Source organism: Caloenas nicobarica, chromosome 5 (assembly GCF_036013445.1).
Source record: "Caloenas nicobarica isolate bCalNic1 chromosome 5, bCalNic1.hap1, whole genome shotgun sequence".
NCBI lineage: Eukaryota > Metazoa > Chordata > Aves > Columbiformes > Columbidae > Caloenas > Caloenas nicobarica.
This window is the reverse complement of record NC_088249.1, coordinates 34,663,169-34,803,182: the sequence shown is the minus strand read 5'-3', so window position 1 is coordinate 34,803,182 and position 140,014 is coordinate 34,663,169. Positions and strand designations below refer to the sequence as shown.

The 140,014-nt window shown below is 38.4% G+C and overlaps 2 protein-coding genes across 5 annotated transcripts; both read left to right on the top strand.

Moving 5' to 3' along the window:
* The first annotated feature begins 3,249 nt into the window (after window positions 1-3,249).
* GPR176 (G protein-coupled receptor 176) lies at window positions 3,250-42,822 on the top strand. Its single transcript, XM_065636414.1, has 3 exons — window positions 3,250-3,535; window positions 39,618-39,870; window positions 41,585-42,822. Exons 1-3 carry the CDS (start codon window positions 3,307-3,309, stop codon window positions 42,690-42,692), a joined length of 1,590 nt encoding a protein of 529 aa, XP_065492486.1. The 5' UTR covers window positions 3,250-3,306; the 3' UTR covers window positions 42,693-42,822.
* Window positions 42,823-50,364: 7,542 nt separating this feature from the next.
* FSIP1 (fibrous sheath interacting protein 1) lies at window positions 50,365-133,754 on the top strand. 4 transcript variants are annotated; one of them, XM_065636574.1, is made up of 13 exons: window positions 50,365-50,422; window positions 51,488-51,619; window positions 52,970-53,045; window positions 54,051-54,149; window positions 54,358-54,530; window positions 55,463-55,547; window positions 58,971-59,069; window positions 62,056-62,156; window positions 62,888-62,995; window positions 67,862-68,026; window positions 75,602-75,739; window positions 129,670-130,289; window positions 133,595-133,754. In XM_065636574.1, the coding sequence occupies exons 2-13, from the start codon at window positions 51,494-51,496 to the stop codon at window positions 133,596-133,598; spliced, it is 1,794 nt and encodes a 597-aa protein (XP_065492646.1). In that variant the 5' UTR covers window positions 50,365-50,422; window positions 51,488-51,493; the 3' UTR covers window positions 133,599-133,754. The 4 variants fall into 4 exon arrangements, with proteins under 4 accessions (XP_065492646.1, XP_065492643.1, XP_065492642.1 ...); XM_065636571.1 differs by lacking the exons at window positions 50,365-50,422; window positions 52,970-53,045 and having other exon boundaries at window positions 51,511-51,619; window positions 129,670-130,216; XM_065636570.1 differs by lacking the exons at window positions 50,365-50,422; window positions 52,970-53,045 and having other exon boundaries at window positions 51,511-51,619.
* Window positions 133,755-140,014: the final 6,260 nt, after the last annotated feature.

Below are 140,014 nucleotides of genomic sequence, written 5' to 3'. Positions count from 1 at the left end.
TGTGACCTGGGGCACTGTAATTGCCCACTAGTTTCTTGCATCTTCTGAGAAGTAACTGCTGTATTTGAAACGCTGGTGCAGCTGGGTGTGCTCATCTCTCAATTTGTATAAATAGTCTCTCTGTGTTAAAGACTAGAAATAAAAGTTTCCAGGCCACAGAATGATCTTCTCTCCCACAAAAAGGCATAGCAAGAATGGCCAATGTGAAGATATGATGCAACAAGTAATTAAGAAACTTCAGTAAAATTTTCTTTAACAGAAATTATGGATTTACACTTTCCAAGCACTTTGAGTGGGGCTCACAGCCGAGTACACAGGAAACTTCTCCCATGCTACACTGTGTAATGACAGGTAGGTCAGGTAACATTATGCATTGTTAAAGCTCCCTGACTGTTCCTGTTCTTCGTGACTTGGCAAAATTTGAACCAGTTGGGATGAAATGTTCTAGACCAGATGTCTACCTCAGGCTATTTCACTTTTTGCTCTTAATTTCTTCTACAATAATTCATTGTTTCCAAGTGCGTGCACATATGCAGGCACATCGCAAGAAGAGCCAGAGGCCACGAATGCATTGCAAAGAGCAAGTTTTATTTTAGTTACCTCTCTACCGGGGGATCTCCGAAGTCGCACCTGAGCTCCCAGGCAGAGCTGACACAAGCGGGGACGCAGGCGCTGCAGCAGTTCAGCCCTGTTAAGAAGATCACTGGGCCTGCTGAGCTCGCCTGTATTTCAAGACTTCAAGCAGGCACAGCCTCCCGCTCCTTCTCACAACAAAGCAGGAATCTCAGACATAGTGATAAAGTGCCTAGAGTTTCTCATAGGCCTATGTTACCTAACACAGAGGTTCTACTCATGAAGCACACAAGGTCAGTGAAACAATTAGTGTGATGTGTGTGCATGTCACTTGAGCGTATTTACATTTAACCAACCTCCTTGCCAATCTTCCGCTACATTCCCATACACCAAGAAGAAAGCCAGAGAAAAATAACATCATAACATACAAACATTCTGAAAATTTATTTTTAAAAGTCTCATACCCCAGGAGAAGTGTGAAAATTTTGTGGGTGCGGCGGAAGAGACAACCTTTTCCAGTGCTGTGGCTTTGCTAGCTAGCGTTGTGAAAATCTGTATAAAGTAAATCCAATTATATTATTGGGGGGGGGTAATATTTATATGTTCTGCACAGATTTACTGGAGTACAATGAACATCACCGAAGAGTCTACCTACCCTGAACATGTGCCAGACTGTATCTGGACAGAAGCTTCCCTTCCAAAAGTTAAAACTCTCATATTCCACAACATTGAAGTTTAATTCTAGCCATTCAAATTGAATGATGTGAGAGTGTGCTTTCACTTCACACTGTGTATGCTGAGGGGAGTTGAGACTGTATGTAAAGTGCAGGAGAGAGGGGAAGGGTCCCAGAGAAAGGACCTGAATAAAGGCGCCGCTGCGTGAAAAGCACCTTGCAGGCAGCTGGGGAGTGAAGGGGAGGAGGTCAGAGCATAGTCACCGAGACTGACCAAAACGGCCACAGGAATGTTGGGGGACCAAAAAGGAGGAAGAAGCCAATTCGGGAGTTCCAGGAAACAAAGATGATGGGAAAGCATGGTGCAAACTGCTGAATATTGCCTGAGGAAGGTGAGAAAAAAAAATGGGACTGGCTGGACAAGGTGAAGGGGTTGGGAGTAGGGGTGAGAAGAAAGGGTAGGAGGGTGAGTTAGCCTGGGGACAGGCTGGGAGTGGGGAAGAGACACAGATTACTAGGAAACAGGCTGGAGCAATGGGCTGGGAGACTCAGACTCCCAGGGGAGCGAGAGGAGGCTGCGGAGGGCTGGGCTCAAACACATGGAGGCCCGGCCAACAGCCTCCAGTGCCTGGGATGGGGCCCGTCCTTCCCTGCGGTCAGCAATGCCTTTGAGCCCGCGGCAGAGCTCTCAGCTTCCTCCTTTGTCATCTGAGTTCACAGGAGATTGGGTGAGCTGACAGAAGTAACAGGTTTTGCAGTGTGGGGGCCCTGAGCAAGCCTTGGGGCCACACTCATGGGTACCTGCTTGATTTTTAACTAGCCATCCTCCTAAAATCTTCAAGTTAAAGACAATTGTGCACCTGCTATATGGATACACACTTTTTGCACCATTAAACCCCAAACTTATGTTTACAGAGGAGCTTTTGTGGCAAATTATGTGTTTAAAAGAAAACTATTTTAGAAAATATGTGTAAGTTCGCACTGTCGTTCGAAACTGCGCCCGCCTGCAGCAGCAGCGCCTCCCTGGCGCTCCCCACCAAAATGGCGGGCGCGCCCGCCCCGCCGAGAGCCGGGTCACGTGACGGCGGCGCTCCCCGCCCGGCAGCGCGGCGGAGGCGGGAGCTGTGCGGCCCGGCCCACCCCGCCGCGCCAGCGCCTCCCGCGGGCGGCGGGGCTTGGCGGCTGCCCGCGGCGTGGGGCGGCGGGGCAGGGGCAGCGCGGCGGCGCAGCTCGGCGCCCGGGATGTTGGCGCGCGTAGGAGCAGGGGTGTCACCGCCAGCCGCGCTGGGTGCGGGGCGCGTTCGGAGCGGGTCACGCAGGATCAGACGGAGGCTTTTTGGTTCATTGGAGGCGCGAGTGCCCCCCGCCCGGGGATTCAAAACCAAATCAATTTTCCCCGAGAAGTAGCTGGAGTGCAGCGGAAGCCACTGGGCGGTGTGTGAGGGTGTTCCCGGCGCCCAGCGTGGCGCAGAGCGAGCAGGCACGGAGCCGCGGCTCCGCACGGGAGCAGCGGGCAGCGGAGACCAGAGCGCTGCGGCCGTGCCGCGGGAAACAGGGCGCTTCCCTCCCCGGGGCTCTGAGGAGACCTAACGCCAAGGCTGACGATGGAGTGCAGGGACGGAGCTTGCGGTCCGTCAACTTTTCCAAGCCGGTGTTAACGTATAGTGAGTCTGTGTGCGAGCGAGCGTGTACGCGGCGGGCGCACGGTGAGCTGGCAGGGTTCGGAGGCTGAGCCGTGCTCACGTTTGTTGCGGTGAAACATGCTGAGGAAATGCTGTGTTATTGTGAAGCAAGAACCGTGGGACAGCTGAACTCCAGGAGGAGCCCGCTTTATTTTCTCCTTTTCTTTGCTGGCTATCATGGTTTACGAGGTAGAAACGTGAAAGCCAAGCCTGCCTTCAGGGGCACAGAAATGTGGTGAAGATGCCTCCAGGTGTCAGAGGTGGGGCTTTGTCCTCAGAAGCGCTTCTTTTGCCTGTGGGCTTCGTTCAGTCATCGAAGGCAGGGGCTCCGTAGCCTGTGGTCGTTAGGTGGCCGCAAGGAAGGTGGGAACTTCGCCATGGGGTACGACAAAAACTGGACCTCGAGGAATGAAAGCGAGCACGCCCCGTACCAGGCTGTCACCAGAGCTCTGGAGATGAGGAACACCTCGGCTGGGCACATGGCGTGGCCCGGTGGGAACGGCAGCCAGGCCGGGGTCACCGAGAGCGAGGAGCACGGCCAAGAGCAGACCTACCGGCATTTCACCACCACCGTGCAAATCGTCATCTTCGTGGGGTCTTTGCTGGGTGAGTTCATGTCGCTGGAGTTTTTTGTTGATGCCCTTATGGTCAGCGACTGCAGACCAAAAGGTGACTAGCATCATTTGCTGCCTTAGTGACTCTTCTTTTTTGCATTTTAGGTCCTCAGGTGTATGATTTCATGTTCCTTGTGGATTTCTGATGTGTAAAAGCTATTAGTATAATAGGTTAGCTATTCATCACAGATGAGAACTGGTACACTATATGTATGTGTTACATAGTAAACTTTTCTATCAGAATTTAAATGGGCAAACATTTAACAGATTGATTCGACCCTTATTTTCAAGTATAATGGGATCCATTCTCTTTACCATAGAAGACGGTGTGGAGTGTTTTAAACAAGTTTTACTGAATTTCTGTTTCACACTGCAGTAATTCTACATTTTGTCCTGCAGATTTCAGATGAATCCTTTAGAAGTACTTTATGTATAACCATGTGCAATCTTGCCTACTTGTTCTACATAAATTAGGAATCACACACTTCAGATATGTGGTAGTAAACACATAATATACAGCTGTTTAACTTTACAAATGTGTGTACTTTTGCTTTCTAGGTGCTTATAGTACATTGTTTTATTAGGAATACATGTGAACTTCTCATCCCTCTGAAAAAAACCCAAGCAAAATAAGCCTGATTGTCAGTCACATTAGCATTATTTGAGAGATCGGTAAGCTGGATTTCAGTAAAATCCCACTACTATCTAAGTCATTCAAAGCTAGTTGCTGGAGATGATGATGATGATGAGGCTTTTCACACAAGGCTTGACTGAGAAAGTCTCCAGCTTTTTGAGGTGAGTTCAGTAGGACTTTGCTGGTGGTCATTGGTTCTTATTACCAAGGATTTGTTTTTGTTTTTCCCGATCTTGAGTAGTGCTAAAATCATGGTAATGAATTCTGATATCGATTTCTTCTTGGTAATATTTAATATCATTTAAATAATTTCTAAGAAGATGGTAAGCAGAGTCTTGGAACAGTGTTGAGCTCTGGGCTCAGTCAGCGATACACTTACTGGTAATTACTGTAAATCGCTGAGTCTTTTGGCCTAATTACTCCTTTGTCCAGTGGGGATAATCCTTATGGTTGTTGCTTTTTTTTTTTTTTCTACTTAGGGCATACTTAGTGTGGGGAAAGGGCTCTCTTTTTCTGTATGTCGGATAGTGCCTGGCACAAAATGATAGCCAGCAAATAGTGTCCTAAATATAACAAATTTGTATGAGAAAAGTCAGGATTATAGTTCTTTATTTTTTGGGTTTTAAGCCTTAGGAGCCTACCTTTGGTCTGTATGTCCAGAGTTAACTTTCATGAGCACAGATCCTCAAATTTTATTGGAAGAAGAAAACCAACACTGTCATGTAATCATGCCTTCAGCAGTTAGGAGTTTTTAAAAACCAACTAGCCGAACAAAAAATACAGTAGCCTTGCAAAATTTATAGTTATGGTAAAACATGGTTTGGCGCTCCTGCATTTTGCTTTCGAGGGGTGGACTCTGTGAAAAGATTTGGACCTGTTATAAGGGCTTTATCTACAGATTGGATGCCTGGGAGGTTGATGAATCTTCCGGATCAGTAACTTCTCTAAGCCTATCAAAGAGCAAAACAGGAGAGGAAATGATGTGGTGTGGTTTTGTTTTGTTTGTTTCTTTATTTGTTTGGTGTTTGTTTTTTTTAATATGAAAATGTAGTAGTCCAATGACAAACGTTATCAGTGGGCTGGAGGAATTTACAGTGATATAAACTGATTTTAGCTATATTTTTGAAACTGCCTTCTTTTTCAGTCTCCCTGCTGCCCAAAACACTATTTTAAGAACATTTATGACATGCTATCTTAAGAGCTGAAAACTTGAGAGTCTTTAAAAACGTCTTCCCATATCATGCCTATGAATGTACTACTATTGCCTCTTTAATGAATGGAAACAAAGTCACAAAGAAGCTGAAGCTTTGATTTCCAGAAGGTCTCACGGTTTTGGTGCCTGCAAGCTCAACCTTCATATGTGCCAGAAGTTTTACTTGTGCATGTGCTGCACGCTATGTCTGCATTAGCAGGGGAGAACAAGTTGATATTTACCTCACGCTTATGCTTGCACAAATGCTGTTAATTAAGTTTTCCTCTTAATTTGTTCTCTGCCATGGTCCTCAGAGCATGGGTGGCATTCAGCTCTCCTCTCCCTCAGTTGAGCCCCTCAGTTGAGCTGCAGAATACCGGGTTCTTCAGTCCAGTGGGTCTTGGGCTTCTGTTTGCAGAGGGGAAACCCTTCAAGGGGAATGATGACTATCCTTCCCCCTAAAGCATGAGATGGGGGGCACTCTCTTCAGGGGTAGGACCTATGGGTTTGAATCCTTTCTGGTTTAGGAGGGCATGCAGCTTGTACATCCCACAATGTCAGTGTGTGCCCAGGCCACTTTGCTGTTGGATAAAATAGCACTACCGTTTTAAAAGGAATAAATTATTTCTGCTTCCAGCTTGAAAGGGAACAAACGGGTATGCCTCGGTCTTGATAATGAATACTGGGGTCAGACATGAACAGCAGTCTGCAGCATGGAGAGGTGCAGGTCCTACAAGAGGGAAGTATCACAGTTGGGGTTTTGAATTTAATTTGGGTTTCTGCTGCGCATAAAAATGTGATAGTGATGGTTAGTTGTGAGAGAGATGTACACTATGTTTTTCTCTCCCATTTAGGACCCTTGTCTGAGACCCGTGGGGAGACTTCTAACAGTAGGAGAAATTGTTGTGTTAGTTTTCCCTGTGTTGTGAAAGGACAGTGCTATGATGAGTGTTTCATGATACCTGCTAAGGACAAGAAAGAGTCAAACCGTTCTTCTTTATGGTTACTTTACAATACACTGAAAGCACATCTTCAATTTATTTATTTATTTTAGGTAGGAATAAAAATGATACTAGATTTTGTAATTTTTCTCTGTCTTTAAAAAGGATTATATAGTTGTCACAAGCTTGCCAAAGCTTGAACCTGGATGTGACCGTAACATGTATGTCAGAGTATCTAACAGAAGTATCAAGAAGAAGCTTGCTCATTGGTAGATTTTTCTCTGTTTTTTTTGTGCTAGATTGTAGAAAGTTTTCATTTTTAAAAATTTCAGATTTTGTAGAGAATCAGATTATTCCATGTCTGGAATGGACAAAACATAATTATTAGTCTAAAAATCACTTATAATTTAGGGCAGTTGGAAATGAGAGTTCTTCAGATAACTTAGTTATGAGTTACTGAGTTAATTAAGCTGTGATGTGCCTAAATGTTACAGTTTTAAATAGCTGTTCATATGACTTTGAGTCTGTTTGCACGAACTTCCTACTGTTGCTCTTCCACTGCTTTTGTGAAAGCTCTTGCTTAGCAAACTACTTATGATCTAATTATTTGAGGACTGAGGAATAAAATGGGGTAAATCAGCATCTCTATACTTTGGATGCAACTGGTACTGTTAGTACCTGTTATGCACTCCTTTGGCTGTAGCCTACCATGAGGTTTCAGCACAAAGCAATGGAGGGAGAAATTTGGTCAGTTTAGTTCTGATCAGCAGCTCAGTTTGCCTCCATGAAGGAAAGATTTGCAGTATATTCAAGACTTGCCATATCTGTCTGTGATGCTTAGCTGAGTGCGTGAACTGGGGAATTCATCTGAGGAGCTTTAAATGCTTTACACATGTTGATGAACTTACACAAGGTGAGGCACCAAGTATGTATGAGACTAGGAGGCCTTATTAGCGCTGTCATCCTGTGGAGAGGGTCCAGAGGAGGCCACCAAGATCATCAGAGGGCTGGAACAGCTCTCCTGTGAGGACAGACTGAGAGAGTCGGTGTGGTTCAGCCTGGAGAAGAGGAGGCTCCGTGGAGACCTTATTGCGGCCTTTTAGTACTTAAAATGGGCCTATAAGAAAGATGGGGAGACACGTTTTAGCAGGGCCTGTTGTGCTAGGACAGGGAGTAATGGTTTTAAACTAAAGGAGAGGAGATTCAGGCTAGACATGGGGAAGACGTTTTTTTACACTGAGGGTGGTAAAATACTGGAATAGGCTGCCCAGAGAGGTGGTAGATGCCCCATCTCTGGACACATTCAAGGCCAGGCTGGACAGGGCTCTTAGCAACCTGATCTAGTTGAAGATGATGTCCCTGCTCATTGCAGGGGGTTGGACTGGATGAGCTTTGAAGGTCTGTTCTAACCCAAACTGTTTTATGATTCTGTGAACTCAGAGCACAGCTAGGATAAAACAGTAAAAATACTTGCCACTAATGTTTAATGTTCTGCTGTTTGAACTGTACTTGGATCAGGGAATGTGAAGCATGTTAGAGAAAAAAATACAAGTGTGCCGAACGTCAGCAGAAGAATGAGGAAAAGAACCATGCCACTTTCCTTTTCTGATCCACACATGTACTTGGTAATTCCTGAAATCAAGAGAATGGGTGCCTCAAGAGCTCTGGAAGGACAAGTACATGTGTAGAGAAGTGTTTCTGGTGTGGGGTCAGATGAATTGGACTCAGTAGTCTGCTTAGGCCACAGCAGTGCAGGTACAGTATGATTGCTTCTATTCTCCTATAATAACTTTTATTTGAAGCAAAAATAATTACACTGCTTCTGTCAGCTCTCTCATATGAATGACTGTTTTTTGAACCCCTCAATTGCCCCTAATTGGTTTATCATAAGGAAAGCTAAAATATGAGGGAAAGGGAAAGGCACCAATAGCAAGAAGCAGCTGATTTTACTGGTCGTTAGGAAGGACGCAGATGGGAGCAATATATCATGAGAAACAGCACATGCTGTTGGTACTGATTCCCTTTGGTTGGTTTAATCCTGTGTGGTGAAAGATGTCAAGAGATTTGAGTTTTGCATGTCCTAACTTGTTTTGAAAGGATGTGGAAGTTGTCAGTGGAAGAACAAGAGTGGTAGAGATTCGCATTGAGATTGCTGCACTTCCACTAATCCCACACAGATCTGTCTACTCTGCGGTCCCCTGTGTATTCTGCCTGACTCAGGTTAGATCATTTTTTACTGCCTTGTGAGAACTGTAGAAATGGTTTTGTTTTGTCTAACCTGTGTTTTGAGCCAGTTCCCTCCACCTGCTACCAAATGGATGTGGCTAAGATGACAAAGTCAGGATTGCTTGTAGAAGTGAGTGATAGTTTGCACTCATGGTAATACTGGTTCAGGTCCTTCACTGGCAAGTTCAAATGGCTACTATTGAAGGGATGGTGGTGTTCATGTGAAGTTGATAAAAGGAAGGATAACATAAAATTTAGGTTTAGAACTACTGCCCTGTCAAATTACTAAAGTTTTGAAGATGGAGGCCGTGTTCTCTGTTCTCATGATTTGTTTTTGGCATGTTACCCTATTTATCTGTCTCTGGGTTCTTGTTTCAGAGTCTGTCCTCTGAGTGTCCACTTTGCAGTGTTGTTCTGCCACCTATTGCAACAGCATCAGAGTGCTATCAGTGGTACAAATTTGCAACAAAAGAACAGTTTTTCCATGCAGTTTCTGAAGTTGCTCCTCTTTGAGCAGGAGTAAAGTTCTGATTGGGATTTTTTTTTTTCTTCTGTAAGTAAAAAAGAAAAAAGAGATTTGATGAGTTGTGCTGATTGAGTAGGGGTTTATTTGGAAGAGGACTGGCAAGTACCATTTGAATGGTAGAGAAGGAAGATTCGTAGTGTTCCCCTGTCCGTGGCAAGTTGGTTCCTCTTGCTGGAGAATAGAATGGAGAATCAGCTTTTGTATGATTTGTTGTCAATCGATGGTTGGCATGTCCCAGAGCAATGCATGGCTCAGGTGACTGTGCTCATGGCTTTCTCGTTGTGCTTGTTTGTCTGTACCTCTGCCATGAGTGGACAGGGCCTGTTCTCACAGGGCAGGCTGAGGAACCAGGACGTTCAGGAGCCATTCGAGGGGAGACCAGTGTTTGTCGTCTGCTGTGGTGAAGAGAAGACTCTGATTGACTGAAATCAATGGGCCAGGAAGGTAAGACTCAGCTGGCATCTCCCATAGTGACTAGCAGACTGGGAGCTACATCGGGCTGTGCAGGTGTATCTGCATTGGCTTTACAGATAAGACGACCCTAAGGTAAAGAAGTTTCTGATATTTGAGAAGCGTGCTGTGCAGCAGTTCTGTTATATTACCCTAGTTGTTTTTTATTTCCCACTCCCCCCCTTCTGAGTCTTGTGTAAACTGGGTACATTCTAGATTTTCTCATTTGTTCTCTCATTGTGAAGACCATATAGTGAGATGGAGCTCGTGCAGTGATCTCACTCTTTCATTTTTGGGGCATACCTCAGGCTGTTTGAGGTTCTAATATACAGAATGTACTGTGAGGATTAAATACAGTATGGCAGGACTGCAACTAGCACTGCCCTGTGTCTCAGTAAAGCACAGCACCAGTGCTCTTGGTGTTACTCATTGCGCACTTGTGGTCAGAAGAAATAGAAGCTTCAGATCTTTCAGTCTGAGGTCAGAGGCATAGAGCAAAGCTTATAGGTTGTTTTTCATTGGATTTAAGAATTTGCATTTGTAACCTGAAATTCATAGTATTTTTTAATTCAGATAACTTCTTCCCACCACCCCCTCCTCCAGCATGAAAAGACAACAGCAAAAAGCTCTAGTATATTCTTGGCTGCTATTCAAAAATGAATTAACAGTTTATGAAAACGAGTATTTGAACATGATAACTGTGAAAAAATATTAGCTATGTGATTCAGAAGAATACAAAGTTACTGCTTTTACCCTTGTGGCTGTCACTACTTTGAAAAAGGATACATGTGGACAATGACTTTTAACTAAGTGACAATGTAACTGCTGAATGGCAAATTAAAGCTGCCTTTTTCCCCGCTCCCCCCACCCCCAGGCTTGGGATGACATAGGGCTCCTTTTCGAAGTGGGTAAATTTTTAATAGCTTCATTTTTATCAAAGATTCTTGAGATCAGATTTGTAGTGAATACAGAAATAAAGCAATAATGCTCTATGAAGGATATTTTTCTCTTGTTATTAGAGGTAATCGATCTGCAGAGGCTAATTACTACTTTAGCACTACAACCAACCCTTTGACAGAAATAAGGAGTATTACTTCTGAGCTCTGTCGGGGAGAGGTGACAGGAGGTGGCTGTGGCTGCCTTCAGCTGAGTGCAAGTGGTGGGAAGGGATCTTGGAATGAAGAAGAGGATCTCCACAGAGCACTTGAAGCTGGCATGCACAGTGAGCTTAGCTTGAAAGGGAGATAAAATTGATGGGCGGAATGCACTGAACAAGAGCACCTTCATTATTCTCAGGAAAAGGGAGTAATAGTTGTGAGGGAGCTCACAATATGGGCTCTGTCAATCTTAATGTCGATTTTTCTACAGTTCTCTTATTTACATACAAATTTACATATTGTACTATTATAATTGCAGTTAAGTGGGAGAGCTTGTGAGAGTTGTGCTTTTACTGGCTGTATCATGGGCATAGCTAAATGTTCATGTCATGTTAGGCTTAGGGGAGATTATATCCCATTATCATCGTTTGTAGTTTCTGTTCTTTTCATATTTCCCAGATCTGAGAGTCTACATGTGCTCTGAGGTTACTTGAGGCTGTTCACAATTTTCATGTTAGCCATGTAGATAAGACTGCACAAATTTCTTCTTTAAAAATCATTTGTTTCAGACATATAGGAAAAAACACCTCACACTAAACAATGGATGAAAATTGTAATGAGAAAGGGATGTCCTCAGTGCCAGTGTCTACTCCTCAGACTGAATGTGCATCTTACTTTCGTGCATTTTGTACTAAATGTATCCCAAATAATCTCAAATCCAGGAAACCTTCCCAAACCTTGTGAATCAATGCCTTCATTAGGGTTTGAGGAATGAGCCTCTTTTGTTACTTGCTCTTTTGTTTTCCCAAATCTGTTTTGTACAGAAGGAGATTTCACTGGAAAGGCTGAGGGTGCTGTGATACAGTTTGAACTCTAACCTAGTGGTTATGGCACTTCTTTGAAAGCTGTCGGTTAGATTGGTTACCTCCTGGTTTCTAACCACACTGTGATGATATCCAAGGGAGGTGTCCTTTGAAAGGAAACAGAGGGCTTTGAAACAGATACCAGATTTCCAAGTGAAAAGTGAACCCCGTCTGCCTTCCCTATGTCCTGCAGGACACTTCACGCTCATCTCTTTTCCTGAGGATTTCCCATTTTCCTGAGGATTTCCCATGAGCTGTTTGGCTCCAGCCTGTCCCTGCCCTTCAAACTGATTGTCATCTCCCTGTCTCGACACCTGTGCACAGCAGATGTAAAATGGAATTGTTACAGCACCTGATTTATAAAGGGATAGATCCCTTCTGGGATGCAATCCTACGTTAACTGGCAGTCTAGGTAATGTGTTTGTAAAGGCAAATACATACCAGCATACGAAATAAATGTTTGTATTTTGAAATGGCTACCAGTGAAGTTTGCCGCAAGCATCTTCTATAAAGAATGAAGCAGGGAATCTTGCAGTAAAAAATACTGCAGGCACATGATGAAAGGCTAGACTGAGCCAATTTTTAAAGAAAGAGAGGCACATCTGCAGTAGCTCCAGCAAAATTTTGTACCCCTGTCCCCAAAAAGAGTAGAATCATCTGAGGGTAAAAAAAAGTGCACCGAAGGTTTGAGTATGGGAAAGAAGATGTTTTGTTTCTACTGGTGTCTCTCTTAAAAACATTGGGATTGTTTTAGGTGAAATCTTCTAAACCAGGCACTTTGCACAGATTGACTTTGTTGCTGATCAGCTGGAATAGTTGAAGTTTGGCAGAGAAAAAGTCACTGAAAGCATCAGGAAAATGTAATTATATGAGTGGTGATATTTTAATGTAATAATAATTGCATAGTAATAACATATTACAGTATCATAACATCAGAATAATAATTTTCCTCTGCTTTTTCCTGTGGGTGATTCCAGGCCTCAGGAATGACGGACTCTGCAGCTGTAAGCCCAGGTCAGGCTGCATCCTTGATAAAACCTGTCTGGAATAGCTGTCATGCATTTGCTTTTTGTGTGTCTTCAGGTGAACTACTAAGCAATTCTCCTCAGAAGAAAAATTGAGTTTGGGGAGCAGCTGAAGAAGCGGGGCGGTGAGACCTGTTGCCATGGAGACGACTCTTCTCCTTGTGTTTCAGCCCAGGCGCCGGGCCTGGCCGAGGGGCTGCTCGGGTGTCCCTGCTGGGTTTTAGGAGAGAGACATTGGGAAAACAATGATTTACCCAGTCTGGAAATGTGTGAGATGCAATGATTTATACCTGTAATGCAAGTGCCTGGTACTCTAGGGATACTGTATGCTAGAGCGTTCCTCAGGCTTGTGCTGGGGGGTTAGTCGATGTCTTTAAACGTCATGTGTGTTGAGGATGTTAAACTGATCCCTATTTAGGGTGAAACTGATTGATACCAGTCATTTTATTGTCTGTAGTCCCCATGTGAACATTTTAATGACAGCTGTGAACCAGAGCTGTTTAACTAAGTGACTGAATGTCATGTTTTGCTTTTCATTGTGAGTTACATTTGCTCAAATGCCAGCTGGTGTATATATCACTGACTGTTTTGAACTTTGGTGAAAGTTTAGATACATTAAAATTTTGTATTGGATATTATGGACAGTAAGTTATCATTGCAGGCATGGATGAACCCAAGCACTTAGGAATAATTTTAAATGGTGTTCTCTTACTGATCTCATTTATCGGCTTGCTATTGAGCAGGTGAAACGAGCACTTAAATGAGGTTTTTATTCTCTTCTGCTCGTCTTTAACAACTAATTTCTTATTTGTCTGGTGTTGGAAAAAGTAAGTTTGTCAGTTATTTGGAGCATTTTTCAAGCTCTAGGTAGTCATATACTTTTCTCCTTCCTGCTGTTGTGCCTGTCTTCTCCTTCATCTTCATGGAGATGAGCCTGTAATCACATTTCCTAATATAAGCTACAAACTGGACTTCTTTTTGGTAATTTGGGTATGTTGAGGCTCTGAGATTATACAGTAAATTGTATGTGTACTAGTGGGAATATCAATGTGAAGTGTTTTGCAGAGAAAAATGGATTTTCTAAACATCCTGTATACATTTGAGGAAAAATTCCCAAATTATCAATATAATGTTTTGTTTTCCTGTTGCACTTCTTTTGATTCCCCCTCTCTTCCTCCCTGGCCCATCACAGAATTTGTAAATGGCTCTGAATTCTTGGGTGTCCAGTACAGGTGGTCACTGGGCAACAGCTGAACTGGAAGTCCAAAGACTTTGGACTTCTCTGTGTTATGTTTCCTATACTTGCTGTCTCAAAATCTAACAAGGAAGGCGTCCTGAAAATGTTTCGAGAGTGGGCTAGGTACTGCTAGAAAGTTTGCAAATGGCAGAAGTACCAAGGAAACAATTATTGTATTATACCTCTCCTCATTTCACTGCTGATTAAATGCTATCCCTGTAGGAGGTACAGCCTCTTGCTTTCCAGACAGTACTGTTACATGTGAGCCTTTTTTATTTTTAGCATCTTTAAATTAGATTTAGCAGCTGGAAGCAGGGACAAGAACCGGTGGCTTGTAGTCAGCTAGCTTCCATAGAAACATTGCAATAAGGAGAATATCCTGTATTGAAAGGCCTTCTGGGAAAGAAATCACATAGCCTCTTACGGTAAGGCATTAGATCTGCCTGACAATGCAAATGGCAATTATGGTAGTAACAAAAGTGGTAGTGAAGCGGAAGTGGTGATGTCAGGGAGGGCTCTAATTGTCTTATTCTCCGCTTATGGTCTTTTGTTGTTGTTCGGGATTGCTGGGAGATTGCTGTGGACTGCTGCCTTTTAAAATGCTTTATTAGTTATGATATTCAACACTAATTTACATTATTCTCCATCATGAATAGTCTTACTTCCTGACAAATGGGGTCCTTCCTTCTGTTCTGCCAGTTCTCTTGGGGGGAAAAAAAAAAAAGCCTGTAATTTTTTGAAGGGCAGAGACTGTGGGTTTCGTCTGTTTTTTCTGCCACCTTTGACTTACTCTCTTGTCTGTCAAAGCAATTCCATGCAAGAACTCAACAATTCTTCCAGAAGACTGATAAATTACGGAGTGATATTGCTTCTTGTGTAACCTCTTCTGCCATTCTCTACATATCTTGTGTCACTTGGCTTGTGTTCAGACTCCAGCACGCCGTACTTCTGTTGTGTATCTATTAGTATATTTCTTATGGCAGAACCAGATAATTTCTCTGATACTGTAGAACAAACACCAAAGTCAGCCATACAAGAGCCTAAATACATTTTCTATTGCTATTGCCTGAATTAATTGGAAAAAGTGGAAAAATATTGAGATAGAGTGGGTTTTGTTGTTATTTCAATTTAATATCTGTAGTTTTAAGGAGTATCTAGAACAGAGAGGGTAGTGTGATGCACCTTTTCTCTTTGTTGTATTAGGCTGTTTATTTCCCATGGCCGTTTCAAAGGAGCATTAGCTACAACCTCTTTGGACTGTGTCAGTCTGAATCAGGTGCTTCTTTATGCCTTTTGGCTCTCCCCAGCTTTTACTTTAAATGTTTTCCTGCAATTTTCAGCCTGCCTCCAGTTTGGTTAAGGTACAGCCAGCCTGTCCTTCTCTTGCAGGTCTGTCTTGTCTCAAAAGGTACCCCCTTTTTTGATGTATCTAAAATCAGCATCACCATCTCATTCATGCATTGGGACACCAGATGTCTGCCTGCCCATAATGTATACAGCTCTTATTAAGTCTCTTAATGACACTGGTTAGGAGGGTCCTGGGCTTCAGTATCGTGGTTGTTCACCCGAACTGAACCTCCAGAACATCCCTTTGACACTTCCCTGTGTCACCAGTACTGACACAGACTGACCATTGACCCTACCCTTCCTTTTGGGCTATTGGGAGATGCTGGGAGGTCTGCTCCCTTTGCACCTGACAGGCGAGTTACACTGCAGTCCTTACTCCCCGATGTCTCCAAGCCAGCTGGCTCTCTGCCTGGTAAAGCAACCTCCTGCTGCTGCTGCTTCCTTTCCTTGGAGTCCTTTCTACGGCAGGTGCATCCAGTATGGAAGAAGAAACCCTTGTTCAGATGGATCCTGTCCTCCCCTGAGCTTCATGGCCCCAGCACTGCAAGAGCTGCTGCAATGGAGGTGAGGCTATGCAGCACTGTCCTGTAGGCCTCATCTGGGATCTTTTTGTTTCTCCTATCTGTTCCAGCTTAGCCACTGCCCCCTGAAGAAGATGAGGGCCAGGAGCTCCTTGCACTCTGCGCGCACACGCACACACACACACACAAAACCTGCCCCTGAACAGGTAATCGCATGTGCTGCACTCTGGCCAGTAGCACTGTCTGTTCCTGGACTTTGACTGGCATGTTGAGGTTAACATGTTAGCTTTTTTAAAATTTTAGTAGCTTAGCTGTCGTTTGTCCGTCTCAACCACGACACTTAGCTTGTCTTTTGCTTCAATATTTAAGTCTGCTGTCCTACCATACTGTAGCCTTTTTAAGATGCTTAGCAGTGAAGTAAGATGTAGCCTATATGAGATAAACTGAAGAGTGTGTGCATGTATGAATGAGTATGTGTGGAGAAGCAAGCTCATCTGTACTTTTGCTAGTGCAAGCTCCCAGTGCACTCTTCCATCTTGCCTTCCCCTGTTTACTATGCTCCTCTAGTTATTTAGCTTCTGCCTTTTGCCCTGTTGTCGCCTCTGCTCTCGATATGCTCAGCCTTCTTGTCAGGATCGAGGGACCACCTTGCAGACCTCCCACATCCCACCCTGTTATATCCTCCGCAGCAGTCGCTTGGCAAACACTCAGAACAGCCTCAGCAAATACCCACTCACGCAAAGCCTGTGGCCACCAAAGGAAGCAGGCCAGCCCCAATCTCACCAGCCTTGCTTGCCCTCCCACCATTCTGCCTTTCCTGAGCAAAACAGCTCTGTCACCTGCCCTGTTTGATTGCCTGTTGTTTGCTATATGTACTCCCATCACAGCAATTTTGTTTGGAGTGCACAAATACCCTGTGGTGACTGGATGTAGCATCTATCTGGTTTTTGCAGATATACTGTGTCTCCATCTTGTATAGGTTAAGTCTGGGAAACTACACATGTGTAAAGTAACACTGTGTATATGACTGCTAATCATCAGGAAATTATAGTGGGATGTTGCCATCTATACTGGTCTTTAACACGTCCATATTTTTTTGAACACATGCTTTAAAAGATACAGTTCTTATTTTGTCCATTTCACCCAAACGTTGATGCATTAGTAGAAAAAGGGAACATTGCAAGGAACATGTACAGGTCAGCAGAATTACTATAATACTTGCAGAAACAGCTGCAGAACTCAATAGTGTATTACAGGATGTTCTTTTTCTTCACTTATAAAATTTTTTATCTATTATCCTTTTTTTCACCCAATACAGTTAGCCAAATCTAGCATGAACACTAGATAAGTTCAGTATTCTATGTCTGCAATTTAAATTGAAAAAAAGAAACAAATTGCCACCACACTAAAAATTTTGTGACGGTAACAAGCCTCTGTAATAGACAGCAAAGACGTCTTTTTGTTTTTTTCAGTTTTTAAAACACAGTCAGCAGAAGAAAAGAATCTGGTTAAAGGAGATACTAAAACACCCATGCAGTTGGTAAAGGCTGATACTGTGTGATGTGGTACCAGCCTCTGGAGACTTATTTTGATTATTTTAAGCATTTAAGAAAGTAAAATTGCACTTCAGGTTCCAAAAGAGCTGAAAACACTGAACTACTCTTTGGATTCTGTTTCTCCAGTAATTTCTTAGAGCATAATGTGGACAGATCCGAATATGTAGCTGCCTCAGAACACCTTATATTTGCTGGGGCCAATCCAATGGTCAGAGGTGATTGCTTTGCGACCGAAAATGCGGGTTATGTGGTCAAAGACGTTTCTATGTGATAGGGTCTAAACCGAAGAAATTATATGTGGAAATGTCTAGGAAGGGCAAATAGAGCCCAAAAACCTCTGTAATTTGTCTACGCTGCTAGTAAATGGTCTTTTCTTCATTTGATATAAGCAGAGAGCTAAGAAAGATGGTTGCTATTTGCATGGTAGTCTGTTAATAATGTTACATGTATCTTAGCACTGTTGATGAAGGATTGTTAACAGTCTCTGTCTATACATTCTACTATTTTCAGAGAGCAGGTAACTTCGCAGTCCTGAGAATATGATATGCAAAAGAGAATTTAGTTGGTTTTTATTTGGAGGGGTGGAGAGAGATGTGGTCTCTGAGTGAACTGGGGTGAGTTTGCCTGCCTGCAGGCTGTCTGCAAGGTTTTCCTGTGGACTGGGAGATAGGCAGGCTGTGAGTCCGCTTCAGTCTTTGGTCAAGGCCATCTTCATGTGGTGTATAGTCATATCTGTCCAATAACACTAGTCTGGAAGAACAAGACCACTCCTTTTTTAAGTTGTTGAAAACTGACTTTCTGTGCTGCATATCCAGCTGTAGTGTGGAAGTGGACTATCTCTGAGACTGGTGTGGCAGCCTGGGGTGAGGTGTCTGTCTTGTGTTGCTGCAGGGTAGGGAGAACGTGTAAACCCAAGCAGTAAGAATGGCCTGAACATGAACTGATTCTACACATACCATACTGCAAGTCCATGGCTCTATGCAGTCTGTGTTGGAGCCTTAGGTGGCTAAAACGCTCTTGCATTTCCATATATTCTCAGTTGCTAGCATAAAGTACAGCATGATCAATATAAGGTAGCAGCAGCTTTTTAAGTGAAGTATTTTTTGTTTAATTGTTTGCTTTTAAGGAACAGAATTTTTCAAATAACTTAATTTTATTTTAGACATGGACTTGATGTGTTTGTCTTTACCACTGACTTATCGAAGCACACTAAAGCAGAACCTACTTTTGCTGTACCACAAATGAAATCTGTTTATCTAGTCATCTTTGGAAGACGGGTTTTCTGGGAGAGATAGCAAAAGACCAGCCTTCCTGCTTAAAAAAACCAAAGCAGTATCCATCTTTGTACACATTTTTGCTTTGCTATGTAATAGTTGAGATTATTTACCTCTCATATCAAGCTTGTGTCTCTCTTCATTCAGACAATATGCTACCTAATTATACGTTATCATTTGTAAGCCATGTTTAACACAAAAATTTGCATTTGTTTGCATAAACCTGTTCTAAATGATCACTCTTATTCAGTGTCAGCACCTCTATTCAGAATAAAATGAAATTAATGTTTAACTGATCTTTTGCACCTGGTCACGAGGTTCCAGCCATCATGTGCCGAGGTGACACTTGAATTGAACTACCATACCCTGGGGACAAGGATATTGGCATAGTGTGCTGAGGTTTTTTGCTGCCTATAAGTGGCAGGTGCTTTAACCACTTTGTTTAATCAGATAGCACAATCATTTGTCTTGAGCTTTGATGCTTTTTATCATTAAACTTGTTTAACATCTTGAATTTCACACACGCAAGTGATTGCCACCAGTGGAAAAAAAAATCTTCTCTTCTTTCCCCTGCCTTCGCTGACCTCTTGTTTAGTAACCTTTAGTTTAACAATGGGGGAAGAAAAAGACTTAGTGAATATCAAAGTATGTAATAGCTTTTTAAATATCTGATAAACATATCCCAATTGTAGATATACACAAAGCTTAGCAATGAGTGATGAGCAGCTCTTGCACCTGATGAGGTGTGTTCCAGGCAGTGCCGAGTGTTGTGTGTGTGGGAAATGGGGCATTTGAGTGGGTCCTGATGAAAAGTACTGTTCTTACTAGGGAAAAGCATAGTGAAAGGCATCATCAGCCTCATTGTCTTCACCATCACCAGCAGCTGCTCCGGCAAGGACACCAAGGGGAGGACATTTGTCTTGAGACCCCATTGCTTCCCCTCTCTGTCACCATGTGGCAGAGTTTTTCCTATTTCCCTTCTCTCTCACTTTTTCTCCTTTGTATTTTAATCTCTAAATTAATTTTGAGGTCCCTTTAAGCCATCAGCCATGGACCCCATTAATACCTTTTTGTGCATTTAAACCAGTGTCAACATCCTTTGGGCGATGAATGGAAAATGCTTAGACACCAGAAAATTTCTGAACCTATTTCTGGTCTCTCATCCTAGACGGTGGCCAGGCTCAGACTAGTCAAGACTATGTAACTTGGCTTTTTGCCATAACAATTTACTTCATGTCTGTAATGCTTCTAATTTCTAGAGTAGTTGCCTTAGTTATGTCTTGAACTAATTACTGTTCTTTTCTTCTTCCCTGACTTAATCATTTTACTTAAGTTTTAAACTTGACATGAGCCTGTATTGTGCATTATAAATCAATATTTGGAATTGTGCTTCCCTGGCATTTGAAAGTCTTCAACATCTGCATAACTCACTCTTCATTCTGCTTGATGTTGTCTGAAGAGCTTATAATTTAGATTTCTAAAGTCTGAAGAGCAAAGGAAACAGTAAAAGAAGCTAGAGTACATGAAGGTAAGAGCAGAAGGAGCAATGGTTGTGCATATACATCCATACAGCTGAAATTGTCAGAAATTATGAGTGAATTTTGGTTGTCTGTCTAGCGAAGCTGTACAGATGGGTGTTCGCCATCTCCTGAATATCAGGCTTGGGGTGTTGTCCAGCAGAATCATTATCTGCTTTTGCAAAATGGGGCCATGAGTGACTTCCAAAGGTAACATGGCTACTTAGGGAACCCTGTGATCTCATCTCAGTACTCCTATTTCTGGTCTCTCATTCTCGACAGTGGCCAGGCTATACCTTTGGAAGCTCTAGAAATCAAGTTTTCGTATACTTTTGATTTAAAAAAAAACCCCTACAAACAAAAAACCCCACTTCTATTTTGCCTAGCCTAAGTTATTTTTAAAATAAATTTTGATTTGCAAATTACTCTCTACATTGGAAGAGTCTTAATTAGAAAATCCCTGCTGGTTGTTGAGTGCTTTCAGTTATTCTGATTAATCGGATACTACCACTGTGTGGAATAATTCTGCCACAACTTGGGGAGTCTTTTGAACAATTTGCTGCTGCTCAGGGGTTCTCAAAAAATTGATTATAAATGGAGACCATCACAGGAGCATGCAATAAAAAAAACAGTTCTGTGGTTTTTAAACTCTGATAGTTGCAAAGATTCTGAAGAACTGGAATAAAGACTGCAATCTGACAGCAGATATGGAAGTAAGTTACAGAAAATTACTTTGGTCTATGGAGAAGACAGCAGTCAACCTGAAGAGTTTGCTCACATCTCCTTTTTCCTGTAACCTTTTGACTCTGTTTTGTTGCTAAACCTCCTGAGTGCAATTGGAGAGATTTTTTTTGAGAATTGTCTTTTTGGCATGGTAACTACTGCAACAACAGCACGTAGTAGCAGTCACAGATACTAGTAGTGTGTTAGTAGTCAGCAGGGAGTATTAAATTATAGACCTGTACTGCAGCAACACTTACCCAAGGAACACATTTTAGAAAGTGCCATATATTTCAGTGAAGCAGTGGGAAACCTTGGTTTCATCTTAAGGATAAATGAGAGCTTTCGATTTGTTGTATTTAACTTTTTTTATGTTAGGAAACCAACCATAGATATAGCTACCCCAGCTGGAATAGAGAGGGTGCTTCTCTGGTCAAAAAAAAAAAAAAAAAAAGAAAGAAGCTACGTATAGGTCAAGAGCAGATCTGTGTGAGATATTTGCTGTCTTTTTAATGTTCTCTCTCTTAAGGAGGGGAAGGCGGCAGTGCACCATGTTTCACCTCTTTAACTGAGAAGTGAAGTGGCAGAGGTGTGAGGTGCACCCCGGACACAGGAGGCGATGCCCCAAGGGGCGGCTGCGGTGAGGTCTGTGCCCAGGTCCGAGCTTGGAGGCGGCTGCTGGAGCGGCGGGCAGGGGCTGGGGGGCCCGGCTGGGGCTGCACATAATTGTAAAAAAACATTCGTGCAAGACGAATGTCAGTACCCAACGTTGCATCTGTGTGAGGGTATGTCTGTAACCCTGCTTTGGGTGTTACTGGCAGCAGGTGCTGCCTCTCTGAACACCCTTCTGGCGGACAGAGGATGGCCTGCTTTCTGCCTTTCTTGCCCAATCTATGTCCCCACTTAAAAAGCTCAGAAAAGCGAGAGCAGCGGTAGCTTGCTGAAAACTCGTCAGGCAGTGCAACCAGATCTGTAATATGCTTCCCTCTCCCTGCTCTGGTCACTCAGGCACAGTAAGGGAAGGAAGTGTACTCTGTTCTCTGCAGCATCTCACACCCTCTGGCAGCCGGTAAGAGAAAGCCACTGAAATCTTGATGGGGCTGTTTGGCACAAGCTGCACCGCTGGAGCCGAGGCTGGCAGCGCTGAGGGATGATGTGGGCGCTGAACCCCCCATCCATGGGCAAGGGAACCAGCACCTGGCACCTGCCCGGCTTTGTCATGATTTATCAGGGTGAGGGCTGAGAGAGATTTCTGTGCTGTGTGACCTAAGGAGCGGTGTCTTACACCAGGTCACAAGTGACACAGAAAGGGCAGCATTGTTGTGAGGTGCAGAGAGAAGGCGTAGTGGAGAGGAGAAGGTCCTTCTGCGTAGGAGTCTGTGTAGGAGAGGAGCAGATGGGGTTGTTACTCTGAGCCCTGATGTGTTGTTGATGTTTCAGCAGGAAAGAGGGAGATTCCTGTATTTTGTTCTGTCTGAAAAATAAACATTTTGCTGATTTACTATCAGCTATTACCATGACTGACTGTCTTAGGTAAATAAAGCTGCTGGCCTCCATATTTTATGGGATGTTATACCAGGTCATATGCTCTGGTGTGTGTTGATCTAGTTCATGCTAAAGGCCTTGGTTACTTTTCAGGAAGGTTTTCTTAGGAAGATTTATAGGGAAGCCAGTCACTAGAGCAAAACTTTTAAAAAATGTAATAGAAAAGGTACTCAAAAATTATAAATGTGACTTTATAACTGGCTCTTCTATTTGTTTACTGCTGCTAACACCAGCCTATATTTTCTGTAACATCTGAGCTCAGGACCTGTTGGCAGATCTGAGTTTTCCTTTATGGGCCCAACTTGGACCTCAGAACTGTAACAAACCACGTGTGGGAGTTTGCTTTGTTTTTCCTTGCATGAATGAGTAGGTATCAGGGGAATCATTGTCATGCCTGGAGCAATGGGACTGCTCTGTCCCATTTGTGCAGACTCAAGGTAGGATGGAAGTATACTGAAGTGTTTACCATCCCTTGCCTCCAAAGGTTTGATGTCACAGATGTGATTTGTGCTTACAAAACAAGCATTCAGACTCCTCATGGCTGTTTCTTGCTAAACAAAATCTTTGTGGCATCTTTGCAGTACTGAGAGAGCTCATTTTATGAGGTTCTTTTGTTCCAGCAGATGAATGAAGTTTGAGGTGGTCTAAAGATTCTAAAAAAAAGAAATGTTGGCCTGCCTTTCTAGTGTTGTTAAAGCATTTTACTGCATTGATACAGGATTTTCATGATAAAGGAAATTTTGTTCTTTAGAAAACGTTGTTAAAGCTGTAAATTTGTAAATTTGCGACATCTCCAGGGTTAAAAAGAAGTTGTATTTAATCAAGTCACTTTATTTTCAGTGTCTTATCCTTATTTCGGTTGAGTTAGCATGGTTAGAACGAAGCCTCTCTTGGCCCAGTAAATACGGCAAGATTTTATTTCGAAAGGTGCAGAGTGAAGAATGTGAGAGATTTCCCTAATATCTCTGATTGTTATATGCTACCCTGTGTTCTTTATATGTCTTTTTTGCTATAGATCACAAAAATGTAAATCAATTTTGTCCACAGAAAGCAAAATAGAGGAGCCCAAATGATACTGCCACTGGTACCAAACAAAAAAATGCAATTACACTGGAGTTTTACCTCTACCTGCTCTGATTGCAGGCTCTGTGATATCAAGTGCAGTGATAATCCAAATAGTTTAAAGGCACATGAGTAAAGTATTTTAGGTAAATATGCTGCAAAATGCCTATGAAAATAGCTAAGTACTTTTATTCCACCCAAATGAACAGGTGAGCTGTGTACACAGTGTTAATGCGGTATTTGTCTCAATGACAGCATCATTAGAATCACGAAGCAGCTTTGAAGATTCACATTAGTCATAAACTCTGCTTTATTTTGCATTTTGTTTACTTGCTTTTCTAGTAAATGTAAGGGGTATCCTACCAGGTTCGTGCTAAAAAAGAGCTCTTGTAAATAATAATACAGATCAAAGAGTACTCAATGACTCCTGTGTCCAAGAGACATCTATCTTTAGCCTGAAAGCTTCTCTTTCTCTTCGCCCCCAACTTCTGCAGTTGGTTTAATAACAGATGTTGCCTCCCATACTGTCTTTGCCTCTCATTACTTCGCAGAGTTGTGGTTCTTGTGGGCGTTTGTTGTACTGACATGGTAACATGAGATTAGGTTTTTTTCTGCTTCATCCTCAGAAAAGATGCAAAAACCTCACCTGTAGAGCAATTCCATGAAATGCATAACTACTCCAATATAGCTTTAATAATAGTGTTGGAAGTGTTTTGTTTTTTTTTTTTTTAAAGCAACCATGAACAATTCAAATAGGGTAAAAATGGGAAATTAATAATTAAATTGAATTACTAATGTTCACAAACATAACACTTGGCAGAAAGAGGATACATTCAAAGAAAAAAAATTACCCACTAGTATCTATTGTAACCAACAAACACAGCATGAAACCAGTCTTTGTAATACAATCTCCATGTTTTTACATGTGATAAAGAAGTCTTAGAAACAAAAAATTACCCTAAGAGTATATATGTGGACAGAGAAGAGGAGGCATGCATTTCTTCTTCAACGTTTGTTCTGTTACCCAGCAACATGAAACTGATAAAACAATTAATGAGTTAACAAAAGTTAGAATAGAGGAAAGGGAATAATTTTAGTGCCAGTTGCATTGAATTACAGTTTTTTAATGTATTTTCAGAGCAGTGTGAATCTGGTAATTTTATTATCAGTGTTCATCTAGATGTGATGTTTGAAGGAAATAGGAGTTTAAGCAGATAATGGCTTCTGGTTCCTTTGGTGGGCTGCGGAGAGGGACACTGGGGTACGTGAACGCTGACCACACCGAGGTGATGTTCAGTGATGTGAGGAATGAACTGTCGACACAAGGAGGGTCTGCTGGCAGCCTGGGCTCAGTCCTGTGTTGCAGGGAAAATTAAAAACGGTGATCAGATCAGTACAGATCAGTCTCTGAGTTTGTACTCAGAGAGCACAAAAGCTCCACTTTTATGCTCCCAGAAGAATTTGAACTTGTCATGTGTGATACACATACAGGGGGTTGTCTTATCTCTTCCTTTTTTTTCCCCATTTCTATTTCAGAGAAAAAAGTCTGCCTCCCTCTTTTATGGGTGGCATTACTCTTACTTACTAACCTGATGACAGGGTTGAAAGAGCAGAGGAAAACTGTCCATCGTCTCCTCCTCTCCATTCAGTCGTCCACAGGAGGGAGAATTGGAGATGACCTGCGAGTCCCGCTTTCCTATCCCTGCTTTGTCACAGCCTTAGCAGGGCTGAGAAGGCAGTAAGGTGACTTCATGAGCATGTTCATTTAAATTAGTGTTGGGACAGCTAAATTCACTGACAGTGGCCCGCTAGAAGGATGGAAAGTGGCTTCAGGTATCAGTTTTGCATTTTGTTTTGGTTTTAGCTTTTCTAAGTATGTTTATTTATAATGTAAGTCTCCTTGCATGTTCTGCAGAGACTCCATCATCTCAGCGAAGGAAAACTAGTTATGAAATATTTCACAACTAATTCATAAATCAGGCAGCCTGGGATCAGTGGAATGACAAAAAAAGGATATATAAAAATGCTTCCCAATTAAGTCTGCTAATTTCCAAGGAACGGAAATAGTCCTTTGGGTCATTCCACAATTCTCTTAGTGTATGGCATTGTAAAATTTATTTTGAATTTCCATTTTCTTTGCAGAGTATCATTATCAAGTCACATTAAAAACATACAGCCTTGAGAAAGTAGTGCCTTCCACTGATGTTTGTAAGGGAGCTTTCTGTGCACCAGCAGGCACAGCTGTGGTACGTGGTTTCAAAACATTGCAGAAGATAAAGCTACATGACTGCCATTAGTATTGTAATAAGCTGTGTGGCAGAAATAACTGGCCGAGTATTTGGCTTGGAGGAGAGTTGCTTTTCTTTTTTTTTTTTTGAGAAAAAAAAAAAGCAAACCCACACTTTTAGCAAATTAGATAAAAAATAATTGATGCTTTTTTTTTTTTTTTTTTAGTTTAACCGTTTAAACTTGGAAAAGGCTTTTTGACATACTGGCAATATTTGCTGCTCTGTACTGCCAGAATAAGACTTATAACTAGCCTATTAAACAGCAATTCAATAACAGTAATTGTTAATGTGTATGCAACTCAAATATTAATATTACATTAGTGGTTTTGGCATTTACGTATACACTAGATACTTTAAGAAATATTTATCTAACTTTTGTAGTTGTCAGTTAAATCTCTCTCTCTTAGCATATTTTACCAATAAAGCTTGAAAAGGTGAATTAACTTTTCCATCTTTGAAATACCAGGAATTTTTGATTTATTTTCTCTTGGAACACTGAGGCATGAACAAAAAATTAATAATCTCCACTAAATATAATTTTATAGGAATCAGGGAAGTGCTGTGTCATATAAATTCTGCACTAGGTTACAGGTGGGACACCCTTGCTCTCCTCAGAGTGCAGGTTCTGCTGTGGTCTGTTGAGTTACTCACACAAGCAATGGTAGGATCAATCTGGGTTTAACAACATGTCTTGGAGTTCCTATGTAATGATTTTTTTTTGCATCACTCTTGTGCTGGTTTGACTGAAAATGGGTTCATTCTCTTCGTGCAGGTAGAAACCTTTATTTTTCATAGCTAGAAGGGTCATTATTTGGACTTAGTTTGAGAACAAGCGATAACACTCCAGGACAGAGCTAATGTTTTTAATTTCTCTGGTCTGAGAGCCAAGGACATTCTGAGCGCTCTGCCCACAGGAGTGAGGTATTGAGGAAAGGGGGCACAAATGGGGCAGAGCTTGACTGACACCCAGACTGATCAATGAGAGTATTCCATCCCATTAGTGTCATGCTCCAGATTAAAGGAATCAGAGCCTTCCGGTTTCGATCTCTCTCTCTCTTGCTGTCTCTCTGGGCCACAGCCAGGGGACTTTCAGTCAGGATGTTTAGCCCGGCCTTTTGCCATTTTGCAGAGGCCTCTGGGCTTTTCTGCCTTTTTCCTATTTTCTCACTTTGGATTGGCTGTTCAGGACTGGGGTATCGCTTCCTGGGACTGGCTGCTTAGTGTGGATGGAGTTCGTGGGGAATTGCATTGAGTATCTTTTATTTCATATTCTATTTCTATTTTATATATATATATATTTTTTTTTTTTACTAGTAGTGTATTAGTATTTTGTTATTTTATTAAACTGTGTTTATCTCAATCCAAGTTTCTCCCATCCCTTTTGATTTTCTCCCCTATTGGGGGGGTGGGGAAGGGGGTGAGCAAGTGGCTATCATGGTTGTATTGCTAGCTCGGGCTAAACCACAACAACTATAGTGCTGATTTTTGAAGTTAATTTTTTGTTGAGTAGGCTCCAGAGGTGATTGTAGACTCTCAGTTAAATGCCGTGGGGGTTTATTTTTTCTTTCTTTACTTTAAATCTTGAACATCTACTGTTTTAGTTCCAAGTTTATTACTTTATTGATGAAGTCTTCCTCTACTGTGTTTTTAGAAAAGAGACTTCTTTTGAAGGCACTTCTCATAAATAAAGTTTTTAAAGCAGCGTCATAGTTTGTGGCACTTTCACAGTGTTAGCACAAAGATGGCAATGGATCATGGATATGGAGCATCCGCAGATTTCTCCAGACTTGGGAGCATGTTGATGGGATTGAGCAGAGGGTTGTCAAATAGCTCCCTGTGCTGGAAAAAAAAAGAAAATGGGATCACCTCAGCGGAATCTGAAAGAAGTCCATGTGCTAGTTTGCTAAAATGGAGACATCTTAATGAAGACATTTTGGAGCACAGGTGGCTATTTTTCTTGCTGTAGTTATATCATTTTCAAAATATGAAAGAGAGGTTATTAAAATTATGCAATCTAAAATGGCCATCACTGTGAAGCCCTTTGTTTCGTTTAATTAAACTTGTCTTTAAAGCTTGCAGAGTGATTCTAATGTGGTTTTCCCCAGTACACATCTGGTTACAAACTGTTTCAAACAGTTACTGCTGGTGAATTGTCTCCTACTGGAAAATCCAAAAGAGTTACGGTAACCTCTGACAGCAGATTGTGCTCTTACTTGAGTGCCTCCTCATTAGGCATTACTTATGCTTGCATTGGCACTTCAATACCCGAACGGCTTATTACAATGTCTCTTAGAGAATTTCTGTAATGACTCTTTCTTTTAATAAAATACCCTACCCAGATTGAATCGACACGAGAAAAAAACTCATGTACATGTTCATCTGTGTCTATTTGAGATTCTTTTATAGTTTATTCTTAGTGTAAGCACACAGATGGTTTGCTTTTGTTACTACAGGAGGATCTTCTGCCTCAGAATCCTGCTTACTGTGATTCTTGATTACCCTCTAATTCCTTGGCAAGGTTGCTGCCCCTTGTCTCTGTTTTGGGGTCCAGAGTTGCAGTCTGTGTTCCTGCTGGAACCACGAGGAGAGCAGTGCCTGCCTCCTGTACCACCACCTCCTTGTCATCCTACGGTGTGACACCTGAGTCCTCTGCTGACAAGTCACCTCTTCTGAGGCCGTTCCAGAGCACAGGCCTCCTGGACTTGGTGCAAACAGCACTTTCCTCCCTGTTTACCCGTTTTATTGCTGTCAGTGGTGTCCTTATTTTATCAACACATGAGGAAGTGCAAATATGGATGGTTAATTGTATTTCTAACACTGGAGAAGAAAAGGAGACTTACAGTAAAAACGAGCATGTTATTTTTCTTTTCCAGTAGAGCAGTCATCTGGATTCTTGATAGGTTAAAAGAAAAAGTTCTTCCCTCACATCAGGGATGTATTTTGGCTGAATGTTCTACAGTTTTACAGCTCATCTTGCCCTCAGGGTTATTTTGTTACTAGAGGATGCCCAGACCTAGAATTTTAAAATGTATTTTTATTCTTAAGGTCAAGAAAAAATTCAATATTTCTTCAGTTTGTGTAACTGAATCTGGTTCCCTTCAGTGGATCCTGGGCACTTGTGTGTCTCTTTGGATTTTGAGTCATCAGTCCTGATTAGATCAATCTATTCCCTGTTGGCCTTGCTGAGGAAATACAGAATGTGGATTAAGTTGAATTTCTGGCCTTTTTTTTTTTTTTTAATAAAAGGAAAAGGGTGAACAATAATATTAGGTTTTCATAGTGTTTTCTGTGCAGGCATTTGAAAGACAAATGATTGTGGCCTATCTCACTAAGCCAAATACCATTCTGGGCTTAATAGTTCTGTCTCGCAGAGACTGAACCTGGGAACAGCAGTGTCTCTTGCGGGGAGGATTTTGAGCAAAGAAAAGGGGACTCAGTTATTAGACATGTGAAAGAAAGCAGACTGGAGAATGGACATCACCAAAGCCCTGTAGTGGAGTTCTGTTATAAATGGGGGACTGTAGAAAAATGAGAGGAAATACAGGGACAGTCAAGAATAGTTTTTGTAAGTGAAATGTTTGATCAACAAAATCTCAGCTTTTGCCTCAGGGCTCTGTAGGTTTTAAGGAAAACAAAAACAAACCAAACCCCACCTCTCGCATTCAGTGATGACAGAAATGTCACCACGATCTTGACAGTGAAGTACCTTGCCTGCTCTGAGGTATCCCATGGGAACGTACCTCTTCCCTTTAGTAAGCTGGAATAAATCTGAATTTGGTTCTGTAAGTTCTTATTTTCTCAGTGAAATGCCTCACCCTGGTAACTAGATAGATATTTTTAGAATATTTTTATGTTTTTTTTGGTAGTATTTGATTTAAGAGTCCTACTGATTTTTTCAGTTTATAACTCATGGTGTTTCAGACGTGTATCAGGAGTCCCAAGCTCTGCTTTCTTCTTCCTAGCGAGTAGTGTCTGAGTCCATTCACAGGACTGGGAGGAGTGGAGAGAGCTGTTCATTTCAGAGTCAGCTGTGGAGGAAGGAAAAAAAGCTTTTTTCTAAATATAACATAAATTAATTGCACTGCACAGGACGTATTAAGCATACGTAATTTCTCTCTGAAGACATCTGTGTATAAAGAATCAAGAGCAAATAAGCCCAGCTGGTGACCTGGTGAATGGCTGCATGGTAAAACTATATAAGGAATTAAATTTTGTTTCTGATAACCTGGCACTTTGGAGAAAGGGAAGCACAGTCAACCTGAAGAAGAAATGATATCAGATCTTTCTTGGTTGTATAAAGCAAAAAATAAGTCACAAGACTGTTGGATAGACCAGAAAATAATTTCTGCTCTATGAAATAGCTGTTACTATGGTGTCTTTCAGCTGCAAACTCTATAATTTCAACTGCAACTGAGGATGAAAATTGATGCTAATGGGTAGGAATTATTTTTTTAATCAAGAGTGCAAGATAGCCTCAATTACCAAGGAAAATACAGTCTGTCTTCCAACTGCTAGTAATTACCACAGGCTTTTAAAATTGTGTTCCTCTGTTAAGTATCATTCACTTTAAATTGTGTGTATTTCTGCTTTTTTCCTCAAAAAATAAGCCAGGAGATATCAGCTAACTAGTAATTTAGTCAAGTTGTCCAGTTGGTTGTATACTGTTAGATAGTATAGATCTCACATATCCGCTATGCTACAGTATGGCACAGCAACTAATTTCTATTGTAAGTCTTGTCTTAATATCTTGAGTGAACAACTGGAAAAGTATTAGATAAAGAAAAAATAACTTTACATAAGCACGATGTTGTTGGGCCATGTCCATGTTGCGTTCTGGTCTGGTAGCATTTTGAACGAGTAGGAAGGGGAAGGCAGGAGGGAGCGAGGTCCAGAGTGGCAGGTGGGAGGTTGTGGTTCCTGCCCGCTGTGAATGCTGGGGCAGCTCACAGCCCAGGCCAAAGGCTGGACTTGCTCTAAAAGACACACATTTTTCTGCAGCCTCGCAAGTGTGAAACTGTCAGCCTCCTCCTGGATTTGACCTCAGCGTGTTGCGCAGAGGGGACAGGGGTCGTGCAGGTTTCTTCTGGAAGAACCTAGTAGGAACTGGGGCTGAAGCAAAGTTGAGCTGCATCTGCAATGTGAAAAGTCGCCTCTTAGTGACCACATCTCCTTAAGAGCACCAGTATGCCTGTGTATGAACAGCAGGTGTGTGTGTGAAGTCAGACAAAAAAAGAGCTTTCTGAAGAGGCGCAACTGGGCATCCGTAGCAAGGCTACCCACAGAAGTGGCTGCAGACTCTCTACAAAGAGCTACGGGCATTATTATTTAAAAACAAATCTTAAATGTACTTGTTCCCTGTGTCAAGACTGCTATTTACAATTAGATTCAGCACAGCAATCAGGAGAGCTCAAGTACATCGCTGTGTTGCTTGACATCACCTTGCATAAGTAGTGCTACTATTGCATCCCCTCCACCGTTTCATGACACATAGGTTCAAAATGGCCCTTTTCTGAGTTCTTTATAAAACAAAGGGACGAAAGCTATTCCTCTTGTACCATGAAGAACAGACAGATTGGCTGTTCAGAAAAATTACCTGCTTCACTTGTATCCCAGGCCTTGTAGTGTTTCAGTAACAATATCAGATTTGCTTTCTGGGGGTGACTGGCACAAAGCCTGGTGTAAGAGAGGCCAGATGGTTCACTAGATGTGATGATACTTGGTTGGCAAAGGAGATGTAGGATCCAGTACTTCTGCTAATGATTTAATGTACATCAATGAAATGGACACCAATATTTTTACGTCTTTGATATCTATTTCCTTTTTTTATTTTCATTTGCTTCCTTTATAGAAGAGGTAAAAGCACTGGACTCTCATGGGGGTCATGTAAAGTCCTTGGGTTTAAAGATTTTTTTAATTACATTTTTGCAATAAGTAAAACAACCTGATCTCTTAGGCACTGTGATTCTAAAAGATAATAACTTTGTAAAGATGTATATTCCTGTTATGGTTAGAACAGTAAATCTGGACCTTCTTTTTTCAGGTTTTTAATTTCCTAGCTTAGGTTTCAAAGGTAGTGCCATACATTTGTCATATTTTCCTGACGTGGCAACAATCCAAGGTCTTTAAGTTGCAGACGCAGTATCCTTTAAACTTTTTTCCTTCCAAGGAACTTGAAGAGTTTCAAGTTCTTTGAGGACATTGGTTTTAAAATAGAGGCAAGGAATTCAGACAAGTCAAGTGTACTTCAGCAAAGTAAGTGGGTTTGGTTATTTCCTTGATTGGCTGAAATGATCGTGGTGGTTGTTGAAGGACGTAGTTTATCGAAAGGGAGAAAATGATTGTTCCTAGCCAGAAATTCTGTCCATTTAATGGGACAATAAGTACAAAAAATGAAGTGGAAAAAAGAGGCAGTGGATATGAAGAACTAGAGAATTATTGGTGCAGCACTTTCTTTTCTCCCTTCAGACAGCTGTGTCTGAAAGAAATACAAGTGTGTATCCAAGACCTTTAATATGATGCAGTTACTTTAGAATCTGCCTACAGACAATAAGTTTATAAAATACTAAGGACAACAGTAAAAAAACATACAAATTGAATTATATTAATGATCATTTCACATAATGAGTTTGACATTACAAATACCATCGTATCACCCAAGTTATGCTTGCTGTAAGAACAACTTTAAATGTCTTCGTATACGTTTCCTAACTTTACTCCATCTTCACAACAGTCTTCACAACAAGTCGCAGTAGCTGCTCCCAGTGGGTTGCATAGGCAGGTGTTGGGCTTGGACTTGTCCTAGGCAACACCCCAACAAAAGTCAATAACTTAACCTGTACCTGCAAGGAAATCTTATGTTCCCTTTCTGGGACTAAGCTGCTATGAACTAGCTCCTTCCCTAAAATCTTTTCTGCCCTGTAACTATACACTTTCTCGGGAACAGAAACCACATAGACAAGTATCACATTCTAAATTGAAAGGCTTCCAATATAGTTTATATCTATGCTGAAACGCTCTGCAGGTAACTACTCTGTACTGGGCAAATTTGTGCTTGGGGTAGTTCACTTGGGCTCAGTTTGGTGACCAGAGCGCCACGCTGATAAATCTCTTACTAATTTTACTCCTAAATCGATACTTATTGTGTAAATAGGAACATGTGAATGAGGAGTGAGAAACATTGTCTTAAAATTAAGGAGATAACTTGTTTTCTGAAGGCAAAAAAAGATTCAGTGTACAGCAGACCTTGTTCCAGCGCTGTTCTCTTGCAGCAGACACTTCATCTTGGATAGAAGACGTTCGGTTGCCCATGTGCACAAACTGAAAATGAAGTAACTATGTTAAAACAACAAAATAACTTAGCGCCCACTCTTTTTCACTGGAGTGCAATTGTTATTTTATCACTGAATTCTGAAGTCCGTAGCTAGAATGTTGAAAAGGTTGAATTTGGTTTCAGGAAATTTACTTCTCCCCTCCGCCTCCATAAAGGCATTTCTGGCAGTCTGATGACTATACTTTTTTAAACTAAAACATACGATAATTACAAGAATTGGGCCCTGCTTAGAGCAGGGGTTTGGACCACATGATCTCCAGAGGTTCCTTCCAGCCTCAACCATTCTGTGACTCTGTGGTAAAGTTACAGGTTTCTTGAAGCTGTGTAAGCCAACATGTTCCCTCTGGAGATGAATAAGTAAACAACACACATTTTGACATAAGAAGGGTATTTGCTAGCTACAGATCATGGATTGTCAAATACATTTCCAGTGAACCACCTTTTGAGTGAGGTTTGTCTTTTAACAGAACAAGTTCCGCAGAAAACGTCGTCTTTAAAATACCTCAGAAACTAATAAAAAAGAGAGATTTTGAGGGTTGAGAATGTAAATCACCCTGGTGTTTCAACAAGAGAAGTTTTTCCCATTCATCATGGTGACAGAACCTGTGACGTTTTCAGTTGTTTTCAGTGGAAGGTTTCAATGGCTAAAGCCCAGTTTCCAACCTTTTTCATTGGTTCCCGGCTTGCATTTCCCTGCAGAGGGCTGGCAGCTCCCTTCTGGCACGGCTGCACGAGCGCAGGGGGGTACAAAGGATGGGGGGATCCTGGGAACCCTGCTCGGGGTGGGAGGGAAGTCAGCGAGCAGAGGAAGGCAAGCCGTGAGGCGGAGGAGGATTTAGCTCGAGCGTGGGCTTTGTTTTGATTCAATTATGCGCTGATTAATGTTAACAAAAATGTAAGATGAATGTCATACTCAGCTAATGGATTGGGTTCCCTGAGTTAATTGACAAAGAGCAATATATCCTCTTTTTGGATGACGGCATGACGGATGCTTTTATTTTTGATAACAGTCTCTGGTTTCCATGGGGCTTGTCCTTCTGCTTGTTCTTTAACATTATTTGAATCATTGCTAAGAGCTATTATTTCAAAACCATCTCAGCTGTTGATGCCTGCGTCAACACTGTATGTCTGGCAGTGAAATTTGAGGAGGATAAAACTTGGAAGAGGAGCGAAAGTATTTTCTGCTTTGAATTAGGCTAATGCACTCGATAACATTAATGCTCTGAGACTGTTACTCCTTGCAGGTACAGTGAACTTGAAACATTATAAAGGCTTGAAGGATGTTGTCTGGGCAGTGCGCTGTGTTGGATCGTTCTTGTATTTACTTTCTCAGTGTACTTCTGTGCAGCTTCATGTACTGTGTGGCTGCTTACCTGTGATATTTGTCAATTAAAAAAAAATGTAGGGGATGACTGGAAACAACCTGGATACAGCGGAATTAGTACACAGTACGTAGAGATTTTATTGAATATTGATAATTATGATAATGTCAGAGGATAAAACTGACTCTGGTGTTGTTTGGCAGGCTTTATACATGTGTGTTTCTTACATTAAAAAAAAAAAAAAGAGCTGCTTCTCATGCAGTGGTTACCTTTAATATGTCCTGTTCCTCTTTTTTACATGGAGAAATTTTCAAAGGCACAGACAAGCTGGGTACTTACCTCCTGCTCCTTCAGTCTGTGTACTGACAAGGTTGCCAACTGATGTCAAGTGCAGTAAGGGTTTTATGTAGACATAGTTCATTCTCTGAGAAGACCAGAGATACGCTTTTCGTCTTTAAATAAAAAACACTTCATCTTTTTCTTTTAGTGGTGGAATTCTGTGCAACTGATATGGGATATGCTTTGTCACATGTGATTTTTTTATAAGCGACATTCATGTCCAGGCATTAATGACTTAGAGAAAGAGCAAGAGGCTGTTTTCCAGTTGCTTGTTCACTCTAACTTTCTCTGGATGCCTCCCAGGTAATTTATGAAGTTTGAGTCCAAGGTCGTGTAGCCCTAGACCAGTTGTCTAGCAGAAACACCTCAAAAACTTACCTGTGGTAGAAAATGACAATTTTGTGCACTGTGGGGATGTGCAACAGCCTCGTACAGTCATAAGCACAGAATACTGGTGTTAAACTAGTGTATTTCAAGGGTTCAGCAGTGAATGACTAATACGTAAGGAACAGAAAAGTGCCTCTAGATGTGAAAAGATTTGGAGTGAATTGCTATAATGCGTGTTGAATTACCTTGTTGCCTGGAACGTTGTTATCCTCCTCCATGGAGAGGAGTTGCTGGGGAAAGATGAGGGGCAATGAAATGGGAAATGCACGCAGTTTTGTTCTGAAACTTCTTAACATTTAACGCTGTGCAAAGTTTCTGGTGTAATATTTTCTCTGAGTGGGTGGCTTTGAGATGCGTGAAGGGAAATATTTGATTTAAAAGCATGAGCAGAAAGAACTACCAGTCTATACTAAAGCTGATCTGGTTCATCAGAGCAGCTTATTAACTTACAATTTACAATTGCAAGTAGAAAAAGAATGTTTCCCTGAGGGATATTCACTCACTAATTTTCCAGTGTCCCAAGTGGACACCTGTGTCTGTTTACCCTTTTTCCCCCTTTCAGGCTCTGACTTTATTTTGTCTGTCTAGAGAGTTCTTCCTCATCTTAGAACCAATATCTTTTTCACGCTTTATTATTTCCATCTCCATTTAGGATCAGTCAGCATCAGAGGTAATTTAATTTCCTTGTGACTCTCTGATGTATAAATGACAATATGACATAATTTGTAGAAGTAATTAAACAGTTGAGAATCTGGAGTCTTGAATGAAGCTCCTCTGTAGGACCATGAAGAAGAGATCAGGAGCTCTCTAGCAGCTTCTGAAGTATTAATTAAAAACCCTCTGATTTCTTTATTTTTCCATTCTTCATTTATGTTAATTCTAACGGAGATGAAACTTGCTTTGGAAGTAAGGTTATAAAATCAATGCAATTCAAACGAAATGAAAGATTTAAATTCTAAATAAATAAGTAAATAAACCCACAACCGACAAAACCCTCCAGCTTCCCCCCTGCTCCAGAGCATTGTAATAATATATTATTGCTATGTGAGAAATACTTCTTTAATAGATGGAGAGTTAGAGAGATTTTTGAAACCAAGTGGTTTGATGACTGAATTTCTCCTAGCAACATAGGAAGCTTTAAATACAACTGACTGACTACTGCCTGTGGAATACATTGTCAAGCCCAAAGCACCTGCCAAAACCAGGTAATGATTCCATTCTTTAAAACACATCACATAGTAAATACGTAGCTCAATATTTTGTCAGCTACCAGAAAGCAATTTGCGCAAGACATGACAAAATATACAGAAAATTAAATTCCAAATGACATTCAAGTACGGCAAACTTAAATAGTATGTATGTGAGGTAGATTTTAAAGTTAATACTGCATGTTTCTATTGAAGTGGTGCACTGTTTTATCAAGAACATGACTTTCTGGTATTCCCTGGTACTTGCCCCTTGGTATACACATTGGCCATGTGAACAAGAATGTGATCTTGCTGACATTTTGTGTGGGCAACCATAGGAATACTCCACTTGGCAAATAAAAGCTTGGAGTTTTTCATTGGTTAGAGAAAAAATCAAGCCAAAGAGTGGCAGTGTCAACAGAGAGAAGTGTGGGGGACTGCAGCTGCTTTTTCATATCTCAATCAGCAGCTTAAGATGCTGCTTTCTCTCATTGTGTATGTTTGTAGGTACTCTACAAAATCACTAACAAATCTGACTGCCTCATAAATTGATTAGACTTCAAGTCAAAAGAGCTGCTGTATGTAGCAACGATATATAGTATCAACAACATGCTGTTGTTGATATAGTCTACAGTAAGAAAATGACATTTCTTGGAGGTGGGAAGCTAAGCTCCACTGTGCATGCTGTCCAGCTGCAGCAGAGTAAATGGAGTTGTCTCATCAAGCAATATAATATTTTTATGCTGGTAGCTATGCTCTGGTTGATCTGGTGGTACTGCTCAGTGTGTCTCCAGGAGAAATAAAATAGAGGAGGATCATATTTTATCAAGATGATACTAGCCTTTACCAAGTAGTTACTGCTAGTGCTAAACAAGTAGCTCACACACAGACTATGCACTGAGCACAGCTGCATAATTTGGCTACTACTGAGAATGTTACTGACTCACTAATACCTGTCATTCAAGGCAATTTTCGCTTGGTGCACAGTGAACTGGATAACAAAGAATTATTGCAGTATTTCTTCAAGACGAAAATTTGAACACAGCTTAATCAGTCTCATGCACTGAGCTATTACATTTTATTTTTGCCTTGGATTTGCTGTCTGGTAAGATGATTTAATGACTGTTGCTTAGTGTCTTATGGAGAGAGTTATTTAATAAACTACATTAGAATTGATTAGCTGGGGGACAGTATCATCAAGAGGTATGTGTTCCACTTGAGATTTTTCTCCATTAAAAACACTGTCAATAATTACTAGGGGGAGTTGTATAAAGTATGTTTGCTTTCATTTCTTTGTCAAATCATTTCATGAAAGGATGAATGCTTTCTGAAAATAACTCTGATGCCTTGTAAGTTTACAAAGAATGCTTGTGAAATCCTCAAGAAAACCTTGCATGTTTTTTGTGCTGGCTTTGTGAAGTTTATGTGACAAACATTTAGCTGAAAAGATAGGCAGCTTTCAGTTTCAATTGGACAACTCACTTATAAATAAATAATCTGTGCATATCTTTAAAAAAATGTGTGCTTCTAACCTACTCGGGTCGCCTTGCACATTTGCCTGCTGCCTGCCAGTTCTAACGCAGAAAGCTTGTATTTCCCGCTGCCGTCAGTGAGTCTTCAAACGCTCTGTCTGGGGACGGCACTGAGAAGCTCAAGCGGTGGGTGCTGGAGCTGGAGCCAAAGTGGTGCCTGTGCAGGGGGTGGGAAGCCGGGACCAGGTGAGGTGATGTCGAATGTGTGTGTCCCGCGCAGCTGAGCAAGCAGGGACCCTCCTGCCCCTGGAGCTCTGCACCGGGACATCTGCATCCGCCTGGGTACCGCATAAAGTGTCTGCCACAGTGTCTGATCAGCCTAAGAGTTTGCTGCCACTTGTGTGTCCCCTGCCCTGGGACAGTAAAGCCGGAGTCAAGAAGGCAGGGAGCAGAGAAACCAGAACAGGCTGTCTGCTTCTCACCGCCCTCTCCATCTTCAACGTCACTCCCCTCTGCCCAAATAGACAGGTGGCGAAAGGGACACCTCAGTCTGAGCAGACCAAGGCAGATCAGGACGGAGCTATCGCTGAGACAAGGTGCGGTGCAGATCCACAGGTGGCGGGTCCGTGGAGCTGAGTGCACGCCGGGTGGTTTGCAGCGAGTGGTTAAGTACAGATGAGCCATTTCCACTGCCAGCCACCCTGGGCTGCCCTGTATTTGTCGGTCCTGTGTGTGTGAAATGCACTTTGAACAAGCAAGCAATTCTGTGGTTATACAGTGGGTGTCTGCATTTCCTTCACCTATAGTAATGTCTTTAACTGTGGGTGTTTTATGATGTTCAAGATGAGACTTCAGTATTAAATTCATCTTCATTTTTGCACAGCTCTAGTAAGCTTTTTTTTTTAATTGGTAGCACTTTTTTAAAAAAATAAGCAAATATCTTACTAAAGACAGGTTTTTAAAGGAGAGATCAATTCGATATTATGAGTTTTCAGGCATCTTGGTATGCATTAGAAGGGGCTCAGAGCTGCAGGCGGTAACAAAAGATTGCTTCATTTGCTCCTGTGCTTTTGCTGCATGAGTTAGAATCATAGGGAAATTTGTGATGAAAAATTTGTTTCTATGGTCTGATATTTCTTCCTGAGATCTGCACACACTAAGATACAATGATAAGGGATAGTGTCTGAGCTAATGCTGGTTTCTCTCTGTACTTCTGCTCCACTGCCACTCATTCACCCTATTTGGAACTAATATGTAGGGCTTGAAAATCCAAGAGTGTTTGCATTCTCTGTATACTTTTGTGAAGTTATGTTCATCAAGTCTTTTTTTTTCTTTTTGCCTGTCCCATTTGTTTAATTACATGTTATTATGTATATATAGAATCTCTTGTAAAAAATAAAGACTAATTTCTTCTGGATGTGGCTTCACGCAGGCCTGTCTGTGCCATTGAAGTGGCCAGTGGAAAGAAAAGCAAGCTGCTGTGATCCACTTTCGCACAAACAGATTAAAATGATATTGTTTTTGTTTATGGTTATGTTTACTTACAGTGTATTTTTATCTTTAAAATAATTATGCGCTAGTTATTAAAATATGAGCACTTCAGCAAATTTATGTATTTATATATTTATATACTCAGGACGGCTCATTTAATGCAAGAGTCAACATAAGCATCTAAAACCATGGTTTGGATATCCTACTTAGGTATTTGTCTCTGAAATTCCCTAATTCATTCTTTACTAGACACTGAGGGGAGATAGCTGGGGAGTAATTGTTTTCAGTCATCTAATTTATAAAGCCACTAGCCATTACACAGACTTTTTAGTTTGGGCAGTGTGATGGCTCAAATCAGTGACTCCTGGCAAACTCCAAACAAGTATTTTTATTTACAGTACAAATGAACATTCAAATCTGTTAAGATTATTGTTGTTGGGTTTGAGGGGTGGTGGGTTGATTTCCCCCCCCCCCCCCCCTTCTTTTTCTTTTTTCTTTGTTTATCCTTCCTGTTTCTGCTGACAGGTAACATAATGGTGCTGTGGTCAACTTGCAGAACATCGGTACTTAAATCTGTAACAAATCGGTTCATCAAGAATTTGGCCTGCTCGGGGATCTGTGCCAGCCTGGTCTGTGTGCCTTTTGACATTGCTCTTAGTGCCAGTCCACACTGCTGCTGGTGGATCTATACCATGCTCTTCTGCAGAATTGCCAAGTTTCTGCACAAAGTTTTCTGCTCAGTGACCATCCTTAGTTTTCCAGCCATTGCTCTTGACAGGTAAGAGATGCAATTTGCCGGGATCCTTGATTTTTCTTTCTTCTTTCTGCCTTTCAAACCCTTTTCTTCCTTTCATATTAGTCTTGTAAATGCTATTTAGTGTTGCCTTATGCCATTACATGGACTGCTCTTGTTCCAGTGCTTTGCTCACAGTGTACAGCTTCTTTCCCAGATGTACTGGAATAAATATTCTTCTCTGTAACACTGAAAACCTTTATTTTTCAGTTTACTGTGATATCTCTGGACATTTATAAAGGACTTTGAATCTATAGTTTTGTCTTCAGGGAAGTTTTTATCCTTTTTTTCTTCTTGTTAATAATGCTTGTTCAGTAAAGGAACTTGAAGCCAGACAACTTTGGACCATAGACAAGGTGCATATTTTTAATTGTGGAAGTTGAAAGCTGTTGCCTGTTAGAAGAATTTACCAATGTTTGAGGTAGACTGTCCATCAATTTCAAATTCCAAATGTAGATTTGTTTGAAAAAAAGCCCAAACAGTATTAATACCACCAGAATTAATCCGGAGAGGTTTTGTATGTAGAAGATCAGTCTAAAACAAAAGTGGCCCTTTGGACTGTCTCAGTTTTTGGATTTCAGTCATTTGTACTGATTATTATTAACAGTCACTGATCCCACTAAATGCACAGTTCTATCATCTTGAGGGTGCTTGTAAGTTAGATATATTTAAGGAAGGGTGGGTATTAGTTTAATACAGTTTACTTTACTAAAACAGTGGATTTATACATGTTGGATAAAATGATTGTTAATCTGTTATTGTGTCTCACCACAGAATATGTTAGCTCCACAAAACCAAACTGTGTACCTAATAAAGTGATATATCTCTTACTTTAATGTTAATATCTTGAAAAATGCAGTATTGCTATCTGTAATGCACACCAGTGTTGCCCCTGGGACAGCATATCATTTGCCCTTGACCAGTAAAGCTTGTGATCTTCCTCACAAAAAGCACAACCACTGCTTACAATGGTAAGTGTAAAAGGATAGGTCCCTCATGAAAAGTCTGTGAGCTTAAAAGCTCACAGTAGTAAGCAAACAGTGAATCAGTGCCTGAAATTTGAAGTGCATGTAAGAGATTTTCTTTTTGTTTGGTTGGTTTTTTTTTTAAAATGCACAGAGACTGTTCATTGTTGACTACTCTTTTGCTCAGGGCCTTGCTAAACAGAGCAAAACAAAACACCATTGTACTTCCAGCAGATGGGTACATGTAATTTGTGACCAACAGCTTTTTCCAAATATTCAGAGGAAAAAAATCTACCATAAAGCAGCTTTTCAAATTAACTATGGTCTGGCCTTTCAGCACGGCATATCTATGCCTCCATCGTGTTTTCTGAAATTTTGCGCTGTGTGCAATATACTGTCCAGTGTACAAGTAAGTGAATGATCAAATCTTCAAAGTAATGTTCATGCACATCAGCCAAAATCATATAGTCGCAAGTATTGAAAGAATTGTTCACCACCAATAATGTGATCCTGAAGTTTGAATATTTTTTTTTTTTCTACAGACAGACCTGAAAAGGCAGACACTTGGGGTTTTTTTTCTTTCATTAGCAGGTAGTCAATTGGCAACACCATTAGGGATTTGGGGCATTATACTCAGACAGCTCCTGAGAGGCTTCTCGTAAGTGCTATGCTTACTATAGACTTCACCCTCTGCATTGTATCAATTTTTGGTTGTTTGTTTGCTTTTTTGACAGGTACTACTCTGTTTTATACCCTCTGGAAAGAAAAATATCTGATGCAAAGTCCCGAGACCTGGTTATCTATATCTGGGCCCATGCAATAGTGGCCAGCATTCCAGTCTTTGCTGTGACCAATGTGTCTGATATTTACGCCATGTCCACCTGTTCTGAAACTTGGAGTTACTCACTTGGCCACCTGATATATGTCATCATCTACAACATCACCACTGTGATTGTACCAGTGGCTGTGGTATTTCTCTTCATGATTCTCATTCGCAGGGCACTGAGTGCCAGCCAGAAGAAAAAAGTCATCATAGCTGCCTTAAGGACCCCTCAGAATACAATTTCTATCCCTTATGCCTCCCAGCGAGAAGCTGAGCTTCATGCCATGCTGCTTTCCATGGTTATGATATTTATTTTCTGCAGTGTCCCCTATGTGACTTTGGTGATTTATCGCACCATACTCAATATTTCAGATATTTCAGTCTTCTTGCTCCTCACTGCCATTTGGTTGCCCAAGGTCTCTTTGCTGGCCAATCCTTTGTTATTTTTAACTGTTAATAAATCTGTACGGAAGTGCTTAGTGGGGACAATAGTACAGCTGCACCGAAGGTATAGTAGGAGAAACATGGTCAGCTCGGGTGGCGTTGCAGATGCTCATCTGGAGCCCCATGTCCGTTCGGGGAGCCAGCTTCTGGAGATGTTTCATATCGGGCAACAACAAATCTTCAAGCCAACGGAAGATGAGGAGAATGAGACCAAATCCATTGGCTCTGGTGACTTTCAGCAGAAAGAAATTCCTAGCACCACTGTAGACGTGGGAGAGACTTCGGTTCACAAGTTTATACCACAGACGACTGCAGACTCTGCAGCTCAGGTGGCGCCAGCTGTGCCCACAGAAACCGAGATGGTAAATGACAAGTATTCCATGCAGTTTGGTTTTGGACCCTTTGAGCTGCCTCCACAGTGGCTCTCTGAAAACCGAAACAGTAAGAAGCGACTCCTGCCTCCTTTGGGGAATACCCCTGAAGAGCTAATCCAGACAAAACAGCCTAAGTGTAAAGCAGACAGAAAAATCAGCAGAAACAATAAAGTCAGTATCTTTCCCAAGGTGGATTCTTAGTAAGAGCAGGAGCTTTAAGTGACAGAGGAAGGTCACCTTCTATTATATGTGTGATCCCATGGATCTTTGGTATGCTGAAATTTGTTAGAGGCTGATTTCTTTGGTGCCAAATGTAATTTAAACAAACAAACAAAAGGGAAATGTATATATATATACAAGTGTTCCTTATTAATTTGTTTTCATCAAAATAATGTATCAAAAGATGGCGATTCGTAGTTTTATCTGTGAAATCCCTACAGTGATATCTGCCTGATTAAAAAAAGTACACATGGCTTTGGGAACACTTTGGGTGGCTGAAGGATGGAAATACAGTAGCCAGGTTGCTGGGAAAACTCCCATTGTGTTAAAATGGACTGGGAATCAAAGTAACTTAGTAGGAAAGGCTGTGGGGAGCAGAAGACATGCAAAATGGGTAAGTCCTACCCTCCTGTAAATGGACACAGCTAAGTATTGCACGTTTCATCAATGAAGATGGACTATTAAGTACATCTGTTGTCTGTTAAGTCCATTTCTTAAATCGGTGTTAAAAATAAAAACTTGCTGGACTTTTTTCACAAATTAGTTACCAAGTATCTGCCAAACATGTAAACTTTTTTAAAACCTGAACCATTATTTTTTGGCTTAAAACTTCAGCAAAGCCAAGAATACCCAAATCATCATGTGTGTCAAACCTGAGAAAGGCCCTTTTTTAAAAAAACCCCACATATATTCTTGTAGTTTTAAGTAAAAACTGGATTGGACACCATGCAGGACAAATCCTGACCCCAGTAAACAAGTATGTATGGTCCAAGGGCATAAATAAAACACTTTGATCCTGTGATAAAGGGCATATACAAATGTCTGAACAGTGTAATGTATGTATTGTGTAAGTAATGAAGGGGTCAACCATAAAATAGACTCATCTGCTGGTGCAATCCGCTGTTTTCTTATGGGAAAGCTAGCAAATGAAAGAAGTGGGTCCGAAATGCTCGTAGCCTTATACTGAACTGCTGAGTGAGGAAGCTGATAAGGGACCCCAAAAGGCAAGGTTTGTTCATGCCGTTGCTCTGATGTTGTCAGACGAAGGGAGGTTTTCCTTCTGCCTTCACAGATATAGGTACCAACCATCCTGCTCCACTTGTGTCCCAGAGTAGACCAACCTGCGTATGAACCTGAGACTTACAGATCTGGTGAATGGGAGTCATGCCATCCCTGTATCAGCACACCAGCCTTTCTAGGAGAGTTCAGGCGTTGCCTGCAGCTTGTCCCCCTGCATCACCACAGGCATATTGTCTCGTTTATGCTGAGCGTGAACTTCAAACTATATCAGTCCATTAGATGACCTGAAGCTATTGTAACTGTTGTCTCTGTGGGTAGCTTCTTAAAAGCACAATGTGGTAACATCTGTGTACTCCTCGTGGTTCTCCTGTACTTTAGCCCTTTGGTGCATGCTGAACCTTTATCTGTAGTTACTGCCTGTTTATGAAAGTAGTTTTCTTTAAAGCATACCTTTAAAAGGACAACGTAAAGAATCTTGCCAAGTTTACAGTAACTTACTAAATCTAACCGGTTAACGTTAAAAGTGAGAAAAAAATTCTGCTGAAGCAGAATTTGGATATGTACCTGTTCTACTTTTGACATATTTGAAGAAAGTCAGCAGTTTCCAATGGCTCCGAGGTGGTGGATTTCTACAAGGCATTAAAAGCAAATGTTTTAATAAAAATGTATTTAAAAAAAAGTTTATCAATCACTGTGTAAATGATGTTTTTTCTCCATTTCCTCTTTGGTTTCAGTGCTCTTCACTTCTTGTTATTAGATGCAGAGATGAGAAGGCAGACTTAGCTTGCCTGAAATCAGACAGGAGAAATACTCCAGGAAAAGTTGTTCCTTCTGTGGCAGAGGTAGAGAAGTACCATAGCAGACTTTTTTTTTTTAAGTGTTGATAAAAAGTAATTTAACGGAGTGTTTGTTTTTCCAAAGTTAGTGAAAGAACAGATGCCATTCAAAAAATCCTGAAAACCTCAAAAGCAAAGTAGGAGTTACAGTTTCCTTATGAATTTTGGTTAAATTAAATATTTATGGTCCACTTACACATAGACACCAATCAAAGTCTCTGTGATTAATGAATGTGGATAAATGGTTACTCAGATCTGAAATCCTTTGAGGAAAGCAAACTTAGGCTTAGTTTTGTCCCGTTCAACTCTCATGTTGAATAAAATGCCAATGATAAATTCAAAGAGCCAAATTGCATAGAATTTTGTTTTATCCAATCTGGAAAGCAAGGGGTTTGTGGTGGTTTTTGACTGTTCAGACAAAAATACCTTTTTCTTTCAAAGAAGACACATGTAAAATTTGCTTGTTTATTTTTAGCAGATTGTGTCTGTCGACATTGAAACCTTTCACCACGAAATTAATTAAGGTGGTTTTTCATACCTGAAGAATTATTTGAGAATGTTTTCACTCCCTCTTAAAACAGTTCATCCATGTGGATGTTTAAGGAATGTGGAAAAAATACACAGAAGCACATCTTTGCACAGAAAAAATAATCTGTAAAATTCATAGCACAGCTTCTATGCTAGAATTGTCATCAGAAAACAGTAATTCATGACTCTCTTTATGCCAGATGGAATATATGACTTGTAGAGCTTGATTTTTAACTTCATCTAAGACAGCGGTAATTTTGAATCACTACTGCTGTCTGTTGGCTTGTTGTTCAAATTATTTCTACTGGGCAAAATGTTCTCCAGCATTCAATATGAAAAAAAAAAATCAGGATTTGTTTTCTTCTTTATCATCACATTAAAGATAAGCAAAAGTGCTGTGGGGTTTTTTTGTCGTTGGTGGTGGTGGGTTGGTTTTTTTTGTTACGATGATTTTTAACCACCACTGGTGTTGGTAAGATATTTTTTTTCTCTACAGATTATTGACGAAAGAAAGTGAAGTACAAAGCAAAGCTGTGGGAATTGAAGAAGTGAAAGCCTGGGGTAATTTGGCCTGTGCTAATAGATTTAAAGGCTAAACCTTACTACTGGAGAATAAACTTGGAGGAAGGAAAGTTAAAACTCATCATTGTAGCACTCAGGGGAGAAAAATAGAAAATGGAGCTCGTATTAAACACAGTAAGAAATCCTTTAAAAAGGGCGAAAAGATGATGAGGACAATGTCAATTTACTGTTCATAGATATCCTCAAGAAATAGTGTTAAATTCAAACAAACATCGTGGGAAAAAAAAGAAAAAAAAACAACAGTCCTTCAGCACCAAATAATGCTGTTTTGGTTTGCTACTTGGCACCAATGTATTTTGCAGAACGGGATAAACTTCCAGAGAAAAGCAGTTGTCTTCTAGAAACTCCCCAAGTATCCTACTCTATAACGGATCTCATTGTTATTAAGCTTCAGTAATTTAATGAATACAATTGTTCTGGTTTTAAAAATATTTTAAAATACACATATAGATAATGTTTTGCAGAAAAGGCTGGCTGGATTTCTGTAGAGAGTTTTCTTCTATCCCGTTACCTGGGAAAATATTCCTGTGTCAGTGGGCTATGTCTTGAAGAACAGAACGTCAGGCTGTGGTTCCAGATCAGCAGGACTGGGACTTGGCAGCTGGTTCCAGCTAAACAGGAGCTGTCCCACAAGCTGCTGTGAAGGTAACCAGCTCTGGAGGCAATGACATGTCCCACGGAACTCGGGTAGTTCCTCTCATTAATGTCACCTGACCTTGCACTGCATAATTAGATAAAGAATGTAAACATATGAAAAGCAAAATCCCTGCCTTCTAATCTTGTTTGATATAAGTTACTGTGTAACTGTGCTTTAACCTATGCAGGAGTCAGTATGAGATAATGGTTTTAGGGGTTTTTTTCTTTTTTTTTTGGCTATAAAGTATGTCCTCTCTGCTCCTCCCACCCCTCACCCCCAGATATGGTTGAAGTAATTGCTTTCAAACTTAAAACATTCTTACTTCTTCAAAAGACTGCTTCTCATTTTAGTTGAAGTGACTTTCTGTGTGCCAAAATAGGGATATGAGCGGGATTTCTACATGAGTTATAATGATGTCTTAACTATCAAACTGGGACCACAAGGTCAGTCACTGCAACCTTCAGTAATCTGTAATTCAAGGACAGTTTAGGAAAACAAAGCACAACAAAACAAAACACATCTTACAGAAAACTGCAGAAGTCCAGACGCAGGTGCTTGCACTCATGAGCAAGTTGATTCCTCCCCTCCTCTGGAGGTCACAGAGGGGGAACAGTGAGAACCAGCCCAAAGTCATCTTTGTTCCACAGCTGGTTTTAAGCTGCTGAACCAGCCAAAGGTGGTCAAGACTATGCAGAGGCTGATTTTTCTGACTGCTTTCTTCAGGGATAAAAATACAAGAGCGGGATGCAGCAGCATTCATCATCTCAGTGAAAGCCCTTCTGCAAGTGCATAGGAGCAATTCTCTTGTTTCTTCTCTGTGAGGAGAAAGTGGACTATTTTTTTAAAGAAAGCATAAGAAACACCAAGCCAGATCCAATTCCTGAATACACATTTGTTAACACAAACCAGGATTTCTCTGCATGACTCTTCTGCATCCTGAGGTTCCCTATGGCTAAACATAATGCACCGAGATGGTGATTTACTCCGAAAGGTCCTTTGCACACAGTACTTACCTAAGCAGTATTCTATCTTTTTTGCCTCCATTTTCTGTAAAACTAAACCCTCTACTTTTTGCCTGGATTATATCCTAAGCCATGAAAGAAGGTCCGTAGACACCTGTAAGATCTCAGTCTTCTGGCCCCCTTGCATCTGTCTGGTAGCGAACTCCGACACCGCACCCCGTGACACTGAGACATTTCAGCACAACACGACCTGCTTTGAGCTCCTGCTTCTTAACTTTGCTGTTGGCCAGCAGAAGACAGGTGTGTTATGGAAGGACCTTTCACAGTGCAAGTCAAAGCATGAAAACCCGGCTTTATTAAACACAACGGAAGTTTTACCATTGACTCTAGACTTAACATTTGAGTTCAGCCTCCCCTCCTCAAATCACAGGTTGCTACACTGTGTCGCTATTGCTGATGGAGCACACTGCAGAATTCTACTCACCACTAAAGGTTTCTGGAAGAGTTGGAATATGGCCCCAAATTCCTGGCTTTTTGCCCTTGACTTGGCACATGCCAATCAAAAGATATTGATACATAATCTGTCCTTTGCAAGAAAACGGTCTGTTTATTCCCCTAACATTTAGGGGAATTAACATAATGAAAATTAGTTGTGCTTGTCCTGATCTGAGTACTAGAACTGTCACAGTCTACCTTAAAAATATTACCTGTGGTAAAGAAAAAGCTACTGCTGGTGAGTACACAAAAGAAGATTAAAAATATCAAAGACAAATAACAAGCATTAAGCAGTCTTGATAATTTGCCCTCCAACCTGTATGAAAGTCTTTTGGCTACCTATTTGTGTATTAAAATGCGGTTCAGCAGAGGAGTATGACGATAAGCAGTAGTAATGAGAACAAGTTCTCTATATTTCCCCCCTCATTTGTGTTTCTTCTTGATTGGATTAGGGAGAAAAGGATAAATGAATTCTGTTACTATGGTGAACTGTGTTCTGAATATCAAGACAGCTTGTCTGAGTGTGTCTTCATCATGTTGTAACCTGTCTTTTAGGATGAAAAGCACATCTTAGAGTGCTTTTCTTGCTGTGCCCTTCCTAAACACAAGAGTGTTCTCTAATTCAACCCTTTTTTTTCCTTTAACCATCATACTTCAGAGAAGTATCTAGTTTATCATAGAACAAAACTGACCTGTTTCCAGAAAGGCAAAAAAGGAAATTACATCCTTTTTTCTGCTTTTCTAGTTCGAACTTCATTATAAATACACCTGCCACCTGTAACAATATTTGAGGTTCCATAATATTTAATGATATTTACAAAGTTCAGTCCTCTTAAAGGAGATGAAGACTCTTAATGGCCCGATTTGCAGGATTTGAGGTGAAGTCTGTGAACCTCTTGTTTTCCTCTTGGGGTCTTCTGGGACACATAGCACTCACAGATCATAAGATCAATGATGGTTTGAGATATCCCTGCTAAGCACTTAACTGCTCTGTTCTGCACTGGTGCGGCCTCACCTGGAGCACTGTGTGCAGTTCTGGGCGCCACAGGAAAAAAAGGTATTAAGCTACTAGAGAATGTCCAGAAGAGGGCTACAAAGTTGGTGAAGGGTTTGGAAGAGAAGCTGTATGAGGAGCGACTAAAGTCACCTGGTTTGTTCAGCCTGGAGGAGACTGAGAAGAGACCTTACGGCAGCTACAGCTTCCTCACACGGGGAGGAAGAGGGACAGGCACCGAACTCTTCTCTCTGGCGACTGATGGCAGAAAAATTTGTCAATCAAAACCTTATTTTGAACAAGATGTAGTTTGTTTCTTCAAACTGTTTCTTGTAAAAGCTAGTGAAAGTGAAAGCCTGATTGTAACATCTATGGGTATCATAGGAAGTATCACAGGGGCCAGTAACTGTTTCTACAGTTTTTACATGTTAATTGTAACATGGGAATTAACATCCTATTTAAATGTGGAAAAGAAATAAAAGGGGATGGCATTAGGAAGGTAATTACACTCCCTTTATTAATTAAAATCCTTATTAACAGTGAATATTTGGGCACAAAACAGTGACCACAGTATTAGTTTTAGTGAGTTTATTTAAAAGTCTATCCTTGTTTACAGGTAGTAAAAAAACTATCCTTGTTTACAGGTAAACACGATGCAATTTATTCAGGAGACTAGACAGGCTGCCAAAAGGAACAATGATAATTCACAGCATAGATGTATTTTTTTAAAAGAAGAATAATAATACAGTAATTTTCTTCTGTCAGATTAAACACTTCGGAAATTGTTCCTTTACGGAAGTGGGGAAGACAACAGCTATGGGAATGACGCTATCACGAAAAGGGTTCCAACTCAGTCTACAACAACCTAGCGAACAGGTTTCAACGCTGCCTCTGAAGGACCCCCCCCAGATCCGACCCGCCCCCCTCCCGGGCTCGGGGCCCCCGCACGCCCGCCGCGACACCCGCCCCCACCGTTTCTCCCCGGGCTTCTGGGAAACCCAAGGTTTAAGCTCAGTTATCTGCGTGCCACTTAACCCGCTGCCGGCACACGCTCGCTAAAAGCGACCCACCCTTTACCGATGCTGTTCCCGCTATTTCGTCCTCAGCGGCGCGCCTCCCGCTCCCGGGCGGCCGAGCGCCTCGGAGTGCGCAGGCACCGGCGCCAGGGCAGGGCGGCCCCCCAGGACACCGCCGCCGCCGTGCCCTGTGTCCCGGTGGCAGTCTAACCGGGCTCAGAGACCGACTCTACCTTTCCGTGACCCGGCTGCCCGCTGCTCGGCGCTGCCCGGCCCGGCCCCGCCGCGCCGCACAGACACGGGCACGGCAGCACCACGGCACCGGGCCCGGCGCAGCCCGGCTATCCGCAGGGGGGAGGGAGGAGAGGGACGCTGCCCATACAGCATTTCTCTGTGTCAGGACGGAGAAGACAGGCCTCAGTGGGTGAGCTGGCCGCTCAGGCTTCGTCAGCAAGTGAGAGCTCGATTATATTTGCATCCCTGGGAACGGCTAAGAAGAACGCGAACACTGTCACCCCCGTCCCGACGATGGTACCTCCCCAATTGACAGCGAATCTTGTAGTTCTCGCGAGAGTTCGGCGAGTTGGTCGTCATGGGAACGGCGGCGGTTGTGCTGCCTCCCGCGCTGCCCGCCCCGCCGCGGTAAGGACGGCCCGGCCGGGCTGGCCCGGCGGTGCAGGCCCAGCGCCCCCGCGGGGTCCGTGGTTTCCCGCTCGGTTCTGTGGGCGGGCGAGGGGCGGTGTCGCCGCCTCGGGGCCCGGTTCGGGGCCTCCGCCCCCCTGTGCCGCGCCCGGGAGCTCCCGCCGCTGCTGGGGCTGCGCCACCTGCCCTTCGTGCGGGTGGTGAACGGTGTGAACGGGCCTCTGCGGTGAATGAGCCCGAGGTTCATCAGTTGAAATGAGCGAATTAATACAAACTGCGCTTTTTCTTTTCTGCCTGCTCCGTTATGCTGTGTCATGATGTGTTGGGCCTCTGTACGTGACCCAGTTTGTCCTATTTGTTGTGCTGAAATAAGAAGTTGAATTCTCTTGGGCACTCTGAAATTAATTACCAGTGCATGTCACATGCTCAGGTATCTAATTCCTGTGAATTCACGCAGTTCTTGCAGAGAACCAAGCATTTCTGTTGTTAAAACTGAATTGGGACTGGGAATGTGATTATTTGGATCTGGGAACTCCTCTCATTTAGAACTACTGAATATAAAAAGCTTTTGGCTGCTGTATTTAATATGTTCAAGATGTCTATAAAATGCCCTAATTATTTTGTGGATGCCAACCTTGCCAGTCCTTGTATTTTGCAGGGGGGTTGGACTAGATGGCCTTTGAAGGTCCCTTCCAATCCAAACTATTCTATGCTTCTTATGTTTATAAAAAAAGAAAAAAAAAAAAGAGCCATGACATTTCCTTCGTTGCGATATTACTTTTAAGATTTAAGCCATTTGAAGTTTCTTTGACAGTAGACGCGTTTGAACGCTTTGGTTGGCTTAATGATGTAAATATATATTTGTACATGTATTAAAAAGTGTTTACTTGAGTGGCAAGCTAGTGTATACAGGAAAGGCCTCTCAACATTGTGTTGCTAGGAAGGATTTGAAGCTTGATAAGTCTACATCTGAAATGTGACTGGGCTTGTGTTGCTTTATTATGAAACTGATAGTTTGGAAGGTTGTTGGTGTGGGTTTTTTTTTTTTTTTTTTCCTGATTTTAGGTCACAATGGATAATACAAGGGGGAGCTTGGATAGAATTTCAAGGCCTGCATCTAGCTCAATAGCTTATCCTAGCGGTATATCTTTAAATACATCTATGGAGTTATTAACACCAGAGCCATGTTTACCAAAGGTAATTATTTTCATCTTTAGCGGGTTGAAAACTCTGTGCCTAATTCTTTTTAGAATGCTAAAGAAATACGATTCTGTGTTTTTAGCTTCATATAGAGTTCTGGGCTCTGCAGGTGTGCTAAGGGGTTACATGAAAGTTCATGAATGTGGGCTGCTCCTTATGCATGCATGGAATTATGTTTAATTTCATTTTTCTGAATATGTGTTACTTTTATATTTGCCACAAAAAGGGCTATTCAGCACTACAACCTGGAAAACTTGGTTGTCTTCCTCTTTGTATTGAATCAGATTATTAAATAAATTCAATTTTAAGCAAAAAACATTTGAAATTCTGTCAGTAATGTGTAGACACACAGATATAGGCTGTTGATGAGTGAGCCAGTATGTGCATAATTTCACTTCCATCCCATTTGTGCTTTTAAATTTAAGTTGGAATGAAAATTATTTTGCTTATTAGAAGAATACATTTGAGCAATCCTCACAAGTTGAATTTTTGACTACAAGGCTCTCTTGGGATATGTTTGAATCAAGTTTAAAAAAACCAAAAGCATAGTATTCCAAGAAATATGTCAGCTCCAGGGATTCAACAAAGTCCATCAGAAGTAGGCGTTCGACCATCCTCTGAGAAAATTAATATTAACTTAATTTTGGGAATGGGATATGTGATATAGTTCTTGGGATGTAGGAACTGGGAGCTGAGAATTAGAGATCTAGATTGATTTGTTTAGATTAGTCCAGTTGTATTGTACCTCTGTTCACCTGCCTGTAGAATGGGATCATACTTAGATGCTTCACAGAAGTATTAAAATATTTTTTAATAGGTTGACAGGTATTAAGGTTGACATCAGGTAACTCTGAATCCAAGTTCTGACCTAAACATCACTGGCTATTGCATGAAAATTGCGGTCTCTTGAGACCGGTGAGTTAAGCATAAGCGTTTCAGCCCTTCAAAGACTATAAAAAACTCTATAGTATGGGCGAGTGATTGGGATGCGACCTGGTGCAGAGCACCCACAGTGTCAGGAAGTGGATGAGGCTGTTGTACACACAGACTCAGCTGGTTGGCTGTACCCTCTGCTGCAGCAGAAGTGGCATAAACCCCTGGAATCATTTCCTAGCCTGGAAGTCCCAAATCTGGCAGTCTGTGGAACAGTGAGCTTGAGAATCAATGTGATATCCAAGAAACAGGACTCTTATCAGATCTAAAAATGGTGATTTTATTTAAGAAGTACTCTGCAGTCTTGTATAGAATCATTGTTAGCCTTTGTGATAGTATATGATTGTTGTGATTATCTTTTTCTCCCCCCAAAGATGTCTATTTTTATGGTAGTAATTAATTTGCATTTCATAGGATGATTCACCTGTCAGTTTGGCTGCTAGTTATCAAAGAGACAGTCTAGAAGACAGCTGTCCAGAAGAAAACAAAGGTGATGACAGAGAAAAATCTGATATCAAGGAAGTAAGAACAGATCAGCAAACCACAAAGGAGAGTTTGACCTTCTTTCTTCAGAAGTGTATACTGAATCCCAATGAGTTCTCAGCTGTGGGATTGACTAAAACTCGCTTGTGTTGTGGCTACACCGAATATCATGTTTGTATAGTTTGGGTAAAATTTTATTGGTGGAGAGAAAAGAGGATGCAAATAGGTAAAATTCTAGAAAAGAAGGAGGTGTCAAAATTCATCCTTTCACTTCTTTTCACTATTTTGAATCCGTCTTTCAAAGAAACGCGTTATCACTGCCATTACCACTACAACATATGTCTCATGGCTTCTAAGCTGTGATGTGCGCCTTGGTGATGACCTAAATGTTCAAGAGAAACCATCTGCACGTGTTTCATGGACCATGTTAGAAAGCGTTTTCAGGGAGCTGTTTTTACCAAGCTTTTCACAGAGATCCTGATCGTTTTCACAGAGATTCATGATCACTTTTTATCCTAATACTGGCCTATCACTCCAAAAAAAGTTGAAATTATGGTTGTAAGTTATACTATCTAACAACTGAACAATGCTAATACTAATAGCATACTTTAAATATAAATATGCAAAATCTCATTTTAATGAAAGCACTTGTAGAAGTGCTTCAGATGGCATTCTTTTGGCATTCTATAAATGGTAATAAATTAGCTTTCTAGAGCTTCTGGCTATTTAAAAATAGAGAAGCAAAGGCCAGTATGTAAAGTGGGAAATTTGGGTACCTTCTTCATGACAGAATTGGAGTCAAAAGAAATCGCTTGATTCCTGCTCCCGTGTTCAACATGAACCCTGATGTACTAGTAGGTATCATTGTTTAAAGAGTAAGCACTGCAGAGGCTCCGTGGTGACCCCTAACTGATAATAATGTATTTTGATCTCTTAATTGTTAACATTTCATACAGTATCTTTAAAGTTTATTTCACATCTATTGTGAAAGGCTTTTTCCTGTGTTTTTCAGGATTTATGTCTAGTTCAGATTCTGGAGATGAGAGCACTGAAACACAGACTTCAAAATTCTGTGAACCTTCCCAAGGGAAACTAAGTCTTGCAAAAGCAGGTATTGCTTTTCAGGTGTATAGAGTAAACAGTGCAATAAAACCTTTCCTTCTTTCCCCCCACTCTTTCTCCCCCTGATGATGTGGTGGTGTGTGTTTTTTTGGTTTGTGGTGGGTTTTTTTGTTTGGTTGTTTTTTGTTTTTTTTTTTTTTTTTTTTCTTTTTTAACTTGAAATGCTTCAGGCTAACAATTTAAAATACATTCTACAGCAAACTCTTCCAACTTGGAATATTCTGAAGAAACAGATGTAGATCCTCAGATTCAAGCAGCTATAAAGAAAATGAATAAACTTGACACAATACTGGCAAAAAAACATTTTAAGGAGAGAGCAATTAAAAAACAAGGCAAAGAAATAAGGGCAAAGCTCTGGGAGGAACTTAAGGTTAGAAGCATTCTGCTTATTTTATAAATAGTGTATCTTAGAGTACTGTCTTGCAGAATTATAGTATTTCACAGACTTTTTTTTATTAAATAACTCACAGTTGGCTGATTAAAGTGAATAAATGGATCTTAAAAAGTAACTTTGAATAAATTTTAATATCTATTGGCTAGGCAGGCTTTGAAAGAAGGCTGTGGTCCTTAAAAATGGATATGACCAATATCCAAATGCACAGCTGTCTTGGTGTGGTTTACTAGCACAGTCTTATGGTTGAACTCACTACTTGCAGGTGTGAAAAGGCATGACAAGAGGTAATGTCTGTGAACCCAGATCTAAAAAATGCCTATTCTGCTCTAGTGTGACTGTTCATAGACCCATCTATTTCAGTATTGTCTGTTATTGAGGAAATCAGTGATGCCACCAAAGACGGCCTAAGAAAGCTACAGCACAAATTCCTTCACATTATGCCTATCCTGGTCTCTAGCAGTTAAATGTCACTTGAAGCCTTGAAACATGAGAGTATTTCCTCTGAGGTTAAGCATTGTACAATTTACATGAATACAAATGTCAGTTGCAAGAAAGTAATGATTGCATTTGGTTTGGCTGCATCTCATAATTTAACTTAATTTGGATTCAGAACCATATGTACATTACAGAACTTCTTTGTCTTGTGAAATGTGTCTCCATGTAAGAGACAATATGTAATGGAGGCTTTAAAGTTCCACCATGCCTTCGTCATAACTTAGGAGATGTTCAGGTAGCCTCAAGAAGAAAATAAAGCAGTAAGTAAACATTGCCACTGAGCATGGAATTTTTAATAGTGTCTGAAGTTCATTAGACCTGATAAGCAGACAACGTATTTTGCTTTAAAGTATTTACTTTAGAGTAAATATATACATGTATCTGAGTATTCATGCTGTATTTCTTTTGAGTAGTTTATCGGAGCCACTGGAAGTCATGAGGAGATAGAAAACACAAAACTTTTTTTAACTTTGATCTCATCGTGGCAGGATACTGCTGGTAAGTGATGAAGAGTAGTAAATACCCTGATGTAATTATCCTGTATTTTGATTAATATTAATGTTTTTGTTGGTTACTATAAAAATAAAGCTTTCATACCTTTACAATAAGATATTATTTGCATGTAAAAATACATAAAGGGACTATTTGAAAAATAATCTGAAATAAGTTTTGCATTATCATGAATGTAGAAGTTGTACTTTAACATTACTTTTGTTTATAGAAACTGTATTTTTTGAAAAAACTGGCTACTCTAGAGGGGTAGAAATGCAGGATAAGTAAAGCTAGCTTTTTTTGAGTTGATGGCGAATGCAGATGACTTCAGAAATGATGCATGGCTGATAACGCAGGTACATTAAAGTAATGATAGCAGGTATAGGGAAAACAAAGAGTGAAAACCTGCTGAAAAACTTGGATGTCTTTACCATTTTGGAACATCTTGGCAAGGAACTCAAAATTGCTTTGGTAAACGAACAAAATGATGAAGCTGCTTATGTGTGGTTACTGGTGGTCTTAGTGAGAGAGTTCCCCAGGCTGGTATACCCAGTGTAGGAAAGGCAGGCAGTTAAAAAATATGAGGCATAAAAATGTTACTTAGAAGCTCCAGGGATGTGGGCCTGTCCACATGTGTATCTTGGAGAAAATTTTTGTGTGGGAATGGGAGAGAGTTAGAAGGAAACAAAGGCAATGCTGTGGTAAGGATGTCATAATAGGATAGGTCCAGAGTGGGGGAAATCCTGAGCCTTTTTAGAAATTGTTAACAAAAGAACTGAAGGAATGGGACCAAGTTATGATACTGAGTTATATGTTGGAAAACAATACAGGAGGAGGCGTGCACAACCTAGGTCTTGCAAGATGGTACAAAAAGGAGTATGGGTCAATTACATCAAATTCGATACTGATTATGTTACATTTAATTCACTTCTAAAAGAATTTCAGATTCTGAATGTGAGAGAGAATTTGAGCAAAAGGGATCGCACAGAGTGTGATTCTATGGAAAAGGCACAAATATGAAATACGACCTTGGCTCTTTCAGTCAGGTTTTTCCTGAGAGTTCTAGGGAAGAAAATTTAGGCTAGATGGCAGTTTTAAAAAGTGAAACTATGTTAAAGACATGGTAGCAGACTATTCTCAGGAAGAAAAGACTAGGAAGTCTAATAAGATAACTTCTGAGTTTCATCATGATATGACAATGAAGACAAAAGTAGTCAAGGTGAAAATAAACACACTGGCAAGAATGAACATTTGCATTTTAGTCTTTTAATAAATAGCACTTCCATCTTAAGAAGCATTTAAAACAACAGATTTTATAGCTGCATTAAAAGTAGATAAATAACTAATGAAGGATATAGTTCTTGAACAGGAAAAGGTAAATGAATAGTTAATGATACAGAGAAATGTAGAACGTGATACATAACCAAAAAATACTATGATCAAAATTACAGTGAACACCAGTAAAGTAAAACTATAGGTAGAATAGGGAAGGAAAAATTAAAAAAAACTATTTAGAAATGTTTTCTCTACTGAATCAGAAGGACACAATTCTGTTGGAATTCTAAAGCAAATGGTTGATATTGTGAAGTATTGGTTTTGTTAAAGAATGCACAGAGGATGTGCATGCTCTCAGGGACCTGAAAAAAGAAAATATTTGGTATTTTAAAATGTCATTTTTCTTTCTGTGGCTAGATTCTCACCGGGGTGACACTGGAAGAAACTGTAGGCATCCTGCTCACGATGTCTTTATTGAGGGGGGCAGAGGGAACAAAACCAGACTGAATTTGTCAAGATATACCGTGTCAAAACTGCTCAGGAGTGTGGTGTGTTTTGTTGTTTTTTTTTTTTTTTTAAATTCTATTTGAATACTCTATCTCAGTGCTGAGTTCTCAGAGATATGTCAATCATCTGTACATTTTGTATCCTGTCTCTCATCTGTATACCTTGGTTGAAAGGAAACAGAATTGTGGTGCATCCCATCTTTTTTCTTGTTGGGGAGAGAACAAGGATTTGAGGTCTGAATGGTTATTTCTGAGCAAAAATCTCAGCTTGAATGTTGGAAGTACGTGCATGATAATGGTGGCAATGTGTGGTTAAAACATTTCAACAAAACTTATTATTACAAGGTAACCTGCTTTTATTTCTATGCTAAAGTTTGGTTTATCATACTAAGGGAAGAACACAGAATTTCATATGGGTGATATTTTAAAAGTCTCCAGTAGATGTCAGGATATAGTAAGCAACCAGTAGGCCAGCAAGACTGCATGGCTTCAATTCCTCTTATTTCAAAGGTAACGCCTTGCTGTAGGGGTCATGTGCATTAGATGGGGTCTGGTGTGCTGTACTGGTAAAACTCTGTATAGTTTAGATTGATGTTTTTCCTCCAGCTTGATCTTTATCTGGAACTCTCTGTGACATGCTAGTACCTTACTTTTCAGGTCTTATTTATTTAAATGAGTGCCCCAATAGCTGCCCCAGTTGATAGTGAAATGGAATGCAGTTCATATATTTTGCTTTTCAGAGCTTGAATTTGCTAAAGAGCTTTATTAGCTAAATTATATTGGAAAGGTATTTTGTTATGGCTTTTAATGTGGCTGTGAAATCACACACAATTTCTGGGTACAAAATCATTAAGTAACTTACATGTCCCAGCCTCTCAGGCACAAAAAAACCTCTGATACACTCACGGTAGAAATGGAGATCAGGAGCTAATTAAATGGCCTTAAATTCATTCCCCTGTGCTCTGTGTAACAAAATCATACTTTCAGTTGAGTCCATTAAACTTCATTATTCCAGGCTGTTCGTTTTTTCATTGTGGAAAAACACATTTTTCATATGTGATATATATGATTCTTTGCAATACGAGTCCTTTTCTGTAAGTGCTAAGTGTATATACTGTGAGTTAATGTTCCACTTGTACTTCTACTTGATGTATATCAATACTATGACGGTTTTTTTCTTTGAGTAAATGAAACAATTCTCACATGCTAGGATGTTTGAACACTTTTATTCTAGACTATACCCTTGACCTAAGCCACTTGGCAATCTAATAATTCATGCACAGGCAGACACCAGCTATGAAAACCTGGACACTTTATTCCCATTCAAAGTTCTAGATGACTTGCCACATGGTGTCTGCAGAGACTTTTGAACCTTAAGGCCTGGGGCTGTATCTTCTAGAATGTAATCATTTGTCCCATATGGGCAGTAGTTATTAAAGACAAAACTAAAGCCCTCTGAAATAGCATAATTATTCACGAGACACACCTTACACTTTCCCCTCTTCTTTATATGTTGAGAAATATGGTAGTTATGTAATTCATCCAAGTAAATAACTTTCATGTATGAAATCTTATAGTACGATACACATGAAACTAGATTTTCTTTAAATACATTCTAATTAAATTTTACTGAAAAAATTCCTTGCAGTTCCCTCCCATGCTAAAGAAGATGAAATATGTACTTCAGTATTTCACAAACAAATTAATCCAGAAGTTTATGATTGCCATAAAACCCAACGTAATCAGGGTAAGGTCTATTAATTCTGTTGTTGGTATTTCTAGATATGGCGAAACAACATGTACCATAGGTGGGTATTGCAGACTTGCAATTTTGTGGCTAGGCCGATGAAATCAGAGAGAACAAGGTTGCTTAGTGGAATGGCGACAGCTCTTATTTTTTAACAATGATAAAAGAGAATAATTTTGTTTGTGACTTACCTAAAACATTTTACTCAACACACTGAGAAAATTTTTACTGCTGGATTTATAAAACTTTTTTATTTCGTTACAAAATGGCGAGATGTATAACTGATTAATTGCAAAACGTATCATTGGTTCTTCATAAAAATTCTACAAAAAACTTGCCTTTGCTGTTATTCTAAGGTACTGTAACTTTCATTAATAGGCTTATAGTCAAGAAACCATCTAAAAATGAAGAGTGGTGCTGTATGCAGTTTCAACTGTTCTGTAATTTTTTTGTTTTCAGGAGGAATTGTATGGATGTCGTGACAAACCTAAATCTTCAGACACCTAATTTTATATTTTGTTATGCTGATTATTGTAAGGGTGCATTGCTTTTATGGATTAAGTACTTTCTGGCAAAAATCAAACCTCTGTGCTGATTCTTTTAGACATCACCTGTTTATGTGCACTGTATAGAGGTTTCAAATGCTGGTAGTAGTGTAGTGTGTCCGACACTTCAAAATAAATGGAATTGTGCTTTTGTGCCTCTGTCCTTTCCCTATTTGAAATTCAAATTTGTATGGTTGAGTAACTTCTCACATGTGTTGTGACATAAGAAGAGTAGCTCCAGCTGCCCTTGCTGTCAGCTGCAATTGTTTATTTCTTTGTCATCTACCATTCTATGTAAACAGAAGGAATCTGTCTTCCTGGTGACTGGCTGAGAAGGACATAATAAATGTGTGTTCCTCAAAGTTGAACCATTGATGGCAGCAGAATCTCTGCGCTTTTTAGAATGTGGCTATGTTTAAAATTGTAAACCTGGACCTCAGCTCCCTTATTTTATAATTTGTCGTAGTCCACCAATACGTGACCTTGACTTTCTGTTATTAAGTGTTTCTTCACACTAGGTTGGAGCGGTGTGGTGCTTTTGATTTGTGTCTTCCTACCATGGGTCTTCATTCCTCCCTTAAAATGAAGCTTGGACCTCAGCTTCCACCTTTACAATTTCTGAGTTGTGCTGCAGAGTCCTTGAATAGCAATGGCAGGATTCACTGCCAGTACTCAGGACTGCAGTGACTTCTGAAGCTCCCAGTACAGGCATGGTCGGGAGCTGCTGGTGCCTGCAGGCTTTTGAGATGTTCTACATTCTCCCAGTTTGAGAATGCATGAAATAGAGATCACTTACAACTTAAGAGCAATGAATTACCTAAATGGCATTTACTGTTTCTGCTCAAGGTTTTTGATATGGTTTCTGAATAGCTAAGACTTATTGTTTTGGTTGCTTTTGGATTTCTGGGTAACAGTTGTTTTAAAGGCAGACCCTGACCAAGAGGAGCTTAACTTGTGAAGAAGAGTGTATGGAGTTATATAATATTACTTTAGCAGTCTCATCAAGATTTGTACCAAATCTACCAAAACTTGTATGCAAAATTTGTTGAGCTGCAGTCTCTATTTTACTTACCCATGGAAATCTTCAGTGTGTTCTTTGTCTCAGTGATCCATGTCTGTCCCTTCTTTACTTGAATGTGCAGAGATGTTCTGTATGATAGCTCCCTCTCAAAAATGCTTATTTTGCAGATAGAGAATGATGCAGCTTAAAAGTAATGGTTCATATATGTTGCATGTTACGCTAGTGTTTGGTGTTTTGCTCATTTCAGGATACAACTTGTCATGTTTATGTTGCTTCATAAATTCTTATATGGTCCAGTTCCTTCATAGATTCAAGATGTTACCTGGTAATGTTAAAGATAGTTTGGGATGCTTTCAGTAAACAGTTGTGCATTTGAACCATGACAGGGTTTTTTTTTTCTTTTTCCAACACCTCAGTCCTTTAAGGTTTATTTGCAATTTGAGGGTAAGTCTGATTGATAAGAATGTTGCAGAGTTGTTTGTCCATAGTGTGTAAAAGGCTGCATGGTATTTGTTTCATATTTTTTGGAATTTCCTTTGAAGGTACTCACTTAGAGTTATTTCCGTGTAAACTTCCACAGGCTGTCTTCTATCATCTCACATGTTAAATTGGAGTTTTTTGTAGGCAGAGGCCACCCATTTTTCAAATCTCTACTTTCAGAAAAGCAAAAAGTACAATGCCTACTTTTGAAGTAGTTTTTGAGACTTAGAAGTTGCTTGTATTTGCTTAGGCTTGTTATTTAATGTGATAGATATTTGCTCTTCATAAAGCAACTGCTGTTTTTAAACTGGTAAAAGTATCTTAAAACCTGAATATGTGCCCATTTTTGTATGATGGATAGAAACCCATTGTTGAAAAAAGCGTACGTGTGATACCGTCAGAATATCATGTGGCTGTTTAATAGCTTTACAGCTCTATGGCAAGTTTTATTTTTAAACAAAATTTGTTTTATAAGCTGTGTTATAATGATATCAACTATATCATCTGTTCTTCAGCTGTTTTATTTTAAAAAATGTACTTGATATGTCTCCAAATAGTTCTGTGGTTTTTCAAAAAAATTATTGTCTGGTTTTGTACTGATGGTAAAACTGAAACAGTGATAGGGTTTGAAGGAATGCCGTGGCTTTAAAGCCGCCATGTTTAACATTTTTGAGGTCAGATATCCAGAAGTATTTTAGTCTTCGCAACATTGATTGATCTCATATAATAAAAGCTGAAAAATGAGATCAGATTTTGACAATAGTTATGTTTTAAATATAGCAATGTAATTTATATAAATAAATGAAAACAGCATTTAAAAAGTTTGGCTATCCACTTTATATGTTTAGTAAAGATTTAAAGGGGATTGCTGTTACTACAGCTCTCATTCAATCAGAAAAGGAATGATAATAACTCAGCACTTTTATTCTTCAAACTTCAGATTATCCAAGGGAATTAGAAACAAAAAAATTTCTTAATCAAGCAGAAAAAATGCATAGCAAAAGTAAAAGCAACCAGGATTTCATAAAAAAAAACATTGAGGTAAGCATTAAAGCATAACATTATTAACATTTTGTTAAATGGTAAGTAAAAATAGTATATAAGTACTTCTGGAGACAGTTGATTTTTTTATCAGGAACATTAAAAGCTAATTAGACATAAATTAAAAAATCTTACTGTTAAATGTGTTGTTTATGGCAGAATACTGTATAAGATAGTTCTCATCTTGGATGCTCATATTGAAAGGGATAATACTGCTTCTACATGTTTGCTAAAGAGTACTGGAAACGGAATTGTTCTGTTTGTGCGTGGATGTAGCTTGTTTTGAGGGCAAATATTTCTTAAGACTTTCTTTAAATGCGTTTACTATTAAGTTAAAGGAACGTGTTTTTATGTATAGATAAGGAGTAGGTATGCAGGTTGTTCATGTATAGCCTGCATGGGACCCTTATTTACAGAAGACTGCTTTCTGTCAGAAAACAGATGCCTTGATTTTTCATGCTTTTTTTTTTTTTCCCTGTGAAGACATAGCTATAAAGATTTTTCATTCAATAAAAAACATCTGCCTCCCTTCCCTCAGTGTGTCAAAGACTGTTATAAGATTATGAATTTATTATATATAGGCTGCTAGACTTTTCTGTCAGAGCAATAATTTGTATTATGGCAATAAGCAAGATTTGGATGTAAATTTCACAGAGTTTAAAAACTGTTTTGATTCTGTTTGAGGTAATGGAGTTCTAAAGTTTTTTTTTTTCTTTTTGTAAATATTTCAGCTAGCAAATGATTCAGGAAACCAGATTGTTATGCTTGAGGGAGAAAGGAAAAGGCTAATTGAACTATTGAAAGATACAGAAGATGGCATTGAATTGCAAGGTCTTGAGGTATGGTAACTTTAATTTGTACTGTGCTGTTGTATTTGGTTTATTTTTACAGTAAATCTGAATTTGATTTTGTTTTAGTGCTACCATGAGCAAGCTACTGAGACATGAGAAAAAAGCTGGACAAATCCAATTGGCTTTGTTTCCAACACCGAGCTTGCAGATTGACTTATTTATCTGTGTAAAATACTCGTCAGTCAGTGATATTGCACAGAGATGTTTGACTCCGCTGACATAGTTTAGCATTAAAAAAATGCAGTGGAAGGCTCTTTGGTCTAATGTTGATCTACTGCTTAGGAGAACTGATTTTTATTGTACTTTTAATTCCTTCCATATTAGAAGAACAAAGCTAAAGCTCACTGGATCATTTATTAATTTATATTTGTCTGTGCATTTAAGAAAAGGTTCAAGTTATTCTATTAGATATGCTTCTAACAGGTTTGGCGTTACAATCTGACATAAGGGTGACAAAATGTTTAGCTGAAACAATTCTTCATCCAGCCTTGGAACAGGAAGAAACTGTAGGGAGAGGGTTTTATGATTTTTGGTTTTTTGCTGTATTGTTTTACTCCTCTTGTTGGAAAGGTTGGTGTTGGTTAACAATACTGTCTCTTCTGTTCTTTCCTGGTCAAGGCCATCTTTCCATTTGAGGACATGGTCCTTCATTTGATAAACATCAGCATTTAAAGATAGGAAGATGTTTTAAACAGCCTTCTGTCAGTAAGCATCATTGCTTTCAGGCCTAGAGAATAGTGGTGCTTTTTTTTTTTTTTAAGAATTTATTATTTTACTGATTGCAAAAGTCTTTTCTCACAATATGTAGTTATTGGGTTTTTATTTGAAGCTAGTGTACTTCACAAAATTTAGAGGCATTTATGCAGAAGAGCTAATGCAAATGCATTGTGCAAATGCAATGTGTACTTTTTTTTTTCTTTTTCACCAATTCTCAAGGTATTAAGGCAATGGAAAAGTACAATATTTACCCAGTTTTTGTATTTGGCACATTTCACTATCATGTGGGCCTGATAGAGATTTTACTAGTTATATCAGATATTAAATAGATCACCACACAGGACATGTGTTGCTGTATGTTCTTGAAACAATGAACAAGACTGGAAATAGTAATTTGTAGTCTAGCCTGTACTAGATAATCTCTTTAAAGAAAACAGCTCCTAAATCTACTGTCAAAATAGAATAAAAGAGAGGATAATACTTAAGTTACTGAAACCTGTCTAGTCTGGAGATGGAGTCTTCCTCTCATTTCAATTATATTGTGGGTGAGGCATTTCCTGTGGCTGCCTTGTAACAATGATCACGAGGAAATTATCAGCTAATGAGTAATCTAGACTGCTTCAAGCTGGCCCAGGTAACTGTCCAGCCAATGACCACTTTCGTCTTATTTCATTCTGTCTTTTTAAAAGCCGGTGAAGCTACATTGGCTAAAGTAAATGTTTTGGAGGTTATCAATCAAGGCGGAGCTGGCAATGCTGTATGAATTCCTTTGTATAATGTAATGAAGATTAGATAACTTCATTTGACTTGTACTACTAAATATGTCAAATGTACAAACAGCACTTCTCACTTTTTAGAAAAAGGGTTTTATGAGTATTTAAAGTATTTTAAAAGTACATATTCATGCTAATTGTCAAAGCTGCAGGGGTATAATTTGTTTCAGATGTTCCACAGTAATAAGTACTGACTGTGCTGTTATACAAGTGTTGTTCTGAGTTAACAGACAGGAAACATTGACAGGACAGTAGCTTATTTTCCAAGCAAAGTCATCTTGAAAACAAAAAAGAGAATGTGTGAGTCCATTTAACCCTGGAGCAAAGCAACTACTGGAGCAATTTGGATATTTGGAGCATGGGATATGAGAGCATGGTGTATAGACACCGAACTGCAGCTAATGAGCCCAGTTGCAGCTTAACTGACTCCTAGAGAGTATTTTCTGTGTGTTTGCACTGTGCTCTTCGATGTCGCATTAGGGATGGTTAGCGTGGCACAAGTGTAGTACCACATTGCACACTTGTGTTGTGATGGTCACTTCCACAAAGCTGGCAAGCTTGTAGAGATATTTCTGAGTTACTCTTCTGGAGTCAGGTCATATCTGGTCAGGCTTACCAATTGTGTCATCATACTTGATGAGAGGAGAGCAGTGGATGTTGTCTACCGTGACTTCAGCAAGGCTTTTGACACTGTCTCTCACAACATCCTCATAGGAAGTGCGGGTAGGATGAGTGGACAGTGAGATGGCTTGAGAACTGGCCGGATGGCAGAGCTCAGAGGGTTGTGATCAATGGTGCAGAGTCTGTTTGAAGGCCTGTAGTTAGTGGGGCTCCCCAGGGGTCAGTACTGGATCCAGTCCTGTTCACCCTATTCATCAATGACCTGGATGAAGAGACTGAGTGCACCCTCAGCAAGTTTGCTGGTAGTACCAAACTGGGAGGAGTGGTTCATACAGCAGAAGGCTGTGGTGCCATTCAGTGAGACCTGGACAGGCTGGAGGACTTGACAGAGAACAACCTGACGAAGTTCAACAAGGACAAGTGTAGGGTCCTGCACCTGGGGAGGAATAACCCCAGGCACCAGTATGGGTTAGGGGTGGACCTGCTGGAGGGCAGTACTGCAGAGAAGAACTTGAGACTCCTGGTGGACTACAGGTTGACCATGAGCCAGCAGTATTCCCGTGTGGCGAAGGCGGCAAATGGTACTTGGGGTGCATCAGGAAAAGTGTGACCAGCAGGTCAAGGGAGGTTCTCCTCCCACTCTACTCTGCCCTGGTGAGGCCACATCTGGGTTACTATGTCCAGTTCTGAAACAAGGAATTACTGGAGGGTGTCCAGCACAGGGCTACAGAGATGATTAGGGGTCTGGAGCATCTTTCTTATGAGGAAAGACTTGAGAGAGCTGGGTCTATTCAGCTTGGAGAAGATTGAGAGTGGATCTCATCAATGCTTATAAATATCTTAAAGGCAAGTGTCAAGAGGATGGGACCAGATTCCTTTCAGTGGTGCCCAATGACAGGATGAGGGGCAACGGGCACAGATTGAAACATAGGAGGTTCATCTAAACAGGAGGAGAAACTTCTTTACTTTGAGGGTGACAAAGCACTGGACAGGCTGCCCAGAGAGGTTGTGGAGTCTCCTTCTCTGGAGACATTCAGAACCCACCTGGACACATTCCTGTGCGATCTGCTCTGGGTGAACCTGCTTTAGCAGGTGGGTTGGACTAGATGATTTCCAGAGGTTCCTTCCAACCCCAACTATTCTGTGATTTTGAGATTTGGCTACAGGTGGTTTCTGCCATAGCATCAACCATTCATTCCAAGTCAGGTTTTGGTCAGACTTTCTTTTCACTCCTTATTGTATGGAAAGCGGTTGTCCTTTTATACATAGCTGCTGATTGTATTTCCTTCTTTGACTTGCAGAGGAGTCTGTTGCTCCCACTTCATTCAGAGGATGATAGAGAGTAGTGTAGTAAGTTCCACTTTACTTGGACTTCTAATGTGCTGCTGTGCAGGTGTGATTGAGTGTGTCCCAGAATAAATGTCTCTCTGCATTTGCTGCCAGGCTTTGAGATGCAAGTTCATTGGGGGAGTTTGATAAGAAGTATTAAGTGTAGTTGAGAATGTCTCATTTTTATGCCTTTTGACTTGCATTTGTCTTTTTAAAAGAAAAAAATACCTTTCTGTTTCAAGTTTGCTATATGGTCAACTCTCTATACAGTTCCTTGGACTTAAGCTGTAATAAGGCGTCTCCACAATAAGCGTGCAAACAAGGAGTGCTGAGATCCAAGGCATAACAGACGTGATTTAGGATGATGTTGAGGACAATTCTAGTGCAGTTTGAGGGCTGTGCTTTTCCACTTCAGTATCTGTGTGGAAAATGTGAGCTTACAGCATGTTCTCTGTGTTTGCTGTCTTAGGACTGGTAGATCTGTGTCTGCCAGACACTTTCCTCTTCATCTCTTTCCTCTGCACTATCTTGCCAAGGAGCACAACACTCCTAAAATTGATTTTCATGTCAGTGGCATCATGAAGTGATGCTTACTGTGCAGCACTGGACAGCAAGAATCTTTATGTAAGTTAGACCATGTCAAGAAATTATCCCTTTGAAAGGGAGCTGGGACGCTTATATTGATCAAATACAGAAACCACAACAAGTGAAGAGCTTGCATTGATGGCAGGGAGCTGTGATTGGCATGGCATGGCATGAGTCTCTTTTAAAGGTTTGACTAGCTTGGTTAAGAGGCTATAAAGTGAGATGCATCAGTACGGAAAAGGGATTAGCTGTCCAAAGTGCTTCTCTTAGGCATAAAGAGAACTTTATCAAGGCAGCTGTATAACTTTCAGAAGAGTGGATGGGGAACCTGGGAGCTGGATGATTGCTCTTTGGCCAGCTGGCATGGAGGTGAATCATCTGGCTTCAAGCAATTTTATTTCAGGGCTTCTGAGTGGCTAGTCAGTGATGACACAAGCTTTTGACTTTTATAGGAATAAGTAAAATAACAGCAGAAGTCTGTTTAGGTTAACACAACACCTCTTTTGCTATTACATTTTAACAATGCATATAGATGCATGTGCTTTCTAAAAATAAAATGAAATATATATTTTTAAGTCCATTTGAGTCACTGCTTGGTTATATTTAAAAATGAAAAAATATATGCTTCCAATTGTTCTGTCCATATCTGCTTTTGAGTATGTTTGGTACATGAATATTGGGAGATTTCAACTGCATACCAAGATGGATGAAAACTTACATTTTATTCTTAAGTATGGTGATTTGAAAAATAAGTACATTTGATGTGTAACTGCCTTTAGAGTGTTTCCTTTGGGAATAAGGATTAAATATTTTCTGTATCTTTCAATAGGAGGATGTATCTGCCTGGCTAGCACCAGGGGAAGGGTACACACCTGAACCGATGGAATTTCATCACCTCACTGAGATAGACATGAAGCTTCATTTACTATTATCGGATGGGGATTTTTCTGTGATTTCCAGCTCTTGCTCAAAATCTCCAAGCCAGATTTATCAGGTATATTACAGAACAGGGCTTATGTTGTAGATCTCTTGTTTGAAGTGTGTGTTGAGATCCGATGTAATTGAAAATACAGCATGCCTCTATATTTTCAGTATTTAAACAGTTATCATCTGTTTGTTCTCAAAGTATATGTGTTAAAAGAATGAAGTGAAATCTTTGGCTATAGAAATCATACAGAGAAATAGGTGCTATTTTGAGCGGTATATAAGTCAAGGACTGTCCTATTTTTAACATTTGCTGATTCCACACTTTCAACAAGTTTCATATGCAGGAATTTGTAACTTGGATGTTTTTAAGTGTGTGAGGGCCTCAGTGGTTCTGTCACCACAGTAACACATTACCCATGATAATTCATCTTTAGGAATTAGAATTAAGCTTCCTACCTCAGGATTCCAAAAGTACCTCTTAATTTATGATCCGAAAGATAAAGCAATTACTGGTAAGCAATGTTAAAAACTGTAGATAATAAATTGAAATTATATGTTGCTTGTTTTTTATGGCCTTTGTCTTTTTCCCTTGTAAGCAGTATTAAGAAATTTTGTGGTCTCTGCCTTGAGAAACTATTGTTTGAATTTTGTACAAAGAACACTCCAGTTTATGCCATGCCTCAGTAATGTTCCTCCTGATATAATGGGGGAAATACAACATAAAATACCACAATTCCTATTTTGCACTAATTTGCACAAAACTTGTTTCCTTCTGTAAAATTTACAGTTCATAGACAGAGGATCTCTAAGAGTCTATGTTGGCAAAACTATGTTTAAAGTTACTAGTGTATGAGAAACATCTCTTTGAATGCTTAGAATAACTGTAGTGTTTTGGTTTTTTTTTTTTTCGTAGGGAGCACTTCAATGTCGATTTTTGTATTGACTTGTTTCTGAACTTCAGGTTTTGTTTTACCTATAGTAGCACTTTCTATTGCTCTGACAGTTCCAGAGGAGTCACATTTGGATGTTGATCATTTATTCTACTGACTGGGCTTTAATGTGTCAAACAGCGACTCCCTCTAGTGGGTAATCACTTACACAAATGAAGTTATAACCCAGTAACTTAAGGTTCATGGGCTGAGTTTCCAATGATTGCTGGATCTTTTGTCCACTGCTGTGAAACATCAGTTTGAAGTCAGTGTAACTGCCTATCACAGCGAACACTCTGTTTGTGAACGTTTGTCCAAGTGGTTGCAGCTTCCTTTTCAGGTAAAAACTCGGAAGTATTTGAATAGAAACTTGCATTTATGTGTATGCTTATTGAAGAACAATGCATTCTCTTTTCAAGTAATTATTAAATTTAACAAGCAAAAAGAGAGAGTCTTCATAAATTGCCCTTCATTAGTGAATAGCAGTTGCTCTTTGAAGAACTTTGTCTTGCCGCCTATAAAAGGCTTTCAGACATTGTAGTTCTGGGAAGCACTTACAGGATTCCGTTTGTCATTTTTTTGTTTTGTTCAAAACTTAAACATGTGAATAATTTTAATGAGAGCTACCAAACAATAGGACTATATAAAGGTAGTTTTAGAAATTTAGAGAAAGAGCTAAACAGAATAAATACCAGTTGAAGTAAGTAGGAGGCCTTAGTTATTTATAACTGGATTTAGGACTCTAATTGCATAAATGCAAAACTATTAAAAAAACCCCCCACAACAACAAAACAAACAACAAAAACAAAAGCTCCCACTCTGCAGCTGTCTAATTCCAGAAGTGTCTTAACTTCCAGGTGCCTTCCCAGTTGACTCCAAAATCCCGTAGGTGCCTTTATTCCTGCCTCTCTGTGTGTCCAGAGCTGCTTCTCTCAGCAGAGGACAGGATGTCTAGTGGTTGCCTTAGTTTCATTGAAATCCAGACTTTGGGCAAGTCAGTGTTAAGTTGTTCGTGAAGCCTGATTTGATTGGTGCAATCTGATTGTATCTGGCACTATGACACAACTGGGCTTGTTTATACTTACATAGAATTTCGGCTGCTATTTTTTATTTTATGGTAAGTGGGAGAGAAAGTAATTATCTCAGCTGTTAGGAACTTCAGTGCTTACTGTGGAGGCTTCGTACCAGGTCTAGCCTTTAGTTCTATGTTCTTGATTATGGTTATTTTTGTTTTGGTAGGTAAAAAAATCACTTCACTCTTCAATTCATACATAGCAATAACAATAGGTCAAGTTCTGAATTTGGTTATATGAGTGCATTCTCAACACATTTTTGTTTTCAAATTCCTTCAACAGTTGCTTTTTCAAAAACCCATGAAGCAGTAGCTGGGAAATTAGTGGCTATGTTGAGTGTAGAGAACTTCCTGTAAGAAGGCATGAAAAATGACATTTTTATTTTTTTACAAGTAGTTATTTGAAGTTCATTGCTGCTCATGGTTCTTTTAAAACAGCCTTGGTTATCACGATCAATAAAACCTAATATTGTTTTACGCTGGAAATTTTAATGAATTTGCTTTTTAAAAAACTTATTATTCGTGAAGCATCAGTTCTGATATCAGAAAATGGGTGTGAGTGAGTCACAAAGCAATAGCAGAATTCTTTGTACTGAACGTATTATGGAATCCGATGAAAGGCAACTGATACCTACTCAGAAAGGGTCTGAAGAAATTAACTGAATGATGCGTTTGCTAAAAAAAGGTCTTGTTTTGTGATATGTCAGCATGAATGCCACATGCAAGACAAAGGCAGTGCCAGTTCTGGTTGTCTGCCCGTTGCTGGGTTTAATATCAAGTGTTTAATGATGAGATTTTCAATTGCTTCTTTAGTTGACCACAGCAACTAATTGCGGAAGTAAACTGGCTATCAGCACTGGAAGACTGTTATCCTCTGTAAAACTGGTCAGAAGTGGGACACATTTAACTTCCTAATGTAGTGAATGAAATATGCAGGAATTACTTTATTTATTAAGCATCACACATATTCTCTAAACATTGTGAGAGATGAAATATTTGTTGGTGAGACTGGGGGTCTTTATCATTCAAAACTGATAGTGATCAGATGTTTCAAATAATTTCTTTTATTCAGAGTTTCAGCTTAGATGGTATCACTACTTCTCCCATAACCGAGGTCAATTCTGTAAACTTAATTGCTAGATAAAGATGTTGGCACAGGCGCTATGGAATGCAAATCTGAATGGGCTGCAATACTTGTTTCTTAAGAGTGGTTTTTAAATTTTTTTTCCTTTAATTAAGGTGCCAGGAGAGTGCTAAAAAAATTCTGAAAGTACAGAATTTGTTTTGAATAAGTCTAGTTGTTATGGAATGTTGATGAGCCTGGTTGTTACGGGACTCTAATTTGGAACAGGATATTCTTTCCTTTGGAGAAAAGGCTGATTGCAGTGACATTAGTCGTTCTTCTAAAAATCAGTACTGAAATTCTTTCTGATTTCCATGAAATGTTGATTTCATCTGTTGTGATTGAGTAGGGTATCATGTGTTAGTGATGGGGAACACTGGAGAAAATTGTTAGCTTGTAAATCATCTGCTTGGATTTTCATTTGGAATTTTAGAAGTAATTAAAACAAAATTAGCTTAGAGTTGCATATCATAAAGCTGCACATTTTTTTTTTCTTCCAAGAATTGCATTAGATATAACTTCCAAAATGCAAACACTTAATCACCACTGGCCCAGTGGGAGGGCTTCTTTCTGCCACTGGTAGATACTTTGGCAGGCTATAGGAACTATGCTCTGACTCTGAAATTTTTAGCAACTGGCTTTAATTATCCTGCCATAGCTGAGCTGTTATAGAGGCACATACAGATTCATCTTTTTGTGCAGTGAGCCCAGCTGGACTCAAAATGCTTTTCCATGACTAATGTTCTCTTTTACGTGGAAACGTTTCTCATCAGAACTGTATTTCTCTCGGAAACGTTTCTTTGTTCTGGTGCCAACTTAATTAAATATTTAAAAATGTTTCTGTCTTACTTAATATTTTTGGAGAAGAACAAATTGAGTTGAATGTAATCCCAGAAGAGACAGGAAAATGGTAGGATGAAGAATATGAAGTGCAAGACTGTGTGTAATGAGTACAGTTACCAGCTCGAAAAACTGGAAAACTACCTGCAAATAAAAGGAAATGGAGATGGTATTTTAAGAAACAGTAATATCTGGCTGCTTGATGGTCTTATAAAGATCATTAATATTGTGTATTACCTCAATTATTTCATACCTGATTTTGTTTCTTTTATCAGAGAAATATTCTATTTTTCAATTATAGCAGTAGACTATAGTTAACAGTTTAAAAATAAATACTCAAAATGATACAAAATTTTGAAGATACACTATTTCAGTTAAAGAACTCTTTGATAACCTATACACTGTGCCTCCACCAATATGGAAGATTTTAACAGGTATCTCTATTTCAGGGCATAGTTAAAAGAAGATTAATAAACTGATCAGCTGGTTTTGTGTCTCAAGCAGATTGTATGACACTAACTTTCATTAGGTGGGATTTTGTTTTTATTTATTTATAGAATTTTGGAGAAAAGGGAACACATGAAATAATTTTAGCCATTTCAAATACTGGATATTTCTGTTTTGTTTGATTATCCTTACAGCTTTGGCTGTTGCTAAGTACTTATATCTTCCTTTGGGTAGTGTATCTAACAATTTTATTTTCTACGTCATCTTAAAGATTTTTAGATCTTTAATCTGAAATGGACTTCCACTACATGCACGTGCTATATAATTAAAACATAAAATGTTTTGAAGCATTTAAAACATCAACAGTGAAATGTTTTCCATGATATAATACTTCCTGCATTTATTTAATAACATTTTGAGAAAAATATTAAAAAATCAAAAAGTGGGGAAAAGTCTATTCATGGATGAGAGAAATGAAAATGCAAGAACTACTGTGAAAGCAGCAGCATGATGCTCCACAGTGGTCAGATATCAGAGAGAGTATTGGGAACAGTTATGACAGGAGTGCAGGATGAAACAGAAAGTATCACTGTGCTGCTGTACACATCTGCTTGGCTATTGCGCAGTTGTTGTCCCTGGATCTCACCATCAGTACAGAAAAAATAGAGAACTGGTTAGCAGAATGCTCAGAAGTGTAGAAGGGCTTCTGTGCAAGGAGTGACTTACATAGAGCTTGGAAAAAGGAGCAAGAGGGAATATGATTGAAATGTGCAAAACCGTGCTGGTCAGAGAGAGAATAAATAGTAACTTGGTTGGGTTTTTGTTTTTTTTTTTTTTTTTTTTAGGTAGCATCTCATCTAAATAGACTTGTATGCATTGTGGATTTTGAAACAAGTACTTTTTACTTTTGTTTTCTGGTAAATGTTCACAGTTCAGCTTTTATCCAATACACTCTGATAAGAATTGGTTAGGTATCATGACAAGGATCAATATTCAATAAAAATGATGGAGAATAAAGTCATTATGTTTATCCCAGTTAAGAATTGCTTTTGATAGAACTCTATTGTCTTACTAGAGAACAACCAGGCTTAAAATAATTTTGAGTGTGATAAAAGGAAAAATAAATTATGACACATAATTTTGCTAAAGTTTGAAGAAGTTGCTTATAGGTACTTGCAGCAGCTGAGCTGTCTGTAAAATAAAACATGTATGCCTGAAACTATTTGAAAGACTAGGACAGAGATCTGCATAAAGCTTTGCTTCAGAAACGTGTGTGAAAAAGAAAGTAAAAATTTGAAGGTAGTAATTTTTTAAATTTTATGACTCCTCTCACTGCCACCTTTTTAAATCTAGGTGGTACTGCTGCAATAATATTTTCATAGATGCTGTTTGCAGTTTGAGGTCTGTTCGTCATCGAAGGCTGAATTCATATAAAAATATTAAACCATAGTTCATGCATACAAACCCCAAAATAAAATACTGGAGAGTATAATATAGTATTTAGTGACTTCTCAGTACCACTAGTTGCATATTCATATAGGTATATTCGCAACGTTGCTTTTTAAAACCATAACTGCAGTTCTGATCTATGCTGAGCACTAACTGGTCACGTGTCATTGTCTCTATACATGCACAGATCAAAAGATTTGATTTAGAAATGTAATTGCAGAAATAGGTGGGTGTGTGGGGTTTGTTTTGGTTTGGTTTTTTTGTTTGTTTGTTTGTTTGTTTTTAAAGAAGAAGAAGGAATATGCTGCCATCATCTTCCTCCCTGCCCTTCCATGAACAATTTATCTCGTATTAAAATCACTGGAAGAACAAAGCTACAGAAAAGCAATTCCTCTTACTAGAGGGAGTTTCAGTTGTTATACTCTGAGGTGCTTTGCCAACTCTCTGTTTATATTGCAGATCTAAAGGTCATATCTTTATTTCATGTATTAATAAACACAAGTTTAAATAAGACTTTTTAAAATGTATTCTGCACAGATATCAGTTATGCAGATTTCTTGCCAGTGGGCATCAACATTTAATTAAAAAAACTCTCTCTGTATTTAGAAGCCTGGCTTTAGACAATGTTAAGAATTTGGCCTTAGGTGGCCCACATTAAGCTTCAGTTCAGTTAGGAGGGATTCTAGACATTAACAGGTGATACTATTTATATCTCTCTCTGTTACAGGAAAATTTGCTGGCATTTTGGTACTGCCAGGTATTGATGATTGTAAATATATATTCAAAGATTCATACTGTGTTAAAATAAGTTTATTTTCAGGCAACTAATAGTTTGGTTTAAATGTCAGAACTCAGAGGTTTATCTGATGTGTAGAAAAAGTCGTTTTCACATGCTCACAGTTTTTTATATATTGTAGTTGTAAATTTTTCCATTGAATGTTAAATTGCAAAGGTTGTTTTTCTTTCCAGTTTGACACACTGCTTGAAATTATTTTCTTTGTGTGTGTTTATTAAGATTACTTGAGGTACTTCTGAAAGTAAGGATGTATGTTCCTTTGGTTTGAATTGACATTTTTTTCTCTACCATTATTTGGATTCCTTGGGTTCTTCTATAGGATCTTTCATTTGCAAGAGAAAGCTCTGGTTTTTTCCAATTACATCTTAACTTCACTGTTTTACTGATAGTTTCGATCATTAAGAATTATCATTATGTGTAATATTGAATGCTGAATGTATTCAGGACTGATACAAACCTCAGAATCCAATCTAAAGCTACTGAAGACTGTGAGAATGCATAACACAAATCTTTACTAGTGCTTGTTCATCTAATTCCAGCTTACAGAGAGAGAGTTACTTCTAATTTACCATGATATCTAGTAAACAAAACCTACAGTCATTTCAGTTCTTCCTTTCCCTTCTGGCCTAATTCTGATCCCAATATGATTAATAGGAGCAAGCTTTGAACCCCTCATTGAGTCTCCCCAATTCTCAGTGCATTTTTATTGTAGAATTTAAAGATTAAAGTGTTAGCTCTGAAGGCTAAGAAATTCCTCTTAAAATGTGAAAGGGAAGAATTCTTTTATTGAAATAAATCCAGCCCGATGTTTAGCTATGGTATTTTGAAATATGCATAATGAAAATTATAAATTTGAGAAATTCGAAATAGTCACTTTATTCTAAACATTTCAGTGTTTTCCTAATAGAAATCCAAAGAACACTCATCTGGCTTTGAAGCGATATAAAGTCATATGTTTAACTTCTACCTATTCCTCCTTTTGTCAGGAGTCTCTGGTCTATGCAAACAGAAGCCTAGAAGCAGTTCCAGGTGAAAAGGTTCTGCGAGACAACAGGGAACAACGTGATCAACAAAATCGTCTGAGAGAAATAGATCATCAGCTGAAATCTCTAGAGAGAAATCCTGTAAGTCTCTTATTTTTGTTGTCTTTTTCTCCCCTCAGTTTGAAAACTTTGGAGGTTATCATATCACGTATCTTAAAATAAATTGGAATTCAGCAACCTTGTGTAAATTCCTAAAGGAATCCCCAAAGAACTATACAAACAGAAGTCTCAAATAATTTTTCTTATTCTGGAAAACATACTTTTCAGTCGTAATGCATGTTTCCTATTAATATAGTGTCTTTCAAAGTGAAAGAATATATTCTTCACTTTTCCTCCCAAGAGAGGAATACATAAACAATCATATATAAATACATCCTAAAATGCTTTTTTTTGGTGGCTCATATAATTTAGTGTTCTTTGAAGGACTTGGTCTGTTGGGAATGTTGTATACACTATGTTATTGTGTGATTTAGTTTTGCTGAATTAATTTAGCATAGTTTTGTAACTTCATTTTCATTTAATACATGAATTTCAGAGGTGCAAGGGCCTTTAAAATAGGAGCATATAAGTTAAATGGTAGTAAAAATTGTTACTGTTTTAGAATAAGTGCATCACATCTCATCCTTAGTACTACTTGGAGTAAAAGTTGGTAGGGAAAAGGCAATTCAAAATACAAAAGGATCTTATTGTTTACTTAGTAGGCAGAAATTATGTTTATTTCTAAGTCATAGAGCCAGGACTGACAACCTAAAACTTATATGCCTCTCTTAAGTAATATATTACTAAAAATGGGGACAGGGGAACCTCAAGGACTTCAGGAATCTTTTTACTCAGTTTTAAACATACATTGTAAACATGCTGTTTCATCTGTGCTGAAAGAACTACAAAGCAGCCTGTACAGAAGAGAATTAAGGAGAAAATATATAAAATGTTTTAAAAAGGAATTCAGAGGGAAAAAGGAGAGTCCTAAGATGGTGCAGTTGTAATTTATTTGGTCTCGAAGCCAATGTAGGTATTTGTTTTTATGTTGGATGTCTCATAGATTTTCTGAAGACCACAGGAAGAAAAGCTTTTTTTTTGTTTGTTTGTTTTGTTTTGTTTGTTTGTTTTTAAAATAACTTTGTACAGAACTTTGAAGGTTTGCCTTGCTCAGGTGAAGTCAGGAATGAAACTTCTGAAAACTCAGAAGAACATTACTGCATTACTGAGCTGTCAGGGGCAGTTAAAACCTGGATATATATACATATTTTAAAGATTTTAACGTCTTTGTTTAGTGTTAGTTTTCTGCTTTGAGATGAAAAAGCTTTTGCTTTTCCATAGAATGTGCTATGTGGAGAAGACTAACTAGTACGGTAGTGTATGAGAGACTGAGATGAGATGTGTGCTGGCATGGGTAACCTGACGAAGCTGAATTTTTACTAGGAAACACCCAAGTATTTTGGTACATTAGCAAGAGGCATCAGTATAGGTAATGGGCATAAAAGAGGTGTGTAAATGAAGAAGGTGGTGACTGGCAATAGTGAGCATGGGTTTAAGGGTAAGTCATGCTTGACCAACCTGATTGCTGCCTTTGAAATGACTAGATCTGCTTTGCAGGCTGGAGGGCAGGGCTGCCACTCACTGGGAGTTAGGCTGGAGCAGGGGCCTGACAAGAACTGGATGAAATTAATTAAGGACAAATGCGGAGCTCTGCATTAGAGGAATAACCCCCTCTAACAGTGCAAGGTGGAGCCGGGCTGGCCAGGGAGCAGCCCTGCTGAAAAGGACCTGGCATCATTGTGGACAATAGACTACGCGTGAGCCAGCAGTGTGCCCCACAGTGATGAAAGGGTTAACAGCATACTTGGCTGTATCAACATGCGCATAGCCAGTACATTAAGAGAATTAATTACTCCCCTTTACCTGGCACTCATTAGACTGTGTCTAGAGTATTGCACCCAGTTTTGGGCTCCCCAGTAAAGAAAGATGATACACGTGAGCAAGTTCAGCAGGGGCCCACTGAGATGATTTGGGGCTAAAGCACTTAACCTGTGAGGCTGAGGAGACTTGGTTTGTCTAACCTGGAGAAGAGATGGCTCAGGGGGACCTAAGAGTACCTTTCCAATTGCAGAGAATGCATTACAGAGAAGATGGAGCGGTCATATCTCTACTGAGTTACATAGTGGGAGAGAAAGAGACAATATTAATAAATTGAAACAGGAAGATTCCAACTGGATTTAAAGAAAACAAACAACTAACCTCTGAGGGTAATTGAGAATGGGAAGCAGGTTGCCTGGAGGTGCTGTGAAATCTCCATTCCTGAAAATTTTGGAGGCCTATCTGGACGAAGCCATGAGGCATTTAATCTGGTCTCATAGCTGACCCTGCTTTGAACAAGAGGTTGGACTAGAGACCTCCTGACGCTCCCCCTCCCCGGCCTGATGATCTTTTTTTGATTCTACAAGGAAAAGATTCAAGAATTTTTATACATTTCTCAGGTGGTAATCTTTCCTTATTACTACACCGAAGGGAAAATAGTGTTTTTTCATGGCTGTGCATTGTAGAAATTTGTTTCTTGTAAGTGATTTGAGTGTTTTTCATGTAGTCATAAAAACAAAAATATATGAGTTTGTGTCAGACCAAAAATCCATGTAGTCTACCTTTGGCTTGTGGACGTCTTTATTCAGCAACAGGCTTACCTTCTGCAGCAATCAGAGTTAGGACAAACACTGTTCCAGGTATCTTTTATCGCCCTCAAAAAGGGATCTTCAGTGCAGATCAAAAGCTTTGTGATTCAGATAGCAGCATAACTGCAGTGGCATAATTTCAGTTACAGCACTGTCGCTACAGCTGCAAAAACTTCAGCCGCAATCTTCATATGCAGGGCTTACACTGGCAGTGCTGGAACCGCACAGCCAATGTGGAGAATTCAGGGAGAATCTAGGGAGTGTGGGAACACAGACTTCAGACAGAGAAAGAGTGATTTTTTTAGAGGCTGTTCACTTTTGTGTGTGTGTGACTACAGTAAGGCAGCATATTTAGCTCTTATCAGTTCACAGTACCAAAATAATAATAGAACTTCATTTTGATACACTGCTCTATTTTAGTAAACAGTTAAAATATAGGAGACCAATAAATTGAGGAATTCTGTGGACTTCAGTATATTGAATAGGTTAATGGGTAAACAGATAAAATAAGTCTGTGTACTGTCATCTTTTCCTAGTCATTGACCCTTATATCACTTTTTGTCACTACTGACCTTGTTCATGAAGCAAACACAATCTGAGGAAATGCGTCTGGGAACTGTATGATGTCTACAGCAGGCCTGGGAAATGCAGTGGGCTGCTGACTCACTGAAATATTTTGTATATAAATGGGTCAGTTCCAAGTCTTGGTTGGGTTATAACAGTATTATTTGGTATCACATTGCATGCAGACGCTTGCAACATACCACACATTTTTTCTTTGGCTAGACTGTGTGCATTTCGAACTCTAAATCAATTGACTGTAAGGTTAATTTACAGTGTTGATAAACGTAGAATATGTCACCTATACCAATGTGTAAACTCATGGCCAGACTGGCATTGCTGTGAGCCAGGCAGCACCTGGTAAGACTTCTTCAGGAGGACATACTGTGTCTTCTTATCAGTTGCTGCTCTGTAGCATGACACTGAGGTCACAGACTATGGATGTGAAATATCTGTGTATTAGGTTCTCTGTGAGATACTTTGGTTGCCAGTGTAAATGAAGAAGTATAGAACTCTGAATGAAAGTAGGTTTTTCCTTCTAACAGTAAAGTAAAATATATAGAAATATATTTTTTGTGTGTGTGTGAACAAAAAACGGACTTCAGAAAATACTGCTTTTAAAAATAAATGTTTTCATGTGCCTGATACCGTCTAACCTTATTTCTGGAAAACACAGTTATTAGTAGAGAAGATAGGAAAAAACACCATATCTCCTTCTGATGCAACATACATAATTGTATAAATTTTTCTTATTTGGTGTGGGAATGTCTATAAATCAGATAACTCTCATACAGTGTGGCTTGGGTGCCTTGTTTCTATACCAAAGTAACATTTTGACCATCAGTTCTGTAACAGTGTTAGCAGCAAAACTGCCAGGAAACTGTGTGGTGAAAAGCCTAAACTGAATTCTTGGGTTGAGGAGGGGAGTACGTAGATGGCATGTTTCCAGAATAATTTAATGGTATCTGGAAATACCGTGTGTTATTCAGTAGGTGGCACTCTTCGCTGTATGTCAGAGGGAGAATGCCTAGCCGTGGTTCTAGTGGACATTATTACTGGTGAAAACGTTGTCATTTCTGTGGTATAAAATACAGGTTGTGAGAGTTTGCCTCTCACTTTTGGCAAGATTCCAGGTGTGCAGCTTTTAATGTTCCGTTATTTTTCTAGGTTAGCTAATTAAATTGTCTCTTTAAAATTAACGTTCCATTTAAGTTTCTCCGTTACTCATTCCTAAACAAATGGAATTTGCTGAATAAAATTGGAAATAAATTCTCTGCTCTGAGTAGAGGAGGTGTTTTGTCAGCAGTTAGGAATGTTATTTCTGAATGCATGGTTATACTGGACTTTATAATTTTAAAAGATAATATTTTAAAAATATCTGAGAGACGACTTTTAAAAATGTACTTTAAAAAAGTCACTCAGATAAAATATTTTCTTGTTTTTGTTTCCTTTGTTTGTTTAGGTTTTGTAGGTGGAAATTATGGATAGCTTAACTAAGCAGAATTTAGCTCTGTGTGTTAGGGAGTAACTTGCAATAGGTGTAAAGGCTACTTCATTAATAGTTTCGTGTATGGTAGAATGCTGTATTTCTTCCGCTACTGCAAAATGAATTCTTCAAATAGATTTGTATAATGGTAGCTTTACTCTGACCTTCTCTTTAAGGAGGAGGAATACATTCATCATATTTCTGGAACAGGCTATTTAGTAGTTGCAAGCTTCTGAAAGATAACATTTATGGAATTCTCCACTACACTTTACCTCATGTATGCTGTGAGACTTCATGGTTTCAGATAAATCTGGAACTGAGCACACAAAACAAAGCTGGAAGATAAGACTTTAACATACTTTACAATCAATATTAAAACCAGAAAGTCTGTGAAGTATTATGCTTGAAGTAACGAAACTATGGGCTTTGGAATCTGAGTTCCTCCTTTATTTAAAAAAATGGTCCCCAGTGAATTAATATACTAAAGAATGTATTGTATGCATTGTGAATTTTCGGTCCAACAGAAATGTATCTGTACTGTGGTTTCTGGGACCTTGCTGAATTTCTTTTAGGTTTTAGTTTGACCTTAGTTCACTTGTTCTTCATTTGAAACCATGGCTGACTCTCTCCACATTCCTTCATCTTTCAGTTTCCTGGAAACCATTGAGCTTATCTTTGTTTTGTGAATTGCATTGTTAACTGCTGCTTCAAAAAAAATGTTCAGCTGCCAAATGCGTGTTGCTGAGCATTAATGAAAAGAATTTTATATAGAAAGAATAATAAATGTAGTTATTTTTCAATTGTGGTTTCTACTAGTTGGCCATTTGTGATAATCCAGTAGCAAGTCCGATGTGTTGAATTTCTTCATGGCAGACAGTAGGTTTAAATGCCCATCCAAGCAAGCTGTTAAGTAAGATAGTTTCACCTTTGGCTATATGTGTCTTTATTTAAAATGTCTTGCACTGGAAGCTGATTCTTTGCAGCCAGAATCTAGCCACAGATGCTTGTTTGGGGGTTTTGGTTAAATATATACATTCAAAAATATTTAAAATGCATACTGGATATATATGCATATAATTGTGTGTATACACACACAGGTATAAATATTGTTAGCTCTTAGCGTGACTGAGATGGATACTGATACCTACTTTAAAAAATAAAAAAATCTGCTTACTTGCAGTAAGTACTTTTAAAACACAAACTAAATCTTGTTTGTCTAGTCTTAAATTTAAATTTATCATCAGATGTTCATACATCTCTAGGAATTATTTTTTCACAAGCTTATGCAATCTAGTGGCCAAGCACAGTATGTGATTGTTAACTATTGAGATTTTTTTTTTTATCACATAATATGAAATACACATATTCTGTTATCTGAGTACCTGAACTTTGCAGGAAGATGTGCAATTGGTGTGGATGATGCAGAGCAAAAATAGTAAATATATCTATGCTGTCAAGTGCTTTGGTTGCCTGTAGGAGCTTACTCCAAAAGACATGATTCTTATACTCTTGAATAAGATAATGTATATCTGTGGAGAAGGAAACCTCAGGATAAAAATAATTGCTGTTTAGTGCTGGAGAAATTGTCACAAACCATTTCATAGTTTACTCTGCATCAGGATGATGAGGGGGGTTGTTGTTTTACATTATTCTAGTTTTTTCTCTGAACCTGATTGAATTCAATGCAGCTGATCCTCAGTCTCTATTAGGCAGCTTCCAGAAAAGGAGAACAATTTGTTCCTGACTTCTACCATAATTTCTTTCTTTGCCTTTAAAGGGAAGAAGAGGGCAAGATAAAGTCCTACCATATATTTGGAGAGTAATTTGTCAACTAGGCAATTCTGTAATACGGTTTTCATTACAGTTTCTGCAGAAATTAATTGCTAATACTTTTGAACACAGGAACATAGCCATATTTTTTGACTACACTGTGCAGTGGTGGTCCTTCTACATTCTTCTGACATACTGTGCACTAGCATATTAATAACAAACATCTTTATTTCAATTCACATAATATCGTGTAGTGGCTGGCTTCTGAATAAGCATATGCTTGTCCATAAAAGTAGGACTTGTTTAATAAAACATTTTTATAACACATTTCATTGCACCAAATAAAGGGAAAAAGGACAGTCTATCTAAATGAAGTTGAGGTGTACCACTTTCTACATTATTCTTTCAGAAATTATCTACCAGGTCCTAAAGTTGCTTGCCAAGTTGTTGCCAAACTTCAAACAGATCTTTTTTATTCAACTTTTACAAGAATTTGTTCTCATTATGTGATTGTACAAAATGGTTTCAGAATGAAATGTGGTAGCATTTCCACCTGGGAGAAAATATTAGTGTCAGAACCTTATTTTCTTCCTTTAACAGCTACTAGACATGTGGAGAGAGCAATAAGATTAATAACAGACTGATAAAATTTAAATAATTCACTCATGGTTAAAATAAATATCCTATTTATTGATTTTTTTTTTTTCACAGTACTGTTGACAAGAATGAAGCAGCTGCTAAAAGTATTTATAATAAATAATTTGAAAATTGTAAATTGCATTGAGACTTAATAGAATTAAATATTTTTGTATAAATGTTAAATTTTTAATACCAAATTATGTGAAAATATTAATCAGTTAAAATCTTGATGGTGCTTCTAGTTTATATGGAAAATTACTAAGATAATATTTATGTAGTTACTGGAGCCAATTAAGTAGAACTACATTGATACTGTGTATGAGAAATCGTAAGAGAAAACTGAGAAACATCTCCCTTCTTCTCTCAGCTAATTTTGAACAAAGGAAGCCTTTGTTTTTTTGTTTTTTTGTTTTTTTGTGTTTTTTTTTTTTTTGTTCTTCTAACCACTATATTTGTTCCCACTCTCTTTCACTGTGTCTTGCATACGCTCTCATTTTCTTCTGTAGAGTTGAGCTTCTCAACTTTTTTACTCTACTACGGTGTTTGCCATCTTAAAATAACAAACAAACCGTTTTTGACTACTCACCTATCTCTAAATTCACGTAGTGCTATTTATAGTCACTATTCGATCTCCTTTCATTTTGTGTCTCTAATATTATTTAAATTTAACTGTAACTGCACTACTTAATTGTCTTTGTTTGTAAATGGCATTTGACACCAAGTAGATTCTTACTGGAAATGTGTTTCATCGTAGACGATGACAGAATTTATAAAAACTGATTGTTGGATGGCAGCTAAACAGTAGCCAGCTGCTTTCTGTCACCCTTCCTTCCCCAGAGGGAAAAGGAGGAAAGACACGTGGGTTGAAATGGAAACAGATTAAATAGAGTAATAATAAAAGAAGAGTGAATAATAATGTGAATATCATAAAATATACAAAGCTATACAGATATACAGAGCAATACTTAGCTGCTGGAACGCACACTCCCAGTAAGGGATGCCAGAGGGTGGACAGTATGAGCGTGCCCTGTCCTTTCAAGTGCTAAGAGTTTCATTCATGGACAGTTTGTGGCTGCAGAGATACAGTGATTTCAAATTGGGTCCATCTTTTTGAAAAACCCTGTACTTAACAGGTTTGTTTGGGATTTTCTTTTCTCCTTTCTCTTCGTATGTTTGTACAACATCTATCATCGCAGTCCAATGCAATGACTATGGTTTGTAGCTGCAGTGATATTAAAATAAAGATTAACAATTCCTCTGGTTAGTACAGGTGTCCACAGCGTAAAGTTTTCATCATTGAAGTATTCATGTCCTTTTGAGACAAGGAGGTGTTTATTTGTTGTTGCACATCTCTAGTGGCAAACCTAGGAGTTCCTCATTCGTTGCTGCCAGTTAGCACTGTTCTTTAATCTTTGTAGGAAAGAAACCTTATTTTTGTTGGCCTGCTTTCACTCTGTGTACTAAAGAGAAATAGTTGGGAAAAAGCCTCTGTTTCTCTGCAAGTGGTGTAGGGGAAGGCTATGTTTCTACTTTGCCCTAAGATGGTACGTTCAAAATAAGAGAAGAAAAAAATAGGGCTGCTGTGGATGAAACCTTCTGCAAAATGTTCTTAGGTGTAATTTATCCTTTGTGGTGAGTATTAACATATTGATCTTTCGATAAATAGCATGTAAGTGCATCTTTCCATCTTAGGGTTGGTGGTTGTGTAATTTAGAGTCTGTGATAAATATCAACCTAGAAATTTTTTGGCTGTAAATTTATCTTATACATGTGAGTCTGTATGTCTGAATGTACAAACTGGATAGTAAAGCTTTAATCTTTTATTGAAACACTTTAACTTGTTAGGCCAGGCTGGATGGGTAATCAAACAGCGTCTCTAAAAGCAAAGGATGTAAAGCATGTAGCAGATGCTCAGGGTGCTGATACTCTTGTAAACTACATCGAACTGTTTGACAGCCACATGGGGCTTCTAAGCTAAAAACATCTAAAATGTCCTGTGCGATCTCTTCTAGGTGAACCTGCCTTGGCAGGTGGGTTGGACTAGATGATCTCCAGAGGTCCCTTCCAACCCCAACCATTCTGTGATTCTGTCCTAGCAGGATGTGTCTTTTTGCTGTCGTATTAAATTGTCTTTATCTTAACCCATGAGTTTTACTTTTTTTTTTTTTTTCCTTTTCGATTTGCCTCCCCATCCCACTATTGGGGAGAAGAGTGATTGAGCAGCTGCATGGTACTTAGTTGCTGCCTGGGCTAAACAATGACAGTCCTTTTTGGTGCCCAACGTGGGGCTCAATGGGTTTGAGATAACAACAGATTAACTAGAGTGCATTCTGGGGTTTGTATCTGTTAACAATTGTGGGCCACGATATTGATTCATTTGTTCTCAGTAATAGTTTATCTGATCTGCACCATGTTCATGTCTCTGTTGTACATGTTAAAGATTGGTTTTGGCTTTTGCAGTTTGCTGTGCTCTGCAGTGATTAACGATGTTTTGCCTGGGAGATTTGTAATTAAAACACTGACCTTGATTTGTTATTGAAACACTATCACTGAATGAACTGTGAGGTATGCAAAAAGATTTTGGCCATTGTCCAGGTGAACACATTGTCACCTGGCTGTTCTGATGCTGGGATAATGGGGCCAATAGTCTGGAATTGGAAGGCAGGGAAGCCAAGCAGCTGGGATACTTTTCCAGGGAAGGGGGCATTGACAAAGTGATTGGAAAAGGTGCACAAGTCCTCAGCGTCTGGAGTTGATTACTGTCAGGTATGAAGGAAGGATACCCCTTCCAGGAAGATGTTACCTATCACCCAGGCAAGTGGACCACTGTGGAGAGATGTGTCCAGTACCTGAGGGAATTAGCTATGCTGGAGGTGATATATGATCACTGTTTATTTAACGGTTGGACTTGATGATCTTAAAAGTCTTTTCCTGCCAAAATGATTCTATGATGACCAGAACAACGAGCAGGTATCCAAAGATCCAGATGTAGTTAAGTGCACATGACTCATGTGGTGGAAGCATGTACAAAGCACATCATCATTGTATGCCAGCTCATTGGCATTAATGTTCTGGAAAGATGGAGAGGGAAAAATCGTGGATGAATTGGCTGGACAACTCCGGCAATACAAAGAAAGTCTATCTTCTTCCCTATTGGCCTGCTTCTCAGATGAGGAGAAACTGTCCTGGGAGGTCCAGCAACTCAAAGAGGATACACACAACTCCCCGCCTATATGGACCAATATCTCAGCTATTAGGTGTAAGTGTTCCTCTGCTCAAGAGAGAGGATATAGTGGGTACGCACCACGGTCCACCCTGTGGTTTTACCTGTTTGATCGCGGAGAGGACATGAGGAAGTGGGATGGAAAATCTACCTCGACCTTAGGGGCACAGGTATGTGAGTTGCAAGGAAAAACAATTACAAAAGGGGTTTCTTCCAGGAAAAATGTCACTCCAGATTCCAGCAGGCAGTTCCCCAGGTGAAGTAGAAGGGCTGATCTTCTATCTCATCCTATGGAAAGAATTTCTGATTCGTGTTTGCAAGAAGTAACAAATACTACGATCAGGCCTAGAGGGGCCCTGCCTCCAGCCACGTGAAGGAGAGGGATAACTGGGTTTATTGGACTGTGTGGATTTTGCGGCCTGGCACATCAGATGCCCAGGAGTCCAAGGCTCTAGTTGACACCAGTGCAGAGTGTACCCTAATGCCATCAAGCTATAACGAGGCAAAACCCGTCTGTGTTTCTGGAGTGATGGGGCATCCCAACAGCTGACCTCGTTGGAGGCCCAGGTGAGCCAAACTGGGAATGAGTGGCAAAAGCACCACACTGTGACTGGCCCAGAGGCTCTGTGCATCTTTGACATAGACTATACCCCAGGAGAGAGTATTTCAAGGACCCAAAAGGGTATTAGTGGGCTTTTGGTATAGCAGACTTGGAGAGGGCGGAAACTAAACAGCTGCTGACCCTACCTGGTGTCTCGGAGAGCCCTTCTGTTGTGGGGTTCCAGGTCAAAGAACAGGTGCCGATTGCTACCACAGCAGTGCACTAGTAGCAATATCGCACTAAGCGAGACTCCTTTATTCCCATCCATAAGCTGGTTCATCAACTGGAGAGCCAAGGAGTGATCAGCTAGGCTTGCTCATCCTTTACCAGTCCCTTAAGGCCAGTGCATAAATCTAATGGAGAGCGGAGATTAAGAGTAGGCTATCATGGCCTGAATCATAGAATCATCTTGATTGGAAAAGACCCTCAAGATCATTGAGTCCAACTGTTAACCTAATGCTATCACTAAACCATGTTCCTAAGACCCTCATCTACATGTCTTTTAAACACCTCCAGGAATGGTGACCCTACCACTTCCCTGGGCAGCCTGTCCCAGTGCCTGACAACCCCTTCCGTGAACAAATGTTTCCTAATATCCCATCTGAACATCCCCTGGTGCAACCTGAGGCCATGTCCTATCACCTGTTACTTGGGAGAAGAGACTGATGCCCTCCAGGCTACAACCTCCTTTCAGGTAGTTGTAGGGAGTGAGAAGGTCTCCCCTCAGCCTTCTTTTCTCCAGGCTGAACAGCCCCAGTTCCCTCAGTCTGATTACAGAGTGTATTTTTTAGTTATGCTGCACAGTGCAGGCCAGTATCAAAAATCCCTAGGAAGTTAGGATATCCCTTTTCCAGAAAATCTTTGCTTAAAATATTCTACTCCATTAGGAATCTGAAGAGCTAAGGGTGTATAAACTTTTGATGAAAAAAGTACATAGATAGCTAACATTCTACTACTGACTATTCATACGGGTTGCCAGTTTGGCAGAGTTGGGCATCTCGTGGCCTGTCTCATGCCTAAGTCTGTATTTTTCCTTCCCAGACTGAGCATTCCTTTGTCTATGGGCTCTGTTTGCTAAACACTCTCAAAGCATGCCAGTACACCCAAGCAGCCATAAATACAAAGCATGTTACCTGTCACGATCAAGATTATGCCGATTTTTCTTTCAGAAACACAACCTAGGGTGTTAACATCCATCTTAGAGTACTCCCCGATTTTCTTCAACCTCAACAATTTCATTTCAGTAGCTTCATCTCCATTTTCCTTCATATGAGAGAGCAACCTAACCACTGTATAATGTTTTTGCAAGTTTGAGAGGAGGAAGGACATAATCTCTCCAGTGGTGAAATTAAGATATTCATCCAGGAACACAAAATTCAGGCCAAACCAGCATAAATTAGAAGGACAATATTTTTCTGTGTCACTGATGGGCACAATGCTTCTCTGGAAGAAAAGGAGATAACATTCTGAACACTGCTTGTACAGAGTTTGATTCTCTCATGCAAAATGCATAAGCAGATTATTGTGTGGAAACTAGGAACTTCCTTTTGGCAGATGACAGTCTCATCGTTGATCTAAAGTAATGGTTTCTAACACCATAACTTTTGTTTTTCCTAGTGCTTTGCTTCAGGGCGGTGGTGAACAGTTTCTCTTCATATGTGCCTATATCCTTGCCATTGAAGTCTCTCATAGAAAGGGGAAATTGAAACTTAGAAATCACTTTCTAGGCATGTACTTTCACAGCTATGAACGGCAAGTGTAATTGTCATCACACAAACTGATCGTGTGTACCTATGAGCCATGGCCACATACTTTGTGATAAATCCTCATCTTTCACACAGTCCTCTCCGATTCCGAAAGAAGCCGGGTTGTAGGTTCTTCTCTTTGGCTCTTTTCTGCTGTCTGATTTAGTTTTGGTTTTGATTTCTCCTTCCCCCCCAATTATCACTTCATTTTGGCACTGTTCTGTTTACAAATATTGAAAAATGTACATTGGTGCATAATTACTGCATGATAGTGATCATTCTTTACAGGTTTTCACTTCTTGAGTACTTATGTATGGAGATATGCTTACTAACTGATGTGTTACCTTTAGTTTCACCTATTCAGGTAGTACCTAAAAAAGAAGCCCATTATAATAAATTGGCAGCGGATGACTGAAGATACTGACTGGACTCTCTAAGAAATGTTTTCCTCTGCTTTTTAATATGACCCACTCTTATTTTTGTACTCTGCAAATTATGTTTAGGAGAGAACAGGTTTGAGTTATTTCTGTAGAAGAAGTCCTATACTTTAAAATTACAGCTTCAAGAGTACTTGCACTATATCTTCACAGTTAGGTTTTTTTTTTTTTTAAATATAATTTAAAGAGTAAACTGAATAATGTAGTCAATTCATTTTCCAAAATGCAAAAAGCAGTCAAATTACACCTCCGTACTAAGAATCTTCATTTGTATGCCCTCAGTGACTGCCCTTTTTTTAGAGCACCTCCACATTCTTCTTCTGGTTGTCTTCACTTTGACATGCCAGGGGCTCCCTTTCTGGTGGGATCCAGTTGTTCATATCTTGGTCATGTAGTCTTTTCTGCCTTAGTCATATAGTCTTTCTGTGTTTGGTTAGAGGGTGTACCCTTTTCTTCTAAGTGAAATCTTCTCTAATGCCTTGTTGCAAAGCAGTGTAATTGTACTGTGGTATATATATGTATTGAACACTAAACATTTGTTGCTAAGATGGATATTTAAATGTTCTGAAAGGTTTCACCTTCTGTAGTGTTCATGGAGAAAAAGATTGAAACTGGATAACTGCTTATACAAACATGAACATGTGGTTGCAGCAGACCTTTTTTCTTCCTAGCTGCTTTTCTTTCTGTAAATCAAAGCTTTCCTTCAAACAAATCTCAAGGGCATGCGGTGTCTCTCAGCAGGGAGCCTTCCTTCTCCAGGAAACAAATATTTTGTGCCTGTCCTCTGCTAGAGGCTTAACGGCAATAGAAGCTTATTTAAGAGAGTGCTGGAAGCTCCTGTTTCATGAGGTGCGGTCCACAGGACTTCACCATTTTTGTTAAAGCTGTGTGTATTACTTTCTCAGTTTCATAGAATCTTTTTATTAGAGAAGGTCTTGCCAATGTAGACTTTTGCAGTTAGTGCTCTTTGTAATAAAAGCCAAAGATTCATATATTAGGATAAGAAAGTTTGCATATAAATATAGCACACTTTAAAAGTTTCTTGACTTATCATCTATTTAACAACTATACCTGTATAATCAGGAAAGTAATTTATTGCTAGAATTGTCACTCATATGCAATATCTTGTACTATTGATTGGGGAAATAAAATCCAATGGAAATAAGGACAAGTATTTTTATTACTAGTATTTTTAGGGACACAGCTAGAAAGCAGTAATGACGAAAGTAACTTCAAAGTGATAGAAATAAGCAGTAAAGAATTTTTAGTGTAACAAAGCAGCAAAAGAACAGTGACCTTTCTGGTACTGTATATAAGGGAAGGCATTGTGGCCTATGTTTGTATGAGGAGTTTCAAGAACAGCGCGATTATGGATTCAGGGTACTCTCTCAGAAAGATGTGTCTTTAACTCGAAGTTAAATAATAATAACCTTGAATTAGATGAATTCAAGAAATGGCAAAAGTAAGTCTTGTATAGAATGTAGAGAGTATGGGCTGATTTGTGGAGAAAGACTGGAAATAATAATTATGCATATATTAATCAAACTCTTTATGAATAATACACGTAGAGTGTAACCTGTAAATAGATCAGGAGTATAGATATGAAGCATGGAGAGAAATAAATGGTGTGTAATCAATTAATGCAAACAATCATGCAAATAAACATCTTTCCAGTTGTAAATAGTAAGAAAACTGAATTCTCAGTGTTTGAAATTATTGCATGACTAACTTTGACAGCTGGTTTGTTCTCTTTCTCATTACTAAGTGACTCTCACTGACTGTCTAGTTTCTGAAGGTGAAACAGTGTTTCTTGGTTTTGAATTGATACAGCTATGAAATAATTTTTGATTGGAGGAGGAGAAGGGAGAATTTGTGCTATGTGAATTAATTTTCTAGTATAAGTTCTGATAAAGAAACGGCCTTTTAACTTATTCTTTGTTTTTCAATTACACATTCTTCCTTATGTGACAATTTGTTTTTTAAGCCTTTATAATAGAATGTTTCTAGTTTGTTTATGAAGCTTTGGTACTGAATCTTAGAGTTTCAGGTGCAACATATTAAACCTAAACAAATAAAGTGTACTATTGGAAACTGAATTGTTAGTATCAGCAAGAAAATCAGTTGCAAATTTAGATTCCTTATATTGATGACATTTTTATTCTCATAAAAATTAACAGAATGTAAATTAGATTGAATTTGTTCTATTGTTACATGCTATAGGTATTGCTTTATTAATTTTTTTTTTTATGCAATTGTTGCTTAATAAGAGGATGTTCTAAGTAGGAAAAGTTATATCTGTATCTTGCTTGTTTTAGTGCCAGGGGTTCACAACAGTGTTTAGCTACAGAGGTAAATGAGTGGGCAAATCTTTTCATTAACCTCCATGATTATGCATCATGCCCTCTTCATTAAATAGATCTAACAGGGAGAGAAGCCAGTTGTTTCTAATAATTTTCTAGTGCTTTTGTGGTTTGTATACTTCAGTGTTCTGAAGGTCGGATAGAACTACCAGACCATAAAATCCAGCCAGCGAGAGATCTGGAGCTAAGAGAGCTCGAGGATTTATTAAGTGATGTGAAACTCTATTGTTTTGTGCATGTGTTACATAATTGCTGTCAATGCAGGGCTGTTAAAATTCCCGGCTAGTAATAACACGAATACCATTTTATAGCTTCAAGAGGAGATAAAAGAAGTTCCTTAGTCAGCACTTCAACAATATCACAGCACATGTCAGTCGTATTATTCTGGGGCCTTCAGTTTTGGCAGATGCTCTCCATTCTGGCTGTGGTAATTACCATATAAATTAAGCAGTGAAATAAGCTGAGTGCAGCCTTATCCCCGCTGCCTGTAACCAGGTTGCAAGTACTGCAGTGCGAAACAGGCATAATTCAGGCTGATTATATTTAGAAGGCCACATTTTGAAATGCTGGGCCTTTATCTCCATTCAAGCCAATTTTAAAAGTAAATTGAAGCTGTTTAGTTGCTGTGCAAACAGAAGGATCATTCTTCTACACAAGGTATTCTCCATAATAGCATTCCAGGAATTAGTTTAATCCATCCAGGTTTGATTCATAGCCACTAATTATATTTCAGCATACATTCTAATGCTTCAAATTATATGTGTCCTTACTTTAATCAGTTGTAACTAGTCCTTAAATTGGGAGCTTTGCACTTTTCTTTTATATCTAACAGGCTTTAATTCGGATTTTATGGGATTAAACTACTATGGAAAGTCTAGGAAAGTGAGCTGAAATGAGTGATGGATTTGTTTTCTTTTTTGCTTTGTGCTTTTCCTAATTCAGTTAATTCTGCTCATTTGGGAAGCGTTAGAAATTTTTAAAGCAAGAGTCTCAATGCAAATTGCTCAGATAACAGGGATAAACCAGATATTTTCCTCCATGTGCTAAGTAACTGCATGAGTCAAGAGTGGGCAAAGAAAGTAAAGATGATGTGAGCAACCAATGCTTTTTAAAATCAGAAAAACTGTGATAGAAAAAAAAGCCTTCAAAGAAAATAGCGTGTTACATATATCAGCCCCTGCCTCAGTATTGCATTGCAGAAGTCAAAGCGTTTTAGAGAGCTGGATATGTTATGAATGATGTGATGGACACAAAGTAATATGGCCGGGGTCTTGGTGGGCTGGTGATAAAGTTAATGATGTAACTGCCATAATTTGATTTAAGTTCTTCTTTTAAATTTGCTGTCATGGAATGAACTAGAGCAGAAACTCGTGTGGTCAGTGTTAAGCTACAGTTAATTATCTTTTGCTTTACTAGACTATTTTCTTTATAGTTAAAATGTGAATCTGCAAAACTGTTGCTTCAGACATAATTTTCAATATGATGGAAAGTAAAATTAAGGATTTTGATTCTTGTGCTTTTGATCTCTATAGAAAATATCTTTATATCCAAAACAATAAAATTAGAGTTCACATCTCCATTTCTAAGGTACTTTTGGAATAAACCCCTTTTCCCCTGTTTTGGTGATTTTCTTCAAGTATAAGATTTGGATTTCCTTTAACATTCTTGACATGGAACTGGCAATGTAAACAGTGAAACAGAACTGAAATAATAGGATTTTTAATCTTTAAACATCAGAATTGTATTTAACTATAGTAGAAATTAACACCAATGGCGGAACAAATTCCAGCTCAGCTAATTTCATTATTCCTACTTAAACTTCTGTTTGGTGTCCGGTATTTCTTTTTATAACAGTGTGTGTGGCTGGTGGTGTTGTGTGGTAGGTTGTTTTTTGTTTGGGCTTTTTTTTTGTTTTTGTGTGTGTGTGTGTGTGTGTGTTTCTTTCTAAAGAGATGTGTTTCTCAACATTTGACTTATTTTTCTAACTGGCAATTTAAGTAGTTTAATGCAGCACTTCGATGTCTTTTAGAAAAAAAGGTGCTATGTAAAAATAAGCTGTTATTTGAATAGCTTGATTTTTAATTGTCAAATATTTGGATTGCTAAATATTAGGGTAATCTTTATGTGAGCATGCTGAATACATTTTTATATAGTTAAACAAGGAGAAAAGGCACCTCCAATCTACCAGATGTAGGGTACATGACATTAAATAACTTTTGGGAGATTCCTGTCTTTTTCTCATTTTTGTTAGGTCCTTTCTGGAGAGAAGAGAAAATTAGAGAAACAATTTAAATAATTATTTTATATATGTGTATTTTCTCTATGCTATGTTATTAATTCTTACTATATAGTTACCTTCATTAGGGCTCTTTTCTATTTGCATTTTCTTAGAGATTAAATTAAGACATGCTGTAGTCCCACAGAATCTTCAGGGGATTCATGGAGGAATATGAATGGTTATAGAGATCTGCCTGGGCAGAGTAATTTTAAAATTTAATGCTGAAGCTACTGCTTGGTTTTGATACTCAGACCTTTCAGTAAACGCCTAGTTTAGCAGCTGTGCTTGGAATGTCTCGTTCGGTAAGACCTTCACAAAAGTATTTTCTGTGCTTGACAGAAATCATCTGAGAACACAGCTAACACTGGATAAAAAAAATGAATTGATGCTGAGAATACAGGAAGGGAAGACCTTGGTTAACAATTGGACACGTGTCACAGTTAAAGTTTGATTTGCTGTTGAGCTCGCTTCACAAGCAGATATGTACAATAAAACAGTCTGAAGCTACTAATTATATTGCACTACTTTACTTATTATCTGGATTTTTGCCAGGTAGAAAATGATTAGGCTGAGTCTTACCTGTACTTTCACAGTTGACCTCCCTGTAATCCCATGGAGGAGAAAACAAACACACACCTAAAAACCATGGAAAATTAACGGAGAAAATGTGTTTGAGTATTGACAAACTTAATATTGCTTATAGAAAAACTGCATTCCACCACCATCCTTCACTCTTAAATGTTATTAATTCACAACTTTACTTGTGATTCCTTTACCAAAAATACTTGTAAACACAAGTAAAATACTTGTTATACCTGACACTGTGGCACTGAGTATTTGATGCAGGTATCCAAGACATTGGTAGAGCCTATTACAGTAACTCCAGAGACTGAATTATTTGGAGAGTGCTCGTGACAGCTAGCTGTTGCGTTTTCTTCTCTGCTCTCTCTCAGGCTTTCTGTTTCTGTTTGGTTTATTATTATTTGTAGTGCTTCTCTTTGCATTTCATAGCGTGCAAGTGGCCTAACCACACCAAGCAGGGCTATGGCAGATCTCAGCCCCTACTTGTAGAGTTAGGATGGTACCACCTATGGTTCTGTGCTGTTCCTCTTATCTTTAGTCAGTTTTGAATATGGAGTAATATTGTTTACTTTTATAAATTCTATTGAGCATGCAAATAACTGAAAACAAGTTTTGCTGTGAGGACAACAGATTTTAATGTGCAATTTTGTTCTTGATTTATAATTTTCCCTCACTTTGTTTCTAGAACACAGCATGCAGCAAACATTTTCAATTTGTTCTTAATCTTCATTTTAAACCATTTTTATGGTTTACCCAGTAATAACTTATTTGAAACTATAAGCTGCCATGCAATGTGCAAAGTCACTAACTGTATAAACTTTAGGTAAAATTAAGTAGTGTTGATATACTCTTTTGGTACAGGATACCAGAATCTCATGCAGAAGTGCCATGAACTTATTTATATTTTGATGATAGCTAGAGAGAACATTCAGGTTATGTGTTAATTTGTCTCCATACATCTTTAGGTCTTACTACATCATTTTTCACTGTAAAAGACAAATTGTTGCCTTAAAGCCTACACTCCTCCTCTAAATGTGATCAAATGTGATGTAGATAAAAGGAAACAAACTACACAAAGTAAAGATGACAATGACTTTGAGCTCTTTAATACAATGAAGCTGCTAATGTCTTTAATAGAAGTTTTAAGAGGGTAGAAGCAAGTAAAATAGTATAACATAAGAACAATATAATATGAAAGATTGAAAAATGCCCATTCTTGTGGGTTTTATGGTACAGTGAGCTAATTTAGAGTTTAGTGGTTTTAAAAATGGGTCCAGCTGAACTAGCTAAACATTGTCTGTAGGACAGCATTTCAAGTGCAGCCTGATTAATAATTAACACGACTTTGTGAAATGAATGCCCCCTGCAATGAGTTTGTTTCATCTACACAACAGCCTATTGTCACCCACAGCTGAGAATTGTAGGTAGTTTTTGCTTTGAAGCAAAACATTCAATTCTTGGTTACTTGTTATTGCAAGAAAAAAGAGAAAATGTCTTAAAAATCACATTTAAATATTAATTTGGACTGAAACTGCAGGAATGTTCATTGAATCATTCTTGCATAGCTGCCTGGTGTAAAATGCTTCAAAGTAGTTAGCATTTATGTTTCAACTTGATGAACTGGTATTACATTTGCACAAAAAAATGCAGTCTGCAAATAATTAAACAATAATTAAAACAAGAATAAACTAGATTTCTTATAGTAGGAAGATCATAGTTTTGAAAGCTGATGTTCTCTCAGCATTTTGACTTTCTTTTTGTCGAGAAGGGGAAGTCTCCCCAAAGTTCTCTGTACTTCCAATTCCTTCGCAGAATCTCTACGTGCAGAAAGCAAAGTGGCTTATGCATGTTGCTCTACCTTGAAGTTTTTAACTGTAGATGCATACAGTTAGGCAGTTGTCAGAAGTTCAAAGAGGGAGATTCCTTGCATAAGATCATTTATAAGTCCATATATTCATTTTTTCCGTAGGTAACCCAGATTTTTTTCCTGAATAATATGGTAATTCTTATTCTATTAAAACACTACATCTGTTTCAGATAAGATACATATAAGCACTTAAATCATTACAAGAACGATCACTATAGAAAATCTTGATGTTATGTAAACCAGTGCACAATGCAAAAAAGTGGAATTAATTTAGTTTAATGTATCTATAGTCCTGCATGTGCATTCATGTACTGTCTGTGAACACTGTTTGTGCTTGGGCATCAGGTTGCCTAAAAGGTACAAAAAAACCTCATGCACTTTTCGTTGTTTGTACTCGAAATGTTTAAGGGCCCTGCTGAAGTCTAAGTCAGTTTAGGGTTCTAAGCTAAAGCTGGTCACCATCTGTGCTCATGACTGCTATTAGTAACATGAAGAAGTCTGTTAGACTGATTTTTTTTTTTTTTTTTTTTTTCTTTTTTACCAATTTACCTTTTGACGAACTAGAAAGTAGAGAGCTGTCCTTTCATTTTGAGCAGAATACTGTTATTCTATATTTTGAGTACAGGATGAGTATTATTGGTTGGATAAAAAAGCAACTCTTGCATTCTCAGGCCCATCTAGTTTCAAGGAATGTCATTTATGTGGTAATTTCCTTCAGCATTTATTGCCTGTCTAAATCTTGAATGAATCAAGTGGAATACATTACCTGTGGCATAGATTTTAAAATAAGATCATCTTGAATCTCTCTTGCCGGGGGGGTGGGGAGAGATGGCCTGATACCCTGCTGCTTCTTATGCTTTCTTAAAACTTTGTAAGTTAGTTATTCAGAATTACTACTTCTTTTGAAAACCAAGATTTTTATTTAGATATAAACTTATAAGCATAATAATCTTTGCAGGTATACCAGCTAAGTGTTTAATGAATTACGATCTTTATGGGTTTTGGGACAGAGTTTATCATAAATGTTCAAGCTAGAGAATCAAGAGCATTATTCTTTGTTATGTTGTAGTTACTGTTGTGACAAAGAGCAGAATGTCTATTTGAAAAAAAAAAATTCAAACCAAATTAATTTCTTGAAAACATTTATTTTTTTCCTCTTTGTAGATAACTTGTGTTTGACCGCAGTAGTCTTCACAATGAATTCTGGAATAGAAAACTAACAATAATAGAAACAGTGGCCTTGTATGTTGGACTGCTCTAGAGCGCTGCTAATGTACATTTTGTTCAAAACATCACAAATATTTTAGTTCAACATAGAAAGCATCAGATACATGGTTTTGAAAGAAACGGAAGTAAACTAAATTAAAAAATTGGTTGTTCCCTGTTGTATGGTTGTGATTGAGAAGGTTTTCATGGAATCATAGAATCATTTAGGTTGGAAAAGGCCCTAAAGATCATTGAGTCCAACCACTAACCTAACACTGCCAAGCCTACCACTAAACCATGTCCCTAAGCACCGCATCTGTGTGTTTTTTAAATGCCTCCAGGGATAGTGACTCCACCACTTCCCTGGGCAGCCTGTTCCAATGCCTGACAACCCTTTCCGTGAAGAATTTTTTCCTAATATCCAATCTAAACCTCCCCTGGCTCAACTTGAGGCCATTTCCTCTTGTCTTATCACTAGTTGGGAGAGGAGACCAACACCCTCTGTGCTACAACCTCCTTTCAGGTAGTTGTAGACAGCGATACTCAGCCTCCTTTTCTCCAGGCTGAACAGCCCCAGTTCCCTCAGCTGCTCCTCATCAGACTTGTGCTCCAGACTCTTCACCAGCTTTGTTGCCCTTCTTTGCTTCTGAATCACTTCTCTTTAATAGTAAAGTTATCAGTAAAATAAAATACCACAATAAGTCAAAAGGCGTATGTATCATTTGGACATTAATAATACTGCAAATGTGCAAAGCATAAGGAAAAAGAACTAGCCATTGAAAATATAATACTTAGTAGAATACTTCTAATACTTAGAACACAACGAATTATGTATATGTAGCTGAGAACAGTATCTGTTGGGTATTTTTCTTTTTTTCAGAGTTAATGCTTAGGTTACTGTTTTTGTTGGAAAAAGGGAATATTGGTCACAAAACTATTAAAGCTATTATGTAGAATGTATTAGAAATAGTTTTGTTCTTGAGTTGCCATAATTTTCGTTTTATTCTGATAGCTTTATCAGGATCATTCATATAAAAAAATAAACTAGGAAATGTCCTAGGCTTATTTTCCATGGAAGAAATAACAACATATACAAGTCACAGACATGTTACTCTGACTTTATTGTTTATAAAAGCAGGATGATGGTTTGTCTCAGGGTGCCTGAAATGTCAGTAGTTCATCTCTAGCTTTTGGCATCCTTTAATTATGACTGTCGTTTATTGATATGTATCTGCACAACAGTCTTTAATGGAATGGGAAACCTTGCTATAAGTGGGGTTTTGTTAGTGTGACAAGTAGACTAAACAATGAAGGTGATTAAGTGTTAAGAATTCATATTGGATTTCAAGGTTTTTTACTTCAGAGAAATGTTATTTAATTCACTTTCAAATCATATACGAAAGGCATATAGTAACGTCTAATAATATTTCTAGACTTAACTGTTTCCTCACTTTTGTTTTCAATTGTTTTCCTGGTCCAGTACAAACATAATAGCTGTGTTTAAAATATGTGGTCAGTGTTTGTGTATTTGGATGCTTCTGTGGTGTAGATTGTTATGTAGATGTTTCCATGATGTATTGTACTTGCATTTACTGTGAAGTGGTAAAGAAAGTAATTATGTTTATTATAATCATATGCACATGCTTAAGATTGTTCAGTACACAAAGCTCATTTTATTTATTTCATATTTTTAGGGTTTGTCATTCTGTCTTCACTATTTAAATCGATATAGTGAAGCCTGATTCCGCAGGTCCGTGCTTGTAATATGAGTTCAAATAAATATTCGTGACTGGATTTTGTCCTGTGTGCATTGAGGATTCGACCTGTAATTTGTATTACTGGAAATTATGAAAGAGACAGAAAAATAACATAATTAATTGTTGTGGCCTTTTCCCCGGAGAAATTTTTTTAAAGTACTTCAACAAAAGGTTCAGACCGTTTCAGATGTTTCTTAACATAGCAAAAATACATACTTCTAGGAGAAAAGTGCAATTTTGTGGTTGCATATAGTAAGTGGAATACGTTGATTTTTTACATTTTCTTTATGACAATAACTTAATTATGAGCTTACTCCTGTTACTCTAAAAACTGGACAGAAATAATATGATGGGCGTATGTGTGAAGTTTGAGTTTTGTGTGATTTTAAAATTATCACTACATGAGGTTTGTACACATATGTGGGCATTTAGATGTATATGCTTGCTTAGAATGCTGTCTCGCCTAGCCGGGCAGCAGAAACCAGGGCTGAATTTTCAAAACACTCTTCTATCATTCAACTGGGCGCAGCGCACATATGCTGTGTGCAGAGTCATTTTCTCATGCAAATTAATGTTTGCATATGCAGTTGCTGCTTTTAACATAGTAACGTGGAGATTTGCTTTCACAATAGGAAAGAGCCCATTTTGTATGCATAATAAATTAGATGCATAACTCTAATAATGTGAAAAGAGTTTTTGCCTGACCAGATGAGACATTGCAAGGTAGCTGTAGCCCCTTGAGATGCCTGGCTGTGAAAACAGCCAGTGAAAACAGTGTAAAAGGCAGTGAAAACAGAGTAGATATTAATTTGTTTCCATTTTGGTCATTGTCTTTTATATTCAGTCATTTTGTAAATCTGACTTTAAAAAGTTTGTTTTATCTTTTTACTGGTCAAGAAATATCAGTCTTCTGATATGTAAATTGTATCATTGCTTAAGAAATGTTTCATGTGCATGAATTTTGTATAAAGGAATAAGAAACTTTTTTGCTATAGGTGGATTGTTTGTCTGGATGTGGTTTCTGCCTACACTATTTAGATGTACTATTACTGATCTACTCGTAAGACCAACTGTTTTCTCCTTTTATGGGAAACAGATGGAATGTCTGGAATTCCACTTACAAAAAGGAATCTGTATCCTGCTGAGTAATAGCAAGATGGTTGTCTTTTTTTTCCCCCTAACTGCAGATGTAAAATTTAATACCAAAGGCATGCAAAATATTGAAGGTGATTTACTGCTAAGATTTAATATTGTTTCTTGAATTACATAGCTATAAGGAGCATATCTGACTGCAGGATTAATTTCAAGAGAGGTAACTTAATCTGCTGTTGAAGAAAGAAATTTCTAAAAGGAAGACCTAAAAGTAATGCATTTAAATATTTTAATCACTTGTATTGTTAGCATTTTTGATTTTGCGTATTTGTTGCTGTTTATAAGCATCTGTTACATGCAACTGTAGTTTCTGTGACTTTACCAAGTTGAGGTGCTTCTGCACGTAACATTACAACCCATTGCTGAACGTGCTTTGCATGTGTTGATGACAGCGAAAACTCGAGATGCTCAGAAACTTGTTGAAAGATGTGCCTTTGTAATATTTTTAGGAAATTTAAATACATTGTTCTTAAGGCTTAAATATCAAGCACTTATGAAAACAGCAGCAAGCCAAAAATGTAGATCCACTTGCATCACTAACTTTAACATAAATAAACAGTGCATATATAACCTCTTCTTATGAACTAGACATGTTTCATTATTTTGAGGAGATGATAGTTTATATTTACCCAGGAAAATCCCTGACATCTATTTCATTGATAGCATTTTGTTGGTATTATTTCCTAGTTTTCAGCCTTCTTTCAGAGGAAAAATACAGTAGATGATGATGATGATGGAAATAATACCTTAAAAGAACTTCAAGTTATTACTCAGTGTGAAGGAGATATGCTGTGTTAAAACAGCAGTTACCCTGTAGGTAATACTTGCTCATGTTTTCAGAGTCATGTGGGTTTTGAATAAAATCAAAATGAACTCTGTGACTGCATCCCCTGGATTTGAAGATTTTAGCAAATCATTGTTATTTTTATAATGAATTTAACTCTTAATTTTCTTCTTTAATGAATTACCTGGGTTGGCAGGTGAAGAGATATGATCGGATTTTATGTTACTAACATAAAAAATATTTAATTGAACACAATTTTTATGTTAGCAGATACCCAATTTTAAATTTGAAGTCCTATATATAAACTTTTGAGCACTTTTTTTTTAATATCAACAACAAAGGGACAAAGAATAAGAAAGACGACTTGTTGACTACTGTTCAGAAGTACAGCATATAAATACACGGTCCATAATGATATTTTTTAAATTTCGAAGGAAAGCTTCAGAAGCAGTTTATGTTTTGGATAAGCACAGAAGTACTCACTCTCATTTTTTGTACAACCCTCTGATTGTAGAAATCACAATGCAAATCTGTTAAGGACATCTAGCAGTTTGAAAAATCCCAGGTCTCTATAAAATAGAGTTATCAAATGCATTTTTTTCATGCTGCGAGAACTTTCAAATTTACAGTATTATTACTTGTAAACTCTGGGTATGAAGTGTTAGTACAGGATCATGATGCACTGCAGTGCACATTGCATCAAATTTGTAGTAGCATTTGAGTACATAAAGCCTGTGTCTTCTATTAATGCTTATATTGTTGGGAATCCTTTTGATAACATCTGGAATTTTTACAAGCATCAGGACTAAAAGTGTGGGAGAACGATACTTAACCTGTGCCCATTGTATGTCTAAATTCCAACACTTCATGACTGAAGAAGTAGGAAGGAGGTGTGCGCACTGTTTCAAAGGGAGAAATGTGATTTCTGGGGCTGGAGATTTTTGGGGGTAATTAAAACACACAACTCATGCTGAAGTCATTGGAATTTGGTTACTTGAGTTTTATAGATCTCATTGTGTAGGGTTAAAGTACTTGGTTTCTAGATATGTTTCTTTTTGTAATTGATAGTGATTCTATTAGGACTGACTTACTAAGTCATCTAGACCCCTGTACTCAGGCCAGAACATAGGTAGTCAAGATTTGCTTTATGCAATGATTTTTATAAATAGTGCTCTCAAAATTTCTTACTGCCCTTCAACTGGATGATTTTCTTCATTGTCATTGACACTGGAGATCTTTTTATTTATTTGAAATTATAAATGGCAACATATTTGTTGCTGTGGTAAATAGAGGAAGAGCGTTTAGTTAAGGCTTGAAATAAAAAAGTATGTTTAAAAATAGAAGTTATGATTACTGAATCCTTCAACAAGGTATAAAAGCGTTCATATCTAATAAATCGGAGCCATTATCTGTTGCAATCATATTTTCTGTAATTGGTTTGCTACTAGATTTCTGAGAATAGTAGAACAGTCTTTTTGCAATTATTAAAATTTAAAGTCCTCACTTAAGGTCAATCCAAACACGCCACTTTCCATGTTTCTTTAAAACACAGCACAAATCCCTGTTTGGTTAAAGGTCTGCTAAGGCTGTATATGTTTACTCCACTTGTAGGCTGTAAAGCTTTTACATTCAGGAAGTTTTTAGTTGCCATTAGTGAGACTGGGTCGAAAACCAGGTGGCAGAGATGAATAGACAATGTCTGTGAACAACGCTTTCTGAATTCCACATCACAATACCTACCCTGATGAGATTCTTTTCTTCATACTGAAATAAGAATTAAATAGTGCACAGTGGATCACTGAATAATGCTTTAAGAAATACTAAAAAAAATATGTGAAATTATTCTTTTGGTATCTTTGTCTGGTTTTTTTGTTGTCTAAATTCAAACTGTTTTTAATCCTTCAACCCCTGTTGTTTCTTGCATTATTGCTCTCAATGCACCACACATTGTTATTTCTGCCCAAGTTCCCTTCAATGAGGAAGGCTTGGTCCATTGTCACTTCTAACTTCATGTTGTGAGGAAGTATTGTGAGTATGAACTACAGGGATTTTTTTTTTTTTATTTTGAGTACTTCTGTGATTATTAATATAGCTGTATTTTGCCTTGCTTCTCTTAAGTCTTCGTGGGCATGAACCTGCAACTGGGTACTGAATTTGGTATTTGTACTGAATGCTCCCCTCTCTAGAATATGTGACTCCGGGGGAGGAAAATTCCTCTACTGTGACATCAATTGATGGTATTGTGTTGTAAAGTAAGCATGAATGGCAGAAATCCAGCCAATCAGAGGAGGCATGTAACTTCATGTTCTTTTGTTGTAATAGTGAGAGTTGGTGTGAACTTGATATAAAGCTCTGGTTAGTGCATAAAATTCCATCACTTTTATATATATATATAGATATGTGTGTGTGTGTGTATATATACAAATATGATTTAGCTACTAATTGGAGATGGGAGTGGAAACGGACACTTTCTTGACAATCTAGATTTTATTTAATTGTGGGCTTCTTAGCTTTTGTAATATATTTCCAGAGAACAGGATGAAACGGTGCAGCATTATTTACATAGGTGACCTAATTTTGTTCATAGTGATTATAAAGTACAGTATAAAAAGCGTTCTTTTTATAAGATTGAAGATGATGCCAAATTGGGAGCAGGGGGAGATGACACAACAGCAGTCAGTACTCTTGAGGGCAGGGCTGCCTTCCAAAGAAACTTCGGCAAGCTGGAGGAATGGGCCAACAGAAAGTTTATGAAATTCAGCAAGGGTAAAAGCAAAGTTTTTCACCTGGGAAAGAAGAATTGCCAAACAACAGGACAGGCTGGGGACCTAAGGGATGGGAAGCAACTCCACTGAAAAGGACCTGGAGGGCCTGGTGGACAGAGGATCAATCTGCATGGAGCCAGCAGTGCACCTTGGCAGCAAAGGAGACCAACAGCATCCTGAATCGTATTCACAGGAGCAGAGCCAGGAGAGTGAGGGAAGTGATTAGCACCTCAGCTCAATGCTTGTTAGACCACATCTAGATTTTTCTATACAGTTCTGGATGCCCCACTTCAGGAAAGACATCGCTAAACTCTAACAGAGAGAAATCTGGAGGCTGGAGCACTTGCCCTTGTGAGGAGAGGCTGAGGTAACTGGTCTTGTTCAGCTGGGAGAAGAGGTGGCTCCTGATAGCAACCTTCCAACACCTATAAGAATCCAGGCTCTTCATGGTGGTAGGACAAGAGACCATGGGCAAAATGTGAAAAAAAAGATTCAGACCAGATGAAAGAAAGAGGTTTTTCGTAATGATATCAGTCAGGCAATGGGACAAGTTGCCCAGAGAAGTTTTTCCATCTGCATACTTGGAGATTTTTCAAGATCCCACTGGATAAAACCCTGAGTAACCTGGTCATAATTTTCATTTCAGCAAGAGCAAAGTTGAAAGATGCTTCTGGATATCCTGAGGAGTAACTGAGGGCTAACAGACCACCTCTGCTAACTAGATGAAGTTCAAGTCAAATTGAGAGCTCCTCTAATATGGCAAAGCTAAAATCAGAAGCAAGAGGTTAGGACTCTGAGTACATGTTAAATGCCAATTGAGGAACTGAACAACTGTTTCTGTAAATGTCTTGGATTTGCCTTTTGGAGTATTCAGGTCTCCAGGTGTTCACATAATCTGAATATGAATAAATGGGTGGTCTTAAAATCCACTGAACAACTAAACATTTGATGTTCTTCAACTTATTTCTAAAATGAGAGTTCATTTCTTTATTTATTTGGAGATTTAATTTGATATGAAAGTAGTTTCAACATTAGGTTCGTTTACAATAATTGTTAAATTCTCTGCACAATTGCTTAATATTTTCTTGTTTAAAATGATTTATCTTAATTTTCTATCTTGTTTTTTTATTTATAAACACTAAGAGCGTTGTTTACTGCCACTTATGTTACTGTCCACTTTACAGTTTTTTGCTTTTCCAACTTTGGGCAAATTTCTTTCCTTTTTGAGGGTAAACTTGTATATGTATAAAATGTATTGCTACATTTCAGCATGTTCACTGGAAGCTGAGATTACTTCACAGGCAATTATTGCCTTTCTCTCAGAAATAATTCCTATTAATCTAAATTTCTACATCTTTAATTAAGGGAAGATGTGTTTACAAGGTGTCAGTCCATCATGGTACTTTGTTTTGTGTTTTGCAAAGGCTTCATGTTTGAATGCTTGCCCATTTATCTGTCAATAAGTAGTTTCTGAGGAATGCTGCAAGGCTCTGCAGGTGTTATTAAAAAAAAGAAAAGACTGTACAGGTATTTGAAACCTGTGTAGAGTGTTTTCCAATTAAATCAACTCTTACCTTATTTAAACTCAAATCAAGCTTGGTAGTTGCCCTGCTAGTGATTGTCAGCCCTAGGACATTATGAAGGTGAAAACATATCTAGCAAATGAGAGCCAAGTTGGTTAGGAACATCTTTCCTCACATGACTACATTCATGTGTTTATCACTGTTTTTTATATATAATAGATAAAGATTTACCCCTAACTCTGTTTTGTAATACTTCTAAACCCTACTGACTTCTGTTTTGCTTAAGCTTAATGCCTCGCACTTTTAAATCACTTTTACTGTTTCTTACCACATTTAACCAAAAAAACAAACCAACCACTAAATGTAACCCTTCACAGATGTTAGCAGGGTTATAGCTCAGTTGTTTTAATGGAGCACAGCAACAGCTTTGTTGCAGGAAATGAGGGCGAATATCTGTTCCAGTGGAAACTATGGGAAGAATTTAAATAGAAAGAATATTACCCAAAGTAGAATTTGGGGTTTTTAGGTGGTAAACGTAATACCTGTTTGCTTAAAGTGCCAGGGGATCTCTCTAGCACTGTTGTTAAAAACCTCAATTTTAGGTCTCATTCCAGAAAAGACTGGTCATATTACAGAATGTCTATATGTCTCTGTAGGACAAAGATCTATTATTTATTCCCAGTCAGCTGAGTCATGAACTAGGAGTTAATCAGATCTCTCTTGTACAAATTGGTTTGAAGCTTATTCTGCTTATAGCATGCAAGATCATACAGATGGTAGGTTTCTTTTCTGCTGTATTTCTGTCAAGTGATATTAAATCTTTGAATTTGAGTGTTCCCTCTGATGGTATCCTCAGGTTTGTGATACCCATCTCTAACTTACTTTAGGAAAAAATATGAGTATTATTTATTATCACTTCAACCATTTATTTAGTGGAGTGCCTCAAGGGTCGGTACTGGGACCAGTACTATTCAATATATTCATCAATGACTTGGAGGAGGGACTAGAGTGCACTGTCAGCAAGTTTGCTGATGACACCAAACTGGGAGGGGTGGCTGACACGCCAGAAGGCTGTGCTGCCATCCAGTGAGACCTGGACGGCTGGAGAGTTGGGTGGGGAAAAAATTAATGACATATAACAAGGGCAAGTGTAGAGTCTGGCATCTGGGCAGGAACAACCCCAGGTTCCAGTATAAGTTGGGGAACGACCTGTTAGAGAGCAGTGTAGGGGAAAGGGACCCGGGGGTCCTGGTGGACAGCAGGATGACCATGAGCCAGCACTGTGCCCTTGTGGCCAAGAAGGCCAATGGCATCCTGGGGTGTATTAGAAGGATTGTGGTTAGTAGGTCGAGAGAGGCTCTCCTTCCCCTCTACTCTGCCCTGGTGAGACCTCATCTGGAATATTGTGTCCAGTTCTGGGCCCCTCAGTTCAAGAAGGACAGGGAACTGCTGGAGAGAGTCCAGCGCAGGGCCACAAAGATGATTAAGGGAGTGGAGCATCTCCTTTATGAGGAAAGGCTGAGGGAGCTGGGTCTCTTTAGTTTGGAGAAGAGGAGACTGAGGGGTGACCTCTTTAATGTTTATAAATATATAAAGGGTGAGTGTCACTAGGATGGAGCCAGGCTCTTCTCACTGACAACCAATGATAGGACAAGGGGCAATGGGTACAAACTGAAACACAGGAGGTTCCACTAAATATGAGAAGAAACTTCTTCTCAGTGAGGGTGCCAGAGCACTGGAACAGGCTGCCCAGAGAGGTTGTGGAGTTTCCTTCTCTGGAGACATTCAAAACCTGCCTGGACGCCTTCCTGTGTAACCTCATCTGGGTGTTCCTGCCCCAGCAGGGGGATTGGACTTTCGAGGTCCCTTCCAGTCCCTAACATTCTGTGATTCTGTGATTTAGTCTTTCTAACCGTTTTGGCTTCTTTCTCATTAGTAATAGGTGATGTGAGTGTTAGCACAAAAAAAAAAAAGTCAGGGTATGGCTGAGGTTTTAAAAAGAAGTTTAAAATAAACCACCAAATTTTAAGCCATCTTCAACATGACAAAGCAGTACTTTTGTTAAATTATTAACTCTGATCTATTATTTTGTATTCCCACTGATTAGTGAGAGAATTACAATGAGAATTAGTCAGGTTGCAATATATTCATGAGTACATCCACTGCCACAGTATATTCAAAGAACAGATTCCAGCTGGTTAGAAAATTTTGTAATATCAGCATTAACAGGAGAAACTAGCCACTGCGATTTCTGATCTTATCAGAAGGCAGATTGTATTCCACCTCTAACTGCCTATTGAGGTGAAGAATAGGTGTGCTGTTGAGACAGGAAGCGAAGATGAAACCCCAGCATTTGAGAAAGAGGAGTTATACCTTGCCGAACACTGGGAAGCCCTTGAATGTGCATTGTGGAGGCACCAAAAGATACTGGTGGTTGATGGTTCCATTCTGAGAGCAGTTAGGAGACTCACCAGCCTAAAGTACTTGTCTGGCTGGTGAACTGCTGCTTCCTGGGATTTTTGAATAGAGGCGTTGCTGAAAGGCTGAGAATCATCAGATGAACCCTGCTCTGTGCTTATCCATATAGGTTGCTGTTGCCAAGGGTGCTTTAATTTTTGACTGTAGGATAATGTTTCACAAGCTATTCATAAAGTAAGGAGGGGAAGAATGAGTGATGGAAATCCATAGGTAAACAGAAATGGCAACTTGGAGATTGGTCTACCGACTAGGGTGGACATGGTTCTTGAGAACTGTTGGGGTGGGCGCCTGCAGGAGCAGTAAATAGATCGGTAGATGGATGTTAGATAAGTGTGCTGTTGCAAGAATTATGCTGAATAAATCATATAATTGGAAATTTTAATATATGATTAAGGTATGTGACACAATTGATATGATTTAGTGAGAACTTATGTGAGTGGAATGTTACTATAACGGGGTATAGCCTTTTCAAAGACAGGCCAAAGAATCAGGAGAAAAAAGCATATATATAGAAAATTTAGAGCAACCTAGGATTATTGAATGATCTGGTAAAGTCTGAAGGGAAAACAAGATAAAGTCAACATGAGCAGACCATGAATAAATGGATGCAGCATTTTGTGAGCAGTTAGCAAAACAATCTAGAATTTGGTGGTTTGAAGAAATTTTTAGTTACCCAGATATCCTTTGAGAAAGGTATAATAGAGTAAGTTTAAAAAGTGTTGTGTTTTAGTAGTATCATAGTGCTCCCCCGTCCTTTTTTTTTTTTTTTTTAATAAGGAAAAAGAAAGCAACTTGCAAGTTTCTATAGATGTAATTTTAAATAGTGAGAAACCAGCTAGGAATGGGTAAGTGAAAGGCAACTTGATTGATGTGACAGTGAAATGATGGTACTCACAATGTTTAGCAAAGAAAACAAAATAGAAACACTGGATGTCAAGAAGCAGACTCGGAGAACTAATAGAGCTAAAGATCTCAGGAGAATAAGGTTTGAAAGGAAAGCTTTTTGGAAAACAACAACCCTCCCCCTCTCCCTACCCCCTCAGCCCCAACTTGCAAACTCATTTGAAAATGGAAAGGTCACAAGTGAAAAGTAATCCAATTGCAAAAGAAGAATTGGGACTCACTTGTTGACTTCAAACACACTAAGATAGCATATAAAGAGGGATAATAATGTTGCATTAATAAGGCAGTAAGGGTGAATATATAGGAAAAATGTTGGTTTAGGGAGATAGTTTCCAAAAGGCTCATAATTTCAAAAAGCTCATATGAGCAAGATATGTCAAGGAAAGCAATGTGTATGTTAGAAATTCCTTGTATGAAAAGGAGGACCAAACCCCATCATTCAGTAAAGATCTCTTTAAAACCGTGATAAGGACAACATTTGTAATGCTTCTTTTTTACATTAGTCTTTGCTAAAAAAATTTTCTACAAGTGCTAGTCTATTTCTAGTAGCAGTGGAGTAGCATCTCTATCCATAACTAAAAAAAACCTGGGTAGATTCTGTGCATAGGCTGTGTGTTTTCAAATTATCAAACTTAAATTACTGCATGAAGAAATCTCAGAAATATTAACAGTTGAAATGAAAGATGGCCACAGGAGTGGTTACTGGGAGACTGAAAAGGGCAAAAGTAGTGCTTACCTTTTTTAAAAAGAAGGAAAAAATAACAGGAGTGCAACAGCAAACAGGTTTGTCAAGAAAAATAGTATCAAACAAAGGCCTTCTTCCTATGACAGAATAACAGATGGGCCATTTAAATAGAAACAATAGATTGAGGTTGGGTTCAAATCTGTTTACACAAGCAGGCTAGAAATATTAATGATTCTCCTTCAAAATGTCAGTGAAATGTGGCTTTGGAGGGGTTTGTCCTTGGCTCAGGTTTATCCTGAATTTTCATTTATGACTTGGAAATTGAAATGAGCAGTACACTTGTTAATTTTTGGTAGCAAGAAGTTGACAGAACCGTCAATATCTTAAAAAATCGGGGTTGTATAGAAATGGTCTAAAAAAAGTTAGGATGCAGTTCAGCAAGGTGCTGTGATTAGAAATAACAGCACAAATACAAACGAAAATAACTGTTTGTGGAAAGTTTCTCGGATTTATAGCAGATCATGAACTGCATGAGTCACCATATGTTGCAGAAATTGTGAAACATCATACTCCGCTGTATGAGAATTAAGATCTATTTCTGCTCTATGCAGGTTTGTTAGGTTTCAGAGTCCCACATTCTGTTATGTGAACCTTAGTAAAAGAGCTGTGGACTGTTTGGCAAGAGTGCAGAGGAGAGCATCAAACAATGTCTAGAGGGCTGGATCGCAGACCTAGAAAATACCTAAATCAGTATGGAAAGAATTGGGGTGAGTTGGCATGAATGAGAGCTCTTGGGAGGACGTGGTAACAGTCTGCTGCAAAGTGGAAGGGAAGAAATTGTTTCCATGTTGAAAAGACAAAAGAGCAATTGTGCTTGATTTGAAGAAAAAAACCAAGCAGATTAGAAATTAAGAAAAAGAAAAAATAGCTGCGGTTTTCATGTAACCTACATACACTAGAGGCCTGAAAAGAGATTGGACAGAAGTTGTATTGGAAACGGCATGAGGATAGTTCAATATTTCTGGAGGGCTTGGAATAGGTGATCTCTGGCAGTGTGTTCTAGTTGGCTTTTCATGTTTGTTTTCAAAATGTCTCATTTTCTATGTGGGCAAAAGGAGATGTCACAGAATTTCTTACAAGTTAGAGCTGGATGCAGTCACAACATGGCAGACAGTAGGAACAGGGAAACTGCAGTCCTCGCAGGAATTACTTATTACAAGACCTGGAGTGAATATGCTGCATAAGATTTATTATGGGGAGACTACAGTTCCTTTAGATTATCAGTACCTGCGTACCTGTAAAATGCTGAATACAAACCGTCGTACTTCTGAAGGCAATCCAATTACAGTCACCTATGAAGTGTCTGTAAAACATCCTCAGGTAGTAAAGAAGAGAATTAAGATAAGCGTACTTTCATTAAAAGAAGATATATCAACATGCACTATGTAATGTAATTTATTTTTCATGGTGTGTTAACAGTGCCAAGTAATTGGTCTGTTAACATTGCTGAGTAAATTTTTTCTTTGATGTATTTTGTCTTTTATTCCATTTCAAATTCTGTTGTATTTGAAAGCATTAAGTCTGGATTTGATTCTTTGAGCAGTCATGAAGCCTCAATAAAAGTTAAAAATGCTTTACATCTCAGGACATGTAGTATTATCTTAAGCTGAGACCTGGAATTGGTTTCATGATGTGAATGCCTTATTGTTCTATAATGGATCACTTAGGAAAAAATGTGCCCCTGGTACAGAACAGTATTTCCTGATTCGTTAAATAGAGTTATTGGGCTACTAAGGCACAACTAGTAAATTTCTCATTATCAGAGAAAACTTGTAGAATTAGTAATCAGTGAGACAAACTGCTCATTTTTGTATCAATATTTAGCAAAGGAGATAGGGAGAAAAATCAATCGGGACAATGACTTTGAAGAAGTCATTGAGTGGTAGTATTAATTTGTAGTTTTGTGAATAAAATAAGAGCTTTCAGCCAAAGCTGAGAGGCTTAAAATGGTCTTTGAGCTATATGATTCACTTAGATTTCATGATGGGATATAGCAAGCATCAATTTAGTTTTATTGCACAGATGTCACGTGTCTAGACTCTTTTTCTAGTAAAATCTCTGGAGTTTTTCCTGACTTGCAACCTGGTGCTTGTTTTTTGTGGTTGAAGAAAGAAACACTGAACTGGAGGAGGTTGTGGCTCTTAAGTCACTTGCCTGTACACTGTGGGAACAGACATGATATTTAGCACAAATCCAGTAAGTGCTTTGTAAATGAACTGCCCTTAAAACCATCTGGCAGAAAAGAAAAAGTATATTTGAGGGTAGTGATCAGCAAGAGTGGCAGAGAGGACCCGTTGTCCTGAGAGGGTTGGGAGATGAAGCCAAAGTACGCAGTTTCTGTATGGAGTAATGCAACATCAAGAATGTGAGTATTGTATCCCTGTGTGCCAGCTGCCACTCTAGACAGCCCAGGGATCTGACTGCAGCAGTGGTGCTGAGCCTGATGGTGGAGCTGTCATTAGAACGGAGCCACCATGGTCTGCAAATGCTGTCTGGGAGACCCTGAATAGATTCCATATCAGCTGGCCTGGGCTGAGTTCTCTGTTGCCAGGGTTTTCCTGCTAACAGCTGTTTTCGAGATAGTTTGTATACGGATTGACAAACAGTAGCTGTCCCATTGGCCAGCAATCCAGCCACGACTTCAGACTGGCATATGCATTTGATATATTTGACACAGAACAGTTTTGTACTAAAAAGTTCTTGGTGAATGTTTAACTTGACAACAAATTACAATGTAAAACTCAGATGAATTTCATCCACTCTTTCATGTGCTTACAATTTAAGATGTCTGTCTGGTTTTTTAAGCTTTGTTTTGCTAGCCATCTTATGTAACCCAGCAATTGGCTGATGATTTTGGTTTTTTAGAGTAGTCAAGCAAATAGCAACTTTAGCAAGCTCACAAAAGAATGCAAATATTTGTGAACAAAGTGTTGTTAAACTGTTAAGATGATTTACCGAGAGTGTTAAAGGAAAATTAATTCACTTGGTGTTAGAAGATGAAATGTGAGATAGTCAGTCTTCCTTGTTCTTATTGATGGTGGCACATATTGTTTTAGTTTTTTAAGAAAGAGCTTTAAAATCTTGTGGTGGTTAAGAGTATTAAATTCCTGGCATTGTGTGAATTTTTTTCAGGCACTCCTTTGTAAGTATTTCAAGTTTATTGTAGTTTAACTAGAATCAGAATGCAATTAGTGGAAACTAGCTCACAAAGCAGGCTTCACAAGCGTTATTTTCATATCTTTTCCTGCAGAAAAAAAGAGATGGGTACAAATTGAAATATAAGACATTCATTTTAAACATAAGGGAGAAAAAATACTGTAAGAGTGATTGAACACTGGAACAGCTGGCTAAGAGGTTGTGTCCATCCTCAAAGAGAGTCAGAACCTGACTGGACACAGCCCTGAGCACCCTCCTCCAGTTGTCTCTGCTTTGAGCAAGGCGTTTGGACAGGGCAATCTCCAGAGGTCCCTTCCAACCTCAACTATGCTCTGATTCTATGATTTTATATCTTATAAAACGTGTTCATATCTTTGAAGAAATATGACTAAATGTTTGATATCTACTTATATTAGCTTCTTTGAAACAAAAGATTTTTTTATTTCTCTGTTTTTTCATACTTTGTTTTATTGCATAGCTGGAAAGACATGCTATATTGATTTACTGTTTCATTCTGAATAAAAACTGACAATCCCAGTATTCTTTATGTTTCTCAAGAAAGGAGGAAATGTTTTAAAAGCATGAATATGAGGCTTTTGGGTGCCATACGTATAGACAGCATACTTCACATCTTATTTCTACAAATTACATCATGGTAATGTCTAATGATATTAATCCTTGGCTTTTGGCAAGGTTGAGATAAGGTGCATGTCTGAAAATTGTGAGTGGATTTTTGTCTAGGCTTGTTTATATTTTTTTGGGGAAATACTCTAGGTAAATGTGCTCGAGAATATCGAGAATATTTATGAACCCGAAAGATTTTGTGTTTTACAGGAAAAAAAATCCCCTCAAGCAGGGAAATACAAGTAGATATTTTATACTGCTTTACAAGAATTTCTTTTACATGTAGATGTCAGGGAAGGTGATGAGCAGGAGGGTCAAACTACAGTGGGCCACTCTGTCATGATTCTGAAGGACCTTGCCCCCAAGCAACCCCTTGAACGAGCCAAAATTAGAAAGGAAAAGAAGTTTTTAAAAACCTTTTGCCCTTTATCTTCTGCAGGCTAGGAGTTCCTTGATGCTATTAAAAGGCCTATCATATAATCTCACATGTGGATATTGTCTGTGGCTCTACTCAAGTTCCTTGTAGCTATATGACAAGAATACTGAACTATGCAGTTGCAAAGAGCACATCAATATACCACAGCATTACTGCATGGTGTTTTCTATCATCTAAATTGTTCACATGTTCAAAATGTGCTTTTCTCTTCAGATACTACTGGAAAAAGTGCAAGCTAATTGCATTCAGAAAGCTTGCTTTGGCACTCATCTGTAGCAATTATTTTAGTGTGTTTAGTAATGCTGTGATTTTAATTACAGTTCTGTACTTTCATGGTGTCATACATGCTGTGCAATAAGGGCTATGCAGATAGTTGGCAATCATAGGATATATAGCAGTCAGGATTAAATAGCGATAAAGGATTCACTGAACTGCACTAACAAATCAGACGTGATTACAGTCTGTGTCAATGCATATGCAGAGATTAGAAGATGTGTGCTGGTGAATAGGCTCTAGTCCATTTGCTTATGTTATTTTTCTTTGTATGAGGTAAGCGAAGAGAAAATGATAATATAAGTATGTGGTCCTAAATTATATGAAGTGTTTTATGAAGGCAGTAATAACTGAGGAGGTTGAATTAAAACTTCGTTCATTTTTATGATATATGTTACCTCTCATTTTTAGCTCTGTTCATCGATGTTTTCCTCTTTCCATTATTTTTTAGTGATCTTACCATTACATGATTCTCAATAAAATATTTTGCTTTAATGTTCAAATAATGTAACATTTAACCACTTGCAGTGTCCTACTGTTTCTAATTTCTGTTTTCAGAAGAAATACAGAATCTAGTTTCCTCTTCATTATTTGACTTTTTTTTGTGCTTACTTTTTTCAAACTCTGTTTTTTTTCCCTGTAATCTCAATTTTGCAATCACTTGTATGAATAAAAACACATCATTGTGCAAAGTGATTTGTAGGTCTGAGTTCTGGTTCTGAGCACATACAATATTGCATAGCTTCCCATATTAGCATTCTTTCTTGCCATCATATAATATTTTTTTTAAGGATTTCAGAGCTCTCGAGTCAAGCTTTTTGATGGAACCATTTTGTCCCTTAAATAGCAATTTTTCTTCAGATAGACAAACTGGGATACAGTAAATGGCTGAACAGAAAAATTTCAATAGAAAAGCCAGGAATATAGTTTGGATGGTAAACATAATTTACCCTCTTATGAGTACAGTATCTTTGGTCTTTATTTCATGCACGATAGAAGCTGCGTATAGAACTTGTAGTAGCTAATGAAGTTTAGCAGGTTAAACTCCTCCTGTTTAATTTGCAGCAGCTTCAGAATAGCCACAGATGTTTTTTAAGTTCAGGACCAGGTTCACTTTTGTGTTAGGACAAGAGATTGAATAAAGCGGATTATTAGTTCCCTGACTCTCAAACTGTTCTTGTCCCAAGATGTTTTGGCATCCTCATGCAGGGCTCTAACTTCAGACAGGCTGGTTCTATACTGTAGCTGTAACCAGCTGTGAAGGTTCAGAGCAGGGCAAGGCTTTGTCTCCCGTTTGCACAGGCAGTGCAGTACCTGGCCCTTGGGGCTGTCCAAAAGCCAGAAGATTCCCCCAGGTAGAACTCTCAACCAAGTTCTGCTCATTGGAAATACACAGGTTCGTTTAGAGAAGGGAAGCTGTCCTTTTAGTTCTTATCTCATTGTATTTATTGTATTAACAAATATCCACCACTCTCTTTCTTTTTCTTTTTTTTTTTTCCTCCTCAAAGTAACCTTTTGAAGTTTTTAGGATGAACTTTTTTTCCTGTGTCATGAGAAAAATAAATCTTAAGTTCCTCATTGTAGAAAGTATCAGGATTCTTTGATGAGACTTCTTATTATTCCTGGATTTTTTTAAAAGATTAATTTTTTCCATATGGTTCATTTCATGAACATATGGGTCTGTTTTGTGGTTTTGGGAGATGCAGCGATCCAGATTTTCTCTTCATGTCGTAGAGTCAAATATTGGTGTGTTTTTTTAATTATATAATTGACTACTTAATACTGCAGAAAGGTTTTTGCATTATATGCATCCACTTCACTTACTAACTTATTCTTAATGCTTTATTATTTTGTACTGTTTTCATTTGCAGGCTCTTCCTGTGCCCATCCTGATATTTCTGGTTTTGTGAATAAACCAATAAATGATTAGAATTAATTCATTAGGGTGTGTGGTGGGCATATGCATACATACTTGCACACCCTCACCCCCACTCCATGTATATAGATATAAAGCAAGTGAGTAAGAGATACTTAAATCATTGATTCCTTTTCATTAGGGAGACTTTTAAAAAAAATATTTAAACAACATATGAATTGCCACCAAGTAAGCTCTAGGAACATCATGAGAGAAATGTGAGTGGAGTGGCTCAGCTAACTCTCTGCCCTCCCATCTTAGGCAAGTCAGTTAAAGCTATATTGAGTGAATGTATGTTAATTCCTGGGCTTTCTCTGCAGTTCAGGGTGAGGATTATGTGGTTTAGAATAATATTCAGAGCAGCCAGTTTACTGATCTGGGAAAAGCCTAAGGCTAACTTAACAGAGTGAAAAAAAACCCCAAACCTGTCTGGACTCTCACCCTTTCTGGAACTTAGGTATTTTTGTGGGATCCAGTCAGGTGCCTTTGTGTTCTTCAGATCTAAAACCTAGAGGAACTTTGTAAAGCTAGGCACATTTGAAACATTTCTGTTTCAAACAAGGAAGAGTTCTTCTGATTTCTCCTTGTATCTAATGGTTCAAACATTTGCCTAGCAATGGTAGAACTAAATTTAGTTTTTTGTAAGCCCACTGTTTCAAACTGCCTCTGTGATCTTCTCAGAGAAAACCATCCATCCTTAATAAGCTATAGAATATATTCAGTGCTGTACTATTCATGGCTGTCGTTGACACTGGGTTCTATTGTGTTTGTAAAGCCACAAGGCAGGAGCAAGTTGGTTGTGTCTCCTGCCAAGCAGACTAGTGAGATCCACAACAGTTCATTCTTAAAATTCCAGAAGGAATGGGTTTCTGAGGTCTCTGAAAAGGATAGAATATCACTGTGTCGCTCAAAATCACGATATGTCTTTCTTAATTAAAACTTATCCATTTAACATTTAGATATAGCTCTCAATTTGTGCCAGCCAGGCTGGTATACACACACGTAATCACATTGCAGAGGCCATACTACTACACAGAAACATCCTTTCAGGTTGCAGCTGTATCCGATCTTGGTATTTATATAGATTTTTGTGTTTCTAACAACAACAGGTTAGATATTTATGTATGTTTTTATTATTGTCATTAGCATAAAAAAATCAGATACTTAGAACTTCTACCTCTTCTAGTATGCTCTTATTGCATCTTATGCAGTGTAATAATGCTAGAATGTTGCTAAACTATGTTTTCAGAGGTGTCTCTTTCTATGGATATCTGTTATATTTGTCTTAGCCTTATATATTAACCACGTTTCAATCGGAACCTCAGTACATTAAACTCAAATAATTTGCGCATCTATCCTGAAAGTTTAAAACTTTAAAAGTTTGAAATAATAATAAGCTTAATGAAAAACCATGTTAACCTAAACAGTGAGTGTCCTTGTTTAAAGAAGTTATGGCTTTTAAATACTTAGGATCCACCCTAAGCCTCTACTTTTTGTTTGAAAAAATATGATCCATTCATTTCTCAGTGTATTTCAACAGGAACTCTCTATCTGAATTAGCCTAACGAACAAGGAACTTTCTGCTAACTGCCTGGAAGATGCACACAAACCATTTGACTGTGTCATTGCCTGCTGATTCGGTAGCTGTGATTCCACATAACTGAGAGTAGTGTAGTGTCCTCTAAAACCAACAATGTCATCATTAATACATCAGAAACACAGCTGTGAACTTTGTTTTTTTTCTTTTACCAAAGCAACCAGCCAAAAACATTCCAATGTGCAGTAAAGAAAGTTCCAAGCAACTGGGGTGCACCAAGCTTTGTGTTTAAGCCGTTGACCTTGTAATGTGATCACACAGACTTTTTGTAAATTAATCTTTCAGATCTTATGAGTGACATGTGAACTTTGACTTCATGGGCAAAAGGCAGGTTCCAGCTCCAGTAGAGTCACCTGGATCCCAAATGCATGATAAATTTATGTAACTTTCTTTTGAAAAACATGAGTCTCTTGGTGCTTTCATGTCTTTTACTCGGGGAACTATTAGATTTTTTTCCATTTTGTGCAGTGGAGTATATCATTGAGTATAAATGGGATTGTCCCAAACTTCATTTAAAAATATTTTTTAGCTATGTCTACAGCAATTATACAATTCAAACTGCAAAACATTAACTTTTCTGTGAGCTACATAGAGCTGTACCATTTTACATTTTGCTAATTTGTTTTTTGTTTCTAGAATTGTATTGATTTCCCTAAAAGTAAAATTTCTTAGAATCAGTGCTTACACAGCTGTTTGAAATCACATTTTGTATATGAGCATGTTCTGCAGAAAATGTGTGAAATATTCAAGCACTAAAATATTCATATTGCATCAAGACATCATTTTTTTAAACTGTGAGTCTTTTTACTATAAAACCTTTAGATTTCTACGTGACCGCAATTATTTTTTGTCCCTGGTGCAGGAAAGCTGGTGCGCTTAGTTGATGCTATTTGGGCTATCTGGTTTCCCGTACGTCTGGCGCTTGGCACGTGGCATTCTCTTTGGTGATGAGGAGTAAGTCCAGGAGCCTGCCCGGTGTGGCCGTGTCACCTGCCAAATGCCGTCATTGCCCCTGGTTCCAAGCGCGCAGCCATCTCTTGTTTACCAGGCGTGGGTTGACCAGCAATGAGTGAGTGAAGGGAACGAATCACGCGGACTGCAGTGTTGTGTTATGGACCTACTGGCCCATAGCTTCCACACTCAGATCGACCTCCTGTCTGTGTAAAGTGAGTGAAGGCTTTTTGCTTTTTATCTTTTTACCTGTGCTTCTGATTACACAAACCCGGATAATAACAATGAGGAACTGCAACATTTTGAATGCATGTACTTTTCGAGATGTCTTTGTTCAGGGACATGAGAGAGAATCTGAGACTGAGAAAAAAAGCAACAGAAGGTGCTGAAAGGGGTTTTTATTTCTAAGGCCTAGAGAATTAAAAACTACTATAAACTTAGTGGCAGAAAGTAACTGTGAGGTTTTTCCTCATCACCCCAGAAGAAAAGAAAGGAGGTTGACTCTCCTACCTGGTTTTATAATGTTTCTAGTTTGGCAAGGACATAAAATGCATGGATTTTGGTTATAACGATGCAGGAAATTTATCGTGCCAGCAGAAATATTGTCATTGGTACTGTTGCACATTTATGATATGTGTTAGACAAGCCTGAGGAAAAACTGTCAGGGTTTTAATAAACAGATAAAATTAAGGTTTAGTTTAACAACTAGTCTTTCTGAAGAGTAAACTTTGTAGTTAGGCAAGAAATAAATATTATCATTTTGTATTTCTAATTTTTTTTAAAAACAGCTGTCAAACATCAAGTAGTAATAATAGATTAGCACTGTTTTATCTCAGTTCTAGCTTTTTTTATCGTGATGTGGTAAATGTAAATTTTCTGGTGATGTATATTTGAATATTTCAAGGTTTAACTCCTGTTCTTGTACTTACTGAAAGGATATCTGGCCCCCGCCCCCCAAATCAAGAACGGGTGCAGGCAGGATTGAAACTCCAAATAAAATGTTTTTCCTGGGGCAGTATTGTTCATCATATTCTTCCTAAAGGCTTTTGGGTTTTCATTCTGAATGGAAATAGAAGAGCCAGATGCAGGTATCTTATTTCAAAATACTCTTCCATTCTTTAGAAAAGAAAAATATTCTTGATTATTCTCTTTCTTTTTAAAAAATGTTTTTTTCAACACTCTATAAAATCTGTCCACATTGACAAGCAGGGCTGCAACCTGACATTTCCTGTAGAAACTTTGTACTTGCCCTGTGCCAACAAGCCCCACCAAACACAAAAAGAAAACCAAATTCTTTATCAGTTCTTTCTCTGACCTCGTATAAGCAGAGACTGAGATGTGGTGAAACTATTCCTACCCTTACTCGTTCATTTATACTCATGTACAGTTATTTTTCTCTAAAAGGCAATGACAATTTCATAGATTTTTTAGATGGGATGTTCCTTAGTGTGTGTAATTATTCATGCCATGAACTGAGAGTCAGAAACATTTAATGAGCAGTAAATGGGAGCTTGATTTTTTTCTTTTTCCTTCTTTTTTTTTTAAGAGACTTAATAGTCCTGCCATTGTGAGGCAGAATTCCATATTTGCAATTCACATAGCTACAAATATTGCCAACTTCTCTGTCTTTTTTCCCACAAGTTGTGTCATTTTTTGGTACTGTTAAAGCTGTAGGTTTTTGCAGTGCCATAATTGCAGTAGAATTTTTGCTCCTATTAAAAAAAAGACAAAATCAAGCCTTTCTTTAAAACTAGAACAATTAAAAGATCAAAACTAAAAAAAATACAGTTTCAGATACACTAGACCTGCTATTTTTGGAGAGGTGTCCTGGCTCTCAGTGTTTGAGTGCTTGCATTTGCCAGTACATGGCAATATGTACTTGCTCTTTTATTGAGCTCGTAGGATTGAAGTACAACGACGAGACAATGAACACTAAGCCAGCGTGATACATTATGGGTCTTGTTATTTAAAGCTAGATGTCTTTACACTTCTGTACTTCAACAGATTTATCAGAAACACGTTTCTGAAGAGTAGTGTCATATACATTTTTCTAATCCTCTGTGATTTACCCAATTTCTGTTGTAATAGTGATCTCTACTTCTTCCTATTTATTTGCTTTTTGCTTAGTATCCTTTGAATTGTACTGTCAGAAAGGCTTCAGATTTAGAACAGTAATTTTTAAACAAAATTCTAAGTATTCTTTCTTTAGATTTTAGCTGGGTCGTGTTATGGTCTGAGGTGCCGGTGCCTCCGCTGCCTGTGAGGGCCCTGGGAAACTGCAGTTGACATTAGCACTGGGCTGAGGCTTTTGATTTAAGTTGCATGAACGTGAAACAGAGAGGGGAATGCTATTATCTGTATTTAGTGCAGAGTCAAAAACACTGTAAGAAAACCGTATTGATAAAAGAAATTGCATGCTTTTTTCTTTAACTTGGATAACTGAGATTGTACACTACCTGTATTACTTCACTAGGGGTTTCTGTATCTTGTTATTCCACATATAGCAGAACTTCCTTCATATCATACTTCCACTATGGGAAGAAAATATTTCCATCTCCAAAATATATATATCCCAGGTCAGGTTTTCTGCATATATATATGCATGTTGTATAGAACAAGTTGGTATTGAGGTACCTGTGTCCCTAAAGAATATCAGCAAATATGGTCTGAATGCCTAGAATACATAAGATATTATTTAGTTCTTTTTTTAAGCTTCTGTCTATAGTCGCTTTTTGATGTGTCTTTATGGCTCACGGCTCCGTGGGCCAGCCCTTGTTTTCAGTGAGACTGAGTTCACACCGAACAACTTTGGTCATCTGGATCATGTGTTTGTGGCCTCCCTCTTTTCCTTCTAGTGCATGGAGGCATTTTGTTAGTTTTATTGCTGTTTTAGCACTTGCGGCAAAGTTTATTACGTTATGAAGAAACAAATCTCCGTGCTCTTAGTATTATTATTCTGTGTGCCTATATAGGGTATAGACCTGTGAGTGTTCTTAAAATCTCAAGACACTTTGTTGCAGAGTTTTGAAATTGCTCTGAGAAGATGCTCTGGTACCATTATGCTACATTGTATCTATTTCTTGGAAAAATAAAGGCCAACATGACCGAAAAAAAGAAAAAATAAATGGGTTTTTCTAACAGAAAACAGCTGCAACCACATCAAGGCATTTTTGTCTACTCCACTGGCTTTGCTGAAAATTAAAGCCACAACTTAATAATATTCACGGAAGATATTTTTATGGAATGAAATCTGTTAAATGCTTAATAACAAAGAGTTAAAAACACAAACCGTGATGTTTAGGAAACTGCTTTTGAATGCTAAATAGCCTAGATTGCAGAAGTTCTGCTTCTTCAGCAGAAGCTGGAAGAATGAAAGTCTTATTCAGAATGAGAGATTGTTAATACCAGTTGAGGAATTTGTGTCTTATGTTTTTGCACATGTTCAGTGTATTCAATTAAAATTTCTAACCTAAGAATACTTGAAAGTGCATGAAATCAAGTGCTCTAAACCAGGGAGCAATCCATTCGTTGAGAAAGATTTTAGAAATGAGAGAAAAAAAATTATATAGTGACTCATATACAGTACAATGCTTAGTTTTTTCTATCTACAAACGCAGTAGATTAGATGAGCTAAATGTTGAACTAATCTGAAGTTAGAAGAGCTAAATTCTTGCAAAACATCTGTTGACAACCTTGGAGCAGATGGATTTTAAATTCAAAGTGACTTAAATCAGAGACTGTTATCATAGTTTAGTATTTCAATCGAGTGGGGGTTACATAATGATTTGTGCAGCTTTTAAAATTCTTAAACTCAGATATGTTGATTTTCAATTAAATACGCCCATTACATTAAGTCATGACCTCTTCGCCCTAGCCAGGAAAATATACTTTATGCACATTAAATTACACAGTTTAATGTATATTTACTTAGAACTGTAGTTATTAGCTTTTGTTCTGTTAAAGATACGGAATAAAATTTCTTCCTTTGTTGATTCCTGCTTACTAGAAATTTGTGCCCTGCTGCTTATGATGGGGGCTGGAATATAATTCATTAGCAAGACAACAGTGTTTAAAAACTATTGAAACTTTAACTAATTTTACATTATACAATATATACAAAAGTCAAATATGCTGTACAGTTATAACTTTTTTTGCATCTTAGGATCTTAGGGCAAGAGGTATGAGAACACTACAAACACTGGTTACAGTTAGAAGGAGAACAGAATAACATTATAACGTTTTAGGATATCTCTTGAACAGAACCAGATTTCATTATGATGTTTGAAATGTTTAAAACAAAACCAAAACGAAACAACAAAACAAACAACCTCTGTTCAAAGCTACTTGTTTTCTTCTTAAAAAGAAGTATTGCCTGCAGTTAGTGGAATGGTCCTGTTGCTTGAAAAGTCTCCGTGATTTTAGAATACTAGATCTTGCATTTGTTTTTATTCGTCATCAGAAGATCAAAACTAGTTGCTTGCTTTTCCAGCTCCTATTTAGTTTCTCAAATTCAGATAAAACAGGATTGAAATAAAGAAAACAGTAAATTCAAATGCATGGAACATCTCCTAGTACCTCTGAAAGAGACTATAATTATCAAAAATTGGCTTATCAATTCATTTAACTCAGCAGACTCAGCTGCTTAGGTAATAATAATTCCCAACCACTAACAAAGAACTCTTTATAACTTGTTTTTGTTTGCATATAATTTCTTATTTAGTGTGTAATAGTTTATGTTTTAGGAAGCTCAGACTTTACCAGGTTTAGCCAGTTTCACACTCACCGGTATTTTAGGAATGATCAGTTAAATAGGAAAAATATCTCTAAGTTAGTTTAGAATAATTTCTATTACCCTTTATTTGCTTTTGTATTTAGGTATTATATACAATATATTCAGAGTTTCCTGTGATGTTTCTTTGTCAACCACTTCCTTTGTTGTGTAAAACCTACTATTCCTAAGTTAATTGGGTAATAAAATATAGGAGTCTTTGTAACAGTTTTACTGTTTCATAACAGTAAATCAAAACTCACTTAGCTTTCTTTTATAACGTGGTGCTTAAGTCTTATGTATATTAGCTCCTAAAACGACAGAAGCAGCCAGCATGCTATTCGAAATACATCTTTTAATGAGCTATATTTGATATTTAAACTGTTTAGGTTTGAATCCTATATTGTCACTGTGTGACTTTTTCAGAGTTTGTTTCCTAAAGTTACCTTCTTAAAACTTTGGTGAACATGTATAAATTTAGATTTTGGTGTCCATGGGTGAAAACTTCGTTCCTAATATGCAGGCACCTAGAAAATGTTTACAGCCTGTGGATCAAAAGCTACCAAGAAAGGAAGGTAAAATTGAAAGTAAGCTTCAGAGAATGAAGGGTAAAAAGTCTGACTTGTAGCAATTCAGAAATAAAGCTTTTTGGATCTTTAAAAGTTATAAAATTATTTCCATATGTTTCCAGGAAGAATTTCACACAACCATCGAAACCTCTTCACTTATATCCTAGTGTAGTACCATGCAAACTCTGCGTCTGCCAGTAATGTACCTTAGTGTCTATGGTATTGAATGAGAAGAAAGTGATTGTAAAACGTATTTTAGCCTGCTTTTCTTTTTTCTTTTTCTGTCACCTTGGACAACCATTTGCTTTTTCTTTCTGAATCTACAGGGTGTGGCATAGCTGATGAAGCAGTTTTTCATTATTTGCCCATTCAAACCAAAAGCATTTGACTGGATATTTTTGAGAAAGACAATAACAAGCATTATGCCTTTTTGTAATGACTAAAATATGCATGTTTAAATTAGTTTTGCCTGCAAGAACTTGACATAACTATTTTTGCTTGTGTAACCTGCAGGCTATCTTAAAAATCAAAAAGAAATTAACTGCTGCAATTACCATGTCTCTTCTTCACAGTTTTCACCTACTTTGCTACTCTAAGAGCAAAATTGTATAAACTCATGTCCCCTTTTGATTTCTTTTAAGATTTCTCTTTGTCAGAGAAAGGGGAAAAAAACCTTTAGGGTTTTTTTTCCCAATTTACTAAGGAAGTTAATTTTATCTTCTGAAATTTTATACTTTTTTTTTTTTAATAGAGATTTTATATGATTCCATGAATCCATTATTCAGCTTCCAGTTTTAATTTTTAACACCATCAGATCGATAAACGCTACTGTCCTCTCCAGAAAGATGCTTATGGAATTGTAAGCATGTTTTTGATCTACTCTAGTTAAATTTTCTCTCATTACATTCTGAAATAGCCCTTCTGAAATAGCATACAGAGAAAAGATTAAGTTTTTCTTTTACATGTGTTAAGCTCCTTCTCGTAATGTAGTGTTTTTAAAACAAGCAAGCACTAAAAGCCATAACATGATGTGCAGGACACTTAAGAATTTATTTTTAAAAGTGGATGTACTGGGTCTGGCGGGGATGGAGTTAATTTTCTGCACAGCAGCTGGTATCATGCTCTGGTTTGGATTTGTGACCAAAACAATGCCGATAACACATCCCTGTTTTAGCAGTTGCTAAACAGAGTTTGCACAGCGTCAGGGCCTTCTCTGTTTCTTACATTGCCCTCCTAGGGAATGGATTGGGGATGCACAATAGGCTGGGAGGGCTCACAATGAGGTAGATGACCCGAACTAGCCAAAGAGAGATTCCGTGCCATATGACATCATGCACAGCAATAAAAAGGGAAAACGGAGTTCTAGAAAGTTACCCATCTTTTGCTCAGGAACTGGCTTGGCTTTGGTCTCTCCATGGGAGATGGCGAGTGATTGCCTTCGCATAATTTGTTTTGTGTTCTTTCTCTCTTTTTTCCCCTTCTCCTTTACTTATTAAATAATTTTTATCTCAATAGAGAAGTTTTATTGCTTTTACTCTTCCTTTCCTCTTCTCCTGTGCCACTGAGGGGTCGGGGGGCAGAGTGAGCGAGCAGCTGTGTGGTGCTCAGCTGCCTGCTGGGGTTAACCCACAACAGTCTCATAAGGACATATTCCCATAATTTAAATTAGTTTACAAGTTATGGACACCAATCCTGACTTTTGTGGTGCAAAAGAACTTTGGAAATTGTAAAAAACACTTCCGCAATGACATGATGTATCTGTTGTTGTATGCAGCATATTAATAATATTCCACAGCAGCACTGACTAGTACTGTTCGTAGACAAGTGCATCAGTGTGATGCTTAAAGGTGAGACCTTGGAGTTGATGGTGCATGTTGAGTTGAGTAGTGTGGAGATACATGGCAAGAATTGACTTTTCAAAGTAGAATAGGGCTATCTGAGAAATAAGTCAGGAAATAACTAAAACTTGCAAAACCTTCCTGTGCTGATATGTCAAAAATCTGAATGTTGTCTCAATAGATCAGTATACTCTTAAAATGGAGCCTTTTGATCAGGAAGAGAGCAGTTACATTAGACTAGACTGTTGCAGTCCTACACATCAGTAAAAATCGAAGGAAATTAGAGCATCCAAGTAAATTGTTTCAGGCAAATAAAGTATCATGAGAACTGTTGATTGCAATACTTTCAGATTAAGCAACAAAATATATGTGTTTATAGACATGCCAGCTACATGTGTCCTTAAATAGCCCTAGCTTTCTAGTGCTTATTCATTTAGTGTGTGTCATTTTATTATTATTTACTATAATTAGAAATAATCCTGACATATTAGCTTTCTCCCCAGTCTAAAATCTGATAAGGCCTTTCAGTGTTAGTCTGTTTCTGTTACTCTGCAGTTGTGGAAAACAAGCCTAAAGCTTTGAACTTGCAAGCCCTTGGTCACAGCAGGTCTGTCCACAGCGATCTATGAGTTTGCATTCCTACCACATGAAGTAAGGTTTTCTCTATAGACCCATGTCAGCGAGGAATGCAGCAAGGAACAAGAAATCTTCAGTCAGAGAAGGGCCACAAGTGTGAGAAAAACTAGCCCCACATAAGCAGTAAAGGTCATTAGCAGGTTCCTAAACTCCTGGCTAGGAATTAGTTTTTTTGGATCATTAATGGTAAAAAGCCTAGGAAATGAGTAGGACTCAGTGTCCTATTAAAAATTAGCCAGAACAATTAAAAGGTTTTCCAGTTTCTAATGGGAACCAGACCTAATAGCTCATTTTCCTTTGTCTAGTGGGCTGTTTCTGCATTTTGAATTACATTAATTTTATGTCCTTGTATTTTTAAAGAAATATCTTGAAGGATTTTTTCTGTATAGGAGTTGTAAATTATTTACAGTGAGGGCAGTGAAACCTTGGGAGAAGTAGAAACTAGTGTCTCCCTAAGACTGTGTTACTGATTCCAAGTCTTGTGACTTGGAGCTAGTGCAGCTAGCTGTGACAGGATTTCTTCTGGTGTGTGCGGATGTGTACGTTGCAAACTCCTAATGCAGTTGCTGTGTTATGTGATCTCATGAGCTAAAATGCTCATTTGGTTGCGAACGCACGGCCTTTGATTTCAACAGCAGCCCTTCTGCTTTCATTCCAGTGAAAATTTCTTGCTGCTGAGCAGATGACTGTTGGCGAGTTAAGAGCTGTCTTCTCCTCTACTGTGTGTTTTTCGTTAACCCTAAAATTACTTTGGCACAAGAAAATTGCAAACAGTGAGCCTTTAGTAATTTAAAATGTAATTTTTTGAGAGGTATGTTAAATACTTTCTTCTTCCTTATTTCTGCATCCTTGCAAGCATGTCTAACAAAGCAATCCAAAAGGAGGAAGAGATACAGAAAGAACAAAAGTAAGTGATGTTTTACACTGTCTGCTTTACCTGCAGGCCAGCCGCTCTGGAGAAAAGCAAACCTGTAACTTACCAAACTTTTTCAATCTATAGCATTAGGCTCTAAGTCTCACCACCTCACTCTCTGGTAATAATCAACGTAATCTATGAACTAATTGTCAATACAAGCCATATGATTTTCCTGAAAGGAAAAAAAAAAAAGAAGGGCAAGGAAAGGAGACTGCAGATAAATGGGATGGGGATGAGGCAAATAAAAGAACAAAAAGAAGGCGGGACAAGATGATCTTCCTCACTACATTCGTTTTGTACTTGGTTTTTCATTTACATCAGATGCAGAATTCCTCTATGCAGTGAGTGAATTGCCCTGTCATTAACATAAAATTAGCTCCAAATGATCTTGGCCAAGAGCTTTGAAACACGTTACTATAGAACCACACACTCAAAACATGTAGGAATCCATGTGGGTCTCCAGATGTGAGAATCTTCAGTGATACACATGTAGTTATGTTTATGTAGCATAATATTCTGCTCTGTGGAAATACACTCGATGCAGCCGTGCTTCCAGTAGGGCTGTAACTATGTTACTGTGGTGCTCTGCCTGGGTGAATGCATCTTGTTTCTTAGAGTGAGTCCATTCTAATAATGACTACTTGCAAACAGACATTGTCCTGCAAGTTACAATACTCCTTCAAGGAATGTAAGGAATTCAGTGTGGGCCAGTAGATTAGATTGAGAGTGAAAATTTGAAAAATGCCGTGTTTCATGTTTGATTTGTCATGTGTTTTGCTACTCATTGCTTTTCCCTGTCTGACTTTTTTTTCATCAGTGAGTACTTTCTGCACTAGGATTAACATTTAAAAGCCTGAGAAAAGTTTGAAGAGGTCATAATTTTTTTTTGTTATCTAAATAAGTGCTTAAGACTGTGGTTTAAGTTTTAGTTATCAAAAGTAAGTTGATTGATACCAAGATTAGCTGAATCTTAATACAATTACCTGATTTCATGGTCATCTATTTAAAACTCTGCACACACAATGGTAGTTTGTTGATGCTCTTTTTTGTTGTTGTTTAAAAGCCCTTAATGGCTCAATTTCTTTAATGCGGTTGTCTTCTTTTGTGTGTTGGAAGTGAACTCAAAGTGTCTTTGGGAAGGAAATTAGTCTGTGCAAGAAACAACTAATGAAAATAAGGTTGAATAAATCTATAAAATTGTTTACATATATCAGCTAGTGCCTGAACTGTAATCAGTCTATAGTAGCAGTTATTAGCTATTAGTAATGTTTGAACATGTGAATACAGAGTGGTGACTGAAGGTAACCTAAAATGTCTTTCTTGTTCACTTTGTAGTGTCACCTTTTACATTTTAATAGCCACAAGAAGTTTTACAAATAAATGCTGTTTCCTTCCTGACTGAAAACTGTCCCCATTCATGGACATTAATAATCAGTTTTCAGGCATAATCTATACACCGTGTGCTACTTAGGCTGCGATCTCATCAGGTCATATACATCAGTGTCATTTCATGCCTGTTAGTTGGATAAGAGATCTTCAGGAAAAAAAAAATCAACCAGACATCTAATGTTTATCTTTCCTCTGAAATGACAGTAGCTCCATGTTCTAGCACAATGTAAATTCTGTGTAATAGTCAATGCATAGTGGATAAAATTGTTGTTTGGCATAAATCACTGCAGCGTTAGGGAGTTCATCAGATTGTCAACTGATCCTTTGCCTCCTGGAGGCTGGGTAAAACTGAGGTTTTGATTGTGGAAAGTATCTTTTTCCATTAAATGTAGCATAGTATCTATAACATTTATAATACATATTCTTTATCTCATATTTCATGGGCAAATTTATTATGCATGTCTAAAATATGTCTTTTACTTTCAATTATAATCTTTACATTGTCAGGGAGTATTGTGCTTCTCTATTACCAAAGAGCATTAAGGACTGTAAAAGCCAGAAGTAACTCCTCATTGCAAAGCTCTCTCAGCAAAATGTCCTTTGCTATTGTTTACGTCTACCAGCTAATATCAGTCGTTATATTTAATATTAAGTTTTAAGAAGTGCCCAGTAAAGGAAACCTGCGTGATAAAAATGCTGTGCCTGCCACTGTCTGAATAAGACATTGACTGCAAAGATACATCTGCGAGCTATCCAAGCAGTGACAGCCTGAGAAAGCAGTAAAACCATCATAAAGATGGGGTTTTCTTCTGTCACATGCCATGGGATGTGCTTGATGTGGTAGGTCCTGTAGCTGAGTGACTGATTTGGTTTTTGTCACATGGTTGAGAGGCAATGTTGCACTTCTACCATGAGCTGCTGAGAATACTTCAGCCAATACGTGACCATCTTTGTGGGCTGGTGCTGTCCAAACCAGTTTTTTACTCCAGTCGCAACACCCCAACAACTGAAAGTCTTTTAGCAGTGTGTTGTTTTGCTTTCGGTAACTAAAATCTTCAACTCTGTGTGTCTGTATGTATACACAACAGACCAAAATCTGTAAAAAAGTATGTGCTTTCATAATTGAAATGCAGTGATATCTGGTGGAAGACTAAGCAAAATCAAAGGCTTCTCAGTGCCTTGGGGACATCACGCTTCTTTCCTAGCTTTCAGCATCTAATCTATCTGGAACCTAGTGAGGATGTTACATACATGGTGTAATTATTTAAATGTATATTTAAACTCAGTTTGAACTGAAAAATATTGATACCAGTTTAAGAGTTCTGCCAGTGCTTTTGTATCTCTCAAACTGTTTTATGGCCCTGCTTTTCATTAATTATATTTTGACAGAAGAAATTCTTGGCCTTTTTTTTCAGACTGAAGAACAAACGGGCCTCTCTGAAGAGCAGCTTAAGACCCTTCTGGAAGAATGTATGCAGCCTCAGAGAACAATAAGCAACGTTACCATGCCAAAGTCTCAGGAATCTCTTTCTTGTGGATTAAGTCCCCCTTGTTACACAAGTCAAGACTCCACTCTTCACTCCACATCTACTCTTTCCAAAATGTTAGTTGAAGGCCATATTGTAGGGATGTTAACCGCTCAGGAAAAGGCTGGACTTGCAGACAAAAGCTTATGTGTTAATGCAGAGAGTGAAATCCCTGGCTACCATGTCAGCAAAGCATTGGCTGATAGTCACTTATCAAAGGATTCACTGGCCCAAACAGAGGAGCCTGATGACCTAGAAGGTTTACAGAAGATGGGAGATAAGAGTATTACTGAAGGTTACTTTATGTCAAGAGCACTCAACACAGAAAGGTTGAAGAAACCTTCTTTCTTGGGTGAACCATTATATTGCATCAGCGTGAACAATGAGGCATCCGCAGAGGCTGACATTCTCAGCATACCACTGCAAAGCAAAGGAGGTGAGACTCTTAACAACCCTTTCGAACAGGCTTTTGATTACGATGAAAAAAGCCAAGCAGGTTCTCACCAAAGGTATGCACCAATCCACACTGATTATTATGGTGAGGCAAGGATGTACTTCATAAAACCGTGCCAAAAATAATAAACACAAAATAACAGAATGTTTATTAAAACCCTTGCGCTGACATAACTGACTATAAGAATAAGACTCTTATGAAGTATAATACTGATGTTGATTAATTCCGTCAACTGGAAAACAGTGTTGACAACACATATGGATTATCTTTTCAGTAGCAGAAAGTCATGTTTGGTGTTCTGTGGAGAGAAACTATTCTCCCAGTAGTTGGTATAACAATTTACACAAAATCCAAGTGTTTCTTGAATGTTTTTAAGAAGGTAAACTAAGTAGTACAGAAAAAAACACGACCTAGCTATATTAAAAATAAATTGCTTTCAGGGAGTTCAAATTTACACATAGAAGATAAAAAAATTAATAAATACTGCATAATTTCTATACATTACTTTTAATTCAGTAAAAGAAAGAATAGACTTTGACCAGCAAAAAATTATATTTATCCGCTACTATAAAAAGATTTTTGAAATGTCTGTAGTTTTTGTGCATTTTACTTAAAAACAACTATATAGTGATATTGTGATCTAAATGTACATTTAGATTTTTAGCCCAAACCCACTTCTATTTCTAGAAAGCAAACTGTTTAAATAAGCCAGATTTTAGGTATGTCTGTCTATATCTTTCTTTTCTTTCATAAAAGTTGTGACAGTATGAAGTTGTTTGTGATTGAAATGCTGTAGTTTAATTGTATTAGAAATCAACAAATTTTGCTAGATTTGTCAAGACAGATCTTTGTTATGCTGGTAATCTGTTCTGAATTTTGAGAAACATTTTTTTCATATTCATTGGTAATTTAGAAGAACATCCTAATACCTCTTTACTGTCTTATAATTTCTTCATTATGATCACAGCTGTTTCTTTGATTGTTCGTACTTAACCTTTCTACAGTGAAGGGAATGTTAATTTTTTTTAAGTGATTCTACCCACCAGAAAGCAAGAAGGCTTGTTGATGTTTTTTACACTGCCAGACAAACTTAGTATCAGCACTCACTTGCTACATTTGCCCGTTATGAGATTTGTGCCGTAGTGGCAATAGGAAGAAAGCAGAAATACAATACCTGGAGAAAAGGTTGGGTGGTGTTTTGTGGTTTGTTGGTTTTTTTTTTTTTTTGGTAGGTTAGTTTTCAGCGATAACAGCTTCACATGCCAGCTTTGCTCTTCACATAGATGCAAGCGTCAGGAGAGCGGAGCGAGGGAAGAAGGAAAGTGGTCTGCCCCAGCGGAGAGTGGGCTGGCAGTCGTGGTGATGGGGAACACCACAGAGAACCATCTCTGCCAGGGACAACTTGATCGCATGTGTGTTTAACATGACTACATGCTGCACCACCAGTCGTCTTCAGCAACCAATTGAGAAAAACTCGAGTTTATCTTGCTGCCTTCACATGAATCAAAGTTCTCCTTTAGTCTGAATAGATGTAGTACGGTCAGAGCCAAGTGTGACTCAGCCCCAACTGCCTTCTCTCTTTATGGGTGTATTTTAAGATGGGATGTGTTAAATCAAGCAAAACACCACGCACTGTAGCCACCAGGTAGTGAAGTGAGCAGGTAACTTTTTATACCTGTTGTGGTAGACCTTACAGGATGAGGTAATTTTATTGCACAAGAGAGAAAGGAGATTTCAGCTATCAAGTAAATTTCCATGTGGAGAATCTCATGGTGAAAGTCTTTAAAGTGAGTTTGTTAACATTTATCACATAATAATTTAAATATATTTGAGTCCTAATCATGCGTTTTGTCAGAGCAATGCAATGGGATGTTTCGATTATCTGTTTTCAGTAGTGGCCAAGTAATGTTCAACCATATAGACCTCAAATCTGTATGGTTAATAAACATCTTTTTTTTTTAGGGTTAATGGTAATTTTTTTTTTTTCATTTTTTTTTTTTTTTTCCCTGGGAGGAGGAAAAGAAGTGTTCTGATTTTTCAGAGTCTCAAAATCTTTTCATTTTTACTAAAAACCTAAAAACAAACGCAGGGATATATTTACAGATATTGCAGCCTCATCAGGCATTGAGTCTTTGTGTCAATGTCTGATTTTTAAAAATGGTGTGAACAGAGAATCTTTAGGCGCAATAAAAGTAAGTGCAAAATAAAACCAGCTTCAGAGGTTTGTAATTGTTTTTACATTAGTGCTAAATATTTTGCAGTTATCCATAAGTTCAAGTTTAAATTAATTATATTTGGATTTATTGCATTCCATTAATACTATTCTAATGCTAAAATATACATCCAAAATTAGCATTTAAATAGACATCAATCTATTCTTCTTATTTTTTTCAATGTACTGCTTATGAGAAAGTGGACAGCATAAAACAGAAAACCATGATACCTTTCCATGGAATTAATTTGTTTCCCACAAAGGTGACTCAGTTCTGTATTAAGCAATTAAGCCTGGCCATAAGCAAAAGGTTGTGATGTTCATCAAATTTGTAAAGTTGCTTAATGTATTCTATAGGTGACTTGTTGTTAGTTCAGACATGATTAGATGTGCTAATTGTATTGAGGAATGGAGATCCTGGTGGAATCCAGTTTAAGGCAAATGCATCTGCAGATGAAGGTGTAAGAAGTGTCACGTGTTATTTTTACTTTTAAGAGACATGTACATAGTTGAGCTTTGTTATGGTCTTAATTTTAAAGGGCATTTAAACATGTATGCATAATCTTCTGTAAATGTTTTGATTTTCTGGCCTGCTACATGTGATTTAAACTCCATACAGTGCTGTGTAAGCAAACAAAACTGTTTGTCTGAAACTGGTTTAGCAGAATTTCCATTTTGCAGTCATTATGGTACTGTAGTCTGTGATATAGATTTACTCTAAGACATTAAATTATATATGTTTTTCAGGAAAGCATAATTACTAACATAACTCATATATATATATATATATATATATATATATATATATATATACACTTGTGTATATATCTGAAGGAAACTCCCATGTGCCTTCAGAGAGAAGTAATTCCTATCTCTTGAAAGAGGTGGTAATATACATCAGTGTCATATGCATATAAATATAGGTGATGTTTACTGAGATAAACAGAAGCCAGACTTGCCCACATACAGGTATGAAAAGGCTGTTATTTCTCAGTTGTGTGAGCCAATTGGTAATTATTTACAGCTCTTTTTTGGGTGCTACGTTAAGTTTTAAGTAGAAGCTTTATCACAAACTGTTGTTGGTTTTTCCTCTTGCAAATAATATTGTGCTTGCAGCAGTTCAGCATGATTATTTTCTTTTTTTGCAGATGACACGAAGATTGAAAGTTGAGGGGAGAGTGATTGTATGCTGCTTTACACAGCTGTTTTTCTGAAAGTGTGGTTAAACCTCTATCAGTGATATTATACTGATATATTATCATTTCAGATAACCTGAAGGGAATGAATTATCATCATTGAAAACTATTCCAAGAGCTGATTTATTCTTAAGAGACAATGACTATTGTCATTATCATATATGGTTGCAGTTTGATTTCAAAATAAACTCTTGCAATTCATTAAATTTCCTGAGGGTGTTCTAATAAATAAATGTACATACACGTTTGTGTAGCCGTGTGTCTGATAAACATGCATGTCTTTGTTTGTAGAAAACGTAAAATAAAACTTGCAAAGTTAGGTTTCTACCGATGAGATTTCATTAGAGCAGATGTGAAATACGTATAATAATTTTCTTCCTTTACACACGATCTGCTTTTTTCCATGAAGTTGGTGTAACCCTGACCTCCGTGGTCCCAGCGCGGCTTGCTGGGGCTTGCAGCCTGTCTGACCGCTGAGCCTGACTCAGGGAAGGACCCAAATTCGGACTCAGTTCCCTGCCCTGGGGCTGTCTGCTGGGCGGCTGGGTTGACTGCAGGCAAAGACTTGCTCAAGGCCTGTGCTGGACGGGCACATGGGGACCGCTCTGCTCGGCTGTGTCCTGTGACCGTCCTGCAGCCACCTCATCCTCTGCTGAAGAAATACATAACTATGTGACGAAAGATTGTGGTCCCTCGTGCGGGTTTGGTGCAAGTAAAAGTGAAGGAGTTCACAAGTTTGCCCTAGCAGCTACTGGGTTGGGAAACCTTATAGTAATGGCAAGCTGCGGGGAGGCTGATACAGCTGGTTTGTGTTTAAGATAAAAATTCATTGCAAGTTTTTGCTTGTCTACTCTTCAACTACTCTTTCTCCTGAATTTTCTAATTATTTTCTGAGCTGATGGTTAGTTTTTCATTTCATGCACTGTACTGTCAGAATAAGAAGGAATTATTAAAAAAATCCCACGGTTCTCTTGTAAACATTTTTTTTCCTTGTGGGAGGGAGATATTCTAGCAAAGAAAACAGAATAGATTTTCCTGCTGCAAAACTCTCATTTGACAGAAGCTAAAAGAACAAATTCTTTCTCAGATACTATACCAGACATTAAACATTCAACAAGAGGATGGATACAATGCAATGTTTACTATACAATGGCTGCGTTATGGCACAGGGCTTTCTTGACCTGAATGTTTAAGGTAATGCACATATTGGCCCAGATTTTAATCTCATTTATGGAGCTGCCAGTGTGACTGGATGTACACTCCTGAGGAAGTGGTAATCGTGTGGATATAACAGTGATCAGAATCTAACCTACTTTCTTTTAGTTAAAAATGTAAATGAGATACTATATTTGCAACAAGCAAGTGCTATTTATTGTTTTATTTTCTGATATTTTTACTTGTTTTGCAACAGCAGTAACAAATCTATGGAGACTGGACGTTCTGCATAGTCCTATTGCCCTGCATAGGATTGCTGTAAGCACACTTCATGGAGCTTTGCAAATCTCAACCAGAGGTATTTCTTATCATCCTTAAAAATTTTAAGTCTGTGTCATAATTTCTTTACCATAAATATAATCAAAGCAGTTCTGACAAAGGTTTTCTAAGAGCATTTTCTGATCCTGTATGATATTCGTGCAGGACTGTCCACTGGCTGTAATCTTTCCACAGTCCAGTTATTTTCACAAGGAATTCAAGTTTTATAGAGCCCTTCTCAGCAACAGTGTTAAAGTGCTCGAATAGTTTTTGAAGTTCTAAGTTCTGTTTAAGATAATATAGATTATCTATAATACAATATATATTAAGAGAAATAATAATTAATTCTTACTTTTCTGGTCTCCTTTGTCATCTTAAATCTGTCACTGTTACCAAAAGGCTTTTCCCAGCACCCTCGAGGAAGAGCCTGTTGCTGACTCAGCCTTACAATATTCCTGAGGCCAGAAATACAACTTTTTATTCACATCTGGCATTCCAGGGATAAGCAGGCAAGTTTGAATGACTATTGACTTGAAGAGTATATCCTAACAGGAACTCTTATTACTTCAGGTCTTGGAAAGGGCCAAGCACCCTGCACCAGTTGTCGTCACTGCAAACCTGCTGCTCATGAAATGCTGTTCCAGAGGTGCTCAGGGTCAGTATCCAAGCCAAAAATTAGTGACATAATATGTATCCGTGCTTGGTTTCTACTGCATATTAAATAACAGGTTCTTTAGGAAGATTTTATTTCTTGCTTGATGTTACAAATGAAATGCCAATTTGAGCCCTCCTTTATTTATTTTCAGTTTTAGGTAAAACTGTAGGAAATAAAATTATTTTGTAAAAACCTGTTTACTGGTATGAGGTACAGAATAATGGAGATACTATATAAAATATAGTGATAATTTGCTGAAACATCACCAATATCAGGGTAAAAGGAAGGCTGAGCCCAGGAGGATTCATAGGTTTTTCTTTGTTTTTCCAGTGTCTCTGGGTTGTGACCTGCAATAACCCCTCTGTCAGGCTCGCCACTGGAATTCCAGCTGCACTGGAATGCAGCGGCTGCTCCTTGGGGAGTGATGCAGCAGAGATGATTAAGATATTTAAATGAATTTTTATTTGTAGCCTACCTCAGGATTTGGAAACAGATATTCCAAAATACGTACCTTCATTCAGCATAAGTTGTATTCGGTAAAAGATTCTGACAATTTGCTTCTTTACAGTCTTTCCCAGCTCCATTCATCCCAAGACACAGCAGAACACAGGATACTGATTTTTAAAGTTATCCTTCTGACTTTGGGGCTTTGAGATCTATTTTATATTGAGGAATAAGGAATTTCCTGTGTGTATGCGGGTTTGTGCTGGTTTGTTTTCCTAATCTTATTTCCCACTATGATTTTACGGCACAAGATAGATAATTCTGTTCCAAAGACTTAATAGTTGTGAAAGCATCATACCCATGAAGAGGAGATTTTGGTGTGTTTGCATCTATTTGCTGAGCCATTCTGCAGTTGTCACTGAGACTCCTCAGTCCCACACACACGGTGCTGGAGCAGCTGTTGGTGTTGATTTACTCGAGTGTGTGTTGTTTGCTGCATGGTTTCATGGTTTGCCCTTTTAAGCGACAAACTCCATTGTGTTTTCCTCTGAAAGAGGAAAATAAGGGTGATTCAATTATTTTCATGGATCATATGTGTATATGCATAAGTATATATAAAATTTATGTATTATATATAGTATATATTATATACTATAAACACACCTATTTGAGTAGGATGATTTAAAGAACTATAGTGTTGATTTCAATATACTCTAATGGTATGAGAAGTTCAGTCCAGATTTACAGTTATTATGCAGGTTTAGAGCAGGTGAAGATCTTTTCCATTTCAAAGAGAAGGGACAGACTAAATATCCTGATTAAAAAACAGAAAAGAAAAAAAGAAAAAGTTTGTTGACTGTAAACAACAATGACAAAAGGAGTAAAGTTATTCTTATATGTCCAGAATTCAATTTTAAATTAAAGTAATTGTATCAAGGGGTATAAAAACTTCCACTTCCATCAAAAACAAAACAGAGAAGAGGAAAGAGCCCCACAAAATTCTCAGCCAAATGCTTTTTTTGAAGCCAGACGATGGCTGGTGTCTGCTTTGCGGCTCTGCAGTGCTTGTTTTCCCTCTCACTTCCCCAGCAGAGCTCCCGCAGAGTCAGTGGACATGCTGAGCACAGAGTGAAAACAGGCTGTGCAAAAATTATCTGCTGCACAGGTCAGAGAGGAAAGGGCTGCTTAAACACGTCACCGCAGCAGCAAGGACTAGTCTGGAAGCGCAAAAAAGTATGCCAGTAATTCGTTCGCTAGAAAGGCCGCAATTTTACCGCCAAATTGGGGAGGGATATGTGAGAGGCGGTTGTTTGCAGCTCAATTTCTGTAGTTTCAATAATGGGAAGAAATGTTATATTTTATTAAAACCCACTGTTTTCTAGACAAATTGCAGCAAATAATATGAGAATGCACCACTTCTCTTCCGCTGCTTAAAAGGCTTTCTAGCCACAGCTTTAAATGAGATCTCTCTCTTTTGCTTTTTAGGTGCAAAATCTGCTACGCTGTTTATGCTTCCAAGAGTGCGTCCTCCCCCCCTTACAGGAGAGACCCCACCTCTTGGAATCGCACAGTTTGAAGGGCAGACACAGAAGGCAAGGTGGTTTGGCAGATGCTTGGGAAGTTGTTAAATTAGGAAGGTTTTTGAAATCTAGGAAAAATAATAACTGTGATTTAAAAAAAAAATTTTCAATAGATTTATTTATTGCAAAATAATCGTTCTTTTATTTGTAGCTAGATTTAAAGGTCAGGAAAACTGTTTCCTTTTTTAAATAGAATAGAGGTGCTTGAATACTACTAATGCTATAACTACAGTTATCCAATTATACGTTTCATTGAGGGATTGGCTGGAATCCAGGTGCAGTAGTTAGAAAAAAAGGCTCCCTGTCATTTAAGTCTATGTGAAATAGTTCACTGCTTGCAACTGAATCTGCAGTTCTTAATCTATTATGGTTTATAAAAAAGCAAACAGGAATGCTCACAAGTGTGTATTAATTTCTAGAGTGCTAAAGTGCATTAATAATTCTGATTTACAGGCAGGTATTCTGTATTTAGAACTTTTTTTTTCCCACTTGAAAATTTGCTGTTTTCTTGTGGAAATACTGTTCTATGCCATTCTTTTCCTGTTGTTTCCTTTGTGTATTTGGTGTGCATAGTTTTGGTGGGAAGGGTATTGCCAGAGGCATCCTACCCTAATTTTACAATAACAATAAAATGGTCTCTTCATACGCATTTTGTGAGCGGAGTCATCAAGGGAGACTGACGCAGCATCTAAGCAGCACTCAGTTTAGCTCTTGTATGTGTTGCCTAGGCTGGCAGTTCTTGAATTTGAACGCAGTTGAAAAATTAAAGACAAATGACAGCTGCACTTCCTGGGTTATGTCTCAATTTGAAAATCCAAACTTCTCTGTGATACTTGCCTAATTTTATGGATTTCCTATGGAAGGTTTTCTGTTTAAGACTTTTGCTTGCCAAACACTTCTCTAATGAGTTCTCATAACTCCACTGAAATATTCATACAACTTTGTGCACCTGTTCTTTCTCTCTTGCAAAAGACAAGAAATAAGAGCTAGAAATCACCTTGTGGCTGTACTAAGATGCTCTCTTCTATCATCTCAGTAGTCCTTTCCAAAATGTATTTATGTTGAAAATCAGTCAATTACCATACTATGGACCTCACTACAAAGTTAAGGCAATATCAGTAAAGTGCCCTATCGTCGTTAAGATGCATATTTGCTACAGTTATCTCAGTTGTTATCTCCATAGGTTGCCAATATCTACAGGTTAAACTACTATACCTCTTGAACACAGGTGTGATGCAGATGACCACTTGAAAACTTAAGCTACTGTATTTGCATGGGGTCTGAGAAGAGCGTGCTAGGGTAAGAAAACATTGCACTCTCCAATAGCATGAAACTCAAAGAGTATTTATGTGAAAAAGTTGACCAAGTAACCAATAACACGAGCAGTGGCATGCATTGAGTGGTACACTCGTGTGTCCCACCAGGGAGCTGGGAACAGCATGTGTCCTGCAGGCTTCACCCGTGGAGTTTTTGCCCTGTGGAGTGTGGCTGTTTTCCCTGCTCTTCCCATTTAGTTTTTCCATTTAGTTTTTCCTTGACAGTTGTTTCTTTGGGCAAGAATGGGCCTAACTTACCTCACCTGTACATCTTGTGTCCCTTTGTATTCATACAGCCCAAGCAACAAGAGGGTGGACTTAACGTATGGATTAACACAAGGCATAATGGCTTGCCTTTATTATTCTAAGGCATACATCAGCCTCATTTCAGATACTACATTGATATAAGTTACATAAATGCACGCAATAAATTAGCATGAATGTTTGTCTTGGACAAGGTCATTGGAATGGGCTGCCAAGGCTATCTTCCCCCTCATCAGCAACAGGTCTCTTTTTTTAAACTTATATCTACATATATCCATATGTAGATATATCTGTTCATACAGCTGATTTGCTTTATAAATCCAGAGTATCTTCTCATCCTTCCTGCAAGTACAGTAAAGAGATTTCTCCAGGTAGGAACTTTGTTTTTCATCATTTTTGGCTCTTGGTGTCCCTGGGAGGAAGGGAGTTTGAGACCAGAACTGCAGGACATTTGGTACAGCAGGCCTAGATAAGATCAGATGGGTTACACTGATGGTGCACTCCTACAAGAGACCACCACATCTCTCCCCAGAGAAGTGAGACAGACAATCTTGTCACTGGCAAGGGCAGAAATTCAGAAACCACTCATATTTTGGAAAAAATGGGTCAGGAGTTGTCTTTTTTTCACCTTTGTTCTCAG

Bases quoted from the DNA above. Each gene is read 5' to 3' on its own strand.
- FSIP1 (XM_065636574.1), top strand. From the start codon at position 51,494: ATGGATAATACAAGGGGGAGCTTGGATAGAATTTCAAGGCCTGCATCT. The intron at 54,150-54,357 runs GTATTGCTTTTC...TACATTCTACAG, and splicing joins ACTAAGTCTTGCAAAAGCAG to CAAACTCTTCCAACTTGGAA. The intron at 68,027-75,601 runs GTATATTACAGA...TCCTTTTGTCAG, and splicing joins CTCCAAGCCAGATTTATCAG to GAGTCTCTGGTCTATGCAAA.
- GPR176 (XM_065636414.1), top strand. From the start codon at position 3,307: ATGGGGTACGACAAAAACTGGACCTCGAGGAATGAAAGCGAGCACGCC. The intron at 3,536-39,617 runs GTGAGTTCATGT...TTCTGCTGACAG, and splicing joins CTTCGTGGGGTCTTTGCTGG to GTAACATAATGGTGCTGTGG. The intron at 39,871-41,584 runs GTAAGAGATGCA...CTTTTTTGACAG, and splicing joins CCAGCCATTGCTCTTGACAG to GTACTACTCTGTTTTATACC.